Genomic DNA, 144,179 nt, shown 5'->3' with positions numbered 1-144,179 from the left:
CACTTTGTCATTAAGGGGTATTGTTAGTAGACGGGTGAGAAAAAGGATCTATTTAATACATTTTGAATTCAGACTGTAACACGATCAAATATAGAATAATGGGTATGAATACGTTCTACTTTCTGAAGGCAACGTATATGTTATTTTCCGAGGTTTTCTGGCAGCCAAAAGAGACAAATACTATCTAAACCTGAATCGATTCTCAATTGCAATACGGTTCTAGAAACATAAATCCCTTTACTTTCATATCATATCAAAATAATTAAATAAATGCAAAATATACACTCACTGTTTTAATCTGCTTTATCACAGTTGCAGCCTACAGCATTTTTCAGTGACAACACATTTCTGTCGGCTTTCTTCCATTCCACACAGGTGTTCAGAGCATGCTAGATAGCTAATTAGCACAGGTGTTCGGAGCATGCTAGATAGCTAATTAGCACAGGTGTTCGGAGCATGCTAGATAGCTAATTAGCACAGGTGTTCGGAGCATGCTAGATAGCTAATTCGCACAGGTGTTCGGAGTATGCTAGATAGCTAATTAGCACAGGTGTTCGGCGCATGCTAGATAGCTAATTAGCACAGGTGTTCGAAGCATGCTAGATAGCTAATTAGCACAGGTGTTCAGAGCATGCTAGATAGCTAATTAGCACAGGTGTTCGGAGCATGCTAGATAGCTAATTAGCACAGGTGTTCGGAGCATGCTAGATAGCTAATTAGCACAGGTGTTCGAAGCATGCTAGATAGCTAATTAGCACAGGTGTTCGGAGCATGCTAGATAGCTAATTAGCACAGGTGTTCGGAGCATGCTAGATAGCTAATTAGCACAGGTGGTCCCTCTCTGTCTTCCGTCTGTCTTACGTAAACATGTGCTGTAACATGGAGTCACGGCCGTGTGGGAAAACTAACCAGAGATCCTCTTTCCTCACAATGAGGGTACAGGCCAGGCAGCAGGCTGTTAGCCAGCCTGTCAGCTTAGTGGAGTCTACCCCTAGTACAGTCAGTGTAGTCAGCTCAGTTTTCTTCATTGAGTATGTGCCTGTGCCTCAATCTAGGTCGGGCAAAAGTAAACATGGTGGTGTTCGCCTTAGCAATCTCACTGGAATAACGTAAAGGCTAAATGTTTTTTCCTCATAATCCTGGATTATTGGACCACCATCTTATTACGTTAGCAATTGCAACAAATAATTTGCTTACACTCCAACCAAGGATTATCCAAAGCTGCGCTATAAATTCTTGGATATTCCCCAAGATTCCTAGATGCCTACCCAAGGACATTCAGAGTACAAAAATAAGTTAACCACCTAACCTAGGCTCTAAATTTAAGCTTGCGTAGTACCCTAAGTGCAGTCGCACCGATAAAACTAAAAGAAACTAGCTCCCTGGTATACATAAAATATGCGGGCATTGAAGCAAGCTTCCAGAAAATTGGAACGGAAATGGCCCGTCACCTAATTGGAAGTGTTCCGACTAGCTTGGAAAGACAGTACCATACAATATCGACTGCCCTCACTAGCTGCTCGATCAGCCTAGTTTTCCAATCTGCTTGAGTTGAATAAAAACAAAATGTATTTTTGATACTGTCGCATTCCCCAAGTGAGGATGGCCTTCACTTCAGCAGTGATGAATTCATGAATTTATTTGACAAAAAGATCTTAATCATGAGAAAACAAATTACAGACTCCCCTTTGGATAGGCGTATTTCTTCAAAACTAATTTGTCCTGGGTCTGCACAGAACTGCCAGGACCTTGGATCAATAGAGACACTCTAACTGTTTAATCCTGTATCTCTCTGCACATTTACAAAAATAGTCATGGCCTCTAAACCTTCCAGCTGTCTACCGGACCCTATTCCAATGAAACTACTGAAAGAGCAACTTCTTGTGCATGGCCCTCCTACAGTATGTTGAACATAATAAACGGCTCCCTATCCTCCGGATGTGTACCAAACTCACTAAAAGTGGCAGTAATAAAGCCTCTCCTAAAAAAAAAAACTTGTACTGGAAACGTTGTAAAACTATCAAATCAAATCAAATGTATTTATATAGCCCTTCGTACATCAGCTGATATCTCAAAGTGCTGTACAGAAACCCAGCCTAAAACCCCAAACAGCAATCTATCGGCCTATATCTCCCATTCTAAAAATGTTTCATTAAAAACTCACTGCCTTCCTGAGGACAAATAATGTCTACGAAATTCTTTTAGACCCCGTCATAGAACTGAGACCTCACTCGTGAAGGGGATAAATGACCTTTTAATGGTGTCATACCTGTCCTGGTCCTCGCAGACCTTAGTGTCACTTTCGACACCACATTCTTTCGGAGTAATTGGAAACCCTAATTGGTCTATGCAGACAAGAAAAAAATATCAAATCCTGATCTTTCTTATATCTCTCAGACAGACACTTCAGAACAAACTTCCTTCTGATTTTTTGGGGGGGACAATCTGTTGTTCCATGTAGTGAATGCCTGGTTTAGATCTTATCTGTCTGAAAGTTATCAGTTGGCCTCTGTGGTTTGTCCTCTGTCAAATCAATGGTAAGTTCCGGTGTTCCGTTCTAGGACCACTATTGTTTTCACTATATGTGCTGCCTCTTTGTGATGTCATTCAGGAACACAATGTCAACCGTTACTGCCATGCAGACGACACACGGTTCTAACATTTGTTTTTTTAGCAGTCTTGTCTCATCACTGCAGTTCCCGTACGGACTCACGAGAGGCAAAGGTCAGGAGCCTGGCATCCTCCGAAATACAACCCAACCAAGCCACACTGCTTCTGGACACAATGCCCACTTAATCCAGAAACCAGCCGCACCAACGTGTCAGAGGAAACACCGTACATAAGTGTCAGCGTGCACTATGCCCAGCCCACCACAGGATTTGCTAGTGCACAATGAGACAAGGACATCGCTGCCGGCCAAACCCTCCCCTAACCCAGACGACACTGGTATTGTGCGCCGCCCTATGGGTCTCCCGGTCACGGCCAGCTGCGACAGAGCCTGGACTCGAACCCAGGATCTCTAGTAACACAGCTAGCACTGCGATGCAGTACCTTAGACCACTGCACCACTCGGGAGGCCTACAGTTCTACATTTGAATGAAATATGGTGAAACCACAAAATTGCCTTCACAGGAAGCCTTTGTTTCAGAAAAAAGAAAATGTATTAAGGTCATACCAAGGATCCTTTAGCTATTAGATTTTGAATTTTGAGACCCCTTAAAAAATATTTGATGGCCGTACTGCTATTAGCCCATACAAATTAATTGAATAACAGATTCACTACATGGAACAACAGATTGGAAGGAAGTTTGTTCTGAAGTGTCTGTCCTATATCTGAGAGATATAAGAAAGATCGGGATTTTATATTTTTTTACCCATTATGTTAGACACTAAACAGTCTAAGTCCTGTCTAAGCCGGGGGAAGGAGGGTTCTACTAAGCTATATGGAATTGTTTTAAGAAGGTCCTACCAAGGATCATTTTGCTGTTTGATTTTGAATTTTAAGACCCCTTGAAGTAAAAAGAATCTATAAATGATTTGATTTAAATTATTATTGGGTCCTATATCTGAGAGACATAAGAAATATTTATTTATTTTTTCCATGTATTTGTCCCTTATTTTTGGGACTTAACAGTCTCCATATGTACCTCCATTCATGTTTTACAACTGGTACCAGGGGATCGTCAGACTAGTTTTGTGAAGCCTGTGGGCGTCCTAGACCATAACAACCAACATGTAATGTTCATGAGAGTCTCACATTTCCATATTAGTGTGTAGAACAACCTGTTTGGACGCAACAGACTGAAGTTGGCTAATGGTCTGTACTGACTTCAGAGGAGTCCAAAGATGTTTGTGGGGGTTGTAGAGCAAAACGGAGAACACCATCGTGTTTGTAAGAGTCTCGTCTTACCAGACAGGGGGCATATTTTGTAGGCCAAACCATTTGGACGCTACAGACGATTTTGTGAGAAGACCGATTTTCCGGATGTCTCATGGTTTGACAAACACCGCTCTAGCTCCCGAGTGGCGCAGTGGTCAAAGGCACTGCATCTCAGTGCTAGAGGCATCACTACAGGCCCTGGTTTGATTCCAGGCTGTACCACTACTGGCTGTGATTGGGAGTCCCATAGGGCGGCGCACAATTGGCCCAGCGTTGTCTGGGTTAGGGTTTGGCCGGGGTAAGAATTTGATAAGAATTTGTTCTTAACTGACTTGCCTAGTTAAATAAAATCGCTCTTTCACTACAGATGCGGAAGTCAGACATAGGTGGATCAAACCAAATTTTATTTGCTACATGCGCCAAATACAACTACCCGTGAAATGCTTACTTACAAGCTCTTAAACAACAGTGCGGTTCAAGAAGAGTTCAGAAAATATGAACCAAATAAACGAAAGCAAAAAATATATATATAAAAAGTTACAAAATAAAATGACTGAGATATCTCTATCTTAAATTAACAGATTTTTATTGTTGAATTTCTTTATTTTGCTAATCTGATTTCTGCTGGGGCGAGGACATCAACCTTACGGGGTTAAACTCAGACCAAAAAGAGATGCTAGTTCTAGGTCCCAAGAAACAAGCTGCTTTCAGATCTGACAATGAATCTCCATGGTTGAAATGTCAAATAAAACTGTGAAGGGCGTCCAGTTACTCTGGACACTGATTTCTCTATTTTGTTATTTTTTTCCCCCCTTTCTCTCCCCAATTGCGATCTTGTCTCATTGCGGCAGATTCTCTGCAATAAAAGATTGGACAACATCTTGCCAGTTGTTTTTACAATTAGAATACCTTACACTGACAGTGGTGAAACATGGAGGGACTCAGTCTGGGTTGAACACATCTTCCCACTAGCCACACGCTTGTAGATTTGAAAGAACCAGTTCAAGTGATACAGGACAAGATCCTCCCAGTCTATCAAAAGGCATGGGGGCTAGGGTTTAGAGACAAAGGGTTGATTAGTAATCAGCATTGCAGGCTACCATGCTTCCATAACTTGGAGGCAGTAGTGGCTGGGGGTGGGAGATTAGATTCCTCATGTGATTCTAAAACACACAACAATATACTGTATAAAAAGCATGCCGAGTCAATTTTATGGAAACAAACTGTTAATGTGTTTAAACATACCAGTTATAAATTATTTGAATACATTTTTTTGTTGTTGGTTTCTCTTGGAGATCTCCTCCACCTCGCTGGCGTCTGTGATTTCGAACATCTTCACATTGCTGTTTTGATTCTGAATGGTTGGGTGAGGGTTCGAACAATTTAACAGTCATTTCTAACAGTTTTTACTTATATTGCGTTTTCAAGTTGAAATATATTTGCTATTTACCTGATTTCAGTTTTATCCTCAGAAGCTGAAATTACTTCCCTTTCAGAGAGGCTGTGGACCAATCGCTTTACTGCTCATATTGATTTGGGGGACACCACACAGTTCGGTTGTTTGATCCAATGCTCTGGAATAACACTACCTTCTCATTGCCCATCCACACTGCTCTGGCCCACATCCTCTGAGATTACAACCTGCGGAAAAATACATTATTAAACAATATAAAACTATTCCAATACATCTGATCTTACTTGGCAAAACTGTGCAAGAGAGCGATCACTATGTATTGCCTACGATAGTGCAGACACACAGCGTGGCTGATGAGGTCAATGACGAGAGCGATCACTATGTATTGCCTACGATAGTGCAGACACACAGCGTGGCTGATGAGGTCAATGACGAGAGCGATCACTATGTATTGCCTACGATAGTGCAGACACACAGCGTGGCTGACAAGGTCCTCTGGATAAAAAACTTTTCTTTTGCATTTGTGGATATTTGAGATACTGATGATGTTGACAACTTTGGGGCCACATGGAAGAAAGATGGAGTTGTCAGTTTGAGTATGGTGAATGACATCACAGACAAGGTTTCCATTGCCTCTTTTTTATTTGACAGATCCATATTTGTCCCGGACGAGGAAGCAACCATCTGGCATGTTATTCTTGATGTATGGTTGGATGTTCTTGGCAATATGTTTCACTTGGCTTGAGTCAGATAGTCGCCTCATCACTTTGTACCAAGGGATTATGTGGGCTTTTTGACGGCACGTTTATGCCACTGCAAACGGTTGTCAAACTCAAAGCAATTGAGGTCATTGCGTGAGCAGTTGTGAAATGCAACCTTCAACTGCCAAGTGAGTGAGACCATGTACATTGTACATTGTAAACTGTAAATGAATCGTCATAGACATTCTTGCTCATCTCAAAGTGCATCAACAGCTGTTCTGCATAATGCCTCCTCCGGCCATCATCTGGATCGATCTAAACTGACATGGCTACACTGAGGGACAGCAGTGATAGACCTTCTTGGAAACAAAATCCTTAAATTCTATGGGACCCGTGTAGAGCAAAAAACTGCCTGAACTCAGTGGCCTTCCATCGTCAAGTTCTGCCAGTGACCGAGGTTTTCGGGCAAATTCTTTTTTGGCAATAAGCCTGGAAAAGAGATCAGAGCCTCTGACAACTTGGTTTCCTAGATACTGGTTCTAGATCCTGGTTTAAGGGAAATCAACATCTTCCTCATGACAACCAAGCACACCATATGCATAGAATCTAATGGAAGCCCTGAAATGAAATAAACTCTAGCGTCTATCGATGGCTAGCCAGGTAGACCAAGTTATTGAATTCACCATCATTTCTCTCCGGATGTGTGCCCTCAGAGTGCAACACTACCCTTCCGTTCCCAGAGCCTTTAATCTGACCTTTCTCATGCTAAATATCTACTATGGGATTTGATGCACTCTGACATGGCTCTCACTGGTGCATCACAAAGACAAGCTTTGATTGTGACATGGTAATGACCATTTGTCCGATTGACACTTGAAACCAGGAGCACCTTCAACTGAGACAGGACACCACTCAGGTAATCATCCGCAGCAGGCTTAGTCACTCCAATGAATGGATGGAAATCATTAATGCTGCATAAAATAGGCTAAAGTTGACAGCTAGATGATTTGAAGAGAAAAACACCATCAATGTTGATTTTCAAATAAATATGAAACCTCAATGAAATCTGGATGCTCAAGCAGTCTTCACTATACTCTGCTCAACACCAGAAAAAAATCATTGTTACCCTGACATTTCTCAATAGTGTTGTACTCTCTGGGTGAATGCATAAGTGTGCCAAACAATATTTTAGTATGATCACATCGAGAAGGTGTCACTTAAGTGACCATTTACACTAGTTTCAGTAGAAATGTCAGAAGTTTCATTAATTGCTAAACTCTGACAGATTCTAAAACATCCACGTGGAATTTACTCCACCGTTTATGATAAGACACCGTTTATGATAAGACACCGTTTATGATAAGACACAGCTAAATTGCAGTATTCCCAACAAATCAAACTAAGTCCCATTTGCCGTTACAGGTGACAAAATGATTGTGTTTTACCTCTTCAAAGATCGTCTTCTTGTCCACCGGGCTTGATTAACTTGAAATAGGTAGTACTCTGTGTTCATTTTCTTCTTCTATGGTATTATGGCGGTCTGCAAACATACGTTAGAGGTGCATGCTGCTACCCACTGTATGGGGTAGTATACAATCTTTTTTTTCATATTTTTTTTAACATATTCCGGGAAATTAACAAGAGCATCTTCGAAACAGTATTTTTTGCAATGTTTCAGCCATAAAGTCCTGGAGACCCATACACTTTTCAGTTGGAGATACAATTATGGCCAGTTTCTGGGACTTCTTGCTCGTTTGGGCAGTACAACGAATCACATGCTATAAAATCAACCTTCTTCACGAGCAGCATGTCAGTTTCCCTCAACTGTTGAACGACACTGAATCTCCACAGGCTGCGGGGCATCCACCACCATATCTTCAGCTCCCTTCGGCTCCTTCAACTATTTTGTGTGCCTCTGTGTAGGAGACCTGCTGTACAGCCCTGACCCTTAACCCTTCAAACTCCTTTACCCTAATCGGGCACTCTGGGAAATTAGGAACGGGATAAGCAGCACAATTACAATACAGTATATCCTCAGATTCTTCAATATTATCCCTTCAGCACACACTTGATACATGGCTTGATGCACGGCTTGATGCACTGCTTGATGCACGGCTTGGTGCACGGCTTGGTGCACGGCTTGGTGCACGGCTTGGTGCATGGCTTGATGCACGGCTTGGTGCACGGCTTGGTGCACGGCTTGATGCACGGCTTGGTGCACGGCTTGATGCACGGGTTGATGCACTGCTTGGGCACGAGAGCTCTCAGCGCATATCTCACATATCTCAGCTTCACATGTGAAGGGAGATACTCTTAGTCAAACATCAATTATATGGACAGGTTTTCTTTTCTACCGTCCACTACACGGTTCAGACGGCGTTCTCCAACTACTCCTGGTATGTTCCTTGTAAACCACAAGGCCTCCACATCCGACTCAACCCCAGAGATGACACCTTTTAACCGTGTTCTGCTCCAAAAATCTTAACTCTCCACTTCGTACGTTGATAGTTCGTAGAGCCTTATTGCCTTTTCCTTCTGCTAAACAAACCCACCTCGGGTCACTCTGACTGACGCCTTTCCTAATACATCCTTTACCTTTCCTCAATGTTTCAAACGGATCTCCAAAAAAAGCAGAATTGTTAGTGAATCGTACTACATTTTCCTTTATCACTGGTCTTCCACAATTTTTCTTTAAAATTCCTGCTCCGTGTGCCATCAGACTCAAGCTCGTCCCTCCCACCTTCCATATCACTCCGCTCCGGTAACCGTCACCCTTCTCGCCCTGTCATTGTATCTGGCGTCTCCATTCCGTCCGACCGGCTTCCTCGTGCCGCCGTCATCAGTGTTAATTACCATAACAATAAAGCAATCAGGTCAGTAGGGTGCAGCGGTCACACAACGTCACAGACAGGTTGAGATGACACCTTTCTCACTAGTGTGAGACTTAGCACTATAAATAGAACGCTAAATACATGATATTAATATAATAACTATTTACATTTGGATATTGTCTTATCCATATACAGTATATTATGCATAACATATTTATAAAAAGGCAATATCCAAAGGTGAATCATTATTATTAATATCACGAATTTGGCATCCTTATAAAGCTAATGGTGACTATTTCAAAACATCTAAAGATCAATCATGAATGATCGATATACCAAGCTGCACGTTGAAATGATGTTGTCCTTTGGGGCAAATTAGATGTCACACCCTGACCATAGTTTGCTTTGTATGTTTCTATGTTTTGTTTGGTCAGGGTGTGATCTGAGTGGGCATTCTATGTTGGATGTCTAGTTTGTCTGTTTCTGTGTTTGGGCCTGATATGGTTCTCAATCAGAGGCAGGTGTTAGTCATTGTCTCTGATTGGGAACCATATTTAGGTAGCCTGTTTGGTGTTGGGGTTTGTGGGTGATTGTTCCTGTCTCTGTGTTTGTTTGCACCAGATAGGGCTGTTTTGGTTTTTCACATTTCTTGGTTTTGTTAGTTTATTCATGTATAGTTTCTTTATTAAAGAACCATGAATAATAACCACGCTGCGTTTTGGTCCGCCTCTCCTTCCACACAAGAAAACCGTTACAGTAGCCTACATAAACCCAACATCACTCCAAATTCACTTTCACATAGCTTGTGTAAAACAAGTTAGAGGAGTTACTTTCAACTATTTATCGTTATTAAGGTTTGAGCGTAGCTACGCAGATGTGTATGGAAGCTGATCCGTATTCACATGCTGTCTGTGGACATGATAGCTCAGGAGAAATGAACACCGCTTGTTTCCACAGCCAAGCAGGGTAAATAGAGGTAGGCATCTGGATGGTAGACTCGCTCTCAATAGAGTACATTACTCCTCGTATACACGTAGGAGTACTGTTCAGCTAGGACTGTGGCTTCAGATTTTACTTCAATTAAAAGGTAGCTCTTAATTTAGGTTGATAGCATGACCTTTTTCATACCATTTTGCTATGAACATTGAAACAAAGTGAAATAAAAGATGTCTAAACAAATATAAAATTCAACATAATTTAAACCACCCAATATATAGGATGAAAAACTGACGTTGTTTAAGCAGTGAGCATGTGCAAAAATGTCAACATCTAAAATAGAATGATAATGTGACATGAATCGGATGTTGCATGTTCAACCTACACTACCTATCAAAAGTTTTAGAACACCTACTCATTCAAGGGCTTTTCTTTATTTTTACTATTTTCTACATTGTACAATAATAGTGAAGACATCAAAACTATGAAATAACACATATGGAATCATGTAGTAACCAAAAAAGTGTTAAACAAATCAAAATATATTTGAGATTCTTCCAATAGCCACCCTTTGCCTTGATGGCAGCTTTGCACAATCTTGGCATTAAAATAATTGTAAAAATAAAGAAAAACCCTTGAATGGTCGGCGGTCTAAACTTTTGAACGGTAGTGTATTTACAACACCACATGAACGTGTTGCAATTTCCATGTAGATTCTACATTTAAAAAGAAATGTACCATTCTTTGGTGGAATTTTCATTGCAGTTTCAACATATACGTAGTTTGATGATTATGTTGAAATTTAATTGATGTAACAACCTGTTAGTCAGGTTAAGACATTGTATTTAAGTTGAAGGTTGACCCTAATTTCAATGTTTGCAACGCTGGTTGAAATGATATGGAAACAGTACTGGTTGATGACTTTTTGCAAATCCAAATGTCTTTCAAAAGATAGTTTCAACGTCACAATATGTTGACAAATTACGTTGAAACAACGTTGATTCGACCAGTTTGTGCCCAGCCTGGTATGTTATGGTTGATCGGATTGTAGCTCCCAAGTGCCCTAGAAAGATGACAATATTGTCAAGAAAACGTAGATGAAATTCAAAAAGTTTAAAGAACATTTTTAAATGTTTGAGAATAGACAGCATTAATGATAGAAAATAACACAGGATTAATATTATTATTTGTTATTTGTTCAAGGACTTGTTTTGCTCATTCACTGAAGTGAATTCACAGCCTGTATTCTTCTTGTACACACGTCCAAATGCACAACATGTAAAGATGCTGGAGAGTTTAGCTGAAATAACGGTTTTGTAATACAGGAAAGGTCACCTCCAGTCCAAGGGACACGAACACCTGTCTCTCAACAGGTCTGTTCTTGGTAGACGTCATAGCCGTGAATGAATGGAGACACGAGTATGAGAGTGATCGTATAGTGACATCTACTGGTAGTTGAGTAGTATTACACCTTCAGTTTATAAACCAGGGGGGTTGTTCAGGATCACAACATTTTACAACCGTTTGCAACTAATGAATTAATCGGAATAACTAGTACTCCCTGCTCAAAACGCCATGCTTCTGCAGTACACCCTGCAGAAGAAAATATATATATGTATCTGTGATAACAGGCTTACAAACTCTTCTGAAGTGCAAGAGACACCAGGTTCAAACTTCTGCAGGTCACTTAAAACCTCAGCAAAATACCAGATGCATTTCCTTCGCAATAAGAGTCACATTATTAGGAACCAACCATAGAATGGTTGAAAATTGTCTGGTGAATGTATCCGACTCAATAGCTCACTCCAAACTGGAATTTCAATTATGTTGAAGGATGATTAGCTAAATCCACTAGATGGCATCATTGTCACGAAAAAGAGGAAGAGGGCCTGGTGAAGGCCTGTTAGGTAGGCTTCACACACGGCCGCCGTTATGGGCAGGCCTTAGGGGGCCTGGCCCGCCCTACCGTACCTCCTTGCCTATCCAAATAAAATATAGAAATATTTATCATTTATTTGACCGAGACGCAGGCCGACAGAAAGTCGCATCAATCTCAGTTAAAGCAGCCGAGCGAGCAAAACACCGCCCCGCTGTCTCAGTATATGTGGACTATGTATATCAGATACATTGGCTACATAGTGGGGCGCTGTTTCGCTATGCTTTCTCCGGTGATCTACCATAGTTTCAACCGAGAGGAAGAGGCGAAGCTAAAAAGGGCTCACTCTCGCCAAAATCTGTCCAGTATAAATCCAATGCGTTTCTATGGGAATAATTTGCAGACCTAAGCTTGTCGCCTGCCTTCTCGACTTTTGGACAAGGAGTCCCATTGTTAGGGCGGAGACATGAGCATCTCGTCATTATAAACAGGTCTCTGGTTTCAGCCTCTTGTGAATTGGAAAGGAAAGTATGCGGGTGCACTGTTAGGATGCTGGATTGCCCTAAAGTAAATGGATGTTTTGCCTGAATTATAGAATTACTCCTATCTAAATAAAATACTTCACCAGGGAGTATGACTTAGCCACGGGGATCATTAGCTTATATTTAAACAATAGCTGTGGACTGTTTCAAAACACAAGTGTGTTTAGGAAGATCAAATCAAATTGTATTTGTCACATGCGCCAATACACCAGATGTAGACCTCACCGTGAAATGCTTACTTACGAGCCATAACCAACAACGCAGTACAATAAATAGAGTAAATAAAATATGAACTAAATAAACTAAAGTAAATGCCAAGAGTGTGCAAAGCTGTCATCAAGGCAAAGGGTGGCTATTTTGAAGAACCTCAAATATGACACATATTTTGATTTGTTTAACACTTTCTTGGTTACTACATGATTCAATATGAGTTATTTCATAGCTGATGTCTTCACTATTATTATACAATGTAGAAAATAGTTTAAAAAAATAAAGAAAACCCTGGAATGAGAAGGTTTGTCCAAACGTTTGACCGGTACGGTATATGTCCTGGATGTCAGGAAGCTTGGGCCCCCAGCTTGGGCCTTATGCCTTACAGTCAGATGCCGAGCAGTTGCCATACCAGGCGGTGATGCAACCGGTCAGGATGCCCCCGATGGTGCACCTGTAGAACTTTGAGGATCTGGGGACCCATGCCAAATCTTTTCAGTCTCCTGAGGGGGATAAGGTGCTGTCGTGGCCTCTTCACAACTGTCTTGGTGTGTTTGGACCGTGCTAGTTTGTTTGTGATGTGGACTCCACGGAACTTGAAACTCTCGACCTGCTCCACTTCAGTCCCTTCAACGTTAATGGGGGCCTGTTCAGCCCTCCTTTTCCTGTAGTCCACGATCAGCTCCTGTGTCTTGCTCACATTGAGAGAGAGGTTGTCCTGGCACCACACTGCCAGGTCTCTGACCTCCTCCCTATAGGCTGTCACCACGGGTGATCCGACCTACCACTGTTAGGTCGTCAGCAAACTTGATGGTGTTGGAGTCGTGCTTGGACATGGAGTCATGGGTGAACAGGGAGTACGGGAGAGGAATAAGCACGCACCCTTGAGGGGCCCCAGTGTTGAGGATCAGCGTGGCAGATGTGTTGTTGCCTACCTTCACCCCCTGGGAGCGTTCCCATCAGGAAGTCCAGTTGCAGACGGAGGTGTTTAGTCCCAGGGTCCTTAGTTTAGTGATGAACTTTGTGGGCACTATGGTATGTGTGAAGATAATGTGTCTGGAGTATAATTTTAAATGTTGCATACAGAAAAAGGGGGCGGGGTGTGGCGAAGCTATGGTGCATCTCTAGAATGTTGGCCCAGATATGGTGCATCTCCAGGAATGTTTGCCCAGATATGGTGCATCTCAGGAATGTTTTCCCAGATATGGTGCATCTCAGGAATATTTGCCCAGATATGGTGCATCTCAGGAATGTTTGCCCAGATATGGTGCATCTCAGGAATGTTTGCCCAGATATGGTGCATCTCCAGGAATATTTGCCCAGATATGGTGCATCTCAGGAATATTTGCCCAGATATGGTGCATCTCAGGAATGTTTGCCCAGATATGGTGCATCTCAGGAATGTTTTCCCAGATATGGTGCATCTCAGGAATGTTTGCCCAGATATGGTGCATCTCAGGAATGTTTGCCCAGATATGGTGCATCTCAGGAATGTTTGCCCAGAAATGGTGCATCTCAGGAATGTTTGCCCAGATATGGTGCATCTCAGGAATGTTTTCCCAGATATGGTGCATCTCAGGAATGTTATCCCAGATATGGTGCATCTCAGGAATGTTATCCCAGATATGGTGCATCTCAGGAATGTTATCCCAGATATGGTGCATCTCAGGAATGTTTTCCCAGATATGGTGCATCTCAGGAATGTTATCCCAGATATGGTGCATCTCAGGAATGTTATCCCAGATATGGTGCATCTCAGGAATGTTATCCCAGATATGGTGCATCTCAGGAATGTTTGCCCAGATATGGTGCATCTCAGGAATGTTATCCCAGATATGGTGCATCTCAGGAATGTTATCCCAGAAATGGCGCATCTCAGGAATGTTATCCCAGATATGGTGCATCTCAGGAATGTTTGCCCAGATATGGTGCATCTCCAGGAATGTTTGCCCAGACATGGTGCATCTCAGGAATGTTTGCCCAGATATGGTGCAACTCCAGGAATGTTTGCCCAGATATGGTGCATCTCCAGGAATGTTTTCCCAGATATGGTGCATCTCCAGGAATGTTTGCCCAGATATGGTGCATCTCCAGGAATGTTTGCCCAGATATGGTGCATCTCCAGGAATGTTTGCCCAGATATGGTGCATCTCCAGGAATGTTTGCCCAGATATGGTGCATCTCCAGGAATGTTTGCCCAGATATGGTGCATCTCAGGAATGTTTGCCCAGATATGGTGCATCTCAGGAAAGTGCCCATTTGGCAACATCGTATGTCTGTGTCTTAACTCACCACGTACACCACTCGTTTTTTTTCTTCGCCTCACACAAGTCAACAAAGTCTGTTTGTTTAACATCCATTGCGAATGATAGTTCCTAAGTATTTGAAAAATCTTTCCAACACTCCTGACCTCAATCCCCAAGCCTTGGTGTGAAAGAGCCAAATATCATGATCTGATGAGCCCATATATCCAGTGGAAACGTCATTTAAAAAAAGCTTTTGGTTCTGAGCTCACAGGTGCAGGAAACTTTGAGAGCCCAAAATAGGCTAGTTGACACTGTTGCAAGTTCGTTAGCTACAACTTCAGGCTGTTGATGTGATAATTTGGTACACATGTTGAACACTAGCAATAGCTCAAGTCAAGACAGATAGAAAGGGATGCAGTCAGGCAGAAAAGAGAGATGAATGTGATTGAAAGAACCAGAATTTTGAAACTCACAAGCTGCCTGCCTATGGTCTTTATTAAAACACCCGTTTTCAAAATGCACGTGCACACATAGGAGGTCCCATGAAAAATATAGAAATCAAACACCCCTCCAACTGATTCCTTCTGGTGCGTTGGTAGGGCTACATGCAGAGAAATAGTACTGAATTATGGGTAAATCACTTCTGAAATATAAGAATACAAGGTAATATGCAGTATAATAAATGCCATTTAGCAGACACTTTTATCCAAAGCGACTTACATTTGCGGGAGGGGTGACAGGTAGCGGCAGGTAGCCTAGTGGTTAGAGCGTTGGACTCGTAACAGAAAGGTTGCAAGGTTGAAAAAAAATCTGTTCTTCTGCTCCTGAACAAGGCAGTTAACCCACTGTTCCTAGGCCATCATTGACTTGCCTAGTTAAATGCTACCTAATGCTACCTAATATAATGTTTACATACCCTACATTATTCATCTCATATGTATATGTATATACTGTACTCTATATCATCTACTGCATCTTTATGTAATACATGTATCACTAGCCACTTTAACTATGCCACTTTGTTTACATACTCATCTCATATGTATATACTGCACTCAATACCATCTACTGTATCTTGCCTATGCCACTCTGTACCATCACTCATTCATATATCTTTATGTACATATTCTTTATCCCCTTACACTTGTGTCTATAGGTAGTAGTTTTGGAATTGTTAGCTAGATTACTTGTTGGTTATTACTGCATTGTCGGAACTAGAAGCACAAGCATTTCGCTACACTCGCATTAACATCTGCTAACCATGTGTATGTGACAAATAAAATTTGATTTGATTTGAAATGCAGAAATTTTTCCTATGGGTGGCCCCAGCAGGAATCGAACCAATGATCACTGTCAGGGCCATACTCTACCAACTGAGACACACAGGACCACAATGCAAATAGGAATCTAAAGCGCGGAGAACTGTCTCTACCGCCAAAACTACGGTAATCAGCGTTTTTGGACGAGCACTGTCACATTTGGATTCAATCCTTTTCGCCTTAATCCTGATACTATTGTTACATATAAACAGCCTAAATCAAAACATTGTAATACATTAAATGATGAATAATGTTTTATCTAAATGTCACATTCAGGGGTCGAAGATAAGGAGCTTTGAGAGCATTTTGTGCACATGTATTACTTAGAGGACAATTGAGTCACTGATATTGTGTGTATAGACACACACTTTACCAGAAGTGCACAGGGTCGACACTGAGGAAATATAATGGACAAGCTCCATACCTCTGTAGGAAGATATGACACTGGACTGAGTATACCGACTTCATTTCACTGTAAAGAAGGCACTACTGTAGGTCTCTGGGAATTTTACCCTTGGGGTTTCTGCAACCAAATATAGACTGTCTGGATAAGGTGTGTATAGGCATGTTTATAATACTCTGTGTGTGTTTCTCAATATGCATACTACCTACTCAACACGCTTATGCTCCAAGTGCATTTCCGAGGAAGTTCTCTTAAGTACTTTCTTGTGAGGACGAGTGTGGAAAACGCATAAAACAATACATTTGAGAAGCATTCCACCTACTGTATTACCTCACACTGCACCTCACCATTCACTGAACCTTCTTCCAGCCAGAGATCTGTTTCCTGACGTGTTCCCCACGACGGGCTTTGACGTTATGCATCGGGTTAGGGCCGGGTAGGGCCTGCTTTTTTTCCATCAATAACTAGAGTACGGTAGAGCTCGGCTATCACTAAATTGATCACAAAATAATTTTGAAGATGAGCCAAGTGCTTCAACCTTCTCAAATATAAGACAAGAGAGAATCTTTCACAGAAAATAATGTTCCTTGAGTTTTGTCAGAGTTTAGTGATGAAAAGCTAACTGGTCTCATCAGTGGCGATATTAGCATGCAAATCTCAGTGGGGCAAACTAAAAAAAAAATGTTTTAGATGCATGCCAGCAAAGCCACTACACAACACAACACTAAACAATACATGAATTGCACTATAACAGTGACATGACGTGCCCACAAACTGTTAGGACCTACATAAAGCTGTCCCAACAGCAGAGCTTTCTTTTCTGCACCATGGAGTGAATCCTTACCACCACTACACCTGACTATCTACCACGGCTCCACCTGGCTATCAGCAGAGCCTTGTCATTCAGCCTTATTTACTGCTTTTAAAAAACATAGATGATATGGCTGACTTTCTTAAGGATCGGACCCCTTTTCGCAATTTTCGCATAAAATGACATACCCAAATCTAACTGCCTGTAGCTCAGTACCTGAAGCAAGGAAATGCATATTCTTGAAACCATTTAAAAGGAAACACTTTGAAGTTTGTGGATATGTGAAAGTAATGTAGGAAAATATAACACATTAGATCTGGTAAAACATTTTTTACATCATCTTTGAAATGCAAGAGAAAGGCCATAATGTACTATTACAGGTTAGGAGCAATTTAGATGTTGTCCACTAGATGGCAGCAGTGTTTGTTCAATGTCTTAGACTGATTCAATGAACAATTGCATTTCTGTTTAACATTTTGTATCAAGTTGGCCCAAATGTGCCTAATTGGTTTATTAATACATTTTCAAGTTCAGAACTGTGCACTCTCCTCTAACAATATCATGGTATTATTTCACTGTAATAGCTACTATAAATTGGACAGTGCAGTGAGATTAACAAGAATTTAAGCTTTCTGCCCATATCAGATATGTCTATGTCCTGGAAAAATGTATTGTTACTTAAAACATCATGCTAATCACATTAGCCTACGTTAGCTCAACCGTCCCGTGGGGGGGACAACGATGCCGTAGAGGTTAAACAAATGTGGTTTGTACTGACAATTGAGATGTACAAACTATGGCATAAGGGAACGACAAGCGGATAAGAAGCAGTCCGTAATTGATGATGAATCGTGATTCCTTCAAACCACTCATTGTTAAATGTGCGATTTCCAACTTGTTGTGTAATGTTCATGTCCAATTGCCAATGAGCACCAATACGTAATTTCTCTTCATTATTTATCTTCATATGACAAGGATTGAAAAGGTTTTGCCAGTAGATTGTCAACTTAATTCATGATGATGACTGCTAGCTTGCTAGCTAAGATTTGTAATGTATTATGTTGACATGATCAGTCCAATCAAAACTACGGTAGATATGACGATATGTGACACGTACTAATGTCAAAATAACATGCAAAACAGGCAACAGGTGGGGCTCAAACAATTCTTATTATTATTTGTATTTTTTTTTAACTCAACAGGTCGAGCTCAGATATTCCTGCAGTCAGCATGCGAATTGCACACTCCCTCAACTTGAGACATCTGTGGCATTGTATTGTGTGACAAAACTTCACATTTTAGAGTGGCCTTTTATTGTCCCCAGCACAAGGTGCACCTGTGTAATGGCATGCTTTTTAATCAGCTTCTCTATATGACACACCTGTCAGGTGGATGGATTATCTTGGCAAAGAATAAATGCTCAAAAACAGGGATGTAAACAAACGTGCGCACAACATTTTAGAGAAATAAGCTTTTTGTGCTTATGGAACATTTCTGTGGTATTTTATTTCAGCTTTATTTCAGCTTGGCACCAACACTTTACAGGTTGCATTTATATTTTTGTTCAGTGCATATTTTGTTCAGAACATAAATGATGTGAAGAATTGTATAAACTGCAGACACATGAGTTCACCCCTGATTCAGTATTTGTTTGTGTCCAGGACTGTTATTAAGATGCAGGTTTGATATGAAGATCGGTGTTTCCCTTTAAGAACCAACGTAGCATTACGCATCTGCTTTCAACAATGCACTTGTCTTTCCGTGCGGCTCTCAAACGCAACTCGGGCATTCCGGTCATCCACCTCGAGCGCCCGTGCAGAGGCACACCGTGTCCTTACCGGAGACGGGAATCGCGGGGTAATCAAGAAGGCAGGCGCTAAACCATCCCGGGCTATAACGATGGAACCGTAAAAATAAATACGGAAGGGGGAACAGGTAAACCTCATTCTTTTTCGATTCAAGACGTTGTAGCCTAATGCCATTTGGCTTTGCTGTCATTTTACTAAGGATGCTCCGGTGTAGAGCACATCAATGACTGTGAATAAGTATGAATAGAGTATTCGAGAAATGGAGACATGCAGAGAGCGCTGCAAGATGTTGCCAAGCCGAAAATAATATTGTTTATAAAAACCAGAGTTACGCACTTATCGCATAGGCCTAATGTTATGATGGTTTGTTGTTTGTGTCGCTGTCCAGCAGCGAGCCTGCTGCTGCTAGGATGCAGCGCAGATGTGTGTTTACCTTGTCATCCTGCGCTATACGTTGGTAGTAGCGCTACTAGGCTATTCTCCGGCCAGGTGATCGCAACCCTTGCAGATTACGCGTCGGTCATTTGAGAATTGGCGTTATACATTATTGATGCAATCTATTTGGAAAGCTTTTGATAGAGATGGTTCGTATAAATGGCAGGTTCAGTAAGCGTTCGGAAAAAGCACAGTAATCTCAAGCCAAACACCTGCCATTTTAGTAGCCTACTAAAGTCGTGACTGGTCTCCCCTGGCATGCAATTTGACCTTGCAGTAGTTTTCGATTTTCAGTAAAATAGGAAATCTCACGGAAATATAAACATCTGTCTTGTGAAAGGGCTCTGGACTTTGTGTTTGTTGGTGGGGACATTCTAGATTGTAGGTCAGGTTACTCACACTCTCTACAAATGTCCTCTAGAAATATGTGTTGTTTTCCCAGGAGTCTGCAGTGACTCAGCTTTGCATTGTGGTTGTTGGTGCATATGTTGATGACCTTAGGGGTAAAGGGCCCAGTTGTTGAGAGCACATGCACCCCACATACACCCCGGATGCTCCACACATACACCCCGCATGCACCCCACATACACCCCGCATGCACCCCACATGCACCCCACATACACCCCGCATGCTCCACACATACACCCTGCATGCTCCACACGGAGCATGCACCCCACATACACCCTGCATGCTCCACACATACACCCTGCATGCTCCACACGGAGCATGCACCCCACATACACCCTGCATGCTCCACACGGAGCATGCTCCACACCTACACCCCGCATGCTCCACACCTACACCCCGCATGCTCCACACCTACACCCCGCATGCTCCACACCTACACCCGCATGCTCCACACCTACACCCTGCATGCTCCACACCTACACCCCGCATGCTCCACACCTACACCCCGCATGCTCCACACCTACACCCCGCATGCTCCACACCTACACCCCGCATGCTCCACACCTACACCCCGCATGCTCCACACCTACACCCCGCATGCTCCACACCTACACCCCGGATGCTCCACACCTACAACCTGCATTCACCCCGCATACAACCTCTGCTTGTTTCCAAAACAACCATAGCCTGGTCCTTTCCTGTCTAACAACATCCTCTTTAGTGTTTGCAGATTGGAGAGGACTGTCACCGGACTGATCACATCAAATCACATTTTATTTGTCACATGTGTCATAAACAACAGGTGTAGACAAACAGTCAAATGCTTACTTACAAGGTCATTTTTCAACAATGCAGAGATAAAGACACAATATAAACATATATATATATAAAAATTTAAATTGTGACCCAATTAATAAATACACAGTGAATAATGAATAACAATGACGAGTAAAAATAACATGGCTATATACAGGAAGTAGAAAATAACATGGCTATATACAGGAAGTAGAAAACAACATGGCTATATACAGGAAGTGGAAAACATGGCTATATACAGTAAGTGGAAAATAACATGGCTATATACAGGAAGGGGAAAACAACATGGCTATATACAGGAAGTGGAAAACAACATGGCTATATACAGGGAGTAGAAAATAACATGGCTATATACAGGAAGTAGAAAATAACATGGCTATATACAGGGAGTAGAAAAAACATGGCTATATACAGGAAGTAGAAAATAACATGGCTATATACAGGAAGTAGAAAATAACATGGCTATATACAGGAAGTAGAAAATAACATGGCTATATACAGGAAGTGGAAAACAACATGGCTATATACAGGAAGTAGAAAATAACATGGCTATATACAGGAAGTAGAAAATAACATGGCTATATACAGGAAGTAGAAAATAACATGGCTATATACAGGAAGTGGAAAACAACATGGCTATATACAGGAAGTAGAAAATAACATGGCTATATACAGGAAGTAGAAAATAACATGGCTATATACAGGAAGTGGAAAATAACATGGCTATATACAGGAAGTAGAAAATAACATGGCTATATACAGGAAGTAGAAAATAACATGGCTATATACAGGAAGTGGAAAACAACATGGCTATATACAGGAAGTAGAAAATAACATGGCTATATACAGGAAGTAGAAAATAACATGGTTATATACAGGAAGTACCAGTAGCGAGTCGATGTGCAGGGGTACGGGATAATTGGGCTAGATATGTACATATAGGTGTGGTTAAAGTGACTAGGCAACAGGATAGATAATAGACAATAGCAGCCATTTGATTAGCTGTTTAGCAGTCTTGTTTAGCAGTCTTGTTTAGCAGTCTTGTTTAGCAGTCTTGTTTAGCAGTCTTGTTTAGCAGTCTTATGGCTTGGGGGTAGAAGCTGTCCAGTTATTGTGCCACCACCTATAGCCTTCAATGGACTCAGTGAGCCTCTGTCTTATTGCAACACTGATGCTTTCCCTTCAGATCTGCAAACACTGAAGGTGTAAGGGCTAGAGGTTGGACCAGGCCTGCAGGGTCAGGCAATTTTCTGCTGTCCAATCCCAGTGAACGAATGACCAATCCACTGCCAGTATCATATTTGCTAGCTACACACATCCTGATATTAAAAACACACCCTTGATCCAGTCTGTTACTGGGCATTGAGCAGCTCACCTTTTGGATAAGTGGCGGAATGACTGTCTCCATGGTAGCTTGGCCATCACTGTCATAGCATGCTGTTTCCTGTCAGTCTCCATTGTACATATCTCTCTCTCCAACTCCTCCGGAGGTAGACCACACTATCTACCAAGTGAGTTCTCATCTATATTATTCATAGCCGTCTATTTCCCACCACAAACCAATGCTGGCACTAAGACCGCACTCAATGAGCTATATAAGTGATTCATCCAATGGCATTGAGGAGTATACCACCTCAGTCACCGGCTTCATCAATAAGTGCATTGACAATGTCATGCCCACAGTGACCATAAGTACATATCCCAACCAGAAGCCATGGATTACAGGCAACAGCCCTCCGAGCTAAAGGCTAGAGCTGCCGCTTTCAAGTAGCGGGACACTAAACCGGACACTTATAAGAAATCCCACTATGACCTCAGATGAACCATCAAACAAGCAAAGCATCAATACAGAACTAAGATTGAATCCTACTATACAGGCTCTGATGCTCGTCAGATGTGGCAGGGCTTGCAAACTATTACGGACTACAAAGGGAAACCCAGCCGCGAGCTGCCCAGTGACACGAGCCTACCAGATGAGCTAAATGCCTTTTATGCTCGCTTTGAGGCAAGCGACACTGAAGCATGCATGAGAGCACAAGTTGTTAAGGACGACTGTGTGATCACACTCTCCGTAATCGATGTGAGCAAGACCTTTAAACAGGTCAACATTCATAAGGCCACACGGCCAGACAGATTACCAGAGCATGTACTCAGTGCATGCGCGCACCAACTGACAAGTGTCTTCACTGATATTTTCAACCTCTCCCTGACCGAGTCTGTGATACCCCCATGTTTCAATCAGACCACCATAGTCCCTGTGCCCAAGAATACTAAGGTAACCTGCTTAAATGACTACCGCCCCATATCACTCACAGTAGCCATGAAGTGCTTTGAAAGGTTGGTCATGGCTCATATCCACACCATCATCCCGGAAACCCTAGACCCACTCCAATTTGCATACTGCCCCAACAAATTCACGGATGACCCAATCACAATCGCAATCCACACTGCCCTTTCCCACCCGGACAAACTCCATCATTCAACACCATAGTGCCCACAAAGCACATCACTAAGCTAAGGACCCTGAGACTAAACACCTTCCTCTGCAACTGAATCCTGGACTTCTTGACGGGCCGCCCCCAAGTGGTAAGGGTAGGAAATAAACACATATACCACACTGATCCTCAACACCGGGGCCCCTCAGGGATGTGTGCTTACTCCCTGTTCACCCATGACTGCGGGGCCAAGTACGACTCCAACACCATCATTAAGTTTGCTGACGACACAACAGTGTTGGCCTGATCACCGACAACAATGAGACAGCCTATAGGGAGGAGATCAGACACTGCCAGGACAACAACCTCTCCCTCAATGTGAGCAAGACACAGGAGCTGATCGTGGACTACAGGAAAAGGAGGGCCGAACAGGCCCCCATTAACATTGACAGGGCTGTAGTGGAGCGGGTTGAGAGTTTCAAGTTCCTTGGTGTCCACATCACAAACAAACTATCATGGTCCAAACACACCAAGACAGTTGTGAAGAGGGCATGACAACACCTTTTTCCCCTCGGGAGACTGAAAAGATTTGGCATGGGTCCTCAGATCCTCAAAAGGTTCTACAACTGCACCATCGAGAGCATCTTGACCGGTTGCATACGACCCAATATATCACTGGGGCCAAGCTTCCTGACATCCAGGACCTATTTACTAGGTGGTGTCAGAGGAAGGCAGCAGGTAGCCTAGTGGTTAGAGTGTTGGGCCAATAATCGAAAGGTTGCAAGATCAAATCGCAGAGCTGACAAGGTAAAAATCTGTCATTCTGCCCCTGAACAAGGCAGTTAACCCACTTTTTCCTAGGCCGTCATCGAAAATAAGAATTTGTTCTTAACTGCCTAGTTAAAAAAAAGTACAAACATTTTCAAAAACTCCAGTCACACAAGTCATAGACTGTTCTCTCTGCTACCGCACGGCAAGCGGTACCGGAGCGCCAAGTCTAGGACCAAAAGTCTCCCAAACAGCTTCTATAAGACTGCTGAACAATTAATAAAATGGCCACCCGGACTATTTACATTGACCCCCGTTTTGTTTTAAAACTGCTGATACTTGCTGTTTATTATCTATGCATCTATGCCACTTTACCCCTACCTACATCTACATTACCTTGACTAACCTGTACCCCCTGTCTATAGCCTCGTTATTGCTATGTCATTTTATTCTGTTACTTTTTATTAAATTTTTTACTATAATTTATTTAGTAAATATTTTGTTAACTCCATTTCTGGAACTGCATTGTTGTTTAAGGGCTTGTAAGTCAGCATTTCACGGTAAGGTCTGCACCTGTTGTATTCGGTTTGATTTGATTTTGATTGACTTCTCCTCCTAGACCCACAAGCAGCTTTGTTAGTCCATTAAGCAGTTGTCTTTTCACCGGCCTTATTGGCTCAATGTGCTCCAAGCTTTCACCCGGACACTGCTCACTATATAAGTAAAGCATTTAGCACAATTACTGCAGTGACTCCAGGCAAGGGAATTGCATTTCATGCTAAATGAATGCAGTCTGAATGACTGATGGATAGATGGGTTGATTTAATTTGCATTATCTGACTGATTCTTTGTTCTTTGTTTCATTGGGGATTTGCATGCAGTGATATCCAACTATAACACCATCTTGTTGAATGGCAACAGGAATGTAATCTGAGCCAGTGACCCTTTCCTATAGCACTCTAACCACTGAACCCACAATATCTTACTCTCTGGATGTCTGCATCTATCTTTTCTCTATTATTCACAATCCTAAAGTTTAGTTGGATAAGTCAATATGCTGAAATGGGCTACCAAAGTTCTAGTTAGAGGAGCCTTCCTCTTCCAAGCTTCTTTCATCCTGGAGCCTTCCTCTTCCAAGCTTCTTTCTTCCTGGAAAGACCTTTTCATGTCATTATTCCTGTGAGCCGGTCGCTCTCCACAGTACAAATGCTGAACTCTGGAATTCCAAGCATCTGTCAATTGTGCTGAAACGCAGATCGCCTTATTCGGGGCATTCTTTTTTTTCCAACATCGGACCTTTTTAAACTTGACAAAGTCACCATGGTCCTCCAGTTTAGTTCATTTTGACAGGTTCATTTCCTGTCAACTTGTCTCTTTGGGACATCTTTTTCAATTTGTCCCAGTTTTGCATGTTTTCCCAACAAGCTACTTTTGGTTTCTTCTTTGTTAATGTGATGTCCCTGTACACGATGCCATCTTCTTCCTGAAGGCAATCTAATCAAAAGATTGAATGTAGAAAACATGTATTTCCTGTTCCACCATGTCCCTACACTGATCATGGCTCAGAGAGAAATATTGTGCTTAGTGAGATTACGAATCCACATGTACTTCATATTTTTGTTGTTGTTGCTTTCTTGGCAATGGGGGTGAATCACGGTGGACAATGCCCTGAGCCAAGCCTGTAAATAACACTCCTAACAGCAGTATGGAGCTAACAGGGAGCGCTAATGGCCATTGGGCACATGTACAGTACACTCGCACAGTCTCTGGTTCAACAGGGTTTCTAAAGGTCCTGATAACATCACAGATAGACTGCTCAGCGAGAGGGGTCTCTGGTCAGTTAGGGGCAGGATGCTGCAACGGGATGTCAGGATCTTTCTGGAGAGCGCTCAAATTGAAAAATTAAAGCTGTGTTCAAATACTCATACTAACCTTACTAATACTAACCTTACTATTATTGTAATATTATATTTGACATTATTGCAAGATTATATTTGACATTATTACAATATTATATTTGACATTATTACAATATTATATTTGACATTATTACAATATTATATTTGACATTATTACAATATTATATTTGACATTATTACAATATTATATTTGACATTATTACAATATTATATTTGACATTATTACAATATTATATTTGACATTATTACAATATTATATTTGACATTATTACAATATTATATTTGACATTATTACAATATAATTTTTGTTGTGCTAGTCAGATGTACCTGCACCAAAACGCTGGTATTTTTCCTCCTAAAGCTTGTTCTCTATCTACTTAAAAACAAAACAAATCTGTACTTTTATTTCCCCCGATTGATCAAAACTCGTTTCCTAATGGATGTCTTTTGTTGCCTCTGCAGCAGACATATGGCGAGCAATGTCTGGTTCATCGAATTGCAATATATATAGGACCGGAAGAATCGTGAGAATGATCATACATATCGTATCAGCACCTAAATATGGTGATAATATCGTATGGTGAGGTCCCTAGGGGGAAATTCCCAGTCCTAATATGTATACGTTGTTTACATATCAGGCCTGCTTGCTTAAACCACAATTCCAGGGCGAGGAGAGGTTCCTGAATATGTTAACAAAGATGGCAACACACATAAACATTGGATGTGGCAACATTTGTTATGATAATCTTTGTCACTTTAGTGGAGGGTGCTCTTGCTGTTTCTCAGAAGGGGACCGGTGCTGGCTCCTGACCTGTTATATCCAGATGTCAGCCCAACATGGCTCCCCTCTCCTTAACTCCCCTCTCCACCTCGCTTCTCCTCCCCCTCTCTTCCCTCTCCCGCACTCCTTCCCCTCTCTTCCCTCACCCCTCTTCTCCACCCCCCTCTTCTCCCCCTCTCCACCTCGCTTCTCCTCCTCCCGCTCTCCACCTCTCCTCCCCCTCTCTTCCCTCTCCCTCCCCTATCTCCCCACACCCCTCTTCTCCACCCCCCTCTTCTCCCCCTCTCCAAACCTCTCTTCCCTTACTCCTCTACCCCTCCCTCTCCCGTTTTCCTCCCCCTCCCCTCTCGTAGCATTTTCGTGGATGGGTGTACAGAGCTCTGCTGCTGTGAGCTGCTCTGCAGTGCAGTGACTAGGCAGGATTTTTTTGAGATTCTTCGTAATGAAATGTGTTGTCCTGCCGAGTGCCGCAAGCTACTCTCCACTTGCCCTCAGAGCTCACACTGTCCCCTTTGGACATACAGGAGAAGCTTACCTGAAACCAGTTAGAGGTAGACTACTGCACTGGAGCTGTGTTCTGTCAGAGCTGAACCATGTCTTTAGGGTTGTAGCTGGGAGTCCTACTTAGCTGGGAGTCCTACTTAGCTGGGAGTCCTACTTAGCTGGGAGTCCTACTTAGCTTGGAGTCCTACTTAGCTTGGAGTCCTACTTAGCTGGGAGCCCTACTTAGCTGGGAGCCCTACTTAGCTGGGAGTCCTACTTAGCTGGGAGTTCTACTTAGCTGGGAGTCCTACTTAGCTGGGAGTCCTACTTAAAGTTGTTCGATCTTTTGGTTGTGACTGGGAGTGTACTCTCCACTCATACATTTTGTCAGTGTGATGATGTTAATATGTGTGGCATTAGGAGCTGTGCTGGGCTGGTGTTGTGAGCGGGGACATGCTCCATTATCGGCTGGCTGTGCCGGCCGTCCTGATAAGAGCGTGTGAGTTATCATCATCCAGGGAGGAGAAGTGCAGCACTGAAAACAAACATAGATCTATTATGCTTTAGAAAAACTGTCAGATCAACCATTGGGCCTAAAGCAAATGTATGTAACTTATTCTATAGCAGCTGTTCCACCACAACTGCTCAGATATCAGATATTCAGAAACCAGCTACCAGGTTCGTAAATACTAGAGTGATGAGTGTGGGTATAGACAGTGAGAGTGAGAGAGTGAGAGAGAGAGAGAGAGAGAGAGAGAGAGAGAGAGAGAGAGAGAGAGAGAGAGAGAGAGAGAGAGAGAGAGAGAGAGAGAGAGAGAGAGAGAGAGAGAGAGAGAGAGAGAGAGAGAGAGAGAGAGAGAGAGAGAGAGAGAGAGAGAGAGAGAGAGAGAGAGAGAGAGAGAGAGAGAGAGAGAGAGAGAGAGAGAGAGAGAGAGAGAGAGAGAGAGAGAGAGAGATAGGATGCTGTGCTAGGTTTCTGGTGTGACTGCTACTTTTTCTGTTATAAAAACATTACATACAATACATTAATTACAGAATTCACAACACTAAGTGTGTGTCCTCAGGCCCATACTGTGTGTGTGTGTGTGTGTGTACCCAGGGACAGTGATAGAGCTGCTATGAGTCACTCTGTCTCTCTATCCAATCCGTAGGGTGTACTGTACATTGTGAGTCAGAAGCCACAGAGAGTTTCACTAGTCTACTGAAACACAGAAGAGGGAAATATTAACCTGCGTTGTTTCATTTTTCAAGCACATTAATATACACTATATATACAAAAGTATGTGGACACCCCTTCAAATTAGTTTATTCAGCTAATTCAGCCACACCCGTTGCTGACAGGTGTACAAAAATTGAACACAGCCATGAAATTTCCCTAGACAAAGATCTGCTGTACAATGGCCTTACTGAAGAGCTCAGTGACTTTCAACGTGGCACCGTCATAGGATGCCACCTTTCCAACAAGTCAGTTCGTAAAATTTCTGCCCTGCTAGAGCTGCCCCGGGCACCTGCAAGTGCTGTTATTGTGAAGTGGAAACGTATAGGAGCAACAACGGCTCAGCCGCAAAGTGGTAGGCCACACAAGTTCACAGAATGGGACCCCCGAGTGATGAAGTGCGTAGAGCATAAAAATCATCTGTCCTCGGTTGCAACACTTACTGCCGAGTTCCAAACTGCCTCTGGAAGCAAGGTCAGCACAATAACTGTTCGTCGGGAGCTTCATGAAATGGGTTTCCATGGCCGAGCGGCCTCATACAAACCTAAGATCACCATGCGCAATGCCAAGCGTCGGCTGGAGTGGTGTAAAGTTCACCGCCATTCGACTCTGGAGCAGTGGAAAAACGCGTTCTCTGGCGTGATGAATCACGCTTCACCATCTGGCAGTCCGACGGACGAATCTGGGTTTGGCGGATGCCAGGAGAACGCTACCTGCCCGACTGCATAGTGCCAACTGTAAAGTTTGGTGGAGGAGGAATAATGATCTAGGGCTGTTTTTCATGGTTCGGGCTAGGCCCCTTAGTTCCAGTGAAGGGAAATCTTAACACATACAATGAAATACTAGACGATTCTCTGCTTTCAACATTGTGGCAACAGTTTGGGGAAGGCTCTTTCCTGTTTCGGCATGCAATGCCCCCCCCCCCCCCCCCGTGCACAAAGCGAGGTCCATACAGAAATGGTTTGTTGAAATCGGTGTGGAAGAACTTCACTGGCCTGCACAGAGCCCTGGTCTAAACCCCATCAAACACCTTCGGGATGAATTGGAACACTGACTGTGAGCCAGGCCTAATCGCTCAACATCAGTGCCCAAACTCACAAATGCTCTTGTGGCTGAATGGAAGCAAGTCCCCGCAGCAATGTTCCAACATCTAGTGGAAAGCCTTCCCAGAAGAGTGGAGGCTGATATGGCAGCAAAGGGGGGACCAACTCCATATTAATGCTCATGATTTTGGAATGAGATGTTCAACGAGCAGGTGCCATCATACTTTTGTACATCTCTGTATGTACAGCAGCACGTATATCACACGTGTCAGACTCCCACTCCATGTTCATCAACACGTGTCAGACTCCCACTCCATGTTCATCAACACGTGTCAGACTCCCACTCCATGTTCATCAACACGTGTCAGACTCCCACTCCATGTTCATCAACACGTGTCAGACTCCCACTCCATGTTCATCACACGTGTCAGACTCCCACTCCATGTTCATCACACGTGTCAGACTCCCACTCCATGTTCATCAACACGTGTCAGACTCCCACTCCATGTTCATCAACACGTGTCAGACTCCCACTCCATGTTCATCAACACGTGTCAGACTCCCACTCCATGTTCATCAACACGTGTCAGACTCCCACTCCATGTTCATCACACGTGTCAGACTCCCACTCCATGTTCATCAACACGTGTCAGACTCCCACTCCATGTTCATCAACACGTGTCAGACTCCCACTCCATGTTCATCAACACGTGTCAGACTCCCACTCCATGTTCATCAACACGTGTCAGACTCCCACTCCATGTTCATCAACACGTGTCAGACTCCCACTCCATGTTCATCAACACGTGTCAGACTCCCACTCCATGTTCATCAACACGTGTCAGACTCCCACTCCATGTTCATCAACACGTGTCAGACTCCCACTCCATGTTCATCACACGTGTCAGACTCCCACTCCATGTTCATCACACGTGTCAGACTCCCACTCCATGTTCATCACACGTGTCAGACTCCCACTCCATGTTCATCACACGTGTCAGACTCCCACTCCATGTTCATCACACGTGTCAGACTCCCACTCCATGTTCATCACACGTGTCAGACTCCCACTCCATGTTCATCACACGTGTCAGACTCCCACTCCATGTTCATCACACGTGTCAGACTCCCACTCCATGTTCATCACACGTGTCAGACTCCCACTCCATGTTCATCACACGTGTCAGACTCCCACTCCATGTTCATCACACGTGTCAGACTCCCACTCCATGTTCATCACACGTGTCAGACTCCCACTCCATGTTCATCAACACGTGTCAGACTCCCACTCAGACTCCCACCATCTCTCTCTCCCTCTCTCTTTGTCTCTCTATCTCTTCCCATCTCTCTCTCTCTTCCCATCTCTCTCTCTCTCTCTCTTCCCATCTCTCTCTCTCTATCTCTTCCCATCTCTCTCTCTCTTCCCATCTCTCTCTCTCTCTCTCTTCCCATCTCTCTCTCTCTCTCTCTTCCCATCTCTCTCTCTCTATCTCTTCCCATCTCTCTCTCTCTTCCCACCTCTCTCTCTCTCTCTTCCCATCTCTCTCTCTCTTTCTTCCCATCTCTCTCTCTTTCTTCCCATCTCTCTCTCTCTCTCTCTCTTCCCATCTCTCTCTCTCTCTCTTCCCATCTCTCTCTCTCTTCCCATCTCTCTCTCTCTTTCTTCCCATCTCTCTCTCTTTCTTCCCATCTCTCTCTCTCTCTCTCTTCCCATCTCTCTCTCTCTCTTTCTTCCCATCTCTCTCTCTCTCTTCCCATCTCTCTCTCTCTCTCTTCCCATCTCTCTCTCTCTTCCCATCTCTCTCTCTCTTTCTTCCCATCTCTCTCTCTTTCTTCCCATCTCTCTCTCTCTCTCTCTTCCCATCTCTCTCTCTCTCTTTCTTCCCATCTCTCTCTCTCTCTTTCTTCCCACCTCTCTCTCTCTCTTCCCATCTCTCTCTCTCTCTCTTCCCATCTCTCTCTCTCTCTCTCTTCCCATCTCTCTCTCTCTTCCCACCTCTCTCTCTCTCTCTCTTCCCATCTCTCTCTCTCTCTTCCCATCTCTCTCTCTTTCTTCCCATCTCTCTCTCTCTCTCTCTCTCTCTCTCTCTTCCCATCTCTCTCTCTCTTCCCACCTCTCTCTCTCTCTTCCCATCTCTCTCTCTCTCTTCCCATCTCTCTCTCTTTCTTCCCATCTCTCTCTCTCTCTCTCTCTCTCTCTCTCTCTCTCTTCCCATCTCTCTCTCTCTCTCTTCCCACCTCTCTCTCTTTCTTCCCATCTCTCTCTCTCTCTCTTCCCATCTCTCTCTCTCTCTTTCTTCCCATCTCTCTCTCTCTCTCTCTCTCTCTCTCTCTCTCTCTCTCTCTTCCCATCTCTCTCTCTCTCTCTTCCCACCTCTCTCTCTTTCTTCCCATCTCTCTCTCTCTCTCTCTTCCCATCTCTCTCTCTCTCTCTTCCCATCTCTCTCTCTATCTCTCTCTCTCTCTCTCTTCCCATCTCTCTCTCTCTATCTCTCTCTCTCTCTTCCCATCTCTCTCTCTCTCTCTCTTCCCATCTCTCTCTCTCTCTTTCTTCCCATCTCTCTCTCTCTCTCTCTCTCTCTCTTCCCATCTCTCTCTCTCTCTCTTCCCACCTCTCTCTCTTTCTTCCCATCTCTCTCTCTCTCTCTTCCCATCTCTCTCTCTCTCTTTCTTCCCATCTCTCTCTCTCTCTCTCTCTCTCTCTCTTCCCATCTCTCTCTCTCTCTCTTCCCACCTCTCTCTCTTTCTTCCCATCTCTCTCTCTCTCTCTCTTCCCATCTCTCTCTCTCTCTCTTCCCATCTCTCTCTCTCTCTCTCTCTCTCTCTCTCTCTCTCTCTCTCTTCCCACCTCTCTCTCTTTCTTCCCACCTCTCTCTCTCTCTCTTCCCATCTCTCTCTCTCTTCCCACCTCTCTCTCTCTCTCTCTTCCCATCTCTCTCTCTCTCTTCCCATCTCTCTCTCTTTCTTCCCATCTCTCTCTCTCTCTCTCTCTCTCTTCCCATCTCTCTCTCTCTCTCTTCCCACCTCTCTCTCTTTCTTCCCATCTCTCTCTCTCTCTCTCTCTCTTCCCATCTCTCTCTCTCTCTTTCTTCCCATCTCTCTCTCTCTCTCTCTCTCTCTCTCTCTCTTCCCATCTCTCTCTCTCTCTCTTCCCACCTCTCTCTCTTTCTTCCCATCTCTCTCTCTCTCTCTCTTCCCATCTGTCTCTCTCTCTCTTCCCATCTCTCTCTCTCTCTCTCTCTCTCTTCCCACCTCTCTCTCTTTCTTCCCACCTCTCTCTCTCTCTCTTCCCACCTCTCTCTCTTTCTTCCCACCTCTCTCTCTCTCTCTTCCCATCTCTCTCTCTTTCTTCCCACCTCTCTCTCTCTCTCTCTTCCCACCTCTCTCTCTCCCTCTATCTATTATCTTTCTTCCTCAAACACATGCGCGCTGCAGCGTCCTGTACAGGAAGTTATTGGTTGTGTATGAGATTAGTCAAGGTCACCTTTCCCCGGGAGAACATGAACATTCTCTCTATTTCTTTATCTCTCTAATATATGAAGACTCTCCATCGATCTCTGGCCTCCTTCCCTCTCTTCTCTCTCTGTCCACATGTCTCTGTCATCAGCGTTGAAGCTTCTTGCATGCTGCTGGACCTTTCTGATGCTGCCAGGGGTTCTGGCTGGGGATGCTGTTACATAAGAGAGCTTAATAAATCCTGTATGAATGCCTTATGATGTAAGTAGTAGGAAATACTGCCTGCCTGCTCCTGTCAACCAGGGATATTGGTGCTGTAGGCTGGAGCAGAGAAGAAGAGGATCGGAAAGTCTAGTGCTGAGTGATTAACACAGATGTCGTTTTTTTCCCTGCTTATTAAACAACTAATTGTCCGATGTTGGTTCAATTACTTGAGTTCCATTTCTGTTTTTTTTTGTGTGAGCCCAACGCAGCAATAATATAGAGAGAAATCAAATCATTCACGAGAGAAATGAAGTCAAGAATGATGTTTGACGCTGGGCTTAAGGGAGTTGTAGTTTTCATTAAGCAAATATACATCCTAGTTCAGCGCAGAAACGTGGTAATTAACTACACTGACCATAATCCATTGAGGCTGACGAATGCACTTTTACGCACAGATCGCATGAGAGAGGAATGTAGGCTACACAACACGACAATGAGAGGGATAGAGAGTGACAGTTCATGAAACTATGCCATATCTACTTTGAAGAACTAGTCAAATGATTTCGTCAGACAGCTGTGCGGCATACTTTGGCAGGCTAGATAAATATGATGACTACAGACGGTACAGTATGGGGAGCACAGAGATAACGTTGTCTAGCTGGCTGCTACTGTCTGAGCAGAGATGATGACTTTGAGAAGAGACAAATAATAAAGTAATCAAATAAAAACTATGTAATATATACATATTTTATTATTTCATAGTCATTTATTATTTTTATATCGATGTCTACCCAATGTGGAGCTGACAGAGACAATGGAATATTTTCTATGTTTTGGCAATTGAATGTCCAGTATTTTTGGCTTTGGAATTTCCATCAAAAAGATCTAAAATGATTTTAATGCCATTATTTCATAATGTAAGTAGTTAATAATCGAACCTAACCAAAACTGACCTCAAAAAGCACTAATTGCTCAGCACGACAGGAAACATCCCAGAGAGTTCAGCTCCTATCGATCTGATCTCAGCACGACAGGAAACATCCCAGAGAGTTCAGCTCCTATCGATCTGATCTCAGCACGACAGGAAACATCCCAGAGAGTTCAGCTCCTATCGATCTGATCTCAGCACGACAGGAAACATCCCAGAGAGTTCAGCTCTTATCGATCTGATCTCAGCACGACAGGAAACATCCCAGAGAGTTCAGCTCCTATCGATCTGATCTCAGCACGACAGGAAACATCCCAGAGAGTTCAGCTCCTATCGATCTGATCTCAGCACGACAGGAAACATCCCAGAGAGTTCAGCTCCTATCGATCTGATCTCAGCACGACAGGAAACATCCCAGAGAGTTCAGCTCCTATCGATCTGATCTCAGCACGACAGGAAACATCCCAGAGAGTTCAGCTCCTATCGATCTGATCTCAGCACGACAGGAAACATCCCAGAGAGTTCAGCTCCTATCGATCTGATCTCAGCACGACAGGAAACATCCCAGAGAGTTCAGCTCCTATCGATCTGATCTCAGCACGACAGGAAACATCCCAGAGAGTTCAGCTCCTATCGATCTGATCTCAGCACGACAGGAAACATCCCAGAGAGTTCAGCTCCTATCGATCTGATCTCAGCACGACAGGAAACATCCCAGAGAGTTCAGCTCCTATCGATCTGATCTCAGCACGACAGGAAACATCCCAGAGAGTTCAGCTCCTATCGATCTGATCTTCTTTACTCTGTTTACTACTACTTTATGGGACCGTGTGTGTGTGTGTGTGTGTGTGTGTGTGTGTGTGTGTGTGTGTGTGTGTGTGTGTGTGTGTGTGTGTGTGTGTGTGTGTGTGTGTGTGTGTGTGTGTGTGTGTGTGTGTGTGTGTGTGTGTGTGTGTGTGTGTAAGAGGGATTGTTTATTTTTGTATTTAATCATGTTACCTTTTTTTCCGAATCAAAAGGCTTTGATTGGCGCAGAGGGTTTGACGTTGCTAAGTGACAGCCAATAACAGGAAAGCCATCATGGCTTCCTCCTCCTAGCTCACGCCCTGTGGCTGTAGATATCCCAGAGGGGGTAATGAGTGATGAGATAAGGTGACAACCAGCTGGGTCTCTCTCTGTCAAAGGGTGATTCAGCACAGTTACTCTACACTGCAGGGTTGGAACAAACAGTACATTACTGCTCAATCCTGCCAGGCAAGGAAAGTGGAACAACATAAACTACAGTGTAGCATTGTCTTTGAGAGTCTAATGGACTGGCTGTGTTCACATAAGAGTAGGGCCCTTTCATGATCAAAAACACTGTATAGATATATATATAATTTAGGAGACACTCTAATCTAGTAGTGAGTGCATACATTTTCATATTGGCCCCCCGTGGGAATATAACCCACAACCCTGGCTTTGCATGTGCCATGCTCTTCCAACTTAGCCACATGGGACCACAGATGGATGGATGGACCCCACCTCCACATTAGATCCCGCCTACTAGCCAAACTATGGTTCCACATACAACACAGAACTGATAACAGAGGGAAGGAAGATGGACAAGAAAGGAATAACTATATTGGAGAGTATTTTCAGAAGACAGGAGGAGAGGAAGAGAGGGGATGAGGTGGAGGAGAGGGAGAGAGGGGATGAGGTGGAGGAGAGGGGATGAGGAGGAGGAAAGGTGATGAGGAGGAGAGGAGGAGGTCAAGACCAGTCGTGAGAGAGTAAGGAGGGTAGGAAACTGAGAAGGCCTCTTGAAGTCAGAACAGGGAGCAAAAGGAGGCCACCTCAGTAGCTCTGAGCCCACACAGACAGAAGGATGGGTGGGTTTATGGAGAAGCCTGAGGGAGGTTTAGGGCGCATCCTTAGGGTGGACACTTGGCTTCTGAGCTCACTAAATCCTGTGTTCTATTATTGATGGGTTTAATCCCCTTTTTCCCTGCATGTACTCTCTCCCCCCTCTCTCTCCCCCCTCTCTCTCCTCTCATTATGCCTGCTGATCACTCTATCGCTCCCCCTCTCTCCTCTCTCACTCCCTCTCTCTCTCCTCTCTCTCTCCTCTCTCTCTCCCTCTCTATCTCCTCTCTCTCTCCTCTCTCTCCTCTCTCTCCCCCCTCTTTCTCCCCCTCCTCTCTCCTCTCATTATGCCTGCTGATTACTCTATCGCTCCCCCTCTCTCCTCTCTCTCTCCCTCTCTCTCTCCTCTCTCTCTCCTTCTCTCTCTCCTCTCTCCTCTCTCCTCTCTCTCTCCTCTCTCTCCCTCTCTATCTCCTCTCTCTCTCCTCTCTCTCTCTCCTCTCTCTCCTCTCTCTCCCCCCTCTTTCTCCCCCTCCTCTCTCCTCTCATTATGCCTGCTGATCACTCTATCGCTCCCCCTCTCTCCCCCTCTCTCCCCCTCTCTCTCCTCTCTCTCTCCCTCTCTCTCCTCTCTCTTCTCTCTCTCTCTCTCCTCTCTCTCTCCTCTCTCTCTCTCCTCTCTCTCTCCTCTCTCTTCTCTCTCTCTCCTCTCTCTCTCTCCTCTCTCTCTCCCCTCTCTCCCCTCTCTCTCCCCTCTCTCTCCTCTCCCCTCTCTATCTCCTCTCTCTCTCCTCTCTCTCTCCTCTCTCCCCTCTCTCCCCCTCTCTCTCCTCTCATTATGCCTGCTGATCACTCTATCGCTCCCCTCTCTCTCTCCTCTCTCTCTCCTCTCTCTCTCCTCTCTCTCTCCTCTCTCTCCTCTCTCCCCCCTCTCTCTCCTCTCATTATGCCTGCTGATCACTCTATCGCTCCCCTCTCTCTCTCTCCTCTCTCTCTCCCCTCTCTCTCCTCTCTCCCCTCTCTCCCCCCTCTCTCTCCTCTCATTATACCTGCTGATCACTCTATCGCTCCCCTCTCTCTCTCCTCTCTCTCCCCCTCTCTCCCCCTCTCTCTCCTCTCATTATGCCTGCTGATCACTCTACCTCTCCCCCTCTCTCTCCTCTCATTATGCCTGCTGATCACTCTACCTCTCCCCCCCCTCTCTCTCTCTCTCTCCCCTCTCTCCCCCTCTCTCTCTCCTCTCATTATGCCTGCTGATCGCTCTACCTCTCCCCCTCTCTCCTCTCTCTCCCCCTCTCTCTCTCTCTTTCCTCTCATTATGCCTGCTGATCACTACCTCTCCCCCCTCTCTCTCTCCTCCCGTTATGCCTGCTGATCACTCTACCTCTCCCCCCCCTCTCTCTCTCTCCCCTCTCTCCCCCTCTCTCTCTCTCCTCTCATTGTGCCTGCTGATCACTCTACCTCTCCCCCTCTCTCTCCTCTCATTATGCCTGCTGATCACTACCTCTCCCCCTCTCTCTCCTCTCATTATGCCTGCTGATCACTCTACCTCTCCCCCCCTCTCTCTCTCCCCCTCTCTCTCTCTCCTCTCATTATGCCTGCTGATCACTCTAGCTCTCCCCCTCTCATTATGCCTGCTGATCACTCAACCTCTCCCCCTCTCTCTCCTCTCATTATGCCTGCTGATCACTACCTCTCCCTTTCTACCTCCCCGATCAGGTCTGTTTCTTCCCCTCTCTTTCTCTCCTCTTTCTCCTCTCATTATGCCTGCTGATCACTCTACCTCTCCCCCTCTCTCTCCTCTCATTATGCCTGCTGATCACTCTACCTCTCCCCCTCTCTCTCCTCTCATTATGCCTGCTGATCACCCTACCTCTCCCCTTCTACCTCCCCAATCAGGTCTGTCTCTTCCCCTCTCTCTCTCTCCTCTTTCTCCTCTCATTATGCCTGCTGATCACTACCTCTCCCCCTCTCTCTCCTCTCATTATGCCTGCTGATCACTCTACCTCTCCCCCTCTCTCTCTCCTCTCATTATGCCTGCTGATCACCCTACCTCTCCTTTTCTACCTCCCCGATCAGGTCTGTCTCTTCCCCTCTCTTTCTCTCCTCTCATTATGCCTGCTGATCACCCTACCTCTCCCCTTCTACCACCCCAATCAGGTCTGTCTCTTCCCCTCTCTCCTCTCTCCTCTCATTATGCCTGCTGATCAATCTATCTCTCCCTTTCTACCTCCCCAATCAGGTCTGTCTCTCTCAATCCATCACTGATTGTCTCCCCAGACTGTGTACCTTGATCACTAGACAGACGGTGTACCTTGATCACTAGACAGACTTTGTACCTTGATCACTAGACAGACTGTGTACCTTGATCACTAGACAGACTGTGTACCTTGATCACTAGACAGACTGTGTACCTTGATCACTAGACAGACTGTGTACCTTCAGACCCATATCTTATAATTGGCCTTCACCCAACATTGCGATGAATTTCAACCTGAGCTTTGACAGCATGTTTATTAGGTCGTATTGAAAGATCAAAACAACTGTCTTGACAGACTTTATTTATTTAGGTTTAGTTTATTATCACTAAATCAAATACAGAATTGTTTTCTGTTGAAGCACAAACACTGCTCTCTCCCATCTCAGGCCTGTGGTCAGACGAATTAGTGGTGATTGGCTGCTTCTCCCTGATGTTCTGTCTGGCTGGGCTGATCCCAGATCTGTGCCATCCCTAGCCCCTGCCATCTTGTGTCAGCTCTCAGCACAATGCTGAGACATCCATAGTTCTCACCAAGGGTGTGTGTGTGTGTGTGTGTGTGTGTGTGTGTGTGTGTGTGTGACCTCACTGTCTTCTTCGTACTTGAATATAATAGCTTGTTTTGTTGGTTTAAAACAGTATGTGATGTCATGTCCTTCCACAGAGTCAGTACCTGTTTGCGTGTCGTTTTGTTTTCCTCTCAGGCTGGCTGTCACTGCAGAGTGATAGAGAGACACGGAGAAAGACGAGGAGAGGAGAGAGGAGCCTCCATGTCTGCTCCTGTCCCTTCCAGTCGGAGATCTGCGTCTGGCTCACGCAGGTACAGCACTGCAGACACACCTACCTACCTATCTAAAACTCATACTCTCTCTGTCTGTCGTCATTTCTCTAATTCGTCCGCAATCTTTCTCCTTTCACTTTCTTTTTAGATTAACTTAACTCTTATGTAGTCAACCTCTCAGTCAACTTTCCTCAATCAACCCCCTCAGTCAACCCCCTCAGTCAACCCCTTCAGTCAACCTCTCAGTCAACCCCCTAGGTCAACCTCTCAGTCAACCTCCTAGGTCAACCTCTGTCAACCTTCCTCAATCAACCCCTCAGTCAACCCCCTCAGTCAACCCCTTCAGTCAACCTCTCAGTCAACCCCCTAGGTCAACCTCTCAGTCAACCCCCTAGGTCAACCTCTGTCAACCTTCCTCAATCAACCCCCTCAGTCAACCCCTCAGTCAACCCCCTCAGTCAACCTCTCAGTCAACCACCTAGGTCAACCTCTGTCAACCTTTCTCAGTCAACCTCTCAGTCAACCTCTTATTCAACATCTCAGTCAACATCTCAGTCAATCTATTAGTCAACCCCCTCAGTCAACCTTCCTCAGTCAACCCTCTTAGTCAACCCCCTCAGTCAACCTTCCTCAGTCAATCTCCTCAGTCAACCTTCCTCAGTCAACCTTCCTCAGTCAATCCCCTTCAGTCAACATCTTATTCAACCTCTTAGTTAACCTCTCAGTCAACCTCTTTGCCAACCCTTTAGTCAATCTCTTAGTTAACCTCTCAGTCAACCTCTCAGTCAACCTCTTTGCCAACCCCTTAGTCAACCTCTTAGTCAACCTCTTTGTCAACCTCTCAGTCAACCTCTTTGTCAACCTCTCAGTCAACCTCTTAGTTAACCTCTTAGTCAACCTCTTAGTTAACCTCTCAGTCAACCTCTTAGTTAAACTCTTAGTTAACCTCGTAGTCAACCTCTTAGTCAACCTCTTAGTTAACCTCTCAGTCAACCTCTTAGTTAAACTCTTAGTTAACCTCGTAGTCAACCTCTTAGTCAACCTCTTTGCCAACCTCTTAGTTAACCTCTTAGTCAACCTCTTAGTTAACCTCGTGGTCAACCTCTTAGTCAACCTCTTTGCCAACCTCTTAGTTAACCTCTTAGTCAACCTCTTAGTTAACCTCTCAGTCAACCTCTTAGTTAAACTCTTAGTTAACCTCGTAGTCAACCTCTTAGTCAACCTCTTTGCCAACCTCTTAGTTAACCTCTTAGTTAACCTCTTAGTTAACCTCGTGGTCAACCTCTTTGCCAACCTCTTAGTTAACCTCTTAGTCAACCTCTTAGTTAACCTCGTAGTCAACCTCTTAGTCAACCTCTTTGCCAACCTCTTAGTTAACCTCTTAGTTAACCTCTTAGTCAACCTCTTAGTTAACCCCTCTCTCTCTTGCATCTCTCTGTTGTTCTCCATACCTCCTCTATTTTGTCATCTTATTATCACCCACAAGAAATAGTCAGTGATGAAGATAATGGTTCTGTCCCACCCAGGGACCATTTCTAATGATGGGGAGTCTCCTTGAATATTAAATGTTGTGTGTGAACTAGAGGTCGACCGACTATGATTTTCCAACGCTGATATCGATTATTGGAGGACCAAAAAAGCCGATATCGATTAATCGGCCAAATTTTTTTGTATTTTTTTTTGTAATGATGACAATTACAACAATACTGAATTAACACTTATTTTAACTTAATATAAAACATCAATAAAATCAATTTAGCCTCAAATAAATAATGAAGCCTGTTCAATTTGGTTTAAATAATGTAAAAACAAAGTGTTGGAGAAGAAAGTAATGTGCCATGTAAAAAAGCTAACGTTTAAGTTCCTTGCTCAGAACATGAGAACATATGAAAGTTGGTGGTTCCTTTTAACATGAGTCTTCAATATTCCAAGGTAAGAGGTTTTAGGTTGTAGTTAATATAGTATTTATAGGACTATTTCTCTCTATACCATTTGTATTTCATGTACCTTTGACTATTGGATGTTCTTATAGGCACTTTAGTTTTGCCAGTGTAACAGTATAGCTTCCGTCCCCCTCCTCGCCGCTACCTGGGCTCGAACCAGGAACACATCGACAACAGCCACACTCGAAGCAGCGTTACCCATCGCTCCACAAAAGCCGCGGCCCTTGCAGAGCAAGGGGAATAACTACTCCAAATCTAAAAGCGAGTGATGTTTGATACAGTATTAGCGCACACCCAGCTAACTAGCTAGCCATTTCACATTGGTTACACCAGCCATTAGGCTGATAGGCTTGAAGTCATAAACAGCGCTGTGCTTGCTGCTGCTGCTCAGTCAGACTGCTCTATCAAATCAGACTTAATTATAACATAATAACACACAGAAATACGAGCCTTTGGTCATTAATATGGTCGAATCCGGAAACTATCATTTCGAAAACAAAACGTTTATTATTTCAGTGAAATACTGAACCGTTCGGTATTTTATCTAACGGGTGGCATCCCTAAGTCTAAATATTCTTGTTACATTGCACAACCTTCAATGTTATGTCATAATTACGTAAAATTCTGGCAAATTAGTTCGCAATGAGCCAGGCGGCCCAAACTGTTGCATATACCCTGACTCTGCGTGCAATGAACGCAATAGAAGTGACACAATTTCACCTGGTTAATATTGCCTGCTAAACTGGATCAGTAGTTATAAGATAAGTTTAATGCTAGCTAGCAATTTACCTTGGCTTCTACTACATTCGGTTGCAGGACTGGAACCCCTGAGCTGACAAGGTGAAAATCTGTCGTTCTGCCCCTGAACAAGGCAGTTAACCCACAGTTCCTAGACAGTCATTGAAAATAAGAATATGTTCTTAACTGACTTGCCTAGTTAAATAAAAGGTATTAAAAAAAAATTATAATAATAATCGGAAATCGGTGCCCAAAAATACAGATTTCCGATTGTTATGTAAACTTGAAATCGGCCCTAATTAATCGGCCATTCCGATTAATCGGTCGACCTCTAGTGTGAACATGTGTTTGTCTATACTGCTACAGTACAGGGGCTCATAATCTCCTGAGAGAGCTGAGGCTCAGCGTTTGCTTCTGTCCCATCAGCTGCCAATGCTTCTCTCTCTCTCTCTCTCTCTCTCTCTCTCTCTCTCTCTCTCTCTCTCTCTCTCTCTCTCTCTCTCTCTCTCTCTTCCGTTCCCTCCCTCTCTCTCGCTCTCTCTCTCTCTTCCGTTCCCTCCCTCTCTCTCGCTCTCTCTCTTTTTCTCACTATCTCTCTCTCTCACTGTCTCACTGTCTCTCTCTCTCTCTCTCTCTCTCTCTCTCTCTCTCTGTCTCTCTCTCTCTGTCTCTCCGTCTCTGTTCCTCTCTGTCTCTCTCCCTCTCTCATTTCTCTCTGTTTCTCTCTCCCTCTCTGTCTCTCTCTCTGTGTCTCTCTCTGTGTCTCTCTCTCTCTCTCTCTCGGTCCCTCCCTCCCTCTGCAGTCATGATTGTGTCAGCACTTGAGAGATTAGCTTTTCTCTCTTTTTATCTGACAGTGATTGGACCATGTAATTGTTTTGTTAGCTAAAGTGAATGTGGTGGTGTGTAGAGTTTCTATAAATGGAGTGAATATCTGGTCAGTAGTTCATTTATTCAACATAAGTGTTACTGTGCTGTCACCTTGCACTCCATGTCTTTACATTGATCTTTCACCTAAATGAATAACTAATGTGCAATGTCCTAGCTACAGAGCAGCGGTAGCATGAAATCTGTCTCTCGTCTCTCTTCCCAGATTCAACCCTCTGAATCCTCTGCAGCCCAAACGCCGCTTGCAGCAAATGCTGTCGTCGTCCTCCTCGCCCGTACCCGTACCACTACCGACGCGCCCTGCGTGAGACACAATTCTGTTATACTGTCCCAGAGAGCATGCTCTGTAGCTGTAGCTGCAGAACCACTAGAATGTGCTGTACATGGAGAGGAGGAGATGTGCTGTAGTCATAGCTGGACAGACAGACAGAGATCAATTGATCTCTGATATTCACTGATAAACCCTCAGATGCACCAAACAGATTGGGTGGTACACTGACATTGCCAATATTATAGCCAATAGCTTGATGAGGTGATTGACAACAGTAAATGTGCTGTACAGCTGTGGTTAAAGTGACAGTGCTGGACAATCTCAAACCAACTTCAAACAGGACCACAGTTAGTTACTGTATGTTAGTTATAAGAGCATTGTCTCTGTCCACATTCTCGTCTCACTTCTTGCAACCATTCTGTATAGGAGTATTCCACACACAGCCTTGTCTTATACCAACCGGCCTTCTCTTATACCACCCGGCCTTCACTTGTACCTCCACGGCCTTCTCTTATACCACACGGCCTTCTCTTATAACACCCAGCCTTCTCTTATACCACCCAGCCTTCTCTTATAGCACACGGCCTTCTCTTATACCACCCGGCCTTCTCTTATACCACACGGCCTTCTCTTATACCACCCGGCCTTCACTTGTACCTCCACAGCCTTCTCTTATAGCACCATGGCCTTGTCTTATACCACCCAGCCTTCTCTTATACCACACAGCCTTCTCTTATACCACCCAGACTTCTCTTATACCACCCGGCCTTCTCTTATACCACCCGGCCTTCTCTTATACCACCCGGCCTTCTCTTATACCACCCAGCCTTCTCTTATACCACCCGGCCTTCTCTTATAGCACCCGGCCTTCTCTTATAACACCCAGCCTTCTCTTATACCACCCAGCCTTCTCTTATAGCACACGGCCTTCTCTTATACCACCCGGCCTTCTCTTATACCACACGGCCTTCTCTTATACCACCCGGCCTTCACTTGTACCTCCACAGCCTTCTCTTATAGCACCATGGCCTTGTCTTATACCACCCAGCCTTCTCTTATACCACACAGCCTTCTCTTATACCACCCAGACTTCTCTTATACCACCCGGCCTTCTCTTATACCACCCGGCCTTCTCTTATACCACCCGGCCTTCTCTTATACCACCCAGCCTTCTCTTATACCACCCGGCCTTCTCTTATAGCACCCGGCCTTCTCTTATAGCACCCAGCCTTCCTACACATAATACCACCCAGCCTTCTCTTATAGCACCCAGCCTTCCTACACATAATACCACCCAGTCTTCTCTTATAGAACCCAGCCTTATTACACATAATACCACCCAGCCTTCTCTTATAGAACCCAGCCTTATTACACATAATACCACCCAGCCTTCCCTTATAGAACCCAGCCTTATTACACATAATACCACCCAGCCTTCTCTTATAGAACCAAGCCTTCCTACACATAATACCACCCAGTCTTCTCTTATAGAACCCAGCCTTATTACACATAATACCACCCAGCCTTCTCTTATAGAACCCAGCCTTATTACACATAATACCACCCAGCCTTCTCTTATAGAACCCAGCCTTATTACACATAATACCACCCAGCCTTCCCTTATAGAACCCAGCCTTATTACACATAATACCACCCAGCCTTCTCTTATAGAACCCAGCCTTATTACACATAATACCACCCAGCCTTCTCTTATAGAACCCAGCCTTATTACACATAATACCACCCAGCCTTCCCTTATAGAACCCAGCCTTATTACACATAATACCACCCAGCCTTCCCTTATAGAACCCAGCCTTATTACACATAATACCACCCAGCCTTCTCTTATAGAACCCAGCCTTCTCTTATAGCACACGGCCTTCTCTTATACCACCCGGCCTTCTCTTATAGCACACGGCCTTCTCTTATACCACCCGGCCTTCTCTTATACCACACGGCCTTCTCTTATACCACCCGGCCTTCACTTGTACCTCCACAGCCTTCTCTTATAGCACCATGGCCTTGTCTTATACCACCCAGCCTTCTCTTATACCACACAGCCTTCTCTTATACCACCCAGACTTCTCTTATACCACCCGGCCTTCTCTTATACCACCCGGCCTTCTCTTATACCACCCGGCCTTCTCTTATACCACCCAGCCTTCTCTTATACCACCCGGCCTTCTCTTATAGCACCCGGCCTTCTCTTATAGCACCCAGCCTTCCTACACATAATACCACCCAGCCTTCTCTTATAGCACCCAGCCTTCCTACACATAATACCACCCAGTCTTCTCTTATAGAACCCAGCCTTATTACACATAATACCACCCAGCCTTCTCTTATAGAACCCAGCCTTATTACACATAATACCACCCAGCCTTCCCTTATAGAACCCAGCCTTATTACACATAATACCACCCAGCCTTCTCTTATAGAACCAAGCCTTCCTACACATAATACCACCCAGTCTTCTCTTATAGAACCCAGCCTTATTACACATAATACCACCCAGCCTTCTCTTATAGAACCCAGCCTTATTACACATAATACCACCCAGCCTTCTCTTATAGAACCCAGCCTTATTACACATAATACCACCCAGCCTTCTCTTATAGAACCCAGCCTTATTACACATAATACCACCCAGCCTTCCCTTATAGAACCCAGCCTTATTACACATAATACCACCCAGCCTTCCCTTATAGAACCCAGCCTTATTACACATAATACCACCCAGCCTTCTCTTATAGAACCCAGCCTTATTACACATAATACCACCCAGCCTTCTCTTATAGAACCCAGCCTTATTACACATAATACCACCCAGCCTTCCCTTATAGAACCCAGCCTTATTACACATAATACCACCCAGCCTTCCCTTATAGAACCCAGCCTTATTACACATAATACCACCCAGCCTTCTCTTATAGAACCCAGCCTTATTACACATAATACCACCCAGCCTTCCCTTATAGAACCCAGCCTTATTACACATAATACCACCCAGCCTTCTCTTATAGAACCCAGCCTTATTACACATAATACCACCCAGCCTTCCTACACATAATACCACCCAGCCTTCTCTTATAGAACCCAGCCTTCCTACACATAATACCACCCAGCCTTCTCTTATAGCACCCAGCCTTCCTACACATAATACCACCCAGTCTTCTCTTATAGAACCCAGCCTTATTACACATAATACCACCCAGCCTTCTCTTATAGAACCCAGCCTTATTACACATAATACCACCCAGCCTTCCCTTATAGAACCCAGCCTTATTACACATAATACCACCCAGCCTTCTCTTATAGAACCAAGCCTTCCTACACATAATACCACCCAGTCTTCTCTTATAGAACCCAGCCTTATTACACATAATACCACCCAGCCTTCTCTTATAGAACCCAGCCTTATTACACATAATACCACCCAGCCTTCTCTTATAGAACCCAGCCTTATTACACATAATACCACCCAGCCTTCCCTTATAGAACCCAGCCTTATTACACATAATACCACCCAGCCTTCTCTTATAGAACCCAGCCTTATTACACATAATACCACCCAGCCTTCTCTTATAGAACCCAGCCTTATTACACATAATACCACCCAGCCTTCCCTTATAGAACCCAGCCTTATTACACATAATACCACCCAGCCTTCCCTTATAGAACCCAGCCTTATTACACATAATACCACCCAGCCTTCCCTTATAGAACCCAGCCTTATTACACATAATACCACCCAGCCTTCCCTTATAGAACCCAGCCTTATTACACATAATACCACCCAGCCTTCTCTTATAGAACCCAGCCTTCTCTTATAGCACACGGCCTTCTCTTATACCACCCGGCCTTCTCTTATAGCACACGGCCTTCTCTTATACCACCCGGCCTTCTCTTATACCACACGGCCTTCTCTTATACCACCCGGCCTTCACTTGTACCTCCACAGCCTTCTCTTATAGCACCATGGCCTTGTCTTATACCACCCAGACTTCTCTTATACCACCCGGCCTTCTCTTATACCACCCGGCCTTCTCTTATACCACCCGGCCTTCTCTTATACCACCCAGCCTTCTCTTATACCACCCGGCCTTCTCTTATAGCACCCGGCCTTCTCTTATAGCACCCAGCCTTCCTACACATAATACCACCCAGCCTTCTCTTATAGCACCCAGCCTTCCTACACATAATACCACCCAGTCTTCTCTTATAGAACCCAGCCTTATTACACATAATACCACCCAGCCTTCTCTTATAGAACCCAGCCTTATTACACATAATACCACCCAGCCTTCCCTTATAGAACCCAGCCTTATTACACATAATACCACCCAGCCTTCTCTTATAGAACCAAGCCTTCCTACACATAATACCACCCAGTCTTCTCTTATAGAACCCAGCCTTATTACACATAATACCACCCAGCCTTCTCTTATAGAACCCAGCCTTATTACACATAATACCACCCAGCCTTCTCTTATAGAACCCAGCCTTATTACACATAATACCACCCAGCCTTCTCTTATAGAACCCAGCCTTATTACACATAATACCACCCAGCCTTCCCTTATAGAACCCAGCCTTATTACACATAATACCACCCAGCCTTCCCTTATAGAACCCAGCCTTATTACACATAATACCACCCAGCCTTCTCTTATAGAACCCAGCCTTATTACACATAATACCACCCAGCCTTCTCTTATAGAACCCAGCCTTATTACACATAATACCACCCAGCCTTCCCTTATAGAACCCAGCCTTATTACACATAATACCACCCAGCCTTCCCTTATAGAACCCAGCCTTATTACACATAATACCACCCAGCCTTCTCTTATAGAACCCAGCCTTATTACACATAATACCACCCAGCCTTCCCTTATAGAACCCAGCCTTATTACACATAATACCACCCAGCCTTCTCTTATAGAACCCAGCCTTATTACACATAATACCACCCAGCCTTCCTACACATAATACCACCCAGCCTTCTCTTATAGAACCCAGCCTTCCTACACATAATACCACCCAGCCTTCTCTTATAGAACCCAGCCATATTACACATAATACCACCCAGCCTTCTCTTATACCACCCGGCCTACTCTTATAGCACCCGGCCTTCTCTTATAGCACCCAGCCTTCCTACACATAATACCACCCAGCCTTCCCTTATAGAACCCAGCCTTATTACACATAATACCACCCAGCCTTCCCTTATAGAACCCAGCCTTATTACACATAATACCACCCAGCCTTCTCTTATAGAACCCAGCCTTATTACACATAATACCACCCAGCCTTCTCTTATAGAACCCAGCCTTATTACACATAATACCACCCAGCCTTCTCTTATAGCACCCAGCCTTCTCTTATACCACCCAGCCTTCTCTTATACCACCCAGCCTTCTCTTATACCACCCAGCCTTCCTACACATAGTACCACCCAGCCTTCTCTTATAGCACCCAGCCTTCCTACACATAATAACACCAGCCTTCTCTTATAGCACCCGGCCTTCTCTTATAGCACCCAGCCTTCCTACACATAATACCACCCAGCCTTCCCTTATAGAACCCAGCCTTATTACACATAATAACACCAGCCTTCTCTTATAGAACCCAACCTTATTACACATAGTACCACCCAGCCTTCTCTTATACCACCCAGCCTTCTCTTATACCACCCAGCCTTCTCTTATAGCACCCAGCCTTCCTACACATAATACCACCCAGCCTTCTCTTATAGCACCCAGCCTTCCTACACATAATACCACCCAGTCTTCTCTTATAGAACCCAGCCTTATTACACATAATACCACCCAGCCTTCTCTTATAGAACCCAGCCTTATTACACATAATACCACCCAGCCTTCCCTTATAGAACCCAGCCTTATTACACATAATACCACCCAGCCTTCTCTTATAGAACCCAGCCTTCCTACACATAATACCACCCAGTCTTCTCTTATAGAACCCAGCCTTATTACACATAATACCACCCAGCCTTCTCTTATAGAACCCAGCCTTATTACACATAATACCACCCAGCCTTCCCTTATAGAACCCAGCCTTATTACACATAATACCACCCAGCCTTCCCTTATAGAACCCAGCCTTATTACACATAATACCACCCAGCCTTCTCTTATAGAACCCAGCCTTATTACACATAATACCACCCAGCCTTCCCTTATAGAACCCAGCCTTATTACACATAATACCACCCAGCCTTCTCTTATAGAACCCAGCCTTATTACACATAATACCACCCAGCCTTCCTACACATAATACCACCCAGCCTTCTCTTATAGAACCCAGCCTTCCTACACATAATACCACCCAGCCTTCTCTTATAGAACCCAGCCTTATTACACATAATACCACCCAGCCTTCTCTTATACCACCCGGCCTTCTCTTATAGCACCCGGCCTTCTCTTATAGCACCCAGCCTTCCTACACATAATACCACCCAGCCTTCCCTTATAGAACCCAGCCTTATTACACATAATACCACCCAGCCTTCCCTTATAGAACCCAGCCTTATTACACATAATACCACCCAGCCTTCTCTTATAGAACCCAGCCTTATTACACATAATACCACCCAGCCTTCTCTTATAGATCCCAGCCTTATTACACATAATACCACCCAGCCTTCTCTTATAGCACCCAGCCTTCTCTTATACCACCCAGCCTTCTCTTATACCACCCAGCCTTCTCTTATACCACCCAGCCTTCCTACACATAGTACCACCCAGCCTTCTCTTATAGCACCCAGCCTTCCTACACATAATAACACCAGCCTTCTCTTATAGCACCCGGCCTTCTCTTATAGCACCCAGCCTTCCTACACATAATACCACCCAGCCTTCCCTTATAGAACCCAGCCTTATTACACATAATAACACCAGCCTTCTCTTATAGAACCCAGCCTTATTACACATAGTACCACCCAGCCTTCTCTTATAGAACCCAACCTTATTACACATAGTACCACCCAGCCTTCTCTTATACCACCCAGCCTTCTCTTATACCACCCAGCCTTCTCTTATAGCACCCAGCCTTCCTACACATAATACCACCCAGCCTTCCCTTATAGAACCCAGCCTTATTACACATAATACCACCCAGCCTTCTCTTATAGCACCCGGCCTTCTCTTATAGCACCCAGCCTTCCTACACATAATACCACCCAGCCTTCTCTTATACCACCCGGCCTTCTCTTATAGCACCCAGCCTTCCTACACATAATACCACCCAGCCTTCTCTTATACCACCCAGCCTTCTCTTATACCACCCAGCCTTCCCTTATAGAACCCAGCCTTCCTACACATAATAACACCAGCCTTCTCTTATACCACCCAGCCTTCTCTTATACCACCCAGCCTTCTCTTATACCACCCAGCCTTCTCTTCTACCATCCAGCCTTCTCTTATACCACCCAGCCTTCTCTTATAGCACCCAGCCTTCTCTTATAGCACCCAGCCTTCTCTTATAGCACCCAGCCTTCTCTTATAGCACCCAGCCTTCTCTTATACCACCCAGCCTTTTCTTATAGCATCCAGCCTTCTCTTATAACACCCAGCCTTCCTACACATAATAACACCAGCCTTCTCTTATACCATCCAGCCTTCTCTTATACCACCCAGCCTTCTCTTATACCACCCGGCCTTCTCTTATACCACCCGGCCTTCTCTTATACCACCCGGCCTTCTCTTATACCACCCAGCCTTCTCTTATACCACCCGGCCTTCTCTTATACCACCCGGCCTTCTCTTATACCACCCAGCCTTCTCTTATACCACCCAGCCTTCTCTTATACCACCCAGCCTTCTCTTATACCATCCAGCCTTCTCTTATACCATCCAGCCTTCTCTTATACCACCCAGCCTTCTCTTATACCACCCAGCCTTCTCTTATACCGCCCAGCCTTCTCTTATAGCACCCAGCCTTCTCTTATACCACCCAGCCTTCTCTTATACCACCCAGCCTTCTCTTATACCACCAAGCCTTCCTACACATAATAACACCAGCCTTCTCTTATAGCACCCAGCCTTCCTACACATAATAACACCAGCCTTCCTCACACCACTTACCAACCAGGGTCCATCTCAAAGGAGAAGAGATGTAATCAATCAAATGTATTTCTAAAGCCATTTTCATATCAGCAGATGTCACAAAATGCTATAAACATAGCTGGACATGTAATGGTGGACTCCAGTTGTGCCAAACCCCTTATTTTGTCTATATATTTGACATGTTCTACCTTTCTTTCCAGGCTTGCTTCCACTGCTCTCCTCAGCTTGACCGTGTTTTCTGTTTGTATGCTGTTGGCCTTCGTCACAACCTGTCATACCCTATCCTGACCCTTCCTACAATCCTCAGGCTGCTATATCTGTCATATCTGTTTTGCTTATCTCCTCCCACCCAGTCTGGAAGCCAGTGATTGGGCAAAACCCCTGTCCTCCTAGATAACAGACAGCCTTTGATTGCTTTGTTTAATTGGCTGTCATTAGTAAATCGACCAATTGGTCAACAGTAACAGATGAATACGGTACAGGAGTTGACCATCACAGTGCCCCTTCCCCTCACTAATAGCATGGAAAACGACGTGTAACTGCCAAAATAAAGGAAACACTTGAGTAAATGAGGGAAACAAAGTATATTTAAAGCAGGTGCTTCCAAGCAGGTTAATAAAGCCATAAGCATCTCATCATGCTTACAAATGCTGGGCAGGCCATTATTTTGGCAATGCCCCCATCCACAGGGCACGAGTGGTCACTGAATGGTTTGATGAAAACTATGTAATGCCGTGGCCGTCTCAGTCACCAGATCTAAACCCAATTGAACACTTCTGGAAGATTCTGGAACGGCGACCGAGACAGTGTTTTCCACCACCATCAACAAAACACCAAATGATGGGAATTTCTCCTGGAAGAAATGGTGTCTCATCTCTCCAATAGAGTTCCAGACACTTGTAGAATCTATGCCGAGGTGCATTGAAGCTGTTCTGGCTGGTGGTGACCCAACGCCCCCATTAAGACACTATGTTGGGGTTTCCTTTATTTTGGCAGTTACCTCAAATCAAATCAAATCAAATTTTATTTGTCACATACACATGGTTAGCAGATGTTAATGCGAGTGTAGCGAAATGCTTGTGCTTCTAGTTCCGACAATGCAGTAATAACAAGTAATCTAGCTAACAATTCCAAAACTACTGTCTTGTACACAGTGTAAGGGGATAAAGAATATGTACATAAGGATATATGAATGAGTGATGGTACAGAGCAGCATAGGCAAGATACAGTAGATGGTATCGGGTACAGTATGTACAAATGAGATGAGTATGTAAACAAAGTGGCATAGTATAGTATAAAGTGGCTAGTGATACATGTATTACATAAGGATACCGTCGATGATATAGAGGACAGTATATACGTATGCATATGAGATGTACATGAATATAATTTCAACAGAAGTTAATACATCAAATGTTTTGGGGAGATTTTATTTCTTTTTTTCTTTTTAATTCTGATGACTTTTTAGTTAGTTGTTTTTGCTGTGTGTGTTTTTCTTCTTACGGGTTATGTGAGGTAAGAATTTACCCAGGTATTACAAGCATATTTTTGGTGTGACTTTGGGATGAGAATAATGCAGCCTAGGGATATTTTCAGCTCTGATGCAACTGCAGAATTAAAAGGCTCACCTTTCGTGCTGAGAGAGGGACAGGTAGGAACAGAGTGAGAAGTGGACCAGACATATGTTCGCCATGTCAGCATGTCTTAATCATGGTTTGATTACCATTAATCATGGTTTAATCATGTCTTCGTTAAGGAGAATAATGTTGAGGTGAAGTCCTCTTCAGATGCCCTGTTAGCCTATAGCAGACCTCGACTGGGCAAGTTCATCGTTAGTAGTTGTTTCTCTGCCTTCGATCTTTCTCATAAAATAACAAAGCTGATGTATGTACACTTAACCAGTGTGAAGGTATCTCCCAGGCCTAAAGAATACATTATAATGAGCCAGTTTTAAAGGAGCGGTAATACTTGAATCCACTATTAACCAATGCTTCTGCTCTGAACAACCCAGGCCACAGTCTTTAATGACTTTAAAGATTCTCCCTATCAGACTAGGGGTGTTCCCTTTACTTATCCCATGAAGACCATGGTCGACGTGTTTGGCCAACACAGGGTATAAGTCCTAAGTACTATTGATGTTGGTCACTTGGTTCTAGCCTGCATCTCAGTCTCACAGACACCACTATCAACACCACCTCACCGTATCAGCCTGTTGTCTTTGGTCAGGTTTGACTACTGCAGGTTTATAGAGCTAGACTACATTCCAATGGAGACAGGCTTTATGGTTTCAATGCGCCCAACGGATCGAGGATATCTCACTGCCAAGTCTCCGGAGCGGCACTGTCGGTCAGCACAACTCTTCCTCTCTCTCTATATATATACACCTCTCTCTCTCTCTATATATATATATATATACCTCTCTCTCTTTCTCTATCCCTCTCTCTCTCTATATATACACACCCCTCTCTCTCTCTCTCTCTCTCTCTCTCTCTCTCTTTCTCTATCCCTCTCTCTATACAGTGCCTTGCGAAAGTATTCGGCCCCCTTGAACTTTGCGACCTTTTGCCACATTTCAGGCTTCAAACATAAAGATATAAAACTGTATTTTTTTTGTGAAGAATCAACAACAAGTGGGACACAATCATGAAGTGGAACGACATTTATTGGATATTTCAAACTTTTTTAACAAATCAAAAACTGAAAAATTGGGCGTGCAAAATTATTCAGCCCCTTTACTTTCAGTGCAGCAAACTCTCTCCAGAAGTTCAGTGAGGATCTCTGAATGATCCAATGTTGACCTAAATGACTAATGATGATAAATACAATCCACCTGTGTGTAATCAAGTCTCCGTATAAATGCACCTGCACTGTGATAGTCTCAGAGGTCCGTTAAAAGCGCAGAGAGCATCATGAAGAACAAGGAACACACCAGGCAGGTCCGAGATACTGTTGTGAAGAAGTTTAAAGCCGGATTTGGATACAAAAAGATTTCCCAAGCTTTAAACATCCCAAGGAGCACAGTGCAAGCGATAATATTGAAATGGAAGGAGTATCAGACCACTGCAAATCTACCAAGACCTGGCCGTCCCTCTAAACTTTCAGCTCATACAAGGAGAAGACTGATCAGAGATGCAGCCAAGAGGCCCATGATCACTCTGGATGAACTGCAGAGATCTACAGCTGAGGTGGGAGACTCTGTCCATAGGACAACAATCAGTCGTATATTGCACAAATCTGGCCTTTATGGAAGAGTGGCAAGAAGAAAGCCATTTCTTAAAGATATCCATAAAAAGTGTCGTTTAGAGTTTGCCACAAGCCACGTGGGAGACACACCAAACATGTGGAAGAAGGTGCTCTGGTCAGATGAAACCAAAATTGAACTTTTTGGCAACAATGCAAAACGTTATGTTTGGCGTAAAAGCAACACAGCTCATCACCCTGAACACACCATCCCCACTGTCAAACATGGTGGTGGCAGCATCATGGTTTGGGCCTGCTTTTCTTCAGCAGGGACAGGGAAGATGGTTAAAATTGATGGGAAGATGGATGGAGCCAAATACAGGACCATTCTGGAAGAATGATGGAGTCTGCAAAAGACCTGAGACTGGGACGGAGATTTGTCTTCCAACAAGACAATGATCCAAAACATAAAGCAAAATCTACAATGGAATGGTTCAAAAATAAACATATCCAGGTGTTAGAATGGCCAAGTCAAAGTCCAGACCTGAATCCAATCGAGAATCTGTGGAAAGAACTAAAAACTGCTGTTCACAAATGCTCTCCATCCAACCTCACTGAGCTCGAGCTGTTTTGCAAGGAGGAATGGGAAATAATGTCAGTCTCTCTATGTGCAAAACTGATAGAGACATACCCCAAGCGACTTACAGCTGTAATCGCAGCAAAAGGTGGCGCTACAAAGTATTAACTTAAGGGGGCTGAATAATTTTGCACGCCCAATTTTTCAGTTTTTGATTTGTTAAAAAAGTTTGAAATATCCAATAAATGTCGTTCCACTTCATGATTGTGTCCCACTTGTTGTTGATTCTTCACAAAAAAAATACAGTTTTATATCTTTATGTTTGAAGCCTGAAATGTGGCAAAAGGTCGCAAAGTTCAAGGGGGCCGAATACTTTCGCAAGGCACTGTATATACATACACCTCTCTCTTTCTTTCTCTCCCTCCCTCTCGCTCTCTCTCTCTATCCCTCTCTCCATATGCCTTTCTCTCCCTCTCTCTAGCCCTCTCTCTCTAGCCCTCTCTCTATATCCCTCTCTCTCTATCCCTCTCTCTCCCTCTCTCTCTAGCCCTCTCTCTCTAGCCCTCTCTCTCTATCCTTCTCTCTCTATCCTTCTCTCTCTCTCCCTCTTTCTCTCTCCCTCTCTCTCTAGCCCTCTCTCTCTATCCCTCTCTCTCTATCCCTCTCTCTCTAGCCCTCTCTCTCTAGCCCTCTCTCTCTAGCCCTCTCTCTATATGCCTTTCTCTCTAGCCCTCTCTCTCTAGCCCTCTCTCTCTCCCTCTCTCTCTAGCCCTCTCTCTCTATCCCTCTCTCTCTATCCCTCTCTCTCTAGCCCTCTCTCTCTATCCCTCTCTCTCTATCCCTCTCTCTCTATCCCTCTCTCTCCCTCTCTCTCTAGCCCTCTCTCTCTAGCCCTCTCTCTCTATCCTTCTCTCTCTATCCTTCTCTCTCTCTCCCTCTTTCTCTCTCCCTCTCTCTCTAGCCCTCTCTCTCTATCCCTCTCTCTCTAGCCCTCTCTCTCTAGCCCTCTCTCTCTAGCCCTCTCTCTCTAGCCCTCTCTCTCTAGCCCTCTCTCTCTAGCCCTCTCTCTATCCCTCTCTCTCTATCCCTCTCTCTCTAGCCCTCTCTCTCTATCCCTCTCTCTCTATCCCTCTCTCTCTAGCCCTCTCTCTCTAGCCCTCTCTCTCTAGCCCTCTCTCTCTAGCCCTCTCTCTATATGCCTTTCTCTCTATCACTCCCTCTATCCCTCCTCTCTCATTGTCTCTTTGTTATCGCTCTCTGTTCCCTAGGCGTGGATTTGGTCTTAATGCCAAGATGCTTTGTCGTTGAATATACATTTTTTGAATATTAATTGGATCTTCTGATTTACTTTAAAAAATATATATAATTGAATATCACTAGACATGTTAGTATGTTAGAACAACGGAACATTATGCTACGAAGTCCATGGCATGTAGGTTGAATCCAGGTGTTTTCTAAAACCATCACACGCAAGCTGATCTGTTGTTGGCTGGATTACAACCTTTCACCTTTCTCATTTATTATCGATGACAATGTTGACATCCTGCTTTGTTTTTGCTTTCATCCATTCAGAAAGTCAAATTTAATGGTCTGTGTTGCAGAACATAATTTACAGTTGAAGTCCGAGGTTATCATAAACTTATGTTGGAGTCATTAAAACTAGTTTTTCAACCACTGCACAAATTTCTTGTTAACAAACTATAGTTCTGGCAAGTCGGTTAGGACTTCTACTTTGTGCATGACACAAGTAGTTTTTCCAACAATTGTTTACAGACAGATTAGTTCACTTATAATTCACTGTATCACAATTCCAGTGGGTCAGAAGTTTACATACACAAAGTTGACTGTGCCTTTTAAACAGCTTGGAAAATTCCAGAAAATTATGTTGAAGCTTTTGATAGGCTAATTGACATCATTTGAGTCAATTGGAGGTGTACCTGTGGATGTATTTCAAGGCCTACCATCAAACTCAGTGCCTCTTTGCTTGACATCATGGGAAAATCAAAAGAAATCAGCCAAGACCTCAGAAAAAACATTGTAGACCTCCACAAGTCTGGTTCATCCTTGGGAGCAATTTCCAAACGCCTGAAGGTACCAGGTTCATCTGTACAAACAATAGTACGCAAGTATAAACACCATGGGACCACACAGCCGTCATACTGCTCAGGAAGGAAACGCGTCCTATATCGACATAACCTGAAAGGCTGCTCAGCAAGGAAGAAGCCCCTTCTCCAAAACCCCATAAAAAAGCCAGACTACGGTTTGCAACTGCACATGGGGACAAAGATTGTACTTTTTGGAGAAATGTCCTCTGGTCTGATGAAACACAAATAGAACTGGGTGAAGCTTGCAAGCTGAAGAACACCATCCCAACCGTGAAGCACGGGGGTGGCAGCATCATGTTGTTGGGGTGCTTTGCTGCAGGAGGGACTGATGCACTTCACAAAATGAATGGCATCATGAAGGAGGAACATTATGTGGATATATTGAAGCAACATCTCAAGACATCAGTCAGGAAGTGAAAGCTTGGTCGCAAATGGGTCTTCCATATGGACAATGACCCCAAGCATACTTCCAAAGTTGTGGCAAAATGTTTTAAGGACAATTAAGCCAATGTACTGGATTGGCAATCACAAAGCCCCAACCTCAATCCTATAGAAAATTTGTGGGCAGAACTGAAAAAGTGTGTGCGAGCAAGGATCCTACAAACCTGACTCAGTTACACCAGCTCTGTCAGGAGGAATGGGCCAAAATTCACCCAACTTATTATTATTGGAAGCTTGTGGAAGGCTACCAGAAACGGTTGACCCAAGTTAAACAATTTAAAGGCAATGCTACCAAATACTAATTGAGTGTATGTAAACTTCCCACTGGGAATGTGATGAAAGAAATAAAAGCTGAAATAAATCATTCTCTCTACTATTATTCTGACATTTCACGTTCTTAAAATAAATTGGTGATCCTAAATGACCTAAAACAGGGATTTTTTATTAGGATTAAATGTCAGGAATTGTGACAAACTTGAGTTTAAATGTATTTGGCCAAGGTGTATGTAAACTTCTGACTTCAACTGTATGTCTTCCTCCATGAATGCCTTTTATGTCTTGGCAAGTTCTGTCTCGTGTTTTTTTTGTGGGCATGATTACGTTTTGGCCGTGATTACTGTTGGTTTAAGCGGATCATTGGTATCTGTGTTGTATGATGTAGTAACTATGTCCCTCTCATTCTGGAACAGACGGACAGCTGCCCCAGTCAGCAACAGAGATCCCCATGGCAATGCCTCTCTCAGCAGCAGCAGCACTAACTCTGGCTCCTGCAAGGGCAGTGACTGCAGCCCCACCAAGGGGTAAGATTCAAAATGGCCTCCGCATCAATTTTTAAGACAGGGCTCGATGCCCGTGATAGGTCAGTGTTATAACGACATACAGTGGGGCAAAAAACGTATTTAGTCAGCCACCAATTGTGCAAGTTCTCCCACTTAAAAAGATGAGAGAGGCCTGTAATTTTCATCATAGGTACACTTCAACTATGACAGACAAAAATCCAGAAAATCACATTGTATGATTTTTTTATGAATTTATTTGCAAATTATGGTGGAAAATAAGTATTTGGTCACCTACAAACAAGCAAGATTTCTGGCTCTCACAGACCTGTAACTTGATCGAATCCCTGAGCTGACAAGGTAAAAATCTGTCGTTCTGCCCCTGAACAGGCAGTTAACCCACTGTTCCTAGACTGTCATTGAAAATAAGAATTTGTTCTTAACTGACTTGCCTAGTTAAATAAAAATATTAAAAACATGCTGTACAGCGAATCTTCAGTGATACATATTGAATGGAGCCCTAAGCCAAGGTTATGCCTCATGTTGGTATCGTGCTTCTACATGGGAGAATGAGTGCCTAGTGAAAAGTAGCCTATGATCATGTTGTATTTTGAACGATGAGGACATGCTATTCTAAGGCCTTATAACTTGTTATAAGAATGTATTGACCTTTTAAAAGCTCTAATCCTTGGTGAAACGACCACGTCCGTTTTGGGATATTACAACAACAAAGACGTTACTACTCTCCCCGCTGACATCATCATCACAGGCGTCATAGAACAGCAGAATGTGTACTGCACTTTATCATGGATTTACCCACCGCTGCCCGCAGGCTTACAGGAGGCTTTACAGGAGGCTTACAGGAGGTAATGGGTTCTATACCTGTCCTCTGTTTCCTCTCTCTCTCTCTCCAAGGCGTCATATGAAGGCATACACCTCGTGTAAAGATAACCATGGCATCCGCCCCCCTCCCCCAGAGCAGTACCTCACACCCCTGCAGCAGAAAGAGGTGTGTATCAGACACCTGCGGGCCCGCCTCAAAGAAACCGTCGACAGGCTGCAGGACAGGTGAGACGCAGCGACACACACTGATAATACAGCTCAAGACAAATAGACATTTTCCCAGAGTAACCATGGGCTCATTAAACTGGTTCTCTTTCTGAATGCACATTATGTAAATTACATTTAGATTTCAGCATTTTATGTTTTGGAAATGTTATGGTCTTTGAAGTTGTAATCAGCAAGCATTTGTTTATATATATTTGAATGTCAACTGCTACCCCATTTCCATCAAATTACCATAATAATTCTTTCATTTTGTAATTATGTTGATATATAAATGTTTCAACATTTTTGCCAAATACATTAATTTGACAATTGCCCACCATAATTCATTACTAAATATCTCCTCTCTCTCTCTCTCCCTCTCTCTCTCTCTCTCTCTCTCTCTCTCTCTCCCCCTCTCTCTCTCTCTCTCTCTCTCTCTCTCTATCTCTGTCTCTCTGTCTCTCTCTCTCTCTGTCTTTCTCTGTCTCTCTCTCTCTCTGTCTTTCTCTCTCTCTCTCTCTCTGTGTGTGTCTCTCTCTCTCTCTCTCTCTCCCTCTCTCTATCTCTGTCTCTCTCTCTCTCTCTCTCTGTGTCTCTCTCTCTCTCTCTCTGTGTGTCTCTCTGTGTCTCTCTGTGTCTCTCTCTCTCTCTCTGTCTCTCTCTCTCTCTCTCTCTCTCTCTCACACACAACCATCCTTGTTTACTCTTTGCATGTCTGTCTCAGGGACTCTGAGATCGACGAGTTGAGGACCCAGTTGTCTCGTATGCAGGAGGACTGGGTAGAAGAAGAGTGTCACCGCGTGGAGGCCCAGCTGGCTCTGAAGGAGGCGCGCAGGGAGATCCAGCAGCTCAAGGAAGTGGTGGACGTGGTGCGCACCAACCTCAACTCCAGCGACTCCACCGACACCGGCGTCCAGAAATACTTCCAGGACATCAACGTCCAGAACCACAAGCTGGAGACCCTGCTGCTCAGCATGGAGCTGGCTCAGAACGGGGTGGCCAAGGAGCAGGAGGCTGCTGCTGCAGCACGAGGAGCGGCAGGGTGGGCTGGGAGGCCTGGGACTGCGGGGTCATGGCCTGGAAGTAGTCCCGCTGCATCAGGGACTGGATGGGGTGGTTCCAAGAGTCTGTGTGGGTCTTGTGACGGCTCCCCCGCCCGCTCTCTGCCCCGTAGCTTCACCTACACCAAGCTGAGCGACCACTCGCTGGCGGATAAGAACGGGAACAGCGTTTTAGGGGAGGAGAACCATGACAGTGGCTTTGTGTGCTGTGGGGAGAGTCGCAGTGCAGCCAACAGTCATAGTCACAGTCGCAGTGCAGCCAGCAGTCATAGTCACAGTCGCAGTGCAGCCAGCAGTCACAGGGCAGATCTGCTTCTGGAGGCAGCCTTCCTGTCTGAGGAGACAGCCTCTCTGCTCAGCACCTACTCCCTCCTGCCACACTTCTCCAACTACGACAAGCTGTGCCCCGGGAAGGACAGGGTGGCGCCCCTTCGCTGTGCCATGGGTGGGGCGGGCAGCGCCAGCCACCCCTGTCTGTCCCACCACCTTTACCTGCACCACCCCAGGGAGCAGGCTGTCCAGACAGAGAGCTGTCCCGTCCCCGGTGGGGTGGGCTACGCCTCTGACCTGGACACCATTGCGGAGCGCACATTCCGCTCTCAGGCCTGCAGCCCCACCTCCACCTGGGTCTCAGACGAGGGAGACGACCTGGACTCGGTTACCCCAACAACCCTCACAGCTACAACAGAGCCCGGTCCTGGCCCTCCGTTACCCAGCTCTTCCTGCCTCTTAGTTGATATGCCCTCCCTCTCAGTGGAGGAGGATGGGGAGGCGGTGGGGGAGTTGGAGTGGCAGACAGCGGTAGTGGGGGAGAGTGCCGGGGTGATGGTAGAGGCAGGCAAGCAGGAGGAGGATGGGCGATTGGTACAATTATGTGAGCATGAGGAGGTAAGGGGCCTAGGGTTGCTAGGGGAAGGAAAGCAGGAGGAGGTAAAGGGTCTGGGGTTGCTGGGGGAAGGAAAGCAGGAGGAGGTAAAGGAGTTAGATGTAGATAGTCAGAGGGAGGAAGTGGAGGTGTGGTCGGTGGAGGAGGTGGAGGTGGAGGAGGTGAGGTCAGTAGAGGTGGAGGAGGTGAGGTCAGTAGAGGTGGAGGAGGTGGAGGAGGTGAGGTCAGTAGAGGTGGAGGAGGTGGAGGAGGTGAGGTCAGTAGAGGTGGAGGAGGTGAGGTCAGTGGAGGAGGTGAGGTCAGTGGAGGAGGTGAGGTCAGTGGAGGTGGAGGAGGTGAGGTCAGTGGAGGAGGTGAGGTCAGTGGAGGGGGAGGAGGTGAGTTCAGTAGAGGTGGAGGAGGTGAGATCAGTGGAGGAACGGCCCCACACCTCCCAGCCCATGAGAAGTTTGTTACAGCAGGAGGAGATCGCTGGGGTGACGGTGGTAGAGGTTGATGATGATGAAGATCAGGCTCAGGGAGCAGTAGGGGGAGAAGAGGAGTCTACCTCGTCTGGGTCTGGACCAGCAGTGAAGAGCTACTGGAGCCGCCACTTCCTGGTTGACCTGCTGGCGGTGGCGGTACCCGTGGTGCCCACGGTGGCATGGCTGTGCCGGGGGCCGCGGGGCGATGCCCTGCCCATTTACCACTTCGGCTCCCTGCTACGTGGCTGCTGCACCGTGGCCCTCAGCTCCCTGCGCAGGGCCGGGGGCGTTAGGCACTACCCCGCAGGCACAGGTGGGGGAGCCATGGGAGGCACAGAGATCTGAGACAGGCCCCATGACACCCTGGGAGCTGCACACACATAACCCTGCCCTCTCTGGTCCTGGGTCGTCCTCCACCTGATGTACTGGGTAAAGGAATGAGTGGAGGAATGATTCTGAAGACAGGACAGCCTCCTAGCAAACCATATAACTCTCTCCTTTGAGCCTTGCTCCTGGTGACCTCTTCCACCTCCTCTGCTGAACTGAGAAGAGACACCGGGATGTGTTGAAGTGACACTGAATGGTAGAACTGAACGATTGAATGGACACTGAATGACCTGAGGGTGTGATTGATGCTGATTGTAACTTCTCTCTCTAGTGTGCAGGGAGACTGAATGGTCTGTCAGTCTCTGTGAGTCTCTTCATTTGGTCCAGTTCAATTTTGACTCGTGGTGTGTAAGTATATGTGCACACAAGGTGTGTGTGAGTGTGTTGCGTGTGTGTGTTCTTCTCTGTTGTGTCGATGTGTAGCCAAAGCACCTGGATGTCTGAAGGCAATCACAGCCATACCTGTGCAGTAGTTGGTCTGCTCATTTTGGAGTGAATGATGGGACATATGGCCTTTCCCCCCTAAAGGTACCAGGCAAGCTGCTGCTGTACATTTCTGCTTCCTGTCCTAGATTAACAATCACTCTTGTAGCATTCAGTCCATGTCCACGGTCCAAGAGTTAGTCATTCCAGACCCATGAACCGGAAACATCTCAACAAGGAATCATTTATAGAGATAAAAGAATTCAAACAAAGTTTATTGTTCTGTTAAAAATAGGGGGGGGGGGGGGGGGGAGTATTATGGACTTGGTGTGAGGATTGTCACGGTAATCTGTTGTTATTTAAATGTTTGCATTGAAATCAAATTATGATTGAGTTGGCAGGATTTTAGTGTCTTGTTATTTTGGGCTGTAATGAATGTAAAGTCGTTGAGATGTCAAATAATTGAAAGGCTGAGCAAGCAGACGCTATACTGTAATGTTTTAGTATTAGTCTTTGTTAGGGACTAATGAGCTAACTGATGTCCTATAAGATTGTGATGCAACCAGCAAGAACAGTCCATTGAGTTGAAGTATATTGAGTAGTTCAGAGAGGAAACAGGAAACAGATCTTGTGAAGTATATTGAGTAGTTCAGAGAGGAAACAGGAAACAGATCTTGTGAAGTATATTGAGTAGTTCAGAGAGGAAACAGGAAACAGATCTTGTGAAGTATATTGAGTAGTTCAGAGAGGAAACAGGAAACAGATCTTGTGAAGTATATTGAGTAGTTCAGAGAGGAAACAGGAAACAGATCTTGTGAAGTATATTGAGTAGTTCAGAGAGGAAACAGGCAACAGATCTTGTGAAGTATATTGAGTAGTTCAGAGAGGAAACAGGAAACAGATCTTGTGAAGTATATTGAGTAGTTCAGAGAGGAAACAGGAACAGATCTTGTGAAGTATATTGAGTAGTTCAGAGAGGAAACAGGAACAGATCTTGTGAAGTATATTGAGTAGTTCAGAGAGGAAACAGGAAACAGATCTTGTGAAGTATATTGAGTAGTTCAGAGAGGAAACAGGAAACAGATCTTGTGAAGTATATTGAGTAGTTCAGAGAGGAAACAGGAAACAGGAAACAGATCTGGTCGTTTCTTTAGTCATCCATTTTGTTCTGCACTATTATTCACTTTATGAAGTTAAGCAATTCCCTTTCCCCCATTTTGCTTGAAGTCAAGTTTGTGTTTCCAAAGTCTAATACGTCTACGGTTTCCATGGTATCCAAATTGGCAGTTACAGTCTTGTCTCATCGCTGCAACTCCCGTACCGACTCAGAAGAGGCGAAGGTTGAGAGCCGTGTGTCCTCGGAAACACAACCCAGCCGAGCCGCACTGCTTCTTGACACAATGCCCACTTAACCCGGACTTAACCCAACGTGTCAGCGTGCGCTGCACCCGACCCACCACAAGAGTCGCTAGTGCGCGATGGGACAAGGACATCCCTGCCGGCCAAACCCTCACCTAAACCCAGACCAATTGTAAGCCGCCCCGTGGGTCTCCCGGGTCGCGAACCCAGAATCTCTAGCCTTAGACCACTGCGCCACACCTTATGTCTGCAGTTTTTCATCAGAGTTTTTTGTTGTTGTTGTTGTTGTTGTTGTTGTGCAATATCATTTTGATATTCCATAACTATTCAATACCTGTATTATGGGATACGTTTCCAAAGCTAAAGTGAAATAATCAACTGTAACCAAGAAACAGTGAATTTGAATTTAGATTGTAGCATAGCTGAAGATCCTGACCATTACAGGCCATTTACCTCTGAATGCTGAAAAACATTTGCCTTCCATGACTTTCTTTCTTGTACACAATAGTGTTTTACTGCTTTCTGTAAGGTGTGCTGGATGTGCGTTTATGTTGTTGCTCTGTAATTCCTGTTCATTTTCTTCTGCTTGACAATCCCTCCTCTGCGTGGTTTTGCTTATTTAACCTCTTCGCTATGACTTCCGGCACTTATGAGTAGTAAAATCACAAGCAGCAATGACAAAAATAGATTGGCTGATGAATGGATGAACTGCTTGAAGGCCTCTTTACACACGTTTCACTGTCGTCGTGTGCTTTCACAGCAGGTATGAACAACTTCCACAGCCCTGTTGGGATTTGGAATATGACTCGATATTCTGTGCTGCTATAATTTCTCCCCCTTCATGTATCATCATCATCATTACCTATGAATGCCCCCCCCCCCCCCCCCGTCATTTGTGAGGCCTGCTTGGTAAGGCCTCTAAATGTTTCATTAAAAGCCATAAGTGTTTGAGAATATCTCTAGCAGAATCCCAATCATGAAAGTATAGTGTGAGTGATAATCATAACGATATGCGTTTTATAGACTGACTCGGTCTCCCCGACAGAACGTGACGTGCAGGGCCAACCTCACTCAGGCTGGGAGTTATTGATCGATCGCGAGTTCCTGCCCATCTAGATGCGCAGGCGTTGCGTGCCACGTCATCACACTGTGCAGTCTTGGCATCAGATTGCTACATCATATGATGTGGTTAGCTGATATTATGTTATAGACGTATAGACCTATCAGATTGCTACATCATATGATGTGGTTAGCTGATATTATGTTATAGACATATAGACCTATCAGATTGCTACATCATATGATGTGGTTAGCTGATATTATGTTATAGACCTATAGACCTATCCAGACATTGTAAGATCTGGCATACATCTGCAATGTAGTCAGGCGGGAACGCGATTATTTTCTACATTTCTTGTGCAATTCACTGGTGTTTTAAAGGGGAAAAAAATCGCCTCATAAATGTATATTTTGTTATTTGTTTTCATTAGTCCACCGTTGATACGGACCCAAAATGTTTTACATGTCAGCAGTCAAGTTTACAAGATATTGGACTTTCAAGAAGCAATGTGTCTCCGTAATGTGGCATGTGACACATTGCTTCTTGAAAGTCCAATATCTTGTAAACTTGACTGCTGACATGCAAAAACACGTTGGGACCGTATCAACAGTGGACTAATAAAATGTGTGTGTATATATATATATATATATATATATATACACACACACACACACACACACACGAGGGGATTTTTTTTCTCTCCCTTTTAACAGTGAAACATCAGCCCTGCACAAAATAATCTTAATGAACTGTATTGTTTGTGTCTGGGGTGTTCCGTTAACTAAAAGGCTTTTATAGGTAATGCTGATGTTAGAATCACCGTCTGCTAATTGCTTGTTATTACCCAACAGCTTTGTATTTTTTATGGGTTTTGAAGCATCGTGTGATTTCTGATGTTCTGGCGTTGCCAGCATAGCACTTTAACGAGCCCAGTTCTTTCCATGTACACTGTTCCACCCGCTGCTCTGAAGCATCATTTCATTTGGTAATGCACTGTCTATGATGTTAAGTGTTATCTGTCCTGTGACTTTTTTTTTTACTTGGGAATAATTCCCAGTCTCCAGTGTACCTGTTTTTGTGTGAAAAGCTTTTAGCATCAACATAGACGATCAGGCTTTTATTGGTGGCTCGAAAATAACTACCCAAATCACATTTGGAGTCATCGGAGCTTGCATTAGTACATAGTTCATGTAGTGTCATCGCTATATATATAGCACTAAACACTGTCAAAATGTTTTAGGATTATTTATTTTTTTAATTGTTGTGACATTGCTAAAGGGGTAGACTAGTCTTTTGCTTTCGAAACTAAAGAAAATTGTATTTTTTAACAGGTTTTCCTACTATGTTACTGTATCCTACATCCATTTCACTCATCTTATTTCACAATAGGATTGAAAGATATATTACCTCAGAAATTGTCTGTGTTTCATACGTTCACTCCAAGTAGACCTGGTGCACTTTAGTGTTAAGTCTGAGACTGGCTGGCTCATTAGCATTGGAAGAGTGAGGCTATAGTCACATCTGAGATTGTGCTGTTTCTCTGAGATATACAGTACAATCTTTGGGGGAAATCATTTGAAGTTCTCCTTATGAGCTATTGTATTGAATGTGTACTCTTTATTTTTTTGGTTTTTCCTTTAAATTGTCCAATTATTTGTGTAATGGGATCTATACCCAAGATGGTTGAGTTCTATAATATCTGTACCTGAAAATTGTATTTTCCCTCTTAAATGCCTTGTATGGGGATAAAACAGCAATCAATATTAAGAGCTGTAGCTAGTTAGATCAATTATCTTTAATGGAAAAATTACATATTTTAATGGCAATAGTAGCGACATCACTGTTCTTCAGTACAGATCCATTTTCACTCCCACCATACTGAATAAAAACCAAATGACTCTATATTAAAACAGCATGGAGAACAACTGACAGTCGTCTCTTTTTCATCCCCTTTCTCTGTTCAGTTACACACCCAGTTTCCACCTAAATGGAGGTCATTTAAAATAGCTGTGGAGAGGGAATGTAATCAAGTTTTGTTGTGGAATTTCAAGTTTTAGGTTTTTGTTGGGCGTCCTCCCATCCTGTGTTCTGTGGAGGAAGTCTATTAAATGATAACGTCACCTGTTTGATAAAGTATGAAATTGGATGTGCCGAAATGTGGCCTCTTGAGTCCAGCCCTGCTTTAGAGCAGTACCAGCCATAGTGCTTAGCTGATCAAGACGGTCTTTATACATTTTATTGAATCATTTTTTGATTGAATTAATCCCTCCAGTTGGGAGACCCATGAAATGGCGCACAATTGGCCCAGCGTCATCCAGGTTAGGGGAGGGTTTGGCCGGCTGGGATGTCCTTGTCGTCCAGGTTAGGGGAGGGTTTGACCGGCTGGGATGTCCTTGTCGTCCAGGTTAGGGGAGGGTTTGGCCGGCTGGGATGTCCTTGTCGTCCAGGTTAGGGGAGGGTTTGGCCGGCTGGGATGTCCTTGTCGTCCAGGTTAGGGGTGGGTTTGGCCGGCTGGGATGTCCTTGTCGTCCAGGTTAGGGGAGGGTTTGGCCGGCTGGGATGTCCTTGTCGTCCAGGTTAGGGGTGGGTTTGGCCGGCTGGGATGTCCTTGTCGTCCAGGTTAGGGGAGGGTTTGGCCGGCTGGGATGTCCTTGTCGTCCAGGTTAGGGGAGGGTTTGGCCGGCTGGGATGTCCTTGTCGTCCAGGTTAGGGGAGGGTTTGGCCGGCTGGGATGTCCTTGTCGTCCAGGTTAGGGGAGGGTTTGGCCGGCTGGGATGTCCTTGTCGTCCAGGTTAGGGGTGGGTTTGGCCGGCTGGGATGTCCTTGTCGTCCAGGTTAGGGGTGGGTTTGGCCGGCTGGGATGTCCTTGTCGTCCAGGTTAGGGGTGGGTTTGGCCGGCTGGGATGTCCTTGTCGTCCAGGTTAGGGGAGGGTTTGGCCGGCTGGGATGTCCTTGTCGTCCAGGTTAGGGGAGGGTTTGGCCGGCTGGGATGTCCTTGTCGTCCAGGTTAGGGGTGGGTTTGGCCGGCTGGGATGTCCTTGTCGTCCAGGTTAGGGGAGGGTTTGGCCGGCTGGGATGTCCTTGTCGTCCAGGTTAGGGGTGGGTTTGGCCGGCTGGGATGTCCTTGTCGTCCAGGTTAGGGGAGGGTTTGGCCGGCTGGGATGTCCTTGTCGTCCAGGTTAGGGGTGGGTTTGGCCGGCTGGGATGTCCTTGTCGTCCAGGTTAGGGGAGGGTTTGGCCGGCTGGGATGTCCTTGTCGTCCAGGTTAGGGGAGGGTTTGGCCGGCTGGGATGTCCTTGTCGTCCAGGTTAGGGGAGGGTTTGGCCGGCTGGGATGTCCTTGTCGTCCAGGTTAGGGGAGGGTTTGGCCGGCTGGGATGTCCTTGTCGTCCAGGTTAGGGGTGGGTTTGGCCGGCTGGGATGTCCTTGTCGTCCAGGTTAGGGGTGGGTTTGGCCGGCTGGGATGTCCTTGTCGTCCAGGTTAGGGGTGGGTTTGGCCGGCTGGGATGTCCTTGTCGTCCAGGTTAGGGGAGGGTTTGGCCGGCTGGGATGTCCTTGTCGTCCAGGTTAGGGGAGGGTTTGGCCGGCTGGGATGTCCTTGTCGTCCAGGTTAGGGGTGGGTTTGGCCGGCTGGGATGTCCTTGTCGTCCAGGTTAGGGGTGGGTTTGGCCGGCTGGGATGTCCTTGTCGTCCAGGTTAGGGGAGGGTTTGGCCGGCTGGGATGTCCTTGTCGTCCAGGTTAGGGGAGGGTTTGGCCGGCTGGGATGTCCTTGTCGTCCAGGTTAGGGGAGGGTTTGGCCGGCTGGGATGTCCTTGTCGTCCAGGTTAGGGGAGGGTTTGGCCGGCTGGGATGTCCTTGTCGTCCAGGTTAGGGGAGGGTTTGGCCGGCTGGGATGTCCTTGTCGTCCAGGTTAGGGGAGGGTTTGGCCGGCTGGGATGTCCTTGTCGTCCAGGTTAGGGGTGGGTTTGGCCGGCTGGGATGTCCTTGTCGTCCAGGTTAGGGGTGGGTTTGGCCGGCTGGGATGTCCTTGTCGTCCAGGTTAGGGGTGGGTTTGGCCGGCTGGGATGTCCTTGTCGTCCATCGCGCTCTAGCGACTCCTTGTGGTGGGCCAGGTGCACGCTGGCTTCTGTCGACCAGCTGTACGGTGTTTCCTCAGACACATTGGTGCACGCTGGCTTCCGGGTTAAACTAGCAGTGGGTCAAGAAGCAGTGCGGCTTGGCGGGATTTTGTTTCAGAGGACGCATGGCTCTCGACCCCCGTCCCGTCCCGTCTGGGAGTTGCGGCGATGGGACAAGACGATAACTACCAATTGAGAAGAACAATAATAGAATCCAAAGTGTCTAGCTACTTCCTCCTCCAGGCAGGAAATGGGTGTTCTAAACTAGAGCACACATTTAGTTGACATGTCGAAGGATATATCTTCTGTGAACAAAGGGGAGGGGACACTGATATAGCAGAATTTAAAATATGAACAAAATTATTATTTATTTGTTTTTACATTAATTATGAAGGGGTTGTGTTAAATGCATTCAGTTGTACAACTGACTAGGTGTCTCCCTTCCCCCTTTACATTCGTATAGAAACATTTAGATTCTAGCATTTACAGAACGATGGCTGTGTGTTGTTTATTAAAGATGATATAAAAATGCAATACAAAACACGCTTCCAAACAAGAACAACATTGTAATATTAAGAAGAAACTCACCGATCAGGGCCCAGATTCACAAAACATTAAGAAGAAATGTCTTCCCTTAAACTATAGACTTATGAAGAGAGTTAAGCAAAGTTGCTATTCCTCAAAAAGGTCACTGGAAATGTTAATGCTTTTGTTTCTTAAGTTTTTGCGTGAGAAATGTTTTGCGATTCTGAGCCCAGGTCACGTTTTCCGTCTTGCCGTGCACATCAATCAACAAGTAGAGGGAATGATTGATTGAACCCCTAGATAACGTACATATTAATAACTTCAGTTTCTTGATTACTTTGTGCAAACAAATCCATTCCCAGTTAATTTTGACTCGACTTGGATCAATAAAAATAAAACATTTTAATGGTTACAGGAAAGTGCACTTAGTGGGTCCGCCCAGCGTAATGTCCCAGCTGCATAAGGGGAACAGGCTTATGATCAACGACCATGGAGATCATTGGCTTTTACAGCATTTTGACACAAAAGGTGAAAGGTCACGAGCCAATGAACCATTAACTTGCTCTTTATGAGGACGCTCTGGACTCATGATAGTGCGCATGGCTTTAAAACAAAAAGGTGTACTCAATGCAATGCCACAAACATAATTATAAGAAAACAATACTGGACTACAAGAGTTATGTAAAAACAGACAAAAGGGATAGAAGTAGAAAAGGAGCTACATTGAATAACACTATTTGAGCCATCGGAGGAAAAAAAAAGAGAAGGTATATTTAGATTATGCTACGATGAAAGACGAAGGCGGTGACTGTGATACAATAAGTTTTTCAGTACAGAGAGCGAGTTGACCCTATTGGCTGTTTTGGGGGGCCCAATGGGAACTCTGGAGATTGTAGGCATCCTGTAGGAGACGTGGTCACGTTCCGGCCTTCACACCTCTGGCACAGAGTGGTCCATGGCTGAACGCAGCAGACCACTGGACATTCTAAAAAGACAAACATATTCTATTAATCCAAATGATCATAAGTGTTCTACCAACTGTACCAACCTGAGACCTTATAACGCGATTCCTTAAAACTCCTAACTGCTTACCTCTTGACCATGTGTTCGTAGATGAACTTGGGCATGATGGTGATGGTCATGGCTGTAGGAGAGGTGGTCAGGATGTCCTTGATCTGAGCATCCTGCACATCAACAAACAGTATTACCATATACTGAGTGGCCAGTTTATTAGGTACGCCACTCTGTTCACGAAACTGGATCGCTTCTACAGACAGTGAGTCACGTGGCTGTGGCTTGCTATAAAAAGCAGGCAGACAGGCATCCAGTTAGTGTTGGATTGAACGTTAGAATGGACAAAACTAGTGACATGATCGTCGGTGCCAGGCTCGCCGGATACAGTATCTCAGAAACGGCCGGCCTCCTGGGCTTTTCACGTACGACAGTGTCTAGGGCATGGGAATTCAACTCTGACCTTACAAGGTCCGGAGCCTGCTGGTTTTCTGATAATTCATTGCACACACCTGGTGTCCCAGGTCTAAAATCAGTCCCTGTTTAGGGAAGGGAACAATGAATATACAGTGGAACTGGCTTCGAGGTCCAGAGTTGAGTTTGCGGGGTCGAGGATTTACCGAGAATGGTGCGACAAAACAAAACAAACCAGTCAGCGGCAGTCCTGTGGGCGGAAACAGATCGATAATGAGAGAGGTCGACAGAAAATGGCAAGAAATGTGCAAGCTAACAGGCGGCCCACAAATCCCAGAACACACACACACACACACACACACACCTCGTCGATCCTCGTCACGGATTGGCTATTGCAGCATATATCCACACCGGGTTCCACTCCTATCAGCTAAAAACAAGAAGCGGCTCCAGTGAGAATGCGTTCACCAACACTGGACAATTGAGGAGTGGAAAAACACTGCCTGGTCCAACGAATCACAGTTCCTGTTGCGTCATGCTGAGTCAGGATTTGGTGTAAGCAGCGTGAGTCCATGGCCCCATCCTGCCTGGGGTCAACGGTACAGGCTGGTGGCGGTGGTGTACTGACGTGGGGGATGTTTTCCTGTCACACGTCGATTGAACGCCACAGTGAATCTGAACGTTGTTGCTGACCAAACCCAATAAGAGAGTCTTTGGGATGAGATGGAATGGGCTGTTGACAGCATGAATGTGCCACCGTCCAATCTACAGCAACTGCATGATGCCATTGCGTCAGCATGGACCAAGATCCCTGTTTAACGTTCAAGACACCTTGAAGAATCCATGCCCTGAAGAATTCAGGCTGTTCTGGAGTCAAAGCGGGGGGGTCAGACCCGGTAATAGACTTAATAAACTGGCCACTGAGTGTACATTCAACTTTGGGACACCGATTCATCGTCAGGGAGAAGTCACCAGAAACATTTGAAGTCAAAGCTCACCTTGAGGCCGATAACATTCTGTCCGTTGATCTCACAGATGTAGTGGGACGTCAGCAGGCCGTTGCGAGCGGCCGAACCATCCTTGACCAGCGAGGTGATGTTGCCCGACTTGAAGATGAACCCAACGTGGCCTGAGCTGTCTTTGTGCATGGTGACAGTACGCTGGAACGGCCTGAGGTCAGAACACAAACACAAAAGGCTCATGAGGTAGTTAATACTCAAGACGACCACTTAGTAGTAGTACAGTCCAAATCCGCCATTGTTTTTCATCGTGTCCTTTGGTCAGTATGATATTTTGTGAAAAGGCAAACAAACAACCTCTGATTAATAGTAAAACACCACAACATGTAGTGTTGTGATATGACCAGCAGGAGGAGCCAGATCTGTAGTGTTTGTCAGGTTCACAGAGCAACTAAGAAAATTTTTACACTCCACTTACTCAAACATTCCCTCTTATTGGCCAGACATATTGATGAACAGCAACACCTCATGACATAATCCAAGGAACTACAACAAACTGATCAGACCGGACTACACTGCGGCCCTGCGTCGTCCAGGGTAAGGGAGGGTTTGGCCGGGGTAGGGGAGGGTTTGTCCGGGGTAGGGGAGGGTTTGGCCGGGGTAGGGGAGGGTTTGTCTGGGGTAGGGATGTCATTGTAAAATAAGAATTTCTTCTTAAACTGACTTGCCTCATTAAAAAAAGGTTAAATAAATAAAATAGTATCTGCATGAAATAACGGTGGTCGTCACCTCCTTACCTGTCCCGGACAATGAGCTCGATGCGGGTCTCCGCAGCAACCTTCAGGGCTTTGTGGGCCTTGTCCAGGCTCCAGCCAGCACAGTTCTGCCCGTTGATCTGGAGGACCTGGTCCCCGAAGCGCAGGCCCCCCAGGGCGGCCGGGGAGTTGGCCTGAACCAGCTGGATAAACACGCCCTGAGGAGACGGATGGATAACTGTAATCTGGTTTGAGGACAGATGGATAACCGTAATCTGTAGTCTGGTTTGAGGACAGATGGATAACCGTAATCTGTAGTCTGGTTTGAGGACAGATGGATAACTGTAATCTGTAGTCTGGTTTGAAGACAGATGGATAACCGTAATCTGTAGTCTGGTTTGAGGACAGATGGATAACCGTAATCTGTAGTCTGGTTTGAGGACAGATGGAGAACTGTAATCTGTAGTCTGGTTTGAGGACAGATGGATAACCGTAATCTGTAGTCTGGTTTGAGGACAGATGGATAACTGTAATCTGTAGTCTGGTTTGAGGACAGATGGATAACCGTAATCTGTAGTCTGGTTTGAGGACAGATGGATAACTGTAATCTGTAGTCTGGTTTGAAGACAGATGGATAACCGTAATCTGTAGTCTGGTTTGAGGACAGATGGATAACCGTAATCTGTAGTCTGGTTTGAGGACAGATGGAGAACTGTAATCTGTAGTCTGGTTTGAAGACAGATGGATAACCGTAATCTGTAGTCTGGTTTGAGGACAGATGGATAACCGTAATCTGTAGTCTGGTTTGAGGACAGATGGATAACCGTAATCTGTAGTCTGGTTTGAGGACAGATAGCCTAATTTACGACCAGACTACGGATTAGGGATTTGATAATGACTCACATTGTCGATGGCTCTTAGCCTCAGGCCGACCTTCCTATCCTGGTCCTTACAGAGGATGATCTCACGCAGGCCGGGACGGATCTCTGCCCTCTTGATGCCCACGTCTGACCCCGTCACGGGACACACCATGCCACTGATTCCCATGCCAGAGGACACCGCCACTTGCTGTGGAGAGAGGGAGGTGACATTAAGATAAGAGGGCGGAGATTGGAAAATAGATGGTAATGGTAATGGTTTCCCATCAATAAGCAATTGGAGATGGAACGTTTCCCATCAATATGTGGGAGATTGACTGTAACATTTCCAGGTTAACCAGTATAATTTTCACTTGCTAAACATCCCCCCAAAGATCTTATAGAAAATAGACTTGCTTTTAGTTCTCACTCCTATGTTATAAGACGGACTCGGACTGTAAATTTGCCAGATTCTAGAATTGTTATTTTTTGTGTTCTAAAGTGAGTGAGAGAAGTAAATGTCAGTGGACATGATACAAGGCAGTATGAGAGATCACCCACACACTTCCACTAGCCTACTCACTAAAGAGGAGCAGGCCTCCCAGACACTCCCACTAGCCTACACACTAAAGAGGAGCAGAGGCCTCCCAGACACTCCCACTAGCCTACACACTAAAGAGGAGCAGAGGCCTCCCAGACACTCCCACTAGCCTACACACTAAAGAGGAGCAGAGGCCTCCCAGACACTCCCGCCTGGCCTACACACTAAAGAGGAGCAGAGGCCTCCCAGACACTCCCACTAGCCTACTCACTAAACAGGAGCAGAGGCCTCCCAGACACTCCAGGCTGTTGAGGAGTCCGTCAGTGCTGCTCTGGGAACACAGTGCTATGCTACACTGTACTCTGGTTTCTTTTTTTCTTTATTTTTCCATGGTATCCAAATTGGTAGTTACAGTCTTGTCTCATCGCTGCAACTCCCGTACGGACTCGGGAGAGGCGAAGGTCGAGAGCCATGCGTCCTCCGAAACACAACCCAACCAAGCCGCACTGCTTCTTGAGACAATGCCCGATTAACCCGGAAGCAAGCCGCACCAATGTGTCGGAGGAAACACCGTACACCTGGCGACCGTGTCAATGTGCACTGCGCCATGCCCGCCACAGGAGTCGCTAGTGCCTGATGGGATAAGAACATCATTGCCAGCCAAACCCTCCCCTAACCCGGACGACGCTGGGCCAATTGTGCTCTGCCCCATGGGTCTCCCGGTCGCGGCTGGTTGCGACAGAGCCTGGACTTGGGACCCAGGATCTCTAGTGGCACAGCTAGCACTGTGATGCAGTGCCTTAGACCACGGCACCACTCGGGAGGCCTGTATTCCGGTTTCTAAAGAGCCTGCTAGGAGTCCGTAGGACCGGGACGACACCAGTATCGCAACACGAGTTAGTATCGTGGCAAGGAAACAAAACACAAAGCGGATTTAACTTCTTTAAGAACACAACCCTAATGTTGGAAACAAACATGTTGTCATCCAGAGTCACATGTATTTATTTTCCAGGTTATAGAACACAATCTGTTACACACAGCAGGTTTTAAAAAGGACCAAAGAGTTCGGTTAGCTTTGTGTTTTCATTTTTGCCATGGAAAAAAAAATTGCAATACAGATACTGGTATCGTCCCGACACTATGAGTCCACTACTGAGAGCTCATCCAAAATCACTGTCCCTCCTGCCTGCCCCCCCCCCCCCCCCCTAAAACCTAGGCTACATGTCGCATTCATGTACAACTCTGACGAACCAAATCAAGCTCAAGTATCTCTTGTTGAACCCTGTGGTTTGAATGTAATCTCTCTCATTGAACCCTGTGGTTTGAATGTAATCTCTCTCGTTGAACCCTGTGGTTTGAATGTAATCTCTCTCGTTGAACCCTGTGATTTGAATGTATATTTACTAACTACAGTCTGAGTCGCCGTGTATACACTTCAGCATGTTTTTGTGAAGCAGAGGGAACTTCATCCAGGGCCGTGCGGTCTTCTCCAGAGACCTACAGGATGTGTTGTGTACTGGTGTTAGCTGGCCTGATGGCACTGGGGTCTGCTCTGCTGACGTCTGAGCATCACACAGAGGAAATATCACCCAGTAAAAATAGACCTTACATAATATGACATTCAGGCATCTTATCCCTCACTCAGCCAATGAGGAGGAAGTACCGCTGAAATGAGGTCACAACTGACATCCTTCATTACAGACACATAGGGACACCATCTGACATACATCAGCAACAAGAAGTAGGCCTAAATCCTCCACACGCACAACTTACATTGTCTGCCATGGGCACCGAGGCCATGTTCCTCTGCACCTCATCACTGTCGAGGCTCAGGCCCATGTACTCTCCCAGCTCCTCCAGGTTAGGGTACAGGGCTAGGAGATAACAACACACAGTTAATATAAAAATAAAAAAAATCACATGTTATTTGTCACACGCACCTAGTACAAAACAGGTGTAGACCTTACAGTGAAATGCTTACTTCCAAGCCCTTAACCAACAATGCAGTTTTAAGAAGAAGGCGTTAAGAAAGTATTTACTAAAATAAACTGAAGTTTAAAAAAAAATCATAATTAAAAGAGCAATAACAGTAACAAGGCTTCATACAGGGGGTACCGGTACAGAGTCAACGTGCAGGGGCACCGGTTAGTCCAGGTAATATGTACATGTAGGTAGAGGTAAAGTGACTATGCATGGGTAACAAACAGAGTAGCAACAGTGTAAAAATGGGGGTGGGGGCAATGCAAATAGTCCAGGTGGCCATTTGATTAGCTGTTCAGGAGTCTTATGGCTTGGGGATAGAAGCTGTTTAGAAGCTTTTTGGACTAGTACCGCTTGCCGTGTGGTAGCAGAGAGAACAGTCTATGACTAGGGTGGCTGGAGTCTGGCAACTTTTTGGGGCCTTCCTCTGACACCGCCTGGTATAGAGGTGCTGGACGGCAGGAAGCTTGTCCCCAGTGATGTACTGGGCCATACGCACTACCCTCTGTAGTGCCTTGCGGTCGGAGGCCGAGCAGTTGCCAAACTAGGCGGTGATGAAACCATGCTCTCGATGGTGCAGCAGTATAACTTTTTGAGGATCTGAGGACCCATGCCAAATCTTCTCCTGAAGGGGAATAGGCTTTGTTGTGCCCTCTTCACAATTGTCATGGTGTGTTTGGACCTTGAAAGTTTGTTGGACACCAAGGAACTTGAAGCTCTCAACCTGCTCTACTACAGCCCCTTAATGATGGTGTTGGAGTCGTGCTTGGCCATGCAGTCATGGGTGAACAGGGAGCACAGGAGGGGACTGAGCATGCACCCCTGAGGGGCCCCCGTGTTGAAGATCAGCGTGGCAGATGTGTCATTACCTACCCTTACCACCTGGGGGTGCCCCGTCAGGAAGTCCAGGATCCAGTTGCAAAGGGAGGCGTTTAGTCCCTAGGTCCTTAGCTCATCACTAAGCTAAGGACCCTGTAGTTCACGGTCCTCTGTAGCTCAGTTGGTAGAGCACGCACGGTCCTCTGTAGCTCAGTTGGTAGAGCATGGTCCTCTGTAGTTCAGTTACTCAGTACCTTGTTGAAGCACCTTTGGCAGCGAACACAGCCTTGAGTCTTCTTGGCACACCTGTATTTGGGGAGTTGCTCACATTCTTCTCTGCAGATCCTCTCAAGCTCTGTCAGGTTGGATGGGGAGCGTTGCTGCACAGCTACTCTCAGGTCTCTCTAGAGATGTTCGATCTGGTTCAAGTCCAGGTTCTGGCTGGAACACTCAGGGACAGAGACTTGTCCCAAAACCACTTCTCCGTTGTCTTGGCTTTGTGCTTAAGAGACGTTTCTTCTGCTGGAAGGTGAACCTATGCCCCAGTCGGAGGTCCTGAGCGGTCTGGAGCAGGGTTTTCATCAAAGATCTCTGTACTTTGCTCCATTCATCTTTACCTGGATCCTGACTAGTCTACCAGTCTCCCTGCCGCTGAACAACATCCGCACAGCATGATGCTGCCACCACCATGCTTCACTGTAGGGATGGTGCCAGGTTTCCTCCAGACGTGACGCTTGGCATTCAGGCCAAAGATTTCAATCTTGGTTTCATCAGACCAGAGAATCTTGTTTCTCATGGTCAGAGTACTTTAGGTGCCTTTTGGCAAACTCCAAGCGGGCTGTCATGTGCCTTTTACTGAGGAGTAGCTTCCACCTGGCAACTCTACCATTAAGGCCTGATTGGTGGATTGCTGCAGAGATGGTTGTCCTTCTGGAAGGTTCTCCCATCTCCAAAAAGGAACTCTGGAGCTCTTTCAGAGTGACCATTGGGTTCTTAGTCACCTCCCTGACCAAGGCCCTTCTCCCCCGATTGCTCAGTTTGGCAGGGCGGCCAGCTCTAGGAGTCTTGGTGGTTCCAAACTTCTTCCTTTTAAGAATGATGGCGTCCACTGTCCTTGGGGGACCTTCAATGCTGCAGACATTTTTTGTTGTTCTGTGCCTCGACACAATCCTGTCTCGGAGGTCTACGGACAACTCCTTCAACCTCATGGCTTGGTTTTTGCGCCGACATGCAACCTTTCCAAATCATGTCTAATCAATTGAATTTACCACAGGTGTACCCCAATCAAGTTGTAGAAACATCTAGAATGATCAATGGAAACAGGATGCACCTGAGCTCAATTTCGAGTCTCATAGCAAAGGGTCTGAATACTTACGTAAATAAAATATTTCTGTTTTTTATTTTTTATTTTTTTTAAATTTGCTTTGTCATTATAGATTGAAGAAATTGTTTTTGTGGAAAGGGAATTGGTCTGAATACTTTCCAAATCCCAAGTCTGTCTTTTACTGTGTCTTTGATATTTCACATGGACGACATTACTAAAGGTTAACAGTCGACGTGGACGACATTACTAAAGGTCAACAGTCGACATTACTAAAGGTTAACAGTCGACGTGGACGACATTACTAAAGGTCAACAGTCGACATTACTAAAGGTTAACAGTCGACGTTACTAAAGGTTAACAGTCGACGTTACTAAAGGTTAACAGTCGACATTACTAAATGTTAACAGTCGACGTGGACGACATTACTAAATGTCAACATTCAACATTACTAAAGGTCAACAGTCGACATTACTAAATGTTAACAGTCGACGTGGACGACATTACTAAAGGTCAACAGTCAACATTACTAAAGGTCAACAGTCGACATTACTAAAGGTCAACAGTCGACATTACTAAAGGTTAACAGTCGACGTGGACGACATTACTAAATGTCAACAGTCGACATTACTAAAGGTTAACAGTCAACGTTACTAAAGGTTAACAGTCGACATTACTAAAGGTTAACAGTCGACGTGGACAACATTACTAAAGGTCAACAGTCGACATTACTAAAGGTCAGCAGTCGACATTACTAAATGTTAACAGTCGACGTGGACGACATTACTAAAGGTCAACAGTCGACATTACTAAAGGTTAACAGTCAACGTTACTAAAGGTTAACAGTCGACATTACTAAAGGTTAACAGTCGACGTGGACGACATTACTAAAGGTCAACAGTCAACATTACTAAAGGTTAGCAGTCGACGTTACTAAAGGTTAACAGTCGACGTGGACGACATTACTAAAGGTTTACGGGCGACGTTACTAAAGGTTAACAGTCGACGTGGACGACATTACTAAAGGTTTACGGTTGACATTACTAAAGGTTTACGGTCGACAGTAACATCTGGAAGACAAGGTGCATTATGAACACTGTGGGGTTTTTTTTGTACAAATCAAAACAGAATATTAAAAAAAATAAAAAATAAGACCGACAATTACATCTGTAAAGTATGTAATTATGAACTCAAATATATTGATGTGACTGTTGAATTGTATTCATGTGAACTATTTATGATCGTAAAATGTGAAAAACAATAAATATGTTTTTAGGAATAAAGTTTGGGTGGAAAGTTAAAGGACACGTGTATACCAAGGCATGTGGGAGACTGACACGAAAAGCCAGACAGTCACACAGCACCCCCACAATAAACATTAAAAGGCATAGGCTATAGGACACTATTTTTGGTTCAAACTAAGGAATACACATGATTGACACAGAACATCCACCCACACGGTCCACAGATGCTGTATGGGAGACGAATTTGCTGTCAGTGATTCAACTAACCACCGCCTACACGCATCATTAGAGGATCTCTTCCTATTGGACAGGAAAAATATATATATAGACCAAGCACTGCTCAGTCTACGCATTGGTTTGGTTAACACACATACTCATTTAATAATTTAACTATTGGCCTCTCTTCTCACACACACAACTACCACTCAGCTAATACAGGATATGAACTGACCTTGGCCTGGTGTAATCTGCAATACCATTACCTCTCAGAGTTGCAGTGATCTGTAAACCCCAGGGATTAAATGATGTCTCAGTGTTAGTTTTACTCTTTCATCTAACCTCACCCCTGGCCCCTACGGAGCACCGGGGCTGAGCCTGACCTCACACCTGGCCCCTTCGGATCACCGGGGCTGAGCCTGACCTCACACCTGGCCCCTACGGATCACCGGGGCTGAGCCTGACGACAACACTGGCCCCTACGGATCACCGGGGCTGAGCCTGACGACAACACTGGCCCCTACGGATCACCGGGGCTGAGCCTGACGACAACACTGGCCCCTACGGATCACCGGGGCTGAGCCTGACGACAACACTGGCCCCTACGGATCACCGGGGCTGAGCCTGACGACAACACTGGCCCCTACGGATCACCGGGGCTGAGCCTGACGACAACACTGGCCCCTACGGATCACCGGGGCTGAGCCTGACGACAACACTGGCCCCTACGGATCACCGGGGCTGAGCCTGACGACAACACTGGCCCCTACGGATCACCGGGGCTGAGCCTGACGACAACACTGGCCCCTACGGATCACCGGGGCTGAGCCTGACGACAACACTGGCCCCTACGGATCACCGGGGCTGAGCCTGACGACAACACTGGCCCCTACGGATCACCGGGGCTGAGCCTGACGACAACACTGGCCCCTACGGATCACCGGGGCTGAGCCTGACGACAACACTGGCCCCTACGGATCACCGGGGCTGAGCCTGACGACAACACTGGCCCCTACGGATCACCGGGGCTGAGCCTGACGACAACACTGGCCCCTACGGATCACCGGGGCTGAGCCTGACGACAACACTGGCCCCTACGGATCACCGGGGCTGAGCCTGACGACAACACTGGCCCCTACGGATCACCGGGGCTGAGCCTGACGACAACACTGGCCCCTACGGATCACCGGGGCTGAGCCTGACGACAACACTGGCCCCTACGGATCACCGGGGCTGAGCCTGACGACAACACTGGCCCCTACGGATCACCGGGGCTGAGCCTGACGACAACACTGGCCCCTACAGATCACAGAAAATGAAAATATATGAAAGAAGAATAACAGAACAGAGGTGTGTAATAACAGAACAAAGGTGTGTAATAACAGAACAGAGGTGTGTAATAACAGAACAGAGGTGTGTAATAACAGAACAGAGGTGTGTAATAACAGAACAGAGGTGTGTAATAACAGAACAAAGGTGTGTAAAAACAGAACAGAGGAGGAGGAGGAGGTGTGTAATAACAGAACAGAGGTGTGTAATAACAGAACAGAGGGGTGTAATAACAGAAGAGGAGGAGGTGGTGATGTGTAATAACAGAACAGAGGTGGTGATGTGTAATGACAGAACAGAGGAGGTGATGTGTAATGACAGAACAGAGGAGGTGATGTGTAATGACAGAACAGAGGAGGTGATGTGTAATGACAGAACAGAGGAGGTGATGTGTAATGACAGAACAGAGGAGGTGATGTGTAATGACAGAACAGAGGAGGTGATGTGTAATGACAGAACAGAGGAGGTGATGTGTAATGACAGAACAGAGGAGGTGATGTGTAATGACAGAACAGAGGAGGAGATGTGTAATGACAGAACAGAGGAGGAGGTGTGTAATAACAGAACAGAGGAGGAGGTGGCGATGTGTAATAACAGAACAGAGGTGGTGATGTGTGAGGGAATGAAGGGAGAGCAATGAGAGGGGATGCAGAGATAAGACATGATTGGAGGAAATGAGGAAGCGGGCAGCAGTGAGAGCTGTGGTTGGGATGAGGTCCAGTGGTGATGTCATGCAGGGCCATTTCCTTCACCACCTTTCCTGTCTGTCCCCTTCAGGCCTGAGGAAGAAAACTCCCCTCCCAGCGCTGCTACCAGGCCAGCCGTCTCCATGTCAACCATTAGCTAGCTCCACTGGGAGAAAACCAAAGCCCAGAGCACATCCCATACTGAGAAAGAGAGAATGAGAGAGTGGAAGAGGGGGAACAAGTGAAAAAGAGCAGAAAACCACCTTTTTTTCCCCTCCCTGTGTGGGCCCTGTCCACCTCCCTTTTATATGGTAGTCCTGCCTCCCTCCCTCTATTGGAATCCCTGCTCACTGTGGTCTCCCTGCCCATTTCACCCTCGCTCAATGAAAGACACAGACTGAGCGGAGACCGATCCACAGAGTAGGAGCTGAGCTAAAGAACATTCAATAAGACCCCATACCCCCAACTGCCTCTAATCCTCAGCCTGTCTTTATCTCCTCTCAACACCACACTACAGAGCCAAAAGGCCTTTCACCACTAAACAACAGCCTGATTCAGAGAAGAGCCCCAAAACAGACACAAAGATGGAAAGGGAAACCAAGGGACGAAAGGGAGAGTAGAAAGAAAGTGAGAGACCAGGGACTGTATTCATAAAGTGTCTCAGGGTATAAGTGCTGCTCTAGGATCAGTGTTTCCTTTCAGATCATAATGAATAAGATTACATGGACACAGAAAGACCTGATCCAAAGAGCAGCAATCCTACTCTTGAGAAGTTTTGTAAATAGGAACACCCTGGTCTGGATGAGGGGCAAACCAACAGGGAAAATACAGAATATGGTCTGTGATACACAACGTATCTCTGCGTGCAGTTTGAAGGAAGTTGCACAGTAACTTTAGTGCAATGACTGGAAGACATAACAAAAATGGTATCCACGTGTTCATACGACACTGTGGAAGTCCAGAGGTATCCCTTTAACATGTGGTATAGGCCTCACAGAAGCCGGTGGACTCCCCTGATGATGGCATCCCCAGCACAGCAGCCTGCGGCTGGTAGGTCCCCTCAGCGATGGCTGGGGTAGCAGTGGTATGGGCCAATTGGGTCTGAGCCTAGGAGAAAGACAGTAAAGATGTTTATTAAGTCACCACACTGAAACTAAATATATAGATATATTATTTTTTTTTCTTTTCACCTTTATTCAACCAGGTAGGCCAGAAGAACAAGTTCTCATTTACAACTGTGACCTGGCCAAGATGAAGCAAAGCAGTGCGACACAAACAGAGTTACACATGGGATAAACAAACGTGCAGACGATAACACAATTGAAAAATCTATGTCAATTTGATGGGCTTATGTCTGTTAAATTGAATGGTCTTGAATGGTGTGCCCCAAGGCTCTGTACTTGGTCCTCTCTTATTCACTATTTATATAAATGATTTAGACAAAAATGTCCAAAATACACAACTTCATTTTTATGCTGATCTTACTGTTATTTACTGTTGTGCCTCGTCTCTTACAAAAGCTTTCCAGAGCTTGCAAACTGCTTTTTATACTGTTCAACATACCTTGTGTCAATTGAAGCTTATCCTCAATACTGATAAAAATAAACTAATGGTGTTTTCTATTGCAAGAAATAGACCTGAGCCTTTCACCTATGACTACCTGTCAGGGCATGGAGATTGAGGTTGTAACCTCATATAAATATCTTGGAATTTTAATTGATGACGGCCTCTCTTTTAAATTGCATATTCAACAACTTACATTGAAATTGAAGCTGAAATTGGGATTTTATTTTATTTTATTTTTATTAGGCCTGTTTTTCTTTTGAAGCCAGAACGAGGCTAGTGTCAGCTACATTTATGCCTTTACTAGACTATGGGGATATTTTATATATGAATTCTTCTGCTCAGTGTTTGAGATCAATTGACACTCTTTACCATGGCACTTTGAGATTTATTTTAAACTGCAAAACACTATGCACCACTGCACTTTGTATACCAGGGTTGGCTGGTCTTCTCTAGCCACTCGTAGGCTCAGTCACTGGGATACTTTTATTTACAAAGCCATTTTGGGTTTACTAACTTTTTATTTGTGCATTTTTAATTTGTATTGTTCAGAAATGTGGTGGGTCGTCTCTTCGTTCGCTGGACTTTATCCTGCTAACTGTTCCAAATGTCCGAACTGAATTTGTTAAAAGGGCTTTTATGTACTCTGCACCATCGTCTTGGAACACCTTACAAAATACTTTTAAACTGGAAGAACTTGTCCCGATTGGTGTTTTTAAATCACCGATGAAGGATTTTGAGGCCGATTCCCTGACCTGTCAATGTTTTTAATTTGCTGTTTTATACCCTTGTGAATTCAATGGTTTTTACTAGATTACTTGTAGTTTTTCATGTTGTCTGTCTGTAATTTTTTTGTAATGATTTGGTGCTGCCCATCTTGGCCAGGGCGCTCTTGAAAAAGAGATTTTAATCTCAATGAGCCCTTCCTGGTTAAATAAAAAAATGTACAGGGTATTGTAAGATTAGATAGGGAAGGCAATAAATAGGCCATAGTGGTGAAATAATTACAATTTAGCATTAACACTGGAGTGATAGATGTGCAGATGATGAATGTGCAAGTAGAGATACTGGGGAGCAAAAAGAGCAACAACAACAAAAAATAACATGGGGATGAGGTAGTTGGGTGGGCTATTTACAGATGGGCTGTGTACAGGTGCAGTGATCTGTAAGCTGCTCTGACAGCTGATGCTTATAGTTAGTGGGGGGAGATATGAGTCTCCAGCTTCAGTGATTTTTACAATTTGTTCCGGTCATTGGCAGCAGAGAACTGGAAGTAAAGGTGGCCAAAGGAGGAGTTGGCTTTGAGGATGACCAGTGAAATATACCTGCTGGGTAGCATGCTACGGGTGGGTGCTGCTATGGTAACCTGTGAGCTGAGATAAGGCGGGGCTTTGCCTAGCAAAAACGTATAGATGACCTGGAGCCAGTGGGTTTGGCGACGAATATGTAGCGAGGGCCATCCAACGATTATACAGGTCGCAGTGGTGGGTAGTATATGGGGCTATGGTGACAAAACGGATGGCACTGTGATAGACTGCATCCAATATGCTGAGTAGAGTGTTGGAAGCTATTTTGTAAATGACATCGCCGAAGTCAAGGATCGGTAAGGACAGTCAGTTTTACAAGGGTATGTTAGGCAGCATGAGTGAAGGAGGCTTTGTTGCAAAATAGGAAGTCGATTCAAGATTTAATTTTGGATTGGAGATGCTTAATATGAGTCTGAAAGGAGAGTTAAGGGTCTAACCAGACACCTAAGTATTTGTAGTTGTCCACATATTCTAAATCAGAACCATCCAGAGTAGTGATGCTAGCTGGGCGGGCGGGTGCGGGCAGCAATCAGTTGAAGAGCATGCATTTGGTTTTACTAGCATTTAAGAGCAGTTGGAGGCCACGGAAGGAGTGCTGTATGGCATTGAAGCTCGTTTGGAGGTTTGTTAACACAATGTCTAAAGAAGGGCCAGAAGTATACAGAATGGTGTCGTCTGCGTAGAGGTGAATCAGACACTCACCAGCAGCAAGAGCGACATCATTGATATATACAGAGAAAGGCGTCGGCCTGAGAATTGAACCCTGTGGCACCCCCCATAGAGACTGCTAGAGGTCCGGACAACAGGCCGTCCGATTTGACACACTGAACTCTGTCTGAGAAGTAGTTGGTGAACCAGGCAAGGCAGTCATTTGAGAAGCCAAGGCTTTTGAGTCTGCCGATAAGAATGCTGTGATTGACAGAATCGAAAGCCTGGGCCAGGTCGATGAAGACGGCAGCACAGTACTGTCTTTTATCGATGCCGGTTATGATATCGTTAAGGACCTTAACTTCTTCGATATAGGGGGCGCTCTTTTAATTTTTTGGATAAAAAACGTTCCCGTTTTAAACAAGATATTTTGTCACGAAAAGATGCTCGACTATGCATATAATTGACAGCTTTGGAAAGAAAACACTGACGTTTCCAAAACTGCAAAGATATTGTCTGTGAGTGCCACAGAACTGATGTTACAGGCGAAACCCAGATAAAAATCCAGTCAGGAAGGGACGCATTTTTTAAAACCGCCTCATTCCAATGACTCCTTATATGGCTGTGGAGGAGCTAGGAGTCAGCTTACGTTTTCCCCAAGGTGTCTGCAGCATTGTGACGTATTTGTAGGCATATCATTGGAAGATTAACCATAAGAGACTACATCTACCAGGTGGTCGCTTGGTGTCCTCCGTCGCAATTATTGCGTAATCTCCAGCTGCAGTATTTTTCTGTTTGCCTTTGATGAGAAACCGACTGCCAGGAATGATTTTTCATCTAATAGAATTGTGAAAAACACCTTGAGGATTGATTCTAAACAACGTTTGCCATGTTTCTGTCGATATTAAGAGCTAATTTGGAAAAAAGTTCGGCGTTGTGTTGACTGCATTTTCGGTTTTTTTTCTTAGCCAAACATGATGAACAAAACGGAGCTATTTCTCTTTCACAAATAATCTTTTTGGAAAAAATGAACATTTGCTATCTAAATGAGAGTCTCGTCATTGAAAACATCCGAAGTTCTTCAAAGGTAAATTATTTTATTTTAATGCTTTTCTTGTTTTTGTGAAAATGTTGCCTGCTGAATGCTAGGCTTAATGCTATGCTAGGCTATCAATACTCTTACACAAATGCTTGTGTAGCTTTGGTTAAAGCATATTTTGAAAATCTGAGATGACAGTGTTGTTAACAAAAGGCTAAGCTTGTGTTTCAATATATTTATTTCATTTCATTTGCCATTTTCATGAATAGGAAACGTTGCGTTATGGTAATGAGCTTGAGGCTATGATTACACCCCCGGATACAGGATTGCTCGACGCTAGAGGTTAAGCATGGCTGAGGTGCACCCATGACCAGCTCGGAAACCAGATTGCATTGTGGAGAAAGTACAGTGGGATTCGAAATGTTCGGTAATCTGTTTGTTAACTTGGCTTTCGAATACCTTAGAAAGGCAGGATAGGATAGATATAGGTCTGTAACAGTTTGGGTCTAGAGTGTCTCCCCCTTTGAAGAGGGGGATAACCGCGGCAGCTTTCCAATCTTTAGGGATCTCAGACGGTACGAAAGAGGTTGAACAGGCTAGTAATAGGTAATGGGGGTTGCAACAACTTCGGAAGAACATTTTAGAAAGAGGGGGTCCAGATTGTCTAGCCCAGCTGATTTGTAGGGGTCCAGATTTTGCAGCTCTTTCAGAACTTGGGTGAAAGAGAAGTGGGGTGGGGGGGGGAGCTTGGGAAAGTTGCTGTGGGGGGTGCAGAGCTGTTGACTGGGGTAGTGGTAGCCAGGTGGAAAGCATGGCCAGCTGTAAAAAGATGCTTCTCCATGGACTTTACAGTCTCCCAGAGCTTTTTGGAATTAGTGCACAGTCCTAACTCACTGTGTATACAACTCTTACAGTACGAGGGTACCCCCCCCCAGCCTAGACAGAGTAACGGACACTAGAACACCTGCAGCCTAGACAGAGTAACGGACACTAGAACACCTGCAGCCTAGACAGAGTAACAGACACTAGAACACCTGCAGCCTAGACAGAGTAACAGACACAAGAACACCTGGAGCCTAGACAGAGTAACGGACACTAGAACACCTGCAGCCTAGACAGAGTAACGGACACTAGAACACCTGCAGCCTAGACAGAGTAACAGACACTAGAACACCTGCAGCCTAGACAGAGTAACAGACACTAGAACACCTGCAGCCTAGACAGAGTAACAGACACAAGAACACCTGGAGCCTAGACAGAGTAACAGATACTAGAACACCTGCAGCCTAGAGAGTAACAGACACTAGAACACCTGGAGCCTAGACAGAGTAACGGACACTAGAACACCTGCAGCCTAGACAGAGTAACAGACACTAGATAGAACACCTGCAGCCTAGACAGAGTAACAGACACTAGAACACCTGCAGCCTAGACAGAGTAACAGACACTAGAACACCTGCAGCCTAGACAGAGTAACAGATACTAGAACACCTGCAGCCTAGACAGAGTAACAGACACTAGAACACCTGGAGCCCAGACAGAGTAACAGACACTAGAACACCTGCAGCTTAGACAGAGTAACAGACACTAGAACACCTGCAGCCTAGACAGAGTAACAGACACTAGAACACCTGCAGCCTAGACAGAGTAACAGACACTAGAACGAACACCTGCAGCCTAGACAGAGTAACAGACACTAGAACACCTGCAGCCTAGACAGAGTAACAGACACTAGAACACCTGCAGCCTAGACAGAGTAACAGACACTAGAACACCTGCAGCCTAGACAGAGTAACAGACACTAGAACACCTGCAGCCTAGACAGAGTAACAGACACTAGAACACCTGCAGCCTAGACAGAGTAACAGACACTAGAACACCTGCAGCCTAGACAGTAACAGACACTAGAACACCTGCAGCCTAGACAGAGTAACAGACACTAGATAGAACACCTGCAGCCTAGACAGTAACAGACACTAGAACACCTGCAGCCTAGACAGTAACAGACACTAGAACACCTGCAGCCTAGACAGAGTAACAGACACCAGAACACCTGCAGCCTAGACAGAGTAACAGACACTAGAACACCTGCAGCCTAGACAGAGTAACAGACACCAGAACACTGACATTTGGAAAATAAAATGTCACTAGACATTACATTCTAGTCATTTAGCAGACGGTCTTATCCAGAGCAACTTACAGGAGCAATTAGGGTTGCTTAAGGGCACAGACAGATTTTTCACTAGTCGGCTCGGGGATTCGAACCAGCAAGCTTTTGGTTTCTGGCCCAACGCTCTTAACCGCTAGGCTACCTGCTGCCTAGAGAAAATATAATGGACATTAGAACAAGTTGGCTGAAGCTTCGTATTTTTCTTCCTCTCTTTTAACAAAGAACAAGGTCGATTTTCAATTGGTTTTAGCCACCCGGGAGGAGGTCAGAGTAGCCTACTTTTAAAAAAATAACAGTATTCTGTCCGATACTGGGTTTTCCTTACCTTCATGGCCTTGTCCACCTTAAGATCCTCGAGGGATGGATACAGCGACATTCTGTGGGAAGAACACAAAGGAAACTGTCAATGTTGGCATGATAAAGAGTAAATACCACAATACAAATGAGAGAATCTCACCCATAAACTGCTAACCTTTGATGTGTCGGAAGACAGGATCAGAGAGGGGGGGGGGGGGGGCTATGGACCACACAGAGAGAGGGTTGGAGAACAGAGCGGTCTGTCTGTCTGTCTGTCCATAGACCCGTGCCCATACACAGCTCTGAAAGAGTGACACACATGGCATGGGGACTCCCAGGACATAAAGCTCATAATGAGATTCCTGTTTTTCAATTGAGGCTTAAGTTTTTCACCACTAATCCACCATGATCCATTTCTGCACTTCCAGACCCCTTCCCATCATCACTCATCCTTTCATTATTGTGAGACGGAAAAGAGAGAGAAGGGTAGCTAACGGCAACAAAGATGTGATGTAAGCTGAGAAGTGGGTGTGGTCAGAACACCCTATAAAAGGCCTAACTAACAAGCAAACAAGTCAGAGATACCCTTCTTATCCACATACTGTAGGCTGGGCGAGTTCTAGAACAAACAATGTAGGCTAGAAAATGACTGTAGTAAGTTAAGGTGGTTTTGATAACAAAAATGTGATAAAGAAGAATGTTCCTACCCTTAAAAATGCCGAAAGCTCACATTTAATGTTAAAACCTTTTTTTAAAATGGCCTCATCTGACTACTGCGTGCCTCCATCTTGATAACGTGTCATCAATGACATCACTTGAATGGTTCGTCTGACAAACAGCCCAGATTAGATTGTATGTTTGTAGCCTCATTGAGAATGTTTGAAATTTTGACAATACAAAAATTATGAAAATAAGTGCCTTTATAGAAGGCTATCCTGTTAATTAAGAGACTAGCCAGGTAACATGGTATGAACGATAAATTGACAAAAAATATATATACACCCACACCGTGCAAGGTGGGCTAGCTAGCCAACTAGTCCGAAACCACGGCAAGCTCAGCTACCATTGATATTTTGCTAGGTAGCCTAGCGACATTGGCAGCATCATTTGGTAACCGAAGAAGGCTGTTCTGTTCCCACTATTCCTAGGCCTTCATCGAAAATAAGAATTTGTTCATAACTGACTAGCCTAGTTAAATAAAATGTACAAAAATCTAAAGTCTCACAACTAGCTGCAATTGATTTAATAAAAGTGGACACTGTTAGCAACACTACATGTCTGGAGCAAACTCTTTCAGAACAGACACCTAGCTATCTAGAAGGAGGCTCCCGAGTGCATCTCAGTGCAAGAGGTGACACTACAGACCCTGATTCGATTCCAGGCTGTAACACAACCGGCCGTGATTATCAGCCGCCCTATGGGGACTCCCAGTTGTCCCAGCGTTGTACGGGGTAGACCGTCATTGTAAATAAGTATTTGTTCTTAACTGACTTGCCAAGTTAAATAAAATAGCATTGACTGAATACTTGTTTTTCTAGACAGCTCTTTCTAGCCCAGCTAGCTAGCTTCTCCTAGGTTTGGCACATCTGAAATCCCTCACTGCAAACCATATTGGATAACGTTTTATGCCTAGTGTAGACGATCTGCCTGAGGGAACATTTCGGCATTTCGTGTATGATCAGTGAGAAAGTCCATATTGCAAATGTACGGTCCCTTACCAGACGTCCGAAATCGTTTGTAAAATTCGCGGTTGGCGTCGGGCCGTGCGGTAGGGCCGGACCTACCGGGAAGTCATCGAATGAACTTTGTCGGACGTTCGGTTTCCGTTAAATAAAATAAACAAGTTTTGGACCGTTTTTTCCGCCGTCCCGGAAATTCCCACCAGATGGCATACGGAATCGTATGGCAATTTGGCAAAACATCACGAGTCACGACGGGGCCTTATCTCAAAAACTGAAAATATTTCGAAGCCGAAACTTGGTGAGCGTAGGTTTGGCGTAATGGGCAGTTGGCCCCGAACGGGATGGCGTCTAGGCCTCGACGGTTTTTGAGTTACGGCCATTTTTCTGGGATTAAAGGCTTAAAATGGAAGTAGATAAATTATTTTTCCACTTCAGGTCAAAGTCAAGGAGCCTCCGGTGTCAATAAAAAAAGAACCAGACATTTATCTATCGTCATTTAAGAGAAACGGAACAATGACAAATTGGTGATGGTCACAAATAGGCGCTTTTTTTTTCCCAACAGTTACAGATCCAGTTGCAGGGTGTTCATACGAATATTTTTAAAGTGTGCTGCGGAGCTCTGCGACATTTCTGTGATTTTCTATGATTTTCTGAAATAACACAACTCAGTTCTTAACGTAAAGACTTAAAACTCAGGATTATGTAAAGGCATACCCCAATCAGGATATGAGTTTATTTATAGCTTCCTGTGCCAACCAGAAGTGCCTTAAATGGTGTCATAGTGGCTGTTTCCAAGGGTTAAAAAGGTCAGATCATTTCAAAACTTCATATGTGTGATTAGGCAACCCCCATAAACTGTAAGTCAGTCATTTCTCCCAACAGATGTCAAAGAAAAGCTCTCTCACACACACACACACACAGCAAGGATGGAGTGACAAAGTGCGGTGCTTAAAGACACAGAGAGCAGGCAATGCAATGCATTACCATAATCCCTAGGCCGTGCCGAGTTCAACGAGATATCCCGCTTGACCGTAGCTCGCTCGGTCTAGGCGCAGCGACCATTAGAATAGTAGGCCCAAAATGAAGCCTGCCCCACAATGTCATTTGCTTTTGAGTGACAGTGAGAGAACCGTTAGGGTGAGAAGAAAAATTCCACCACATGAATGTTCCTAAGGTCCTCCCGATCTGAACAAGCCTAACCTTGACCGTGTGGCATTAACCCTTCACAGTAAAACAGGGTTTTTTGATCTCACAGATTACAGTGACATCTCTCCCCATAGGAATACATAGCCTGCACCACAAAATTCAACCTGAAGCCTATATGGGTTATGAATGCCGTATGAACCTGTCTTCGGTACCAGTCCATCAGGCCACTATGAGGTCTACCTGTGTCGAATCTAAGCTTCCTGGACCAACCGGAAGTGGTTAAAATGCCCCTAAAAGTGTATATTCATACCCTGCCTGCAGTTTGACAGACATAGTGCATTCAGGCCTGTGTAAATCAGTCAATTCTTAACGTAAAGACTTAAAACTCAGGATTCTGTAAAAGCATACCCCAATGAGGATATGTGGTGACTTATAGCTTCCTGTGCCAACCGGAAGTGCCATAATTGGTGTCTCAGGGGCTGTTTCGAAGGGTTAAAAAAGTCTGATCTGTCCAAAACTTCATTTATGTGATTAGGCAACCCCCATGAACTGTAAATCAGTCATTTTTCCCAAAAAAAAATCAAAGAAAAAAAAAAAAATCGCACTAAAACACAACTTGGATGGAGGGACGTATTGGGGTGCGTAGAGACAGACAGTGGCTGCAATAGTTAGCTTTGTTGGAGCTAAAAAAGAACGGTCGGACCTAGAGTTCCGAAACTTTAGAAACCTGTTCTAGACCTCCGGTCGATGGTGTGTGGTGAGTTACGTGGCTCTAGACGGTTCTCGGACCGAGAAACAGCCTCGTACATTTACAATAACTTCAATTCATTTTGACCATTACGAAAATGACGACGTTTAGAAAAGTCTCAGAGACGCAAGGCTAGGTGCATTGAAACCGGATCGGCCCATAGAGACGGACCCCAACGTTTCTGTCCGATAGCTCGTTCAAGGACCCCGTAGCAAGGCATGGAAAAAAGTGGATTTTCAGCACCAATTAGGGTTTTTCTCGGACACCAAATGACCTATCGAGCCGAAACTCGGGATTCGGGGTCGCCTCACATAGGACTTCACATAATGTCCGAACTGGACCCGCAGCTAGAACGTAACTATGTGTTTTACCTTTTTATTATGTTTTCAACTGAAGGCGCTGTGAATTATGGGCCTGCTCTGACATATGTGATAGTTGGCTACTAAATGAGTAGGAAAAAGTGGGTTTGGTGTCAATTGATATCCGTTTGGTGTCATAATGACATCTAATTGACTGATGGACACTGACTTGCTAGTTGACTTTTGTACATTTGCAATATGTTTAAACGGAGAGGGACCATCACCAAAATGGCATTCTGAAATCAACACAAAAAATGGCATCACCATAGTCTCCAGACTGTGCCGAGTTCAACGAGACGCCCCGCTTGACCGTAGCTCGTTCTGAGTGCAGCAAACTTGAAAAAAAGAAGGCCCAAAATGAAGCCTGCACCACAATGTCATTTGATTTTGGGTGGCAGTGAGAGAACCGTTAGGGTGAGAAGCACAATTCGACCTCAGGTACGTTCCTGAGGTCCACCCGATCCGTGCAAGCCTAACCTTGAACGTGTGGCATTAACCCTTCACAGTAAAAAGAAGGTGTTTACTCGAAACAGCTTGCTTTGACTTCTCTCCCCATAGGAATACATTGCCTGCACCTCTAAATTCAACCTGAAGCCTATGTGGGTTATGAATGCCTTATGAACCTGTCTTCTATGACAGTCCATCAGGCCACTATGAGGTCTACCTGTGTCGAATCTAAGCTTCCTGGAGCAACCGGAAGTGGTTAAAATGCCCCTAAAAGTGTTTACCCATACACTGCCTGCAGTTTGATAGACATAGCGCATTCAACCCTGTGTAGATCAGTCAATTCTTAACGTAAAGACTTAAAACTCGGGATTCTGTAAGTGGCTATGTAAATCAAGACATGTGTTTACTTATAGCTTCCTGTGCCAACCGGAAGTGCCTTTAATTGGGTCACACTCTCTGTTTCGAAGGGTTAAAAAAGTCACATCTCTCCAAAACTTCATATGTGTGACTAGGTAACCCTTCTGAACTGTAAATCAGTCATTAATCCCAACAGATGTCAAAGAAAAGCTCCCTCACACACACACAGGAAGGATGGAGTGATAAAGTGCGGTGCTTAAAGACACAGAGAGCAGGAAATGGCATTAGCATAATCCCTAGGCCGTACCGAGTTCAACGAGATATCCCGCTTGACCGTAGCTTGCTCGGTCTAGGCGCAGCGACCATTAGAATAGTAGGCCCAAAATGAAGCCTGCCCCACAATGTCATTTGATTTTGGGTGAGAGTGAGAGAACCGTTAGAGTGAGAAGAAATATTCCACCACATGAATGTTCCTAAGGTCCTCCCGATCTGAACAAGCCTAACCTTGACCGTGTGGCATTAACCCTTAACAGTAAAACAGTGTTTTTTGATCTCACAGATTACAGTGTCATCTCTCCCCATAGGAATACATTGCCTGCACCCCTAATTTCAACCTGAGGCCTATGTGGGTTATGAATGCCGTATGAACCTGTCTTCGGTACCAGTCCATCAGGCCACTATGAGGTCTACCTGTGTCGAATCTAAGCTTCCTGGACCAACCGGAAGTGGTTAAAATCACCCTAAAAGTGTTTACCCATACCCTGCCTGCAGTTTGATAGACATAGTGCATTCAAGCCTGTGTAAATCAGTCAGTTCTTAACGTAAGGACTTAAAACTCAGGATTCTGTAACAGCATACCCCAATGAGGATATGTGTTGATTTATAGCTTCCTGTGCCAACCGGAAGTGCCATAATTGGTGTCTCAGGGGCTGTTTCGAAGGGTTAAAAAAGTCTGATCTTTACAAAACTTCATATGTGTGATTAGGCAACCCCCATGAACTGTAAATCAGACATTTTTCCCAAAAAAATTCAAAGGAAAAAAAAATCACACTAAAACACAACTTGGAAGGAGGGACGTATTGGGGTGCGTAGAGACAGACAGTGGCTGCAATAGTTAGCTTTGTTGGAGCTAAAAAGAACCGTCAGACCTAGAGTTCCGAAACTTTAGAAACCTGTTCTAGACCTCCCGTCGATGGTGCGTGGTGAGTTACGTGGCTCTAGAAGGTTCTCGGACCGAGAAACAGCCTCGTACATTTGCAATAACTTCAATTCATTTTTGCATCACGAAAATGACGACATTTAGAAATGTCCCAGAGTCGCAAGACTAGGTTCATTGCGAACGTCTCGGCCCATATAGACAGACCCCAACGTTTCTGTCCGATAGCTCATTCAAGGACCCCGTAGGAAGTCATGGAAAATAGTGGATTTTCAGCACCAATTAGGGTTTTTCTCGGACACCAAATGACCTATCGAGCCGAAACTTGGGATTCGGGGTCGCCTCAGCTAGGCCAACACATAACATAAGAAATGGACCCGCAGCTAGAACGTAACTACGTGTTTTATGTTTTTTTTATGGTTTGAACCGAAGGCATTGTGAATTTTGGGCCAGCTCTGAAGTATGTAATAGTTGGCTACTAAACGAGTTGGAAAAAGTGGGTTTGGTGTCAGTTTGTATCAGTTTGGTGGTCAGAATGATATCTAATTGACTGATGGACTCTTGTCCACTTGACTCTTGTACATTTGCAATATGATTCTATAGTGAAAAAACATCACCAAAAGCGACATTCTGAAATCAACCCAAACGAGCGATTGAGATGACCCAGAATCACTGCAAAGCCATCCCGAGTTCATTGGGCCAGTCAATTTCACATTCCTGCAGGATTTTTATAGCATGACAAATTCGTGATGGTACCTGCCCATTAAAACATATTGCAAATGCACAGTGACTTTGAAAAAGTAAGGAAACATAAACAAAATAAATCAAAAAAATTTTGTTGCACATTTTAGATCACCAGTTGCACGGAGGAAAATCGTTACTTTTGACTTCCTATGACATATTGCAAATGGAGAAAACATATGCCTTATGCACAAGTAAAAAAAAAAAAAGAAAAAATATATGATAATAAAGTATGACTAAAGTATGTTGATAAAGTTCTTATACATGTTTTATTGACACAAAAATCGAAAGAATTTTGAAAAACGGTCCAGAAAGCACTTTAAGGATGTGTGAAGTTTTTTACCAAATTTTGACATTTGACTTTTGACTTCCTATGAAATCATATTGCAAATGGACAAAACATATGCCTTATGCGCATGTAATTTAAAAAAAAAACAAATTATGATGACAAAAGTATACTCATACAGTTCTTACACATGTGTAATTGACAAAAAAAATCGAAAGAATTTCGAAAAAAGGCCCAGAAAGCACTTTTTTAAGGGGTGATGAGTTTTTTTTTTTTTTATTCTTTTTTCAAAATTTTGCTTTTGGATGTTGACTTGGGTTCCATTTGCAATATGAAAAGCCCCGGTGGAACGCACACGCCCCCTATTGGAATTTTGAAGTGTTACAATTGGCAATTGCCATATGGCATTTGCAATATACTTTGCACGAATCAACGCCAAATTGGGTGGTTTTGGCCATCGTGTATATGGTTTGTCCAATGCCAATATTTTGCCATTAATTTTTGTCCAAATCAGGGGGGTATTCCCTTACATGCAGTTAACAACATCAAGGTTGGTATGCTAACTATCTAGCTAACATATGCTGACGCAGTACGAGCCAATGCCCATGTCAAAAGTACTGTAATGTTTAACACAGCAAAACCTTGCCCGCTGAATGAACAAAAACATGTGCAAGTGGGTTGACTGGACTATACAGGGTAATTCTATGCTAGCTACCGGCATTGTTATTGTGGACATCATGCATTCAGCTAGCTTGCTAATGTTGAGTAACAGTTGATATGATGCCCCTGTCCATGTGAAAAACCACTAATGTAGCCTACAGCTGAATGAGCTCAAAAACATTTGCAAGTGGTTTATTTTATAATATTTTTTCACCCCTTTTTTTGTGATAGCCAATTGGTAGTTACTGTCTTGTCCCATCAATGCAATTCCCGTACGGACTCGGGAGAGGCGAAGGTCGAGAGCCACGCGTCCTCTGAAACACGACCCCACCAAGCCGCACTGCTTCTTGACACACTGCTAGCTTAACCCGGAAGCCAGCCACACCAGTGTGTCGGAGGAAACACTGTACAGCTGGCGACCAAAGTCAGCGTGCCTGCACCCGGCCTGCCACAAGTAGCCGCTACAGCGCGATGGGACAAGGACATCCCGGCCGGCCAAACCCGGACGACGCTGGGCCAATTCTGCGCCGCCTCATGCGTCTCCTGGTCACAGCCGGCTGCGACACAGCCTGAGATCAAACACGGGTCTGTACTGACGCTGGGTCTGTAGTGTGGAAACGTCTTTCTATCCTGAGCTAGGCGCCGAGGCCACATCTTTCTATCCTGAGCTAGGCGCCGAGGCCACATCTTTCTATCCTGAGCTAGGCGCCGAGGCCACATCTTTCTATCCTGAGCTAGGCGCCGAGGCCACATCTTTCTATCCTGAGCTAGGCGCCGAGGCCACATCTTTCTATACTGAGCTAGGCGCCGAGGCCACATCTTTCTATCCTAAAATATTGTATTATGTTCTAAAAGCATTTTCATAACATAAAGGTTACCGAACCTCGACATGTAAAACAATGTAGGTTGATTTGAGCATTTCCGTTTGTAACAGTCAAAACATACAACAGGCAGAATGTGTCATTGTTCACACACAGCAATCCCCCAGGGCACGTCATCAGTTAAAAAAACATGTTATGTAAGCCTCAACCTGCAGCCCGTTTGTACTGCTGCCTTGTCCCCAGTCACTGAACGAGCAACACAGCAAAACATCTCAAGGAGCTGGGCTTTTGCTGGGCTTTTGATCTCCGGAAGTCTACTATCAAGAAGAAAACATTGACGTCATAAAGATTTTGTCAAGGAACATAAAATAGTTTCTATCAACTAAAAACAAGAAAGTACATTACATCTATTAACACTGAAACCTATTGAGGAAGCTTGTGGTGGTTTCTACCTGGTACAAGGCCTTCAGAAAGTATTCACAACCCCCAGGACTTTTTCCACATTTTGTTATGTTACAGCTTGAATTTAAAATTGATTAAATTAAGATATTTTTTGGGGTCACTGGCCTACCCACAATACCCCATAATGTCAAAATGGAATTGTGTTTTTTGAGATTAAAAAAAACACAATTATATATGAAATGTCTTGAGTCAATAAGTATTCAGCCCCTTTGTTATGGCGAGCATAAAATGTTTTTTTTTTTTTTTTTCATTGCTTAACAAATCATTGCATGGACTCACTGTGTGCAATATTGGTGTTTTACCTCTGTACCCCACACATACGATTATCTGTAAGGTCCCTCAACTGAGCAGTGGTTTTCAAACACAGATTCAACCAGAAAGACTAGGAAAGTTTTCCAATGCCACGCAAAGAAGGGCACCTATTGGTAGATGGATATTTTTTAAAAGCTGACATTGAATAGCTCTTTGAGCATGAAGTTATTCATTACACGTTGGATGGTCTATCAATACACTCAGTCACTACAAAAATACAGGCATCCTTTTTAACTCAGTTGCGGAGAGGAAGGAAATTTCACCGTGAGGGATTTCACCATGAGGCCAATGGTGACTTTAAAACAGTTAAGAGTTTGATGGCTAAGATAGGAAAAACATCAACATTGTAGTTACTCCACAAATTACAATACTAACATACAGTTGAAGTCGGAAGTTTACATACACCTTAGCCAAATACGTTTAAACTCAGTTTCACAATTCCTGACATTTAATCCTAATAAAAATTCCCTATCTTCGGTCAGTTAGGATAACCACTTTATTTTAAGAATGTGAAATTTCAATAATAGGAGAGAATAATAATTTATTGAATATTTTATGTCTTTCATCACATTCCCAGTGGGTCAGAAGTTTACATACACTCAATTAGTATTTGGTAGCATTGCCTTTAAATTGCTTACCTTGGGTCAAACGTTTCAGGTAGCCTTCCACAAGCTTTCCACAATAATTTGGGTAAATTTTGGCCCATTCCACCTGACAGAGCTGGTGTAACTATGTCAGGTTTGTAGGATCCTTGCTCGTTCTGTACACAAATGTTCTATAGGTCAGCGCTTTGTGATGGCCACTCCAATACCTTGACTTTGTTGTTCTTAAGCCATTTTGCCACAACTTTGTAAGTATGCTTGGGGTCATTGTCCATTTTGAAAAACCCATTTCCGACCAAGCTTTAACTTCCTGACTGATGTCTTGAGATGTTGCTTCAATATATCCACATAAGTTTCCTTCCTCCTGATGCCATCTATTTTGTGAAGTGCACCAGTCCCCCCTGCAGCAAGGCACCCCAACAACATGATGCTGCCACCCATGCTTCACGGGATGGTCTTCTTCGGCTTGCAAGCCTCCCCCTTTTTCCTCCAAACATAACGATGGTCATTATGGCCAAACAGTTCTATTTTTATTTCATCAGACCAGAGGACATTTCTCCAAAAAGTACGATCTTTGTCACTATGTGCAGTTGCAAACCATAGTTTGGCTATTTTATGGCGGTTTTGGAGCAGTGGCTTCTTCCTTGCTGAGCGGCCTTTCAGGTTGTTGATATAGGACTCGTTTTACTGTGGTTATAGATACTTTTGTACCCGTTTCCTCCAGCATCTTTACAAGGTCCTTTGCTGTTGTTCTGGGATTGAGTTGCACTTTTCGCACCAACGTACGTTCATCTCTAGGAGACAGAACGTGTCTCCTTCCTGAGCAGTATGACAGCTGTGTGGTCCCATGGTGTTTATACTTGTTCATCTGTACAAACAATAGTGCGCGTGGTACCTTCAGGCGTTTGGATATTGTTCCAAAGACGAACCAGACTTGTGGAGGTCTATAAAAACAATTCTGGAGTCTTGGCTGATTTCTTTTGATTTTCCCATGATGTCAAGCAAAGAGGCACTGAGTTTGAAGATAGGCCTTGAAATATATCCACAAGTACACCTCCAATTGACTCAAATAATGTCAATTAGCCTATCAGAATCTTCTAAAGCCATGACATCATTTTCTGGAATTCTCCCAGCTGTTTAAAGGCACAGTCAACTTAGTGTATGTAAACTTCTGATCCACTGGAATTGTGATACAGTGAGTTATAAGTGAAATAATCGGTCTAAACAATTGTTGGAAAAATGACTTGTGTCATGCACAAAGTAGAAGTCCTAACCGACTTGCCAAAACTATAGTTTGTTAACAAGACATTTGTGAAGTGGTTGAAAAACGTGTTTTAATGACTCCAACCTAAGGGTATGTAAACTTCCGACTTCAACTGTAATTGACAGAGTGAAAAGAAGGAAGCCTGTACATAATAAAAATATTAAAAAACATGCATCCTGTTTACAACAAGGCACTAAAGTAATACTGCAAAAAATGTTACAAAGCAATTACCTTTTGTCCTGAATACAAAGTGTCCAATACACATTACTGAGTACCACTCTCATTATTTTCAAGCATAGTGGTGGCTGCATCATGTTATGGGTATGTTTGTCATCGTTAAGGACGGGGGAGTTTTTCAAGAATAAAAAAGAAACAGAATGGAGCTAAGCACAGGCAGAATTTAATAGGAAAATCTGGTTGAGTCTACTTTCCACCAGAGACTGGGAGATGAGGTCACCTTTCAGCAGGACAATAACCTAAAACACAAGGCCAAATCTACACCGGAGTTGTTTACCAAGAAGACAGTGAATGTTCCTGCGTGGCCGATTTACTGTTTTGATTTGAAAATCTACGGCAAGACCTGAAAATGGTCAACCAACTTGACAGAGCTTGAAGAATTATTTTTGGAATAAATGGGCAAAGGTGTGGAAAGCTCTTAGAGACTTAGCCAGAAAGACTCACAGCTCTAATCACTGCCAAAAGTGCTTCTACAAAGTATTGACTATGGGGTGTGAATAATTATGTAAATTTGATATTTATGTCATTTCATTTTCAATAAATTTGCAAAAATGTTTTAACTTTGTCATTATGGGGTATTGTGTGTAGAGAAAAGTATATTTAATCAATTTTGAATTCAGGCTGTAACACAAAATGTGGAATAAGTAATTGGGTATGAATACTTTCTGAAGGCAATGTACAGTATGTACTGGGGCTGATATGGTCTGTGTTTTGGTACTGAGCCTCCGCTCTCTCAAAGCTGGTAAACAAATACACACAAGTTATCATGGAAAACTAGCATAATCACAGGACTGAGGGTGGAGCAAGACTAATGGATCTAGGCCTAATGGAATAGCAAGAGACAAACAGGATGAGAGAGCAGTTTCCCTTTTACTGGAAGAGATAGGTCTACAGCCAGAGTTAACAAGAAACTAAAAGCTCACTTACAACCACTAGAAAGAGAAAGACAGAATGAGAGAGAGGGGGAATGAGAGAGAGGGAGGGAATGAGAGAGAGGGAATGAGAGAGAGGGAGGGAGGGAATGAGAGAGAGGGAGGGAACGACAGAGGGGAAATGAGAGAGGGAGAGAATGACAAGAGTGCATCACATGACAGAGTACACACTTCCAGTACAGAGTAAATAGAGATCAGCTGTACTATAGGGTGTGGCAGGTGAAACTGTCCCAGAGTCTACAGTAGACACCTACCATGCCGAGGAGTAAAAGCCCAGTCACTTATGAATGACTAATCGTCATCATCATCATCATCATCCTCAACTACTCAAACATACAAGCCTTGCCTTTAAGGACCAGGCCTTTGGCTATGGTGTCCTTCTGATCAAATTGTTTCCGTAGGCCTATGTGTACATTCGTTAAGATGTCACCTGAGCCATACGGGTCATTCCAGGAAGAAGAGAAGACATGAACTGGTCTGGTCGCATTTCCGGTACGACATCAGAATCACTGTGAATTACGGTTTGTTTATAAGTTGGTGTCTCCAGTGTGTTGTTGAGAATGGTGTTGAAAAGGAAAAGTACAAGAGAGATGTTCATGTCACATGCTGTTCCTTTTTATATTATACACTGTGGCATCCCACTTTGTGAATAAATCACAAGATAAGCCATGAACAGGAAACAGGAACTTAGAGGTAGTCAAAGATACACTGACTGTGGTCGACATGGTAGCAGTGTCAATGTCCAAGTTCTCTCCCCCCCCCCCCCCCCCCCACACACACACACACACACACAACAAAATTAAGGGGGAAAAAAACTACACAACACACAGCGAACTTAGAGAACAAAACAACAAAAAAATACACCCTATCCCACAACATTGATGCAAATGATACTCACTCCTACACGTGAAGCACTGTCAAACCACACACCACGAAAATAGACAAATCCTTGTTCCTCTACAAGAACAACATACAAGACAACGGACAACACACAATTGTGAAAAGACATAACCCTACTAACACATTCCTACTAACAGGTGGTTGACACTACTACAAAGTTTTAAAAACAAGTGATAAAAATAAGCACATCATGTGAACATTTAGCACAATCACTGAGCCAAGCTAAACATGCCCAACAATCACGTTACTAAAGTCAAGACTACTGTACACTACACACCCAATTCACAGACCAGAGAGAGAGAGAGAGACACACTCCATTATGTCTCTGAACACCAAATGAAAATATGGGAAGTGCCTTGAAATGTGCCCCCCACCCCAACCACCACCACCACCACCACCGGCCAGAGAATGGGGGGGAGAGAGACTATGACAATGATCACAAGGTCCACTATTATAACTAATAACATGTTTTATGTCCTCTCACCTTCCTCTTTGTTTTCAACCAGTGTTTACCAAGTTGTGATAAAATATATGCCTAGCTACCCCATTCAGAATGTTCTTCTGTGCAGTCCTACAGTACTGAAGTTAGCTTCATCCCTCAACTAGGCCATTTAAAATGACCATTTATAGTAACAATTTTGACTTTTAATTTATTTTACAGATGGCTACCCATTTGCAACATTAAAAGTTACTTATTTTTTATTTGATATAAAATGGTAATTTAAAATGGCTATTTCGCAGGACGAAGCTACACTGAACTAAACCATTGACATCCATATTCATTAATCTGTTTCAGTGCTGTCTGAGCTGAACAGTGACTAGATTGACCTAGGTCACTATACGCTTCTAAATCAGAAAGGTTGAGATTCTCCCAAACATTAACCTAGATGTCTAGTTAAATAAAGGTTCAATAAAAATACAATTAAAACGTTCCATACAGCTCATACTTAATAAGACATCACACATTTTGCTAAGACGGTCTACAGCTGGCTAATGTCTGTCACATCTCTTTAGTGTGACAGACATTTGTGTAGCATGAGTCAAGAAATCACATGATGTCATGAGTCAGAGGTTTCAAAAACATTGAGATTTAATTAACATTTGTAAACAAATATAGTTGAAACATTAGTTAGGTATGTAGCTGAATATGTAGTTTGCTAGCCAGTTAACTGTACTTACCTGGCCAGGCTAATAGCCTCACTGTGACACCATATGATAAAAGACAACCACATGGAAGGCACAGTGCATCTCGCTATAGCTAACTTGGCTAGTTAGCTATATATATATATATATATATATATATATATCAGCTAACTAACAAGAAGTTGTGGCTAAACGATGAGATACCTAGGTTAACTGGTTACCTAGTTAGCTAAATGTATCAAGACAAGATGTTACTGTTTTCTTTATTCCTCCAATCTCGGCTAACACGTCGCTGGTGAATAACTTTGCTCACTTACGTTCAATCACCACCTTTGTTTCGATACATTTGCTAGCAAGCTAACAGTATTTAGCTAACCGGGAGAGCTACGCTAGCTAACGGGAAATGTTGTTGGACATATGTAAACTCACCTTAAAAGTTTTTGATGGTGAATGTCTCAGGGGGGGAGAAAAAAAACTCAGACTTTTAGTTACTATACTCCTTTTTCTGCTTCGTACTTGGGACGAAAGCGCCGCTGTTGAGAAGTGATATTCCGAGTCACCGCTAATGTCCTGGTCTAGAAAACCCAAGTCAATCAGAGGCGGTGACACAACCAATGACCGCCCATCAGCTGTTGCCGTCTCAGGGCATCCATACATAATGCAGACATACATAATGCATGCAGCTATGGTCAGGAATATCTCATTTTCAAGATTTTTCGCAAGTACTTGAAATTGTGCAATATGAGGTGGTTAAAGACAATCTGTGAATTTAGTTAGTTCAGTAACTGTTCGTCAGTGGAAAATGGGGCTACTACTACTACTGTGGAGCAATTTTGCCACTCTTCTACGTCTTGCTGTGGGTGATGGCTCATATATCTTCTAATCCCTATGAATATGAGCGATGATCCATAAAACCCTATTCCAATCCCGAGATACCACTTCGGTTTCTATAGCAAAGCAGACACTAATTGAACACCTTGATACTTAAAAGGTGCCACTACACCTAGAATGTCTCAGCATGTCTCCCCTATGTTGAAGCTAGGTGAATTGCAACAGCACTAAGTAGGCTGTATTAAAAACACATCTCCCCCTCACCCGCAACATGGCAGAGACACGGGCTTAGCGCCTCGTATCATGTGGATATATATGTATGCAACAAAAAGTTAAACATTCTCCTTCTGCTACCATTTATGTAAGCCGTATAGACATACAGTTTGATTCATACTTTCGATAAGTTCCATTTGAAATGAATGTACAGTACTTCTGGTGTACCAACATTCAAAACACTCGGTGTGATCGAGGCGTGAGCCTTTTAGTTTCGGTTTTGGTTCACCGGTTTCAAACAGTTGTAAAAACAAAAATGTTTTGCTATTGAAAAATACATTTCACAGGGATTTAGATGGTACAAGGATCCCCTACACGAATATTCAGTGCTTGTTTTTGAGCGAACAGTGTATTATTTTAGCAACCACGAAAAGAGCCATTTCCACTAGATAACACAGGCACAAAGTTAATGCAGCTTCGACCGCGGCGGCCGCTCCGGGAGGAGAACGCAACAGGCGAATATCACAGCCAATCACAACACTGGCGGGTAAATAATACTGCGAAACCCTATCATTCTACTATTACTGCAGATATAATATGTACATTTTCTAAAATTACAACGCAACATTTCAACAAAAAAACATTCTTTAATAACCCCAACCTCATTAATGCCAGATATCCCGGTAATTGAAGAAAAAAATGGACTTTCCACAAAGCAGGTAGAGAGCACTTTATTGCAACTGCAAAACATTTATTGGTTGTGCCTGCGTATGTAACTCAGCACACAAATACACAGTACATAGGACTGCATTTGTGCCATGCGCCTAGACAGCTGTAACATCAAGAGCAATGATGGCCAGCATCTGAACATGTTCTCTATGCATTAGATTTAACTCTATTTCAACATACTTTTAAATGTGATACAAAACATGGATGTCTCCGTCACCTGACTACCACAACACAGCATTTTTATTTAGGCAGTGTGGTGTCAGTCTAATGACGCTGACAAAAAAATATTTACCATTCAATTACAGGTAAAAGTAGAAGTCATTCTTAGTTACCAAGTCAAATTGTATTGGTCGCATACACACATTTTAGAAAGATGGCATCTGAAAAATATATAATGTCAAGTTGTGAGACAAAATAAGGTGGGGGGGGGTCACAATTGAATCGATTCCTCAACCCCCTTTTCAAAATCATCACTACTCCAATTAATGTGCGTATACGATATGGTTCCCATCACTGTTAATAACACATGTATGGCTTTCAACAGGGTTAAAGATTTGACTTGGAAAGAAACATAAGCAACAACAACAACAAAAAATATGAAAATGCAAAACGTTGACACCTATAGATCAGGATATCATTATGTAGGACATGCAGAACCAGCTAGTTGGTTGCTCGTATGTCTCGTAATGAGAGACACGCAATATGATACAACAATTCCCTTCTGTACTGGTTTCTCTGTGCAGAATGCTCACTAGCGCCTAATAAAGTTAATCAAAATGAAAGGAAACATCACTATTTAGTCTGGGTAAATAACATATGTTCCTGTTGTATACCATTAAGACATCCCATGACTCAATATTTTAATACACTTATGCCTCTCAACATTACACTAGGCCCTACAACTCTAAAAAAAAAAATCTATTCATATTTGTTCTACTTTCAGCTGGGTGAGGTATGGATGCAAACATGTACTTTTCATATTCTCTTAGTTTTGTTCCTCGGGTAGGCTTCACGTCAAGCACCAGCCCTCTATGTTGCTGATAGGTTCTCTTGAAAAGAGATGAATGTCGCTGCTAATATTTCATTGGTATTTTGCATTACTCATATAACCATGCACAACCAATCATTTCACAAAACAAAGTAAAGCACAATTAAAAAATTAAAGATTTAAAAACATCAAGGTTTGTAAGGTTTTAAGGTTATGGCCCATAGGTTTTTAAAGAAAAACAAAATAACCAAGGCATTGATAACGAAGATTTTGTATATATGGATAAAATAATGACCAAAGTGGTGGAATTATAGACTCAGGTCTCTTATAGAATCAAGTGCAGACTTTCTTAGCCTTTCTACATGTTTCCTAGGTAGAAAGCAGCCTGCAAAGACAGAGGAGGAAGAGGAGAAAGGGATTAGATTGAATCCATAGACTTGTAGATGCATTTGTGCTATTATTTAAACTACGGATAATAACAACAACAAAAAAACACTTAGAAAATCTTCAAAAAGTACTTACAAAAAAAATTAAAAAAAACTTCATTCAAGGCTCAGTAGCTCAACATCAAAGATGAGGGTGGCGTTGGGTGGAATGATCCCCGGGTGGCCCTTTGCTCCGTAGGCAAAGTCAGGCGAGCAGGTCAGCTTGGCTCTCTGACCGACACTCATCTGCAAGGAAGTGAGGGGGACATAGGTCAAGCACAGCCACACTGAGATAAAGCTATAGAGGAACCTACCTCTATGTTTTATTTCAGAAAGAAGCATTTATTTTATGATACTGTTGACAACTTTTTTTTTGTTCAAATTGTGTTCATTTATGCATCACTTTTTGGTTGTACATAAAGCAGCAAATCGACCCCAGACCAGACACTTAGTGTGTGTTTGTGTAATTGGGGGAGCGGTTTTGTCATGCTGTAAGTGTGGAGCCTCTGATGAAAACGTTGAGGGCTCTTGTGGAGAACTGCCATTGGCTGGGAGAATGCCTCGCCAACACAACAAAGACTAATACGGGCACGTCTCTTCACCGCATCTGTCGCCCTTGATAAGAATATTATGTAATCAACCTCCTGGCAAAAGCCCAGCGAACTGCTTTGAAGTACAACACAATGCCTCAGTCTCTCTCTCCTGTTGCACACATTTCCCTTTCAAATCTGCCGCAGCTACACATCACAGAGCTGTACAACAAGCAGACCGGACTGTGTGTACCGCCCTAGTAACAGTGAAGGTTTATGCTAATACTTCAAACCGTCTTCTTTAGCCCTCACAGAGCATGTCATATGTTCAGAGAAATACCATGTATGAAGGTCATTATGTTCCTACTGATAGAGACGGTGGTACCTGGAACAGTTCAATTCATCGAGTAAGAGAAATGTTTTTGCTCTGGGTAATCTTGACCGAGGGCTCATGCACAGCAAAGAAATACACCGATGGGACATTCTGTGCTTTGGCAAAATGGCAACCTCTCCGTTACAAGGACGTGGTAATTTAATTGTAAAACCCTTCTCCTGTACTTCCTAGTAGGGGCAGACAGACAACAGAAATGTCTGCACAGTACACCTACCTGCACGACTCCCTCTTCCCAGCCACGGATCACTTCCTGTTTTCCTATTTTAAACCTGAAGGGCTTGTCCCTGTCACGGGAGGAGTCAAACTTGCGTCCATCCGTCAGAGAGCCTGAGGAGGAGGAAATGAGAGGCAGAGAGGATTTATTTTGACAATCTGTAACAGAGATGGTGGCATGTCTTGTTACGTTTCAACGCAATCATTTCAGAACTGGACTGGGGGTGCAATTCCTGCACTAAAACCCAAACTAACTTGAGTTCCAGCAGGCAGACGAACACTAAAGGTGAAAGACGTACATCCTGTGGCTCTTGTAGGTCTACTTCCATATCTACTGTTATGCAACACAACAAGGGACAAAACCGACAGTTAACGAAGCATTAACAATATATCTTCTGAGCTAGTGTAAAACTATATCCCTGAATGCAAATGAAGGGATTCCACCAATAGCAGAAATAGCCCCTGCAGCTGTCTCTCGGGGTGGGCAGCAAAGTGACAGGAAAATGCCCATAACTGGGCGTCTGCACTCGGCAATCCATCCCGAGGAGGCGTTCATTGTGTACTGTTGTTGTTACCACCAATCAGGCCAGGAGGGGGCTAATCTCTGGTGTGCACTGCTGTGGGGCACATCAGGGGGGCAAGATATAGATAGTAATCCCAGACGTGGCGGGGTTGGGTGGCCAGATTTTTTTTCTTATTTTCTCTCTCTCTGCGTTGGCCAATATAATGATCTATTAGGGATGGAATTTATAATGCAAAAAACTTTTTCAGTTGTAATTTCTTTGACGTCGAACGTTATCGTTGTTGACGGTCTCAAAAATATCCCGTCAGGGAGCAGATTTATGCAAATAGGAGACTGACTTATCATGAGGGCAGTGGAGGAGTGTAATCATTGATGCCAATGGAAACCAGGCTTCCCCCACATATTTGACCAATAAAAAAATAAAAATTGTATAAAATAATTGAATCTTTCATCTCTCTGTGTTTTCATACTTTCCCTTAAAATTGGCAAATGGCTGAATCTCACTGGAGAAATCATCAGAGCGAGGGAAACAGCGCCCCTCTGTCTTAGTATGTGTAGCCCATGTATCTGATGCTGTCTGGACCAAAAGAGTTGTTGCCGCCACAACATTTGATTGATGACTGATGCCAACAAGCATTTCACCTCCGTTAATAAAAAAAAAGCTGAGCTCAACTGTCGGTTGTCCTGGCACATGCAAAATGTCCCCCAAAAAAGGAGGCCAGTTTGGATTTGGCTTTACACCAAATCAAATCGCATCAAAAGCAAAACGTTGTCAGAAAAACTTGTCCGTTCCTGGTCTGCTTGTGTCGTTGTCCTGCAGTAGCTAGCTTGCTAAATCAGCCCTTTCCTAAGTCCTGGATGGAGATTTGGACTCCATGATTATGATGGTGATTCTGATCTAACCATAAATTCATATATTGAGCCAAGGGTCTGAGATGATTGAAATGCAATATGTAGTCTAGTAGTCTCACGTTAACTAGCTAGTTAACTTAGCTGGTTCATTGTTGCCCATGCAAGGAAGTTAGGCTAGCAAGCATTTTAGCTAGGTAGCCTATGACAACAAAAACGAAAAGTGTACTGTATGAGAAAGCCATATAATGTTTTACCAACATGAAAGAGAGGAGAATGACGTTGTCATTCAACTAGTCTACAATTATGGCGAGTCAACTTTTTTTAAACTTGCATGCACACACACACACACACACACACAGAGAGAGAGAGCGAGAGAGAGAGAGAAAGCTGTACCATGGACAGTCACATGATAAATTAGCAACATTGATTGGACTAACTTGTCTTTGGTATCTTTCCGTTTGTTTCCACTGTATTATAGCCTAGTTGATTTGACGACGTTTTAATGTTGAAGTGTAAATGGTGCAGGAATAAGGGAGGCAGTTGCTCCCGGTGTCTTCGTGCTGACTTGCGGTAACTACGTGGATCTAAACCCAGCAGTTGCTCCCGGTGTCTTCGTGCTGACTTGCGGTAACTACGTGGATCTAAACCCAGCAGTTGCTCCCGGTGTCTTCGTGCTGACTTGCGGTAACTACGTGGATCTAAACCCAGCAGTTGCTCCCGGTGTCTTCGTGCTGACTTGCGGTAACTACGTGGATCTAAACCCAGCAGTTGCTCCCGGTGTCTTCGTGCTGACTTGCGGTAACTACGTGGATCTAAACCCAGCAGTTGCTCCCGGTGTCTTCGTGCTGACTTGCGGTAACTACGTGGATCTAAACCCAGCAGTTGCTCCCGGTGTCTTCGTGCTGACTTGCGGTAACTACGTGGATCTAAACCCAGCAGTTGTTTAGTAAACTGTAGAAAACATTCACTTGATGGACCGTGCTGTAGGTCATTTAACTATTTGTTACATGCAATATTTGTTTTTTTGTGGACACCGGACATGTGTTGCTTTCTGGTACTGTGATGAAACAAGTATATGTGTAGTCTAATTTATTCCGCCACTGTGACTGTTGTCTTTATTGTTGTCTCGGCCATATTGCATATCAGAGTGGTGGGCTAACGGGCTATAGAGCAAACAACACAATTATCACAGGTTGTAAATATGGCTTTTTTTTACTGGCTTGGCTTCCCCAGTGATATAACTCAAGCACCAGCTATTGCATGAGGGTACAGTTCACACATGAATAACAGGAAAATATAATTTTCTGGCAGGAAATTAAAAAGTGGAAGAAAAAAAAACTACTGTTGCTATAGCAAACGTAGTAAAACATGTAGAATCTTGCCAGTGATGTAAATATTTTGTGTATGCATGAACCCGAGTATAATGGAAGTTACATGATAATCCAATAAGAGTGTTAGGACTACAATAGCAGCTATCCTACAGCTAGATAGCTGACAATTGAATAGTCTAAATCGTATGAGAACATGGAGAAAATTATAAAATATACCAACCCATGCAACTATTACAATAACACACGAACTCATCAGTAAACAATTACAACGGAGGGGGGGGGGGGGGTCCATAAAAACACATCAGACAGCAATACTCAGTTCTTATCCAACGTCACCAATCCCCTCAACTTCAACAAAGGCAGGGTATCAGACTGGGTTTAAATCCCTCGCTGTCTCGTCTGTCTCGACCTCGGATTGAACCCTGCAGCTGCCGACGTCTGAACCCTCAACACAGACACCTACCTACCTGCATGTTATATTACCCTACTGTAATCACCTACGAAGTGTCCGGTGGCTACATTGTAACAAAGTAGTCTTGACTTCGCACGCGATGTTACAATGTTGCTCAATTTATACAATGTAGTAATAACCGCATTCCAATACGAAGAAGCCACCTGCCTCCCTTGTACAGAAAGACGTAACGCAACACACTGTTGGGTGGCCAGAGCTAAATATGTATTTGCAATTGCATCCAAATGAAATTCCCCTGAATGAAAATATTACTATTGAAACAAAAAAAAATGCACTCAATCGCCAAGGTTGTGGCCTGAGATTTAAGGGAATTTGCATTGGTGCTTGCATTCAGACAGACACTTGAAATGAATCTCCCAAACTCACCAACATAATGCACCACGCACGTCTGTCCTTTTTTAGGGAAGGTCCTTCCTGTGGGAGAAAAAGCCATAGAAAAACAGGATAACTGGCATGAAAAGACGACGAGACGCTAAAACAGGATAACGGGCATGAAAAGACGACGCGACGCTAAAACAGGATAACGGGCATGAGAAGACTAAGAGAAGCTGCCTTTTTTTGTGTGGAAATTAAAATGAATTAACGGAAATCCATCAGAAATCTTGAGCTAAAGATATGCATAAAAATATTTTACCATCGCCCGGGGTTATTGTCTCAATTTCTACTCCCATTTCCTTCGTTAATATCCCTCCACCCTACCAAGAGACTATCTTCCTTCAATCTGCTATTTCAGCGGCTGTTGTCGTCTGTCTCCGTGCGGCGGCGTCTACCACGTGATGGGAATGTAGCGGTTAAACCGGAAAAAAAGTGGGAGTGTTCGTCACATTTTGAGCGCGATATTTTTTATTTTATTCTGTTCATAAATAATAACAATGTAATAACAATGCACGCACCATTAAACGATCCCGGCGGTGATTTTTCTTCTTCTGTTGGATGTTAGATTTACCTTCCCCATTTATTTATTTTTATATATTTGATCTGTAATGAAGCATCAGCATCCCAGACTAGAATTTAGGCCTACTGTATACTAGGTTAAAATACTTCAAATAAAATGTCGATCTTGATCCCTTTGAATATAAGTGGTTTATTACAAAACATATTACTCCGAGGTCCTTGCATCCAGTGAACAGTACTGGACACCAGTGGTTCCCAACCAGAGCTACTAAGACCCCTGGTGGTACCTGCCCTATCCACAGAGGGTCTACCTACAGGGGGTACTTGAGAAGATCCATGAGACCATAGGCTTACTGGTAAAACGCACATGAGGGGGTACGTCAGGGGTACTCTGGGCAGAGAAAAATCAAGTTTGTGGTACATTAACAGAGAAAGGTTGGGAACCACTGTTGTACACAAAAGTGATTACAATGGTTGGATAAGAAAACACACACATGCAAAGATACAATACATAGGCGGAGTCAAGTGTCTGTGTCTCGGCCTGTGACCATGGCAATCGTCTTCCGTGGTATAAACACATGCGAGCTGCTGTGAAATAGGCAGCAGTGTCCTAGCGTGGTGTCAGATGAGGTGTGAACAGTCATGCACCATGTCAGACAAAGACACTGACTGATGGAAGTGTCCAGCTAGACATGCTGGCTGTGTCTGAGCGGAGTCTACAATCCCACTGCCTCCATTTCTTGGTTTCCAACCACTTTCCTGTAAAGAACAAAATGGCTTTGTAAGTGAAACAATGTCATAGAATTATCAGGAAAGCTAACATGTCTTCGTAAAATAATAATAATTATAATAATTAATTATATTTTTTATAAAATAATAATGTAGATTCTATTATGTACATTATTTTCATATTACTATTTGTATAACTTTTTTAATCTACTTTTATTTACTACTTGTTATTTTGGTACTCTTGTATTTGTCATTGCTGAGGATCATTAGCAAGTAAGCAAATCGCTGTACCATGTGCACGTGCCCAATAAACTTTTATTTGATTTGCGAGAAAAACAAAAACTAGACAGCTACAGTGATCTACCACTAGATGTCAGTCTAGCATACAATCAGTTCAACCAATTAATCCAAGTAATGTAGATCCACTGTAGGGTATTGGGACTATCAACAGGATGGAAACTCACTCTGCTTTCTGTAGTTCCTGTTGGATCTGGCCGCGCCGCTCCTCATTGATGGGGTAGAAATAAAACAGCACCAGACCAATGAGGAGGAGGACGACGGGCACAGGGGCGAACAGGACCCGCAACGCTGTGATCACAGCTGGGTTCTGCCTGCAGGCCCCAGGCTTATACCCTGCAAAGCTGAGGGTGGGGAGAGGGGGGTTACACTCGGTAGACAAGCAATTGCAGAAGAGGGGAAACTCTTCTGAAAGTGCCGCCGCACTACAGATAGAATCCAAGCATTGGTACAAATATAGATTGAGTCATGTATGGATTTATTTACATCAACATGACTCTTCGTTGGGTGCTGTTTGGAGACATGACAAAGGTCTAAACAGCACCCAAATGAAGAGTAATGTTGATGTAAAATAAATCCATACATGATTCAAATTATATTTGTACCAATACTTAGATTCTAGTGTCCAATCCCTGCAGGTGGAACTCACTGTAATGCCAGGGTGGAGATGCCCACGGACATCCCCCCTCCAAACTTGTTGAAGAAAACATAGCAGGAGTAAAACATGGGCTCTAGGTCTGTACTGGTGGGATTCTTCACCTTGAAGTCATCAACTACATCCGGCAACATAGACCTGCACACAGACAGGAGGACAAGGTACTGTGTGAGAATACATTGTAGACTATTTCACTAAATAAATAACACATTTATTACTGTCCACTTCTTCCTTCCTTCCTTCCTTCCTTCCTTCCTTCCTTCCTTCCTTCCTTCCTTCCTTCCTTCCTTCCTTTAGTAGATGACTTGTTGTAGTAAAACACAGATGTTTCTCAGCTCAGAGAGCACTGCAGACCATTTCTTAACTTTCCTCATGACTCAAGTCTTTAAGAGTGTGGTTGGTCTCCAATAGCTGTGGAAAAATAAGAATCTCAGAGTGTGTGGGAGGGAAGCGCCCCAGTCCAGAGTGTGTGGGAGGGAAGCGCCCCAGTCCAGAGTGTGTGGGAGGGAAGCGCCCCAGTCCAGAGTGTGTGGGAGGGAGGCGCCCCAGTCCAGAGTGTGTGGGAGGGAAGCGCCCCAGTCCAGAGTGTGTGGGAGGGAAGCGCCCCAGTCCAGAGTGTGTGGGAGGGAAGCGCCCCAGTCCAGAGTGTGTGGGAGGGAAGCGCCCCAGTCCAGAGTGTGTGGGAGGGAAGCGCCCCAGTCCAGAGTGTGTGGGAGGGAAGCGCCCCAGTCCAGAGTGTGTGGGAGGGAAGCGCCCCAGTCCAGAGTGTGTGGCAGGGAAGCGCCCCAGTCCAGAGTGTGTGGGAGGGAAGCGCCCCAGTCCAGAGTGTGTGGGAGGGAAGCGCCCCAGTCCAGAGTGTGTGGGAGGGAAGCGCCCCAGTCCAGAGTGTGTGGGAGGGAAGCCCCAGTCCAGTTACCAGGGAGACAGGGCCATTATGATAGGCTATACTGACCTAACTGTTTATATAGTGGCTTTCAAGATACTCTAGAGCACTGTTTCCTGAACTCAGTCCTCGGGACCCCTAGGGGTGCACGTTTTGGTTTCTGCCCTAGCACTATACCACTGTTTCAAATCAACAAAGGTTAATGATTATTTGAATCAGTTGTCTAGTGCTAGGGCAGGCCTGGGCAGCTCCAGTCCGCGGGGGCCTGATTGGTGTCACAGTTTTGCCCCAGCCCCAAGCTATCACACCTGACTCCAATAATCACCTAATTATGATCTTCAGTTAAAAATACAATTAGTTTTACAACAGCTGTGTTTGCTAGGGATGGGGGTAAAAGTGTGACACCAATCAGGCCCTAGGGATGGGGGTAAAAGTGTGACACCAATCAGGCCCTAGGGATGGGGGTAAAAGTGTGACACCAATCAGGCCCTAGGGATGGGGGTAAAAGTGTGACACCAATCAGGCCCTAGGGATGGGGGTAAAAGTGTGACACCAATCAGGCCCTAGGGATGGGGGTAAAAGTGTGACACCAATCAGGCCCTAGGGATGGGGGTAAAAGTGTGACACAAATCAGGCCCTAGGGATGAGGGTAAAAGTGTGACACCAATCAGGCCCTAGGGATGGGGGTAAAAGTGTGATGCCAAATCAGGTCAAAAACCAAAACGTGAACCCCTTGGAACTGAGTTAGGAGACCCTGCTCTAGAAGTTGCCTATCATTGTGATGAAATCAAGAGGTCAGAACATAGTTCTGAGGACAAATGCAAGTTGTGGCTCCTTAATGAGACAGAGAAAGTCAAAACAGTATCGTGCATATTCCTATAACATGACATTATTATGGGTGAAACCTACTGTTTCAGGTTTTTGACCTGATTTGTCATTACACTTATACCCCCATCCCTAGGGCCTGATTGGTGTCACACTTTTACCCTCATCCCTAGGGCCTGATTTGTGATTTGTGAGGGTGTTTTACTCGTTTCTGGCACCAACATAATGAGGGTGGGGGGTGTGACCGTGTGGTGTGGCTGGAGGCCTGGACTAGTTACAGTATGCTACAACATGTCAGTATGTTTTACCTTTATTTAACTAGGCAAGTTAGTTAAGAACTAGTTATTATTTTTTATAGTATTTTATTTACATTTTCTTTTTACATTTACCCCTTTTTCTTCCCAATTTTGTGGTTACAGTTATGACTCAACGCTGCAACTCCCGTACGGACTCGGGAGAGGCAAAGGTCGAGAGCCATGCGTCCTCCAAAACACGACCCAACCAAGCTTCTTGACACAATGCCCTTTTAACCCGGAAGCCAGCCACACCAATGTGTCCGAGGAAACACCGTGCACCCGGCGACCGGCCCGCTACAGGAGTCGCTAGGGCACGATGAGACAAGGACATCCCTGCCGGCCAAACCCTCCCCTAACCCAGGCGACGCTGGGCCAAATGGGTCTCCCGGTCGCGGCCGGCTGCTACAGAGCCTGGACTGGACTAGTGGCAAAGCTAGCTACTGCGATGCAGTGCCTTAGACCACTGCGCCACTCGGGAGGCACCAACAAATTCTTATTTGCAATGACGGCCTTCCCCGGCCAAACCCTATGGGACTCCCAATCACGGCCGGTTGTGATACAGCCTGGAATCGAACCAGGGTCTGTAGTAACGCCTCTAGCACGGAGATGTAGTGCCTTAGACCGCTGCACCACTCGGGAGCCCTAAGCCATTGAACATGTAATGGTACTGTATCTCTAATGCTTGTTAATACTATAATTTTAGTCATCATATTTATTGTGTTTTGACCTACAGTGCATCTGGAAAGTATTCAGACCCCTTGACAAGGTTCAAGGCTGTAAATTGCTGCCAAAGGTGCTTCAACAAAGTACTGAGTAAAGGGTCTGAATACTTATGTAAATGTGATATTTCAGTTTGACATTTTTCGTAAATTTGCAAACATTTCTAAAAACCTGTTTTTGCTTTGTCATTATGGTGTATTGTGTGTAGACTGATGAGGGAAAGAAGAAAAAAACAATTTAATAAATTTTAGAGTAAGGCTGTAACGCAACAAAATGTAGAAAAAGTCAAGGGGTCTGAATACTGTCAGAATGCATTGTATGTGTACAAACACAAACTCTCACCAGGGCAGCAGGTAGAGTGCCGATAGACTAGACCCAGATATGATGGACATAATGATGAAGACAGGCAGGTTGCTCTGTATGGAGGCAATGATCACAAGGGCTGGTGCATACATCTGAAAAAAGGAGAAACAACAGACAGAGTGATGAAGGAAGTTAAAAAATGTTAAGGATCAGGCGAAACATATACATAACCACGTTCTTGTAAAAGGGAACTTACACAGAGTCCTATGTACAGCGTCGTCTTCTTCCCCAGTCTCAAAAGCAATGTCTGCCACAGAGGGATGGACAATGTGGCAGCTGTCTAGACAAGGACACACACATACCAACAAAAAAAAAACAAAGACACTCTTGTTACCTAAATCAATGCATGAACCTGCTCTGAATGAGTGTCAACCCGTGGTTACTTTACTCACTAGCAGGATAAGGACGAGGTGTTGGAAGTAGGCCCCCAGACCTGCAGCATGGGTACAGAAGAGGGCAAAGTTTCCTTGAGCCATCTGGGTAATGTCGCCGTGACAAGAAAGAAAGAGAATAATTTAAAAGTCATTAACATCTCCATGATCATCATCATCATCATCATACACACAAAACACACAGTCCAGACCCTAGGGCGACCCTCACCTGGAAGGCAAGCGAGGCAAAGAGAAACCCGAATACGAGTTTCACGTAAGGGGTGTGTCCCACCACCATCTTCATACCTGCCAGGTAGGGCATACGGATACGGTCCAGGGTACTGAGAGGAGCTGGGGTGGAAAGTGAAACAAATCATCAATAAATAGCCTGATGTCTCTCGTACCCCAGTCAATTTTTTAAAATGAATCTACATACAACAGAAGCACCTAAGAAACCATGCTCACCCAACTGCTCCTTCACACCCAGGAAGAGCACAACACAACACAGGAAATAGATTCCTCCCAAAACCAAAGCAGCAAGCACGTAAGCTCTCCTCTGAAGCCAAGACAGAAAAATAACCAAATGAATATTAAATCAGCGTATCTGTACTAAGACACACAACAACAAGCTCAGGGGAAAACATCAAAAAAATACTTGTCAGTTCAGACAAGACAAGATTACACTTCCTGTAATGACCACAAACAGGGAAGAACCTATAACTGCAATGCTATTGCTGAATTTCTACAGTACAGGCAAATTCTAGTTGATAAGTTCTCTTTCACACTTTTGACATATTGCAGAGAGGAAGTGATGCAAAGTTGTCTTCTCGGTTACAGAAGAGTGTGATAGTGGTTATTGTAAGAGCGAGAAGAGAAAGACGGTGGGGGTTATGGATATGATGGACCAAACCGTGTTCTGAAGGGTATCAGTGAGGGGTGAGGAGACGTTACGGAGGGAGGCCTCGCTGTAGTTCAGCTGGCTGCAGACTTGTGCACTCTTAGCATGGTACACCCCCACAATCTGACCCTGAATGGTTGCACCCGCCAGTGTTGCAAACACCTCCATCCCCATTCCTGAGGGAAAATAACTATTGAAGAGGATGGAGACATATACAATGAAAACAGTGACATGGAATTAACCAACCAGGAGTACTAGGAACCCTTGAAGTACCTGGCCTATCCACAGGGGGTACTTGAGAAGACTCATGAGACCATAGGTTAACTGGTAAAAGGCACATGAAGGGGGTACTTCAAGGGTACTCTGGGCAGAGCAAAATGTACTTGGTGGTACAGTAACAGAGAAAAGTTTGGGAAACACTGACATGGAGGAAATGGAGAGGAAAAACATTTTACCTCAGGTGTTTTGGGGGTTAAAACCAAAGATGCTCTTTTTAAAAACAATATTACTGTATGAAGCAACTCCACCACTTCTTTACCTACAGCACAATACCAGCGTCAACATCTGTGAAAACGGTCCATTTCTACATTTTGTAGAAGAAAAAGTATATAGTTCTACCTGATAACATCAAAAGTTTAAACGTTTTAAAAACAGTGATTTTCAAACACTATTATCCCTTTCATACTGTAATGAAACAGCAGGGATCAGGTCTCGAACCCTCGACCTTGGAGCCCGAGATCCGGCGCGCTATCGACTGTGCCGCAAAAAGAATCCTCGTGCGGAGGGTCGATTTCCGCTTATAAACCCAGGGTCGTTACAATACTAAGACGTTTTTCCCACCAACTTCACCACACCGTCAACTTTTATCCAGCATCTTTCTTATATCTGAAAGGTATTGCCGGTATCAATGTCAAAACTTTTATTTCTGCATAGCTAATCATTTCGATAAACTTTGGCCTAAGGCTTATCATAACATTTTGCCGCAATGCTGAGGCAGCAATCGTTGTAAAGGTATTCCCTTGTGTGGTCAAGAACATTTCAGCACGGTTTTTATTGATACAGCGCCAGCACGCTGCTTTGAGACAATTCTGTGGGGTCTCATCCTGATAAATAAATCAACATTTTCACTGAATCTCCGTTTGTATATTGGTTAGGCTACAATTAGACTGGGGAAATGTTAACTAAATTGAGATGAGTGCTGCTCATGATCATCTTGTCTAGTTGGCTCATTTATTAGAACATTTTACCAGCATGTTATGTAGTTTAACAAGTGGATTATTTTGCAGTCCCTTAATAGCCTTAGCTTACTCCCGACCAAAAGCCTTCGACTTCACTGACTTGTCACTGACTGATTTTGTTTCACTGAATCTCCGTCTGTATAGAGAGGATTTGGTTAATTGGTTTCTTTCCCCAAAAGCGCACACATCCCTGGGTAGCTCCTCTTTTCAGTTCGCTGCAGCTAGCGACTGGAACGATCAAACTGGACAGTTTTATCTCCATCTCTTCATTCAAAGACTCAATCATGAACACTCTTACTGACAGTTGTGGCTGCTTCGTGTTGTGGCTGCTTCGCGTGATGTATTGTTGTCTCTACCTTCTTGCATTTTGTGCTGTTGTCTGCGCCCCAATAATGTTTATTACATGTTTTGTGCTGCTACCATGTTGTTTTGCTACCATGTTGTGCTGCTGCCATGATGTGTAGCTACCATGCTATGTTGTTGTCTTTAGGTCTCTATGTAGTGTCTCTTGTCGTGATGTGTGTTTTGTCCTATCATTTTAGGAGGAGGAGATGCCTTTTACCTTCTGGTAGGCCTTCATTGTAAATAAGAATTTGTTCTGAACTGACTTGCCTAGTTAAAATAAAGGTTAAATAAATCAAATTAAAGTCGCTCTAGTTTATGTATTTGCTCATCTATCACTAATCAGAAACAATTAGAATGCAAAAACGCCAGTCTAAAATATGCCAGCCTAAAATGTGTAGGCATATTATTTTTGCTCGACTTCGTATAGGCAAAAGCACGTGGTTACTAGTCCCAACGCTCTAACCACTAGGCTACCTGCCGCTCTGCCTCACAAACACACGCGATCGTCCTCCCTCAAGCGTCTTAGACGATCGTGCCACTTCAAAAGCTAGCTAATGAGGTGAAGCAAGCACGAAACTTCAGGCTAAGGAGTTTCACATATCCCTATGTGCTACATCCACCCCTCAAACATACTCAACAGCGACCCCAGCGTTGAGCTGAGCTCAACTGTAGATCCGAGCTCAACTGTAGATCCGGTTCAAGGTACCACTGAGCGCTCCCGAGTGGCGCAGCGGTCTAATGCACTTCATCTCAGTGTCACAACAGTACCTGGTTAAAATCCAGGCTGCATCACATCTGGCTGTGATTAGGAGTCCCATAGGACGACGCACAATCATCCCAGCATCATCTGGGTTTGGCAGGGGTAGACAGTCATTGTAAATAAGAAGTTGTTCTTAACTGACTTGCCTAGTTAAATGAAAGGTTCTACTTAAAATAATAATAATAATAACTAAATAAATTAAAGGATGTCAAGCTGCTTAGAAATAGGGGTGTGCTGAGTACTCAGGCAACAGATGGAGAATTTTCTGAAAACTTATTTTTTATGACAAGTGTTTTGTTTTTTTCAGCTGCCAGCACGCATCTCTGTTTCACTCAAACAGTGTGAAGCTGTGTGCTCTAAACAACTATTGGCTAAATCTTCTGTAAAAGTCAGTATATGGTGTGGCCACCAGCTGCATTAAGTACTACAGTGCATCTCCTCCTCATGGACTGCACCAGATTTGCCAGTTCTTGCTGTGAGATGTTACCCCACTCTTCCACCAAGGCACCTGCAAGTTCCCAGACATTTCAGGGGGGGAAGGGCCCTAGCCCTCACCCTCTGATCCAACAGGTCCCAGACGTGCTCAATGGGATTGAGATCCGGGCTCTTTGCTGGCCATGGCAGAACACTGACATTCCTGTCACGCACAGAATGGGCAGTATGGCTGGTGGAACTGTCATGTCGCAGGGTCATGTCAGGATGAGCCTGCAGGAAGGGTACCACATGAGGGAGGAGGATGTCTTCCCTGTAACGCATAGCGTTGAGATTGCCTGCAATGACAACAAGCTCAGTCCGATGATGCTGTGGCACATTGTCCCAGACCATGACGGACCCTCCACTCCAAATCAATCCCGCTCCAGAGTACAGGCAACGGGGTAATGCTTATTCCTTCGACGATAAACACAAATCCGACCATCACCCCTGGTGAGACAAAACCGCAACTCAGTGAAGAGCACTTTTTGCCAGTCCGGTCTGGTCCAGCGACAGTGGATCCATAGGCGACCTTGTTGTCGGTGATGTAAGGCAGGTCCTCACCAGACAACAGGCCTACAAGCCCTCAGTCCAGCCTCTCTCAGCCTATTGCGGACAGTCTGGGCACTGATGGAGGGATTGTGCGTTCCTGGTGTAACTCGGCAGTTGTTGTTGCCAGCCTGTACCTGTCCCGCAGGTGTAATGTTTGGATGTACCGATCCTGTGCAGGTGTTGTTACACGTGGTCTGCCACTGCGAGGATGATCAGCTGTCCATCCTGTCTCCCTGTCGTGCTGTCTTAGGCGTCTCACAGTGCAGACATGGCAATTTATTGCCCTGGCCACATCTGCAGTCCTCGTGCCTCCTTGCAGCATGCCTAAGGCACGTTCACACAGATGAGCAGGGACCCTGGGCATATTTCTTTTGGTGTTTTTCAGAGTCAGTAGAAAGGCCTCTTTAGTGTCTGAAATTTTCATAACTGTGACCTTAATTGCCGACCGTCTGTAAGCTGTTAGTGGCTTAACGACTATTCCACAGGTGCATGTTCATGAATTGTTTATGGTTCATTGAACAAGCATGAAAAACAGTGTTTAAACCCTTTACAATGAAGACCTGTGAAGTTATCTGGATATGTACGAATTATCGTTGAAAGACAGGGTCCTGAAAAAGGGACGTTTCTTTTTTTGCTGAATTTAGAAACACTGCTGTTTTCAGACACTGGTTTGGTGCTGGAGATAATGAATATGAGGTTGGAAAGTGGCAGAATTGCCATTCAAGGCATACTGTCCATAGACTGAAACCAAGCCAGTATTTATCTCTAATGCACACAACACTTCTTAAATTAGGCGTCTTTTTTTTTTTTTTTTACACTGAAGTTCAGGAAATGTGTCTGTGTCTCTGATCCTTGACCTGTTAACTTTAGCTTGCTTTCAGCCAACACCCCGTCCACAGCAAACAGAGTCAGTCACTGCCAGGAAACCAAACCCTCAACAGTCAGGCATGAAACTGACATCCTGTCTGGCCTGCCTACGTCTCTATACAAATAATAATAATAGTGATAACCACTACATAGGCTACATCACAACAACGGAGAACATTAAGAGTTTCAGTGATGGTTGTACCATCATCATTATCATAACAATGTGTTTACTAATAATTTAATCCGGGAAGTCCTGCTAAAATTAAATGAAATCATATTTTCCAAGGGAAACCTGAAACAATATCTGATGAGCGGTTTAACTCCAGAGGATGCCTTACTGTAGCCGGTGGCAGAGTCTCTGTCCTTCTGGTCACCCCCCAGGAACATGTTGAGTGAAGAGTAGGGGACATGATAGCACTGGAGAGGGAAGAGATGGACTTTAACCACAGGAACATGTTGAGTGAAGAGTAGGGGACATGATAGCACTGGAGAGGGAAGAGATGGACTTTAACCACAGGAACAATGCACAAAGAACAGTAGAGTATTTGGCTGTAACCATAGTTCTGTTAGAAGTTGGGTGCACCTAAACATTATAAGCACCGCTGGCAAAATGGAATAGATTGTGGCACACCTCCATCTACATTGACAGTGCTGTAGTGGAGCAGGGCAAGAGCTTCAAGTTCCTCTGTGTCCACATCACTAAGGAATTATCATGGTCCAAACACACCAACACAGTCGTGAAGAGGGCACGACAACGCCTCTTCCCCCTCAGGAGGCTGAAAAGATTTGTCATGTTTTACAGCTGCACCATTGAGAGAGAGAAGCTTGAATGGCTGCATCGCCGCTTGTTATGGAAACTGCTTGGCACCCGACGCTACAAGCTTGTCACACCTGTATTTGAGAAGTTTCACCCATTCTTCTCTGCAGATCCTCTCAAGCTCAGTCAGGTTGGTTGGGGAGTGTTGCTGCACAGCTATTTTCAGGTCTCTCCAGAGATGTTCTATTGGGCTCAAGTCCGGGCTCTGGATGTGCCACTCAAGGACATTCAGAAAATGAAGCCACTCCTGCGTTGTCTTGGCTGTGTGCTTAGGGTCATTTTCCTGTTGGAAGGTGAACTTTGGCCCCAGTCGGAGGTCCTGAGCAGGTTTTCTTCAAGAATCGCTCTGTACTTTGCTCAGTTCATCTTTGCCTCAATCCTGACTAGTCTCCCAGTCCCTGCAGCTGAAAAACATCCCCAAAGCATGATGCTGCCACCACCTTGCTTCACTGTAGGGATGGTGCCAGGTTTCCACCAGACGTGACACTTGGCATTCAAGCCAAAGAGTTCAATCTTGGTTTCATCATACCAGAGAATCTCGTTTCCCATGGTCTGAGAGTCTTTAGGTGCCTTTTGGCAAACTCCAAGTGGGCTGTCATGTACCTTTCACTGAGGAGTGGCTTCCGTCTGGCCACTCTACCATAAAGTGTGGCTACAGAGATTGTTGTCCTTCTAGAAGGTTCTCCCATCTCCACAGAGGAACTGTAGAGCTCTGTCAGAGGGACCATCGGGTTCTTGGTCACCTCCCTGACCAAGGTCCTTCTCCCCCGACTGCTTATTTAGGCCGGACAGCCAGCTCTAGGAAGAGTTTGTGGTTCCAAACTACTTCCATTTAAGAATAATGGACGCCACCATGTTCTTGGGGCTTTTCAAGGCTGCAGAAATGTTTGGTACCTTTCCCTAGAACTGTGCCTCGACACGATCCTGTCTCAGAGGTCTACGGACAATACCGTCGACCTCATGGCTTGGTTTTTGCTCTGACCTGCACTGTGGGACCTTACAGCGCCTTGCAAAAGTATTCATCCCCCTTGGTGTTGTTCCTATTTTGTTACATTACAATCTGTAATTTAAATTGATTTTTATTTGGATTTCAGGTAATGGACATACACAAAATAGTCCAAATTGGTGAAGTGAAAAAAATAACTTAAATTTAAAAAAAAAAAAAAAAAAAAAAAGTGGTGCGTGCATATGTATCCCCCCCCCCCCCCCCCCCCCCCCCCCCCCCTTTGCTATGAAGCCCCAAAATAAGATCTGGTTACCAATTACCACAGAAGTCACATAATGAATTAAATAAAGTCCACCTGTTTGCAATCTAAGTGTCACATGATCTCAGTGTATATATATATATATATATATATACACTTGTTCTGAAAGGCCCCAGAGTCTGCAACACCACTAAGCAAGCGGTACCATGAAGACCAAGGCTCTCTCCAAACAGGTCAGGGACAAAGTTGTGGAGTAGTACAGATCAGGGTTGGGTTATAAAAAAAAATATCAGAAATTTTGAACATCCCACGGAGCACCATTTAATCGATTATTAAAAAAATAGAAAGAATATGGCACCACAAGAAACCTGCCAAGAGAGGGCCGCCCACCAAAACTCACAGACCAGGCAAGGAGAGCATTAATCAGAGAGGCAACAAAGAGACCAAAGATAACCCTGAAGGAGCTGCAAAGCTCAACAGCGGAGATTGGAGTATCTGTCCATAGGACCACATTAAGCCGTACACTCCACAGAGCTGGGCTTTATGGAAGAGTGGCCAGAAAAAAGCCATTGCTTAAAGAAAAAAATAAGCAAACACGTTTGGTGTTCGCCAAAAGGCATCCGGGAGACTCCCCAAACATATGGAAGAAGGTACTCTGGTCAGAGGAGACTAACATGTAGCTATTTGGCCATCAAGGAAAACACATGTCAGGTGCAAACCAAACACCTCTCATCACCCCAAGAACACCATCTCCACAGTAAAGCATGCTGGTGGCAGCATCATGTTGTGGGAATGTTTTTCCGTCAGCAGGGAAACTGGTCAGAATTGAAGGAATGATGGCTGGAGCTAAATAAAGGGAAATTCTTGAAGGAAACCTGGTTCAGTCTTTCAGAGATTTGAAACTGGGACGGAGGTTCAACTTCCAGCAGGACAATGACCCTACGCATACTGCTAAAGCAACACTTGAGTGGTTTAAGGGGAAACATTTAAATGTCTTTAGAATGGCCTTGTCAAAGCCCAGACCTCAATCCAATTGAAAATATGTGGTATGACTTAAAGATTGCTGTACACCAGTGGAACCCATCCAACTTGAAGGAGCTGGCCCAGTTTTGCCTTGAAGAATGGGCAAAAATCCCAGTGGTTAGATGTGCCAAGCTTATAGAGACATACCCCAAGAGACTTGCAGCTGTAATTGCTGTAAAAGGTGGTTCTACAAAGTATTGACTTTGGTGGGGGTGAATAGTTATGCACGCTCAAGTTCTGTTTTTTTGTCTTACTTCTTTTTTGTTTCAAAATAAAACAAATATTTAGCATCTTCAAAGTGGTAGGCATGTTGTGTAAATTAAATGATACTAACCCCCCCAAAAAATCAATTTTAATTCCAGGTTGTAAGGCAACAAAATAGGAAAAATGCCAAGGGGGTGAATACTTTGCAAGCCACTGTATATAGACAGGTGTGTGCCTTTCCAAATCATGTCCAATCAAATTGAATTTACCACAAGTGGACTCCAAGTGGACTTCTCAAGGATGATCAATGGAAACAGGATGCACCGGAGCTCAATTTCGAGTGTCATTGCAAAGGGTCTGAACACTTATGTAAATAAGGTTTTTCAGTTGTTACATATAACATTTGCAAAAATCTCAAAATCTGTTTTCACTTGGTCATTATGGGGTATTTTGTGTAGATTGTAGAGGATTTTTTAGATTTTATTTAATCCATTTTAGAATAAGGCTGTAACGTAACAAAATGTGGAAAAAGTCCAGGGGTCTAAAAACTTTCCAAATGCACTTTATATGTACATATCTACCTCAATGACCTCATACCCCTGCACATCAACTCAGTACTGGTACCCCTGCACATCAACTGAGTACTGGTACCCCTGCACATCAACTGAGTACTGGTACCCCTGCACATCAACTCAGTACTGGTACCCTGTGTATGTAGCCAAGTTATTGTTTCTCATTGTATTTATTTCTTGTGTTATTATTTTTTTTATTTGTTCTATTTCTCTTTTTTTACTCCTTTGCATCGTTGGGAAGGGCCAATAAGTAAGCATTTCACTGTTAGTCTACACCTGTTGTTTACGAAGCACGTGACAAAATAACATTTCATTTGATTTGAGCTTACAGTCATGAAGGCATCAAAGAGGCAGCTCCAGATGAAGAACCAGAAGAAACTGGAGGAGGGAGACATGGACTCCTGAGGCGTGAACCACATCATGATGTAGGCCAGGACGCCCAGAGGCATGGAGAATACGATCCTGAGGGGGTGGAAGGGAGGGAATATCGCACATTACTTGAATGGTGAAATCATGGGCAGTTTTATCGTGTTTTATCATCAGAATGTATCCTAAATCAGTGATGTGGTGTGCAGAGAAAGAAAGAAAGGATACCTAGTCAACTGAATGCATTCAACTGAAATGTGTCTTCCGCATTTAACACAACCCCTCTGAATAAGAGGTGCGGGGGGCTGCAGATATTATGGGCGTTGCTCTTCTGAAGTCACTAACCAGGGAATGAGTTTGCCGATGCGTGTCCTACCACTCTTGATGACCATATATCCCACCAGAGGGTCAGTGATGGCATCCCATGCCCGGCCAAGGAAGAGGATGAGAGATGCATAGAAGGCCCCCATCTAGAGGTGCAGTATAAAGAATCATTACTGGGTAGTGGTGGAGGTGGTGGGGTTGTTAAGAAATGAGCCTCTGCCTGGTGTTAATAGAACTCACTAACTAAAGTAATGGAGGTGACAGTGTTGTTAAATTACAGAGGGTGGCTGCTCTGTTGCATCATGGAAGGAGGGCTGAGTGCAATACCACACCAATAAATATATATAACGAAAGCAGAATCTAAAATACACACTATGCTATTACCATCATATACGGTGCTGTTTGGTTGGTATAGTCGGCCTAAAGTAGTAGAATCTTACATTGAATTTCTAGGAGGTACTAAAGGTACTAATGAGGGGTTTATAGCCAAGGCTACACATAAAGGGGAAGTTACGAAATAACTTTTGTTAAACAACTCAACAAAGAACATTTGTTGCCAATAACTAAACTTCAGCCATGATGTTCGAGGCAGATGAATTAGTTGATCATTTTCTGCATTATAAAAACAACTTTCTTTGGAGAAGGGATGAGAGTTACAGTAATAATACAAATATTTGAATTCCCACCACACACACACACACACACACACACACACTTGTAAAACTCCACCACACACATGCTACAGGCATTACAAAACATGCTATAAGAATTGAACTGAGGACACTATTCCAGTCAACTTGGAATAGTCTTCAGAAGAAAAAAAAACATCAATATATTACTACCATCCTTATTGATTATACTGACATTATAATCCTCATTATTAATATGGGTGGGCGGGGGAAGTAAATATTTTCTACAAAATTCCATCTCAGATCAATAGTTGAGGTTAAACATCAGTGTCACCCAGGCAGATCTCATCCGACCCCCAGCACTGACCTGTACAACATCCAGCAGGAAAATCTGCAAGAAGAATCCCTTTGCGTTGGCCGTCATCTGATAGGGCATGCCACCAACTGCATAACTTATCTTCCTGGAGAAAGGAATGCCTCTGGTTTTCTGCAATAATATTACATGGTTTATTTAGCCTGCTCAATTCACATTAGTCCGAAGTTCGGTGGATACAAATTGAGAAAGGTTACAAAATAACGGGCAAAATAACATTACCCGTGTTGCGTTTCCATCCTTCGTTGTAGCCAACTCATTTTTGTCCTCATAGAGTGACCCATCACTGATCACCGTGGTATGTGCCATTCTCTCGTTCACAACTTAAAAATAACTATAATTTTACGTGGTATGGTATTATTAGTAAGCGATTTGAACTTCAATAGAGTGAGTGGCGTATGCTCGCATCGGTTTAAAACCGTATCCGCCGGTTCGCATTTTGCGGTGATATTCAACACAGGGTATTGATGCTTTGTCTTTCTGAATATTGTGAAACCACCAGTAACCACTCCTTGTTGAGATGACAACACCACCAGAAGGTTCCGATTACTATGGCTGGAGTACAAAAGTTGCATACAACTAAAATAAAAAATAATAAACGTTTTAATGGGCTTACCCTACAGAAATAGCACTATAATGTACTGATAGACAAACATCATTCCACATTTAAGCAGATTAGTTGACCAACTAGGCTATGGTTCAAACCCGGGTCTCATCTGCGCCACAAGACTGTTAGCCTGCTGAGCTAAAGCCTAGGCCAAGGGTATTCAACTCTTAATAGAAATAGAGCCCCAAAGTTGTGATGTCATAATACCCACAAAACCTAGCAGTCAAAACAGGGAAATGGTACCAATTTGTTTTTTCATCATTTGTTTTTCCCCATAGGGGATTTTAGAAACACTTAAAATAAGGGCTGTGTTTCTTCTAGGTTTACCTTGGTTTTGATAACCGTTTACATCTCTCTAGGATAAGGGGACTTATCAACATATTCTCACCTTGGTTTTGATAACCGTTTAAATCTCTCTAGGATAAGGGGACTTATCAACATATTCGGATCCATTTACTCTCAGATTCTCAGAAAATGCTAATTACCATCAAAGTAGACATCATGCAAAACTGCAAGCTCTTGCATGTCAACTCTAGCTGACAGGTATTGTGTCAATTTAAAACTCGCACAAGACAGTTCACAGAATTGTAAATGTAAAGAAATTCAGCCAACTTGTGAATTACTACATTTAGTTAACATTAGATCTATCCAGAGATTATTACCTTTGCTTCAATTCGGCAGCCTCGTCCAGATCTTCATGGTATTTGTAGTTCTGTATGATAGCCACATTAGCAGCTAATTAGCATGTTGGGGGGGGGGGGTAAATACAGGTGAATATATTGATAAAAGTCACCTTGTCCTAGAGAGATTGACACGGTTATCGAAATGTCACGCCAGGGTAAACTTACACTGAACGCAGCCCTTATTTGACATGTATCCAAAATCCCTTATAGGAAAAATGAATGGTGGAAAAATAATTGGAACCATTTCCCTGTTTGGCCGCTAGGTTTTATGGGTGTTATGACTGTGGTAATCTATAATCAGCTAAGTCATACAGAATGTTCCTTGACTCTTCATAATAGAAAAAAAACAAGACTAGGAATTCTGTATACACCAAACAATAATGCATTGCATTTGTTTTCCAGAGGTGGGCAGATAGCCAAATCCCTGAGCTGATTGGTGAAAAATATGTTGAGCAAGGCACTTAACCCTAATTGCTCTGGATAAGAGCATCTACTAAATAACTCAAATGTAAATGTGCCCAATCATTCCAACTGCTCCGTTCTTCTGTCCAAGACTGCGTAGAGAAAGTCAGTGTGAGACCAACCTGCCACTAAAACCCAGTGTCTTAAGAGTACAAAAGTGAGTTTTTGTTCAATCATTGGTTTGATAGGAAAACAATCTAGCTTTTAAAGGTATACAACTTCTGGATTTTTGGCAATGAATGCCCTGTACCCACTTCACCTGAGACAGATGAACTGGTGCATACAATTGTTGTCTCTCCGTGCAGTATGAAGAAAGTTGGACAAGCGAAGGGTGCATCGGGAAAAAAATACTGAATCTGAAGCATTTTCTACACTTTGCATCCAGTATGAAGGAAGTTCCTTCATAGTGGATGCAAAGTGTAGAAAAAGCCAGATTTTTTTAGATTTAGTATTTTTCCCATGCACCCCTAGTTTGTCCCTTTTGTTAGAATGTCCGACAGCTCATCAGTCAACCACCCCTAACTTTCTATCCAGTCAGAGACATTCTCTTTAGCATACTCGTTGTAAATCCCGCCTCCAACCAGTGAGTTTTGGTGAAGGGAGAGTTGTTTGATATCGTTAACTTGTTTTGCTGTCACAGAAGTGTGGTAAGAGGTTAGTGGGAAATGGTGACGATTAGTGCGGACGAAATTGAGAAAAAGTTTGTGAAGCAACAGCTGTGCTGGAATGCAAACAATATGGGTGTCACTTCTGATGGTATGGAGCGGGAGGATGAGGGTCAAGGGCTGGAATGGCCGGTAGTGGAAAGACACAGGAAGAAGAGAGATCATGATAAAGACACAGGAAGAAGAGAGATCACGATACAGAAAGACACAGGAAGAAGAGACATCACGACACAGGAAGAAGAGAGATCACGATAGAGAAATACACAGGAAGAAGAGAGATCACGATAGAGAAATACACAGGGAGAAGAGAGATGTAGTCAAAGAAGTGGAAGCTTATCAGTGATGTTGAGGTTTGAGAAAGTCTTGCCGGGAAAAGTACAGATAGGATTCCTTAGTTTCAATGTTAGAGAATTTGTCTCATATGCACTGCATTGTTTTAAATGCCAATGAATGGGACATGTACCTGCTCAATGTAAAGGAAAGAAAAGATTTGTCAAGTGTGGAGGAGAACATGATTGTGGTGAATGTGGAAGCAATGTGAATGTTAAGTGCTGTAATTGAGGGGGGAGAACACAGTGCAGCATTTGGTGGATGACAGGTACAGAGAGAGGCTAGAGAGGCTCAGATATATAGGATCAGTCATGATGTATCATACTCAGAGGCCATAAAACAGATTGGTAGAACTACAGTGCAGACTGATGGAGCTGACATGTATGTACCTGTAGTAAGTAGACCTACTGATGGAGCTGACATGTATGTATCTGTAGTAAGTAGACCTACTGATGGAGCTGACATGGATGTATCTGTAGTAAGTGGACCTGCTGTCAGACTGATGGAGCTGACATGTATGTACCTGTAGTAAGTAGACCTACTGATGGAGCTGACATGTATGTATCTGTAGTAAGTAGACCTACTGATGGAGCTGACATGGATGTACCTGTAGTAAGTAGACCTACTGATGGAGCTGACATGTATGTATCTGTAGTAAGTAGACCTACTGATGGAGCTGACATGGATGTATCTGTAGTAAGTGGACCTGCTGTCAGACTGATGGAGCTAACATGGATGTACCTGTAGTAAGTAGACCTACTGATGGAGCTGACATGGATGTACCTGTAGTAAGTAGACCTACTGATGGAGCTGACATGGATGTACCTGTAGTAAGTAGACCTACTGATGGAGCTGACATGGATGTATCTGTAGTAAGTGGACCTGCTGTCAGACTGATGGAGCTGACATGGATGTACCTGTAGTAAGTGGACCTGCTGATGGAGCTGACATGGATGTACCTGCAGTAAGTGGACCTGCTGTCAGGGCTGATGCTTCTGATGGTCCTGTCATGGTTTCGAGGCTGATGCTTCTGATGGTCCTGTCATGGTTTCGAGGCCTGTTCAGAAATCTTGTTCATGAATGTGTGGTGTCAAAGAACACTTTAATAATGAATAAAGTTGACATCATAGCTTTTATTAGTAAGGTTATCAATACGATTTGGGTTGTGGAAAGCAGAAATGCCAGGTTGAAGGTTATTGTGGAGATGGCAAAAGAGATATTGGGGTTAACAGATGTTACTGTTGAAATGGTTGTTGACATGCTGAACAATCCTAAGGGTGGAGTGTTTATGCAAAATATACAGTACCAGTCAAAAGTTTGGACACCTACTCAGTCAAGGGTTTTATCTTTATTGTAGAATAATAGTGAAGACATCAAAACTATGAAATAACATTTGGAATCATGTAGTAACAGAAAGTGTTAAACAAATCAAGATATTTAAAAAATATATATAAAATAACATGCAACAATTTCAAAGATTTTACTGAGTTCTCCCCCTCAGACGATCCTGCAGGTCAAGAAGCCAGATGTGGAGGTCCTGGGATGGCGTGGTTACACATGGTCTGCGGTTGTAATGCCGGTTGGACATACTACCAAATTCTCTAAAACAACATTGGAGCCTGCTTATGGTAGTGAAATTAACATTCAATTCTGATCTTCTGTTGAATCTGACAATTAATCTTGATGGTTGTACAGTCGTCTCAAATAAAACTGTGAAGGACCTCGGTGTTACTCTGGACCCTGATCTTTCTTTTGACGAACATATCAAGACTGTTTCAAGGACAGCTTTTTTTCATCTACGTAACATTGCAAAAATGATGCAGAAAATGTATCCATGCCCCTGTTTACCTCTAGGTGAGACTACTGCAATGCTCTACTTTCCGGCTACCCGGATAAAGCACTAAGTTAACTTCAGTTAGTGCTAAACACGGCTGCTAGAATCCTGACTAGAACCAAAAAATGGGATCATATTACTCCAGTGCTAGCCTCTCTACACTGGCTTCCTGTTAAGGCAAGGGCTGATTTCAAGGTTTTACTGCTAACCTACAAAGCATTACATGGGCTTGCTCCTACCTATCTCTCTGATTTGGTCCTGCTGTACATACCTATACGTACGCTACGGTCACAAGACGCAGACCTCCTTAATGTCCCTAGAATTTCTAAGCAAACAGCTGGAGGCAGGGCTTTCTCCTATAGAGCTCCATTTTTATGGAATAGTCTGCCTACCCATGTGAGAGACGCAAACTCGGTCTCAACTTTTAAGTCTTTATTGAAGACTCATCTCTTCAGTAGGTCCTATGATTGAGTGTAGTCTAGCCCAGGAGTGTGAGGGTGAACAGAAAGGCACTGGAGCAACAGCCCTTGCTGTCTCTGCCTGGCCGGTTCCCCTTTCTCTACTGGGATTCTCTGCCTCTAACCCTATTACAGGGGCTGAGTCACTGGCTTACTGGTGCTCGTCCCTAGGAGGGGTGCGTCACTTGAGTGGGTTGAGTCACTGACGTGATCTTCCTGTCTGGGTTGGCACCCTCCCTTGGGTTGTGCTGTGGTGATCTTTGTGGGCTATACTCGGCTTTGTCTCAGGATGGTAAGTTGGTGGTTGAAGATATCCCTCTAGTGGTGTGGGGGTTGTGCTTTGGCAAAGTGGGTGGGGTTATATCCTGCCTGTTTGGCCCTGTCCGGGGGATTGTCGGATGGGGCCACTGTGTCTCCCGACCCCTCCTGTCTCAGCCTCCAGTATTTATGCTGCAGTCGTTTATGTGTCGGGGGGCTAGGGTCAGTCAGTTATATCTGGAGTGTTTATCCTGTCTATCTGGTGCCCTGTGTGAATTTAAGTATGCTAATTCTCTTTCTTTCTCTCTCTCGGAGGACCTGAGCTCTAGGACCATGCTTCAGGACTACCTGGCCTGATGACTCCTTGCTGTCCCAGGTCCACCTGGCCGTGCTGCTGCTCCAGTTTCAACCTGCTCACCAGACGTGCTACCTGTCCTAGACCTGCTTTTTTCAACTCTCTAGAGACAGCAGTTGAATAATCGGCTATGAAAAGCCAACTGACATTTACTCCTGAGGTAAATGTTGTACCTGTTGCACCCTCAACAACTACTGTGATTATTATTATTTGACCCTGCTGGTCATCTATGAACATTTGAACATCTTGGCCATGTTCTGTTCTAATCTCCACCCAGCACAGCCAGAAAAGGACTGGCCACCCCTCATAGCTTGATTCTTCATAGGTTCTGGCCTTTCTAGGGAGTTTTTCCTGGCCACCGTGCTTCTACACCTGCATTGCTTGCTGTTTGGGGTTTTAGGCTGGGTTTCTGTACAGCACTATGTGACATCAGCTGATGTAAGAAGGGCTTTATAAATTAATTTGATTTGACCAATACAATGCTTCTTCTCTGTAATCAAATTAACAGCAGGCTTTCAGCATGCTTATAGAGAAGGGGACTCAACATGTACTGCACTGACACAAATGACTGATGATTGGTTAAAAGACATTTTGAAGACTGTGAGAGTTGTACTGTTAGATTTCAGTGCAGCCTTGATATTATTGACCATAACCTGTTGTTGAGAAAACGTATGTGTTCAAGCTTTTCAACCATATCGTGGATTAAGAGATATCTAATATAACATAGGGTTTTCTTTAATGGAAGCTTCTCTAATGTCAAACATGTAAATTGTGGTGTACCGCAAGGCAGCTCTCTAGGTCCTATACTCATTTCTATTTTTACCAATGACATGCCACTGGCATTAAACAAAGCATGTGTGGCCATGTATCCTGATTATTCATCGATTTATACGCATCAGTTGCAGTCTGTTTTGGAATGGGTGGCCAGTAATAAACTGGTCTTAAACAGCTCTAAAACTAAGAGCATTGTTGCTTTCACTTCTTTGACTGCATCTCACTTCTTCCTGTGTATTTCTCTATCGTGATCTCACTTCTTCCTGTGTATTTCTCTATCGTGATCTCACTTCTTCCTGTGTATTTCTCTATCGTGATCTCTCTTCTTCCCTAAGTTCTAGACCTCAGCTGAATCAGGTAATGAATGGACTGGCTGTTGAACCAGTTGAGAAAAAATTAACTTAGTTACCTTCGATTGTAAACGGTCATGGTCAAAACATATAGATTAAATGGTTGTAAAGATGGAGGAGAGTTCTGTCCGTAATAAAGAGATGCTTTGGAAAGACTGATTGTGTCACTTCTTGTTTTTATAAGAAGCATTGTGTTGGAAAGTCAACTTACACACAGCACTGACACACACTTATTTTTAGTCTCCAGGTCCAGAACAAATTCAAGGAAACGTACAGTATTATACAGAGCTATGAGAGCATGGAACTCCCATCTTATATAGCACAAGTGAACAGCAAACCTGGTTTCAAAAAAGCTATTAAAGCAACACCTCACAGCACAACGCCTCTCCCCAAATGTGACCCACTTGTGTTTATGTACTGACATGTACAGTATGTGTAACTGATAGATGCACACACACACTACGTGTTTGTTTTTAAATGTATGTCAATTGTAAAGTATTTTGTCTGAAATGTCTTTTTCGTTATGTCTCGGACCCCAGTAAGACTAGCTGTCACCATTAGCGTTGCCATGGGGATCCTAATCTATTAAATCAAACGGGTTGTAGTAGTAGACGCACCGGTTTGTGTCAAGAACTGTAACGCTGCAGGGTTTTTCACGCTCAACAGTTTCCTCGTGTGTATCAAGAATGGTCCGCCACCCAAAAGGACATCCGGCCAACTTGACACAACAGTGGGAAGTATTGAAGTCAACATGGGCCATCATTCCTGTGGAACGCTCTCAACACCTTGTAGAGTCCATGCCCCCAACGAAATTAGGCTGTTCTGTTCTCAAATTAAGATCCTACATTTGGGCTCCAGAGCAGCGCAGCGGTCTAAGGCACTGCATCTCGGTGGTAGAGGCATCACTACAGACCCTGGTTCGATTCTAGGCTGTATCAAAACCGGCTGTGATTGGGAGTCCCATAGGGCCGCGCACAATTGGCCCAGCATCGTCCAGGTTTGGGTTTGGCTGGGGTAGGCCGTCATTGTAAATAATATATTTTTTAAATAAATTAAAAAGTCCATTCCTCTATGATTTGAGGCTGTCCTGAGGGCAAAGAGGGGGGGGGGGGGTTGCAACTCAATATTAGGAAGGTGTCCTTAATGTGTTATACACCCAGTTTATAATGGTAAACGAAAGTCTCAATAAAACCATTCTGTCTTTTGTTGTTGATGGTTTGTTGTGAATTGATGGGAGCAGGCTATTGGTGTACGTCGGGGATGCAGGGGTACATTTTCAGTTGAGATGATGGAAACTTGTGTGGAAAAAGCAGGCAAGAGTTGAGCCAAAGAAGAGATGATTGAAAGATGAACAAAACAAAAATGACAGTATTATAAACATCTAAAGCAATCTCTGAAACTGTTAAGAAAGCTTTATTGTTACTGTGCATGTTCAACAGCTACTTTCTAAACAGGTTTTACCACCAGATCTGTCTTTCATCAAAAGCCTTATCCGCTCCCCACGTCCCCTCGCAAACAGCCGAAGAGGGAAAATGTATCATCACTATAGAAAGAAAAAAAAAGTCCATAAGTCCATGGTGTCTCGTTCCTCCAGGGGTTAAAAGAGCTGTGAACCAGCTAGGCAACCAGGGGGCTCCATCACTTTAGTCGCTGCACAATGACTGCGTTGAGCAGGTTGGCATCCTGCAGCGACTGGCTCTCGTCAGTAAGCTCCTTGTTGGGGAAGGTTGTCATGAGCACAAACTCTGTCGCCGCCATCAAAGGGCGAGCTCCCACCACAAACTGACGCACGTCTGACACCCTGAGGATGGGAAGAGAAATGACGAGGAGAAAGTAGGTAATATGGTGTTGGACATGCCCTTCATTGAGGGGGTGATGTAGAGCTTCATGGCTTCATCACTGACCTGTGAGTGTGGTTGAACTTCTGCACCAGTCTCCCCCCGTCGGCCAGTCTGATCTGGATGTTGGTCACAGGCTGGGAGGCGTCCAGGTTCACAGAGGCGATGGCCTGGGTCTCACTGGCTACCGGATCCTGGTCCCCCATACACGGAGCAGACACCAGCTCAGGGGTGGCACTGAATGGACGGGTGAGGTGGGAAAGAGACATTTACTGTGATTATACTGTAAATAAATTATATATATATAATATATATTATATATTATATTATATATATTATATTTTAAATAAACTTGAAGAAAATATTATACGTGCACATTTTCCCAGAAGATAATATCAAGATTTGAAAAAATCTAAATGTAACCCAGCAATTTAACTTCAAAAGTCCATCAAATACAATATCACTTTGTGCCAAAATACCCCTTACTACCACCTTGTGGTAATAAGGTGTAACAGGCACCTTATTAAAGCATTGTGCTGAAAAGGGGGGACCATTTCATTCCTTTCCTCTGTGTTGAATTCTATTAAAATAGAACTCACCCACCTGCCCAGTTTCTGTCCTTCCCCACCGAATGCCTTGAAGGCAACCTTGGGTTTGGAGAAGTCCTCATCCCGATTGTCCTCCATATCCAAGTTGACCTGACCCCCTCGGGAACGCTGCCTCAACTCCAAAGGAATCTCCCTGAAAGGACGAAGGACTTCTGTTATTACAATGCTCCACAGCAATAAGAAAACAGACTTCAGAGAGGGACACGTAGCCTCCAGCTGTCCAGTGCCATAAATCCATTTAGAACGTTTTAAATGGTTTGAGAAAAATGGTGATGTGTGACATGAGCTGTCGTCATATAAATAGTATGACAAGGACACGGTACAAACAGTGTACTCACCCCCTGCGGATGGACTCCAGGAAGATGGCGTTTCCAGGGTCGCTGTAGTTTCTGAGTTCACCGTCGTCCAGGCTGAAACCTGTCTTCCACAGCTTCAGGACTATATGCACCTTCAGAACGTAGTAAAGAAAATACATAAGTAAGTAAAGAAGTAAACTGAAGTAAATGCATTTTTCTGAGATCTAATGTATACTAGCAATACAACAAAACAAAAAAAACAACAACAACAAAAATTCACTGTCAAACACTCACATCCTGCTGGCTGTTAGCTGCTCTTCTCTCCCCAGCCACGTAAACAGGCTCCTCCTCAGGCGCGGCACCAAGCCGGTAGCCACCACCAATAAAGGGCTAGAGGGAAAGAGGAGAGATAAGAGTTTGAAAAACATTACAACTCAAATCTTACACCATTGGATCCATCAATCCCAAAACACAGGGCTAATAACACATACATGTGATCAGTAAATTAAAAAAGAATGATCCTGGTGCAGAACGTATCACTGAGAATCTTTTCATACCCTGGCTCGACTAGGCTCTCCTGGGCCCCTCCCAGCCTTCTCCACGGGTACAGCCCCATGCTCCTTAGCCCCCTTGAAGAGGTCCTCCACCACCTCATTAGAGCTCTTCTTTTTGGGGGGTCCCACTATCTGCTGCCCACTGCGTTCAGAGCCCCCAGCAAAGAACCTGGTGGGAAGCCAAGGGAGGGTGTGGCCATTGAAGAGGGGAAACAACACAACCTGGATTTTGGATCCAGTCCAAGCTTCTGGTTACAACACCAGAGCTGCAATTGTGTGGACGATGAAAACAATAACACAGGGACCCACCCCCACACAGAAGAATCTGTTGATGCAGCAGAAAGCAATACCAGCCTACAGAGAACCGAGTACAGAAACATTCTGGAGGCTCACTAGCCTGGGTACCAGTAGGTTTCTGTGTTTCTGCTCTCTTGCCAACTCCTCATGGAATTGTCATGCTGTTTGGCTTGACAATGACACTGGAGTAGGCAGAAACAGATCTGGGACCTAGAGCCTCACTACACTACTGTCCAAAATGCACATAGACAACTACAATTCATTTTCAATTCATTTTCAAATTCATTGAAAATACCCCAGTCACAGAAGTATAGTCAAACCTACCTTTGCCCTTCCTCCTCATCACTGTCATCTACTTCCTCATGCATCATATCTCTGAAGGAGGTTACCCTATTTTCACTCCTTTACACAACAGAAACACACAAAAAAAATAACCATCAACATCTATCATGTAACATGAAATGCTTCAATAGGATTTTATTTTATTTTAAGTTTGACAAGAGAAACACTGAAATGACTTAGATATTGCCTATCCTAAATTATACCGAGACTAATAGAGTAACAACAGATTTACGGAGGTCAGTTAGTTGGCTATGTACCTTGGCCCCGTAGGACGAGGCACAGAGGATCCACCACTCTCTGGCTGAGGAAGTGTCACGATGTCATCCTCAGGACCATCTTCAAAGAAACTGGCCAGGGCAAGCTAAGGAAACAGAACAAAACTCCATGTCATCCAAACATCAAGATGTCAGTGTCTAGTCACAGTCTAAACTTGATCGCCAACTACTTTGCTAGAGCTTAATTGTGAACTTGCCAAATGTTTTAAAAGGTAGCTAACTAAAAATTATGTTATTAAACTAGAAATTAGATAGGATGCGACAATCTGATAAATTAGCTATCATCTCAGTCACTTGATGAAGATTAATGTTAGCTAGTTATGATTATGAACTAGGTTAACTGGAGCGGCAGGTAGCCTAGTGGTTAGAGAGTTGGACTAGTAACCAAAAGGTTGCCAGATCAAATCCCTGAGCTGACCAAATCTGTCATTCTACCCCTGAACAAGGCCGTCATTGTAAATATGAATTTGTTATTAGATGACTGTGTTGAGAGAGAAGATACATTATTAAAATACTTGCCTAGTTAAATAAAAATATATATATTTTTTAAACTGCTGAACAATTCTATCTGCCAGTCTTAGAGCAAGTTAGTTAACGTTAGCCAAGCTAACTATTAGACAGTGGTAGTAAACTGATTGGTAGATATAGGTCCTAGACAACAATGGTCATTCAAGCTTTTGTTGTGAGAAAGAGTGACTTGCACAAACCGTTACAAACTAGCTTCGTTAGTTATCTAGTACCGGCTAGCAGTGGTGGTCTGGCAGCTAGCTAACTACTGTCATTCGTATATCGTTGTGAGTTGAAATCAAATATCCCATTTAGTACAACTTGTACGTACCTGCAAATCCCAGCCGGCAGACTCCAAGAAAAAACGGGCCCTCTCCTCATCAACATCTGTAACAGCAACGAACTCCCTCACCGAGACTTCTTGGTCCGCCATTTTGATATGCCCATTCAATGAAAGCACCGACCTCAACTGAGGAAACAACTACCAACTTGGTTCCTATCCGAGCAAGCTGTGGTTCCTATCTGCGAGAAATGTTTTTTAATGAAATGTTGTATTTAGCACAAAGTAAATACATTTTATTTGAAGGAATAATATTTCACATATATTTGACATTTATATCTAAAAAATGTTCTTCTTTTGTATTACCATAACAAATACACCTATATTTTCTGCCAAAGCAAAGGGGTCATCTGGGATTTGCAAAATAACAATTCAGACACCGCCACTTGTTTTTGTTAACAGCTGAGGGATTGGAGTGGAGAAGTGTAACCACTCTCAAATTCATAGACAGAGCTATGATGCAAGGACTGACAATACATGGGATCAACAACTATGTTTTGAAGCTATAGTGATGTTTATTTACAATTAAAACAAGCTTATATTTTGGGTTCTGATGGGTTACAATAGTTATACTGAGCCCATTTGCTTATTTATAAGTGATATTCTTCAAGACTCTTTGAGAAATCTGATGGGATTTGTATTTAAACGTTTTCATTGTTTCTAATAACGTGGACATTTAAACACTAACTCATCCAGTATAAAGATTGGTAGGATAAAGAATGGACCCTAGTGCTCGCCCCGTGAGGACTTAAGAAACACTACTGTTCCTGTTTTCTTCTACACATGTTTTAAAACACCTGAGCCAGGCTAGGCATATAGCGATATGCATTACACAAATCCTAAACACAATTTATGACTGATAGCCTACAGGAATCATGTTTGTCTCACTTATAGGAATATTTTCACCATCGTTGTAAAGCCCTAGTTATTTGCTTTAACAAAGTCGTTTCAGAAAACTATTATTTATTTGATGTGATTCATTTAAATTTGTCCCCCAGGTTTAAGGTCAGCTCTGTAACTGAAATCTAATTTTAAAATTGGAAAACTATTCCTTTTTAAATATTATTTTTCAAAATAAACATTTAACATCTAACAGTCAACTGAGCGGGTCGAGCATGACATGTCAACCCTGTTGCCCAAGTAGAAAAAAAATAAATAAATCATTAAAGCACTTAACCCTAATTGCTCCGGTAAGTCGCTGTGGATAAGAGCTCTGCTAATTGACTAAAATGTACTACGGAGTGGCATTTCGATATTGACAACAGTTTTACATAGCCTTCGCATCAATAGACATGTTTGCTCATTTTAATCTGTGTTTATGATTTGGCTTTATAACTAGATATGAGATGATGTACCTTTTGGACTCATGATGCAGCAGTTTTTATTTTGATGAGGCGTCTGTGATAATGGTAAAGTATGAAGCATCTTAGTCAATGTTGGTTCTTGTTCTTGTTGAAAATGTAAACATATATATCCCTGCAACTAATGTTTTTGGGGTTGTAATGATGAGATAAGAGTAGCGCTAAATAATTTCAAATACTTAGGCTATGTATCATATCTTTCAAAAACTATGAGGAAGACGTTATTATCAATAACAATATCAAGTTACACCATGTTTTCTGATGCACCTTTAGTGTAATGTGTTTAGTACTGTCATATTCGTACTATATAAGAGAGCGGAAAAATAGATAATTTCATGAAGACTTTTGGCTACCATGAGAGAGAAGAGACATTTTGAAAATCTATGACCTTATAATGCCTATTTACTCTATTCCATCTGACTGCGCAAACCACTGTCTCATCAGCCCAGCCTGGCAAATTACAAACTGGTTCTCCACTATAAAAAAGTATCTAGACATTATCTCACAATTCTTTTAGACTAACAGTTAGTTTTCAACAGCAGAGATTTGTATAAATCTTGTTGTCTGTCTCTCTGACATTTGCAACATTGTTTCAATATTCAAATTGTCCCATAGTAATGTATGTGTAGGTGTCGGGACGAGACAGACAGGCAACGTTTATCAGCCAGTCGAAATCATTAATCAGCTGGTATCATTTTTATGGATACATACAAAGAAATGTCAGTTGAAAAAAAGGTACAATGAAATGAAGTAAAGCTAGTTTATAGTCTTTACAACTTCATCTAAAAGTTGTATATAAGTGATAATGCCCGATAAACTGGTGTTTGGAGGAAATATTGGCACGTTTTGCAACACCTGTGCAAATATATCCTCCAAACATCAGCTTATAGGGCATTATCATTCTTAAATAAAACTTTTTACAACATATTCAAATAAAATAACAATGAATGACATTAAAACGTTATTCTGACAAGTCAAACTTCTTCCACCAGAAGATATAGTCCGGACAAAATTCAGGTTGTTGGTTCTTTTGGTCATGTTGCTACAGAGGCGACCCAGTCATTAATTAATGTTGCATAGTTGCAATGCAAAAGGCCTGGTCTTCCGTTATAAACAAAATGGTTGCTATGCAAAAGACCTGGTCTTCCGTTCTAAACAAAATGTTCGCTATGCAAAAGGCCTGGTCATCCGTTCTAAACAAAATGGTTGCTATGCAAAAGGCCTGGTCGTCCGTTCTAAACAAAATGGTTGCTATGCAGGCCGGATAACGTTATTGTCACTTGCTAGATAGCTAGCCAACTTCAGCTAACTCAGTCACGTCAAACATTGAACCTAGAATTACAGTACACTTTTTTTAATATATTTGTATCTACTTGGATATGTCCATGATAACGATGTTGATGCGTGATTTCGACTGGCTCAGAAAAAGTTATCGTCTCGTCTGGGCACCACCGAGGTAAAAACAGTTTCACGTTGGATATTCGACGGATATTCGCCTGTAGTTTTCCTTACGTCCACCGCAGTTAGGGACCGTCAACATAGTGACAAATCAAAATGTGTCCAATTTCATTAGCTCTTTAACCATTACTCCTAACACTTTCAAAACTGGTTGTATCTAACCCGATGGCATAGACATACATTGCACACGCTTTAGTTTGTCCATTTTCATCTCACATGGTTTTACATGAATTTGTCAAAATGTAGAATTTCAATAGCTCCTTGGTCATGTGACCTAATGTCCGCTGACAACCCTTCTATATTGCACACTCTTGTTTGTGTACTGTAAAATCATGAGGTGAAACGTACATTTTTCATAGTTTCAAATTTGCAGTAGCTCCTTGGTCATGTCAATTACACACCTAAGAAGCGTGCAGTGGATATACACCCATATTGCATAAACTCTAGTCATGTATCTTCTGTGTTGTTGTACGTTATTATTAGTTTGACAATTAGGGGGTCCAGTCCAGTGTTGTGTTTCCCCTTTTCTTTAGTATTTATCTATAATAATCGGTAGTTCTAAGTACTTATTTTCCCTGTTTTTTGATTTTCCACAGTATTTAACAGCGGTACACAATAGGAGAGAGACAGATAATATCTCCTTTCGTCGTTAATATCAACCATAAAGGAAAAGGGCAAAGTACGAGAGTCATGCTATTAATTGTCCAAAGCAGGACGGAGATGGAGAGTGAGCTGGTGAGGTAGGCTGCAGTGGGTTTTACTGGTCAATACATATACTGATCATGTAACCACAGTAATGGTGGCCAGTAAATCAATGAATAAAAATGTAATATTGACACATTAAACAAATTGTAGACCTTTAATCTTTTCCAACATGTCAACAGACACTTAACTTCAATTAAGTATGAAACATTTTACAGTGTTAACTTTCTCTTTATCCCTGGTTGATGTACATGTCAGAGCCTCTTCAGTGTGGATGGGGTATAGCATACATTTTCGACAACAAAAACTGCACTTCCAGTTTGTGTTCTTTACTCTGTTGAACTCTTTTGTCTTCCTTCCTAGTTACAGCACATGGAACCACCGTTGGCATGCAAAACATCCAATCAAAACAAAACCAAGCGTAACACGTTGTAAATAAAATCAGATATCAACGACGACGAATGACGAATTAGCCGTCCATTGTGTTATATCATAAATTGTATTCCATGCCGTCACTGCTGTCAAAAGATTATAAACATGTTACATAAAGTTACTAACCCAGTCAGTTTTTGGGCCACATCCAGGTTCTTTATCAGTGGCACACATGAAGCAGTTGTTGGCTTTGTTGAACTCTGAAATCATAGGCATGAACTGAACATATGGCTGTCCCACACAACTACATCAAAATAAAGAATTTACATTTACTTTGAATTAAATGTCATTACATACCAGACATTTTTAGTATATCCTCAGACATTTCTTTTCGCAGTTGCTCCATGTGTTTTTGAAGGTTCCATATCAATTTGGGAGGGGATGTTGGGGAAGTTCTGTCCAACTTCCTTGGCCATCTATACCAAAAAAAATCTAATATAGTTTTTGACCTAATTGTCACATAACAGCTAACCATTCATTATTGAAAATATAACTATCAAACCTGCATTACAAAGACCCCACAGCTGAAGGTGTCCTGCTGCATGGTGGGAGTTATTTCCCCTCCTTTCCACTTTATGTCGTCTTTTCCATGGCAGGACCTTCTCATTTTGAAGTATTCTCTTTTTTTATGTAAAAATAATGGAATTATGATTAGTTATAGGCAAATTAATACAAAAGCCAAATGTGTATGCTGTTTTCACTATAATCTAGTAGTAATTTATTAGTAGAGATAATTTCCTTTATGCTCCATTCTACACACAGCCTACATTATAGGCACTGAACCATTTACAGTACAGTAATACAAGTAGCATATAGGATCCAACCCTATCACAGAGTGAATAAATGTAGAGCGTTTGTAGACTCTAAGAAAAAAATATTAAGTGACAGTTTCATCAGTACGTGTTTAAAGAAAGTCATATCACAAAGATCACAGAGGACAGTGCCCACCAAGTCTATGACAATAGAGAATGAATTGTAAGCACCAAAGTGTGTTTGTCAAATGAACATCTGAAAATGTCAGTTGTTGAACATAATACTTCTATTTGCAATAGTAATTTATGATATGTGCAGTTGAGGAATATTCCATGTACCAACACTACATATAGGAGGGACATAAGACATTTCCACATACAATATTTAAAAATAAATAAAAAAAATCACCTTTATTCAGCCAGTTGAGAACAAGTTCTCATTTACAACTGCGACCTGGCCAAGATAAAGCAAAGCAAGTGTGACACAAACAACAACACAGAGCTACACATAAACAAATGTACAGTCAATAACACAATAGAAAAGTATATATATAGTGTGTGCAAATTAAGTTAGATTAGGGAGGAAAGGCAATAAATAGGCAGTAGTGGCGAAATAATTACAATTTCGCAAATTAACACTGGGGTGAGATGTGCAGAAGATGAATGTGCAAGTAGAGATACTGTGGTGCAAAGAAGCAAAAAAAATAATATATATAAATAAAATAAATAACAATATGGGGATGAGGTAGTTGGATGGGCTATTTACAGATGAGCTATTTACAGGTGGGCTACATACAGGTGCAGTGATCTGCAAGCTGCTCTGATAGCTGATGCTTAAAGATAGTGAGGGAGAAATAAGTCTTCAGCTTCAGTGATTTTTGCAATTCGTTCCAGTCATTGGCAGCAGAGAACTGGAAGGAAAGGCGGCCAAAGCAGGAATTGGCTTTGGGGGTGACCAGTG

General features: G+C 43.9%; 5 protein-coding genes and 1 long non-coding RNA gene across 9 annotated transcripts; 1 reads left to right on the top strand and 5 right to left on the bottom strand.

Annotated features, from left to right (window-relative positions):
* The first annotated feature begins 37,282 nt into the window (after positions 1-37,282).
* LOC110492644 (syntaphilin-like) lies at positions 37,283-61,962 on the top strand. The gene is made up of 6 exons (XM_036945796.1): positions 37,283-38,791; positions 42,527-42,625; positions 57,675-57,785; positions 58,677-58,829; positions 59,533-60,907; positions 61,091-61,962. Exons 1-6 carry the CDS (start codon positions 38,622-38,624, stop codon positions 61,562-61,564), a joined length of 2,382 nt encoding a protein of 793 aa, XP_036801691.1. The 5' UTR covers positions 37,283-38,621; the 3' UTR covers positions 61,565-61,962.
* A 6,946-nt stretch (positions 61,963-68,908) lies between these two features.
* LOC110492642 (syntenin-1) lies at positions 68,909-103,141 on the bottom strand. Its single transcript, XM_036947666.1, has 9 exons — positions 102,932-103,141; positions 88,276-88,327; positions 82,219-82,330; positions 75,402-75,502; positions 73,134-73,298; positions 72,273-72,448; positions 71,515-71,686; positions 70,184-70,275; positions 68,909-70,076 (listed from the first exon to the last, which is right to left on the bottom strand). Exons 2-9 carry the CDS (start codon positions 88,324-88,326, stop codon positions 70,022-70,024), a joined length of 924 nt encoding a protein of 307 aa, XP_036803561.1. The 5' UTR covers position 88,327; positions 102,932-103,141; the 3' UTR covers positions 68,909-70,021.
* A 1,118-nt stretch (positions 103,142-104,259) lies between these two features.
* fkbp1ab (FKBP prolyl isomerase 1Ab) lies at positions 104,260-110,794 on the bottom strand. The gene is made up of 5 exons (XM_021567074.2): positions 110,638-110,794; positions 110,370-110,417; positions 106,827-106,939; positions 105,786-105,934; positions 104,260-105,648 (listed from the first exon to the last, which is right to left on the bottom strand). Exons 1-4 carry the CDS (start codon positions 110,672-110,674, stop codon positions 105,806-105,808), a joined length of 327 nt encoding a protein of 108 aa, XP_021422749.1. The 5' UTR covers positions 110,675-110,794; the 3' UTR covers positions 104,260-105,648; positions 105,786-105,805.
* Positions 110,795-111,071: 277 nt separating this feature from the next.
* On the bottom strand, positions 111,072-127,451 carry LOC110492640 (sodium-dependent lysophosphatidylcholine symporter 1). 3 transcript variants are annotated; one of them, XM_021567073.2, is made up of 14 exons: positions 126,903-127,451; positions 126,675-126,794; positions 125,700-125,824; positions 125,318-125,450; positions 121,506-121,584; positions 116,947-117,110; positions 116,502-116,592; positions 116,266-116,387; positions 116,058-116,141; positions 115,862-115,945; positions 115,645-115,757; positions 112,573-112,716; positions 112,091-112,267; positions 111,072-111,656 (listed from the first exon to the last, which is right to left on the bottom strand). In XM_021567073.2, exons 1-14 carry the CDS (start codon positions 126,987-126,989, stop codon positions 111,614-111,616), a joined length of 1,566 nt encoding a protein of 521 aa, XP_021422748.2. In that variant the 5' UTR covers positions 126,990-127,451; the 3' UTR covers positions 111,072-111,613. The 3 variants fall into 3 exon arrangements, with proteins under 3 accessions (XP_021422748.2, XP_036803559.1, XP_036803560.1); XM_036947664.1 differs by lacking the exon at positions 116,947-117,110 and having other exon boundaries at positions 121,506-121,652; XM_036947665.1 differs by lacking the exon at positions 116,947-117,110 and having other exon boundaries at positions 116,058-116,098.
* Positions 127,452-134,848: 7,397 nt separating this feature from the next.
* Positions 134,849-138,663, bottom strand: LOC110492639 (NSFL1 cofactor p47). 2 transcript variants are annotated; one of them, XM_021567070.2, is made up of 9 exons: positions 138,505-138,663; positions 137,649-137,752; positions 137,374-137,451; positions 136,756-136,921; positions 136,493-136,588; positions 136,241-136,353; positions 135,898-136,035; positions 135,361-135,531; positions 134,849-135,257 (listed from the first exon to the last, which is right to left on the bottom strand). In XM_021567070.2, the coding sequence occupies exons 1-9, from the start codon at positions 138,604-138,606 to the stop codon at positions 135,095-135,097; spliced, it is 1,131 nt and encodes a 376-aa protein (XP_021422745.2). In that variant the 5' UTR covers positions 138,607-138,663; the 3' UTR covers positions 134,849-135,094. The 2 variants fall into 2 exon arrangements, with proteins under 2 accessions (XP_021422745.2, XP_021422746.2); XM_021567071.2 differs by having other exon boundaries at positions 136,241-136,350.
* Positions 138,664-142,186: 3,523 nt separating this feature from the next.
* LOC110492915 lies at positions 142,187-143,673 on the bottom strand. Its single transcript, XR_005036397.1, has 3 exons — positions 143,628-143,673; positions 142,969-143,086; positions 142,187-142,882 (listed from the first exon to the last, which is right to left on the bottom strand). It is a non-coding gene; the product is annotated as an uncharacterized LOC110492915 (long non-coding RNA).
* Positions 143,674-144,179: the final 506 nt, after the last annotated feature.

The sequence above is a fragment of the Oncorhynchus mykiss genome, chromosome 16 (assembly GCF_013265735.2).
Source record: "Oncorhynchus mykiss isolate Arlee chromosome 16, USDA_OmykA_1.1, whole genome shotgun sequence".
In the NCBI taxonomy this organism is placed as follows: domain Eukaryota; kingdom Metazoa; phylum Chordata; class Actinopteri; order Salmoniformes; family Salmonidae; genus Oncorhynchus; species Oncorhynchus mykiss.
Note: the sequence above shows the minus strand (reverse complement) of the source record. Positions and strands in the feature narration are given on the sequence as shown.

Excerpts from the sequence above, each read along its gene's own strand:
- LOC110492644 (XM_036945796.1), top strand. The coding sequence starts at position 38,622 with ATGTCCTTCCACAGAGTCAGTACCTGTTTGCGTGTCGTTTTGTTTTCC. Across the intron at positions 42,626-57,674 it reads CCACTACCGACGCGCCCTGC|ACGGACAGCTGCCCCAGTCA; the intron begins GTGAGACACAAT and ends ATTCTGGAACAG. Across the intron at positions 58,830-59,532 it reads GTCGACAGGCTGCAGGACAG|GGACTCTGAGATCGACGAGT; the intron begins GTGAGACGCAGC and ends TGTCTGTCTCAG.
- LOC110492642 (XM_036947666.1), bottom strand. The coding sequence starts at position 88,326 with ATGTCGCTGTATCCATCCCTCGAGGATCTTAAGGTGGACAAGGCCATG. Across the intron at positions 82,331-88,275 it reads AGGTGGACAAGGCCATGAAG|GCTCAGACCCAATTGGCCCA; the intron begins GTAAGGAAAACC and ends TCTTTCTCCTAG. Across the intron at positions 70,276-71,514 it reads AGAATGTTATCGGCCTCAAG|GATGCTCAGATCAAGGACAT; the intron begins GTGAGCTTTGAC and ends GTTGATGTGCAG.
- LOC110492639 (XM_021567070.2), bottom strand. The coding sequence starts at position 138,606 with ATGGCGGACCAAGAAGTCTCGGTGAGGGAGTTCGTTGCTGTTACAGAT. Across the intron at positions 136,589-136,755 it reads GAGAGCCTAGTCGAGCCAGG|CCCTTTATTGGTGGTGGCTA; the intron begins GTATGAAAAGAT and ends CTTTCCCTCTAG. Across the intron at positions 136,036-136,240 it reads CTGGAGTCCATCCGCAGGGG|GGAGATTCCTTTGGAGTTGA; the intron begins GTGAGTACACTG and ends TCGTCCTTTCAG.
- fkbp1ab (XM_021567074.2), bottom strand. The coding sequence starts at position 110,674 with ATGGGAGTAGAAATTGAGACAATAACCCCGGGCGATG. Across the intron at positions 110,418-110,637 it reads GACAATAACCCCGGGCGATG|GAAGGACCTTCCCTAAAAAA; the intron begins GTAAAATATTTT and ends TTTCTCCCACAG. Across the intron at positions 106,940-110,369 it reads GTGCGTGGTGCATTATGTTG|GCTCTCTGACGGATGGACGC; the intron begins GTGAGTTTGGGA and ends CCTCCTCCTCAG.
- LOC110492640 (XM_021567073.2), bottom strand. The coding sequence starts at position 126,989 with ATGGCACATACCACGGTGATCAGTGATGGGTCACTCTATGAGGACAAA. Across the intron at positions 115,758-115,861 it reads CGCTGTACATAGGACTCTGT|ATGTATGCACCAGCCCTTGT; the intron begins GTAAGTTCCCTT and ends TCCTTTTTTCAG. Across the intron at positions 112,717-115,644 it reads GCACTCTACCTGCTGCCCTG|GTCTATGTTGCCGGATGTAG; the intron begins GTGAGAGTTTGT and ends GTCTGTGTGCAG.